This window comes from Lutra lutra, chromosome 3, assembly GCF_902655055.1.
Source record: "Lutra lutra chromosome 3, mLutLut1.2, whole genome shotgun sequence".
Taxonomy (NCBI): Eukaryota; Metazoa; Chordata; class Mammalia; order Carnivora; family Mustelidae; genus Lutra; species Lutra lutra.
Window position 1 is genome coordinate 443,988 of NC_062280.1, and position 144,179 is coordinate 588,166.

General features: G+C 36.9%; 1 long non-coding RNA gene across 2 annotated transcripts; it reads left to right on the plus strand.

The window, feature by feature from the left end:
* Nucleotides 1–2,401: 2,401 nt before the first annotated feature.
* On the plus strand, nucleotides 2,402–121,246 carry LOC125095725 (uncharacterized). 2 transcript variants are annotated; one of them, XR_007125931.1, is made up of 3 exons: nucleotides 2,402–2,503; nucleotides 91,221–91,345; nucleotides 120,931–121,246. It is a non-coding gene; the product is annotated as an uncharacterized LOC125095725 (long non-coding RNA). The 2 variants fall into 2 exon arrangements; XR_007125930.1 differs by lacking the exon at nucleotides 2,402–2,503 and adding an exon at nucleotides 78,924–79,018.
* Nucleotides 121,247–144,179: the final 22,933 nt, after the last annotated feature.

The following is a 144,179-nucleotide window of genomic DNA, read 5'->3' on the forward strand; positions in this document are numbered from 1 at the left end:
AGAAAACTCTAATTTCTTAAAAGGAGTGCCTAATTTAATTACAGGTTTCTTGCTCAAATTCTGTATTTATCTAGGAAATTAGACTTGTAATTTAGGTTTTCAAATGTGTTTGCACAGATGTCTAAAAATCCCTCTTCTGAAACTTTACTTTCTGCATATCTTACTTCCATTTTCTGTTCTTGAGTGTGCAGAAGCGCCTGCACCCGCTTGGCGGGGTTCCTACCCACGGGCGGGCCGCAGCAGTGGGGGCTGCAGACCACGCGGGGGTCGTGGCACCGGGCTGCGGGCGGGAACGTCGGAGCAAGCGCAGAGCGCGCCTGTAACTTCCGCCTGCAGGCGGCGGTAGCCTCCGTGGAGCTGCAAGGCGGAAGTGGAGCGGGAGCTCACCGGAAGCTGCTCCTTGCCCACAGCCTCCTCGGCCCAGGCCCGCTGTTCCTTTTCAATGTCTTCAGGATCTCTGCGAAGTAGTGCCCAGGGCTGCGGTCTGCGACAGCCTGCCCCACCTGAGCCACCGAGCGAGCCCTCGTCTTGCCGGAGGGGGCAGGGCCCCATGGGGCACCCCGGAGTCGGGCTGAAGGGAGACCGCTCTGGGGAGGCTGGTGGGCGCTCCCTGCAGGCCGCCCCGGCCACATGGAGAAGGTTCCGGGGCCACGCGGCCCGCGGCAGGGGTGGATCTGGCGGCGGCAGCTCTGCTCGAGGCCGCCGTTCCCGGAGGCCGTGACCCAGAGCAGCCGGCTTCGCAGCGGCGACAGGACCAGAGCTGCCCGCAGAAGCCTCCCCAGGCCCCGCCAGGCACATGAGGCCGCAACGCCGCTCTCGCGGGGACGGCTTCACCCGGCGGGCGGGTCCGGGGCCTCCCGAGGGAGCTCCTGCTGCTTCCTCCGCGGGACTACAAAGCCTCGCACTCGGAGGCGTCGGCGCGGCTGGGCGGCCCGGGAGCCCCGTGCGTGGCTGTGCGTGCTGTGGCGGCGCGGGCGGCGTGTGGCGGTTGTTGCCGTCGCTCCTCAGGGCGTCCCGCTCCTGTCGCCTGAGACGGAGCTTGTGCTGACGCCGGCGCGGCCTGAAGGAGCGGCAGAGGCCGGCTGTGCGGGCGGTGACGCCGTCGCTCCTGTGTGCGGGCTCAGGGGCAGCACGGGGAGGCCGGGAGGGCCTAGAAGCCGCGGTCCCGGCTGCGGCTGCTCCGACCCGCTGTCCGGCACGCCGGGCCGCGCCGTGTGTCCCAGGCGGTCGCTCGCCGCTGGCGATAGGCTCCGGAACTCGCTCCTGGGCTGCGCGGATGGAGACGGGCCCTGCTTTCAGGTGACCCGCGGTCGCGGCTCTGTGGTAAGTGCGGGCAGCAGCTCTCGGGAGCAGTGGGTCCCTCGCTGCCATCCCGGAGTCCCGGCCGCTGCCGCGAAGCATGGGCGACGAGCGGTCACCAGAGCAGGACTGTGAGTCATACGACTGCGGAGCCTGAAGTTCGACGTCAGGTCAGCCTCCCGCGCAGACGCCTTGGACCGTGTTCCGGGTTGCGGACGGCGCGTCTCGTCTCCCCACGCAGCCAGGCAGTGAGCCGGCGGCGCACCGGCCCCACCTGAGGACGCTGCCCCGCAGCCTGGTCTGCTGCTGACGGCCCCGGCCCCCCAACCGCCGCGGACGTTGGGGTGCGGCGTCCGAACCTGGTTGGGGCGAGGGGCCGGAACGCGGTGGTCCGTGCACTGCCACCGCCGCGCAGACCCTTGTGTGTGAGGAAGCGCTGAACAGGCCCCTGCGGACAATGTGCTGTTTCCTGACATGAAGGTAAGATGCGGCCTCTGCGGTTGTGTGGTCGCAACAAGGTAAGAGAAATCGGGTCCTCAGAAGTGACAGACCATCGTCCGGAAGCTGTAGAGCATCTCGGAAAGCAGACATGGCGGCTTGATTCAGCAGCACTTTTCCGGAAATCCGAACAGCTTCGTGGGACTCTGTGGGGAAAAGTTCGTTACTCTTGGCGGGAAACGGCTCTGTGCCCGGCAGTTCTCGAGGCCGCTGTCGTCTCGCGCCCGGTCACGCCCTTTCCCTTCTGACTTTCACGGGAGCCACGACTCGTCCGTGAACCTCGGAGTTTGTCACGGCACCGTGATGCGGCCGCCGCTACCGTCTCGGAGCTGCGGAACCCGAAGAGCAGGGCTCACGCATCGACCACTGGAAGGGCCGTCGCGTGTGCCGTGTGCTCAGAGTTTTCATACGAACTGTGCGCTGTGGTCGTTCGTGTGACTGACGGCGGTGGCAGCGTCCGTCTGCGTATTTGTGACGCTTCGAAGCTCATCGCCTGGAGCCTGCACGTAGACGACCGATGTGCCCGAACGTCCTCGTGTTAAACAGGCCCGGCGCGCTCGTGCTCTTACTCACCGGAGGTCACAGAGCAGGAAGAAAACGCGTTTTATCTCCTTTATTTGGATGAGTTGAAACCTGGTAGAATTGCTCACCTGTGAACACAGAAAATTGGAAATTTAACCAATGAAGAAGCAGTAATTATGCCCAAGTATCACCCAAATCTTCTCCCGTTTTCAGGGTTATAAAGATTTTACCTAAAGAGGAAGGAAGATAGTATCCCACAGACGCCTTGCTCCTGTCTTCCATTTTGTCGCATACGATTTTCTTACGAGCATTTCTCAAGAGGTCATTCTTCTGTAGCTTGTGACCAAGCAATACCTGGTGTGCAGTGCTGGGACGGACGGCCTCAGGCCTTTATCGTGTTTCATAGCGCATCACTTGGAGATTAAAGTGGAAAAAATCCAGATGGCTGATAGAATTTGGGTGATTTTTTCACTGTTGAATAGACATTGTTGATTTGTAATATAGAAAGCCAATTTTTCAGAAAATTTTGGAACAATCTCTATCAAAGGGAATTGTGCCATAGCTAGTTCACTGTCCCAGAAAAAACAAGATGTAATCAGAATAAAGCTAGAAAAACTGCCCAGCTTAGCCCAGTCTAAATTACAAGCTGCAGATGTATGAGCTAAATACATGTTTATTGTTTTGAAGCTGTATCTTCTCAGTGGGGTTTGCATAAGAAAATTAAGCCGTATAGAAAAAATATTTGAGTGACTGTTTTCTCAATTCTCCCAAATGGCACATAGTTAATTTGTTAATAAATGTCTTAGGGCATTAAGGCTTAACTATATTCAGGATCCCTACTTAGAAGGGATGTTTCAAGCCATTGCATTGTGGATGGTTGTTGGATAACGTAACAATAGATAACAAATGCAACCATAAATTAAAATGCTTTACGAAGTCCTCATTCTTAGAATAATGTGTCACCAAAATGGCAGATCAATGGACCAAAATTATATACCAAAAAAGCCTGAAATCTATATAAGATACAAAATATAAGTGGGCATTTTAAGAAAAGAAAAAGAATATGTTCTTTCTTACTGATTCTTTCATTTGTTTGGGATGAATGTAGATTCCTACCCACCCAGCTGCACAGAGGTATAATTGATGATAAAAAGAAAACACCTGTGATATTTGAAGTGTGCAATGTGAAGATTTGATATACATTGCAAAATGATTACTACAGTCAAACACATCTATCCCCTCACATGGTCACTCTGTGTGTAGTAACCTTTAAGATCTCTGTTAGCATATTTCAAGTATGTAATACAATATTCATTGGTTTTACCATCCTGTACATTAGATCCTCAGAACCTGTCCCTCTTATAACAGAAAGTTTTTACACTTTGATTAACATCTCCCCATTTTCTCCCTTCCACTCCCATCCCCCTGGAAACCATCATTTTCTCTGGTTCTAGGAGTTCAGTTTTTTTAGATTCTACATATGAGATTATATATTTTTCGTGTAGTTTTTAATATACATGAATTCAACTTGTGAAGCAAATATATTAAATATGGAAAAACATGAAAAATTGGGGGAAATATTTGTGTAATTCTTATTTATTTAAGCAAATTATCAAATGAAGATTAAACCCTAGGTTAAAACCTTCAAGCTGGCAACTTGTTGAATTTTGTGCACCTCTAATGGCAGTCATTATCTTCTTTGAGGCTCCTTTGTCTTTTCTGAGATACTTCAGAAGCTCTGGCTTCAACAGGAATATGTAAATATAATTGTAAAGTGACAATAATTCTTTTTCAAATATAGAGTGCCTCTCATTCTTTTCGTATTTGCAGCATCTAGACCAATACCTGGCAGAGAGCAGCTCTTGATGCACATCTGTAGACTGAATGAACTAAACAATGAGATTTGCCTCTTTTGGATGGTTTAAGCTTTTTTTCCTTTTCCATGGCAGGACCCAATTATGGATCTTAAATTACCCAAATCTGGTTTATTGGGTGCAGAGTGTGAACTAAAGTTTTAACAGAATGTCTGATGAAAAGCTATGTTGTCACTTGATAAAATCTTCAAATCCCTTAAGAGACTTGGGTTAGATTTAGTAAGACATTATCAGCATTTGAAAGAGTGGAATCTAAATACTGTTTTTAGCTTTGCATGTGGAAGAGAGAATTAGTCCAGAAAATATGAGAACATAAAGGCAAACAAAATACCTGTCAGTGGATATATGCTAATTGTTTTAACAAAGTTACTTATCAAATTAAAAAAAATTATTTTAACAGACTCACACCCATTTCAGACAATTCTGGATGTAATTGTTTACTATTCTTGATAAAATATAAAAGTGCATTAATAAATTATAGGAGTTCAGCCCAGCGCAGATGGGTTGTTGCTTTGCTGTTGCTTGGGAGTAAGTAGAGCATCCTCTGAGCAGGGAGCCGTCCCTGGTAGAGCAAGAATTTAATAAGTGGGATGGGAAGTCAGCAAAAGAACCCTTTCTTAATTCCTTTTTATCTTTATAAAGTTAAAATACCATAAATTCTTACCGGAGTAGAATAATACTAGAATAATATTAAAGAATGCCAGAAAGTTCATGCTTTGTGAAAGCTAACCCTGGAAAGAGTATAGGAGGTTAGGAAGATCAGCAATGCCAGGCAAGCAATGAGCAGAGGATGTTGTCTAGTTGTGCAAAGAGCTTCAGAGTGTGTCTGCATTACATAATTTGAAGTACTGAGGCTATCTAGAACTCCAGACATGCCGCTCTTCATTTTCTAAAGCAAAGCATAATTAATTGGTTATTTTTTGGTATTATTTAGCACTACTGCTTTCAAGATCATCAAAAACTATCTGCTCACTAACCAAGTTGTTCTCTTATTTTATTTTATATGTCCGAAGAAAAAATAAAGTGTCTTGATAAATGTGATCTATGAAGGTCAATACTTAGGATAAATATTTGTTCTAATATAGCATTCTTATGTTTGAGAACTATTTCTCATAGGTTTGAATATAAATTCCCACTTGTTTATGCTTGAAATTCTGTTTGACACATGTTTTCTTCTTGGCCTTTGAAAATATTGACAAATTCTCAACATATATCATTTTGGACTCTCATGGGTGAACCACCCTCTTTCTCAGCAGTTAACAAAGTCTGCTCTTACGTGATCAGCCAACTGGCTCTCTTGCTGCCTCTGAACTCCAACTTTTAACAAGTTCCAAGATACTTTGGGGGAAAATTGCAAGTGGGAGAAATATGAGCATTTGTTGAGATTCTCTACTCTCTGATTAGAATATTATGTTTCTTGTCTCTTGTGGAGTAGAATTCTCACTTAAGAAAATGTTCCCCATCCAGTAATTCTTCAAGGGCCTCAAGAGAATCCCTGTTCAATTAAAACTGAGAATTCTTTACAGAGTCTTCCTGAAGTCCAGGATCTCACAGAGTGTTTGGGTAAAGAATAACATGCCAAAGTGCATATTTTTATTATTCAGAACAACAAATCCACAAAAACTGAAAGAAATTGTAGTCAAAGCTTTGTTTATATACCAGTTCAACTTTTAGAAAGCAGTGATTTATTTACCTTAGCAGAGTAGGCAAACTAATCTTAAAAATGTAATTTGCCTTCATTCTTCTCTCTGAACAACCATTCCTGTGAGACTGTTAATACTCAAATGGGCCCAGATGTCACCTGCGTGGGAAATATGCCTACATGTACATCTGTAGTACTTGTATGTTGCCATGTTCTCGTCCAGTCCTTATATTATAAAGCCATACAGTGGAATCTCATAATAACCAATGCCTTATAGTTACACAGTGCTTTTGACCTTTAAAACACTTTTTTAACCTTTTTAACCTTCAATTTGCTTTACTATTAGGATAATGCCTTATGATATTTAAACATGTTAATTTGCTATCACTAGAATGCATCAAACTGCTAACCAAATTCTTTAACTATTTTTTTTAAAAACTGTAACTATGTTGATTTCACCATATTCCACATGAAGAAAATATCAATTCTACCTTGTGCCGAAATGCTTGTGCTATGTCTGAAATACTGTTGTTAGTTCAGGATATTACTTGGTAAGAGCAGCAGATGGAAGCCATCCAGATTAAGTACATTCTGCAAAGCAATCATATGAACAACAGCTCAACCCAGGAATGGTTACCTGGATAAAGGGAACACTTAGAACTTCTGTGCAGTACTATAGGAATAAAGACCAGTAGATGGAAGTTAAAAGGAGATGGAATTAAATTTACCTGAAGGAATACATTTATTACACATGCCTGTAGCCTGGGTGCCTAGAGTTGTGTCTGGCAGATATTGAATTCACAGGAAATGTTTGTTGTCAGAGGTGACCAAAGATGAATATATTAAACTTTCTATAAAAGGAGTGAGCTCCTTGTCACTGCATGTATTACGCAGAGGCTATGTAAACTTTGAAATGCTGTAGAAAGAATTCCTGCATTGGGAGTAATGTTGGATATGCTCCACTTCTTAGTTTCTTTCCATATTTATGTATCTAGAGTTCTATAAATTCTTACCCACATTAAAGAGCCTTATATTGGTGTATCTAGGTTAAATATCACTTTTATGAGACAGAATTTTCCTTTTTAATGTGAAAGATTTTACCCTGACCTGACTTTGTAGATTTGAAAGCTTAATTTAGATTTTTGATGGACTGAGTATCTTAGGAATTCACAGCCTATCTTATTCAAAAGGATCACAACATCAAAATCACCAGTTCCAGACCATAGGATTCTAAGTTGTTTCCTTGTTAAGCCTCAGTACAATTCATGTTTTTAAGTGGAAAATGCCTAAATTCTGATGGGAAATTTGACTTTGATATGTAGTGTCAGGACCTAATCTGATACCACATGGAGCAACAATAGTGATCAATCTTGCTTCTTACCTTGGTCCCATTTATACTTCATGCTCTCCTTCCTGGCTTTAACAATCTTTAGTTATTCACTAAACACAAGCACTCAGTAAGTATTTGCTACTTTGGTTTTTCCAATACATGAATAAATGTTGATGAGACAAAAAGGGACATGAGGAGGGTAGAGGTGGAGTGTGGAGTGAGAGTTTTCCAACGCTGCTCCTCTCCTGTGCCTTACTCTCTGCATCTTGCCCTCATCCTTCTGTTTACCTTCAGAAAATCTTTTATAATACTACTGAGACCACACATTCCTGGACATATAAACACCATATTAACAAATGTTTCTTTAATATATTCTCCAAGAAAACATTTGGATGTTTCCAAGTCATCTTATTGGAATATGCTAGCTTTTGTTCATTCTGTATTTGCAAGTGTGCGGAGCTCGGTTTCTCCATGGAAGATGCTGGTGGTTTTCCCCTTTTCTTTCTTAAAAATAGACTTTATGTTTTTAGAGCAGTTCTGGGTTCATAGCAAAATTGAGTGGAAGGTGTAATATTTGCCTTATACTTCTCGCCCCTATACATGTGTAGCTTCCTCCATCAACATCCCCCCACAGGGTACATTTGTTACGATTGATGAACCTACTCATCTTTACTAGCTTTACTATGCAGAGTCTGTAGTTTACATTAGGGTTCACTCTCAGTGTTGCACATTCCATGTCTTTGGACAAACTTACAATGGCCTAGATCTACTATTATAGCATCACATAGAATAGTTTCCTTGCCCTGAAAATCCTCTTTGCTCCACCCATTTAATTCTTCCTCTTAAACCCCTGGGAACCTCTGATATTTTTACTGTCTCCATACTTTTGGTTTTTCCACCTTGCCTATAGTTGGAATCCTGTGGGATGTAGCCCTTTCAGATTGACTGCTTTCACTTAGTAATACACATTTAAATTTCCTCTATGTCTTTTCATGGCTGGATATGCATCTCTTTTTTGTGCTGAATGATATTCCATTGCTGGCTCTATCAGTTTATTAATCCATTCACCTACTGAAGGACATCTTGGTTGCCTTCATGTTTGGCAATTATGAATAAAACTGCTATAAACATATGTGTGCAGATTTTTGTGTGGACATGTATTTTCGACTCTTGGAAAATAGGAGAATGTTTGCATAGTTGGAGTATGTTTAACTTTATAAAAAAAAAGTCACAAAATGCCTTCCTATATGGCTCTATTATTTTGCATTTCCAACAGCAATGAATGAGATTTCCTCTTGTTCCATATCCTTTCCAGTATTTCATGTTGCCAGTGTGCTGGATTTTGACTCTTTTATTAGGTGTGCAGCAGTATTTTAGCATTTTCATTTGCAATTCCCTAATGACAGATGATGCAGAACATCTTTTCATATGCCTATTTGCCATCAGTATGTCTTTTTTGATAAGTCATCTGTTACAGTCTTTGGACTATTTTTTAATCATGTTGGTTATTTACTTATTATTGAATTATAAGTGTTCTTTGTATATTTCAGATAACAGTCCTGCATGAGATGTATCTTTTGCAAATATTTTCTCCTAGTCTGTGTCTCATCTTCTCTTGACAATGCCGTCAACACTAGTGACTTAATTTTAATGAAGTCCACTTAACAGTTTGTTCATAGATTATGCCATTGGTGTTGTATCTAAAAATTAACTTAATAATTCCCTGCCAAACCCAAGGATCATTTAGATTTTTCCTATGTTATCTTCTAAGAATTTTTTAGTTTTGCATTTTGCAGTTAGGTCTGTGCCCCATTTTAGTTTCTGAAGGGGGTAAATTCTGTGTCTAGTTTTTTTGAGTGTGTGTGTATGTGTGTATGGACAGCCACTTGTTCCAGCACCATTTGTTGAATAGACCATCTTTTCTTCATTGTATTTCCTATACTCCTTTGTCAAAGATAAGTCGACTGCATTTATGTGGGTCTGTTTTGGGCTTTCTTCCATTGTTCTGTTTTTCTAGGCTTTCAATAGTAACACACTTTCTTCATTTCTGTAGCTTTATAGTAAATCTTGATGCATGGTGCCATTCCTTCAATATTGTATTGACATTCACAAGATGACTTGCTGGGATTTTGATTAAGGTCAAAATGAGAATTGATACCTTGATAATTTTGAGTTTCCCTATCTATGAACATGAAATGTCTTTCCATTTACTTAGATCTTTGATTTCTGTCATCAGAATTTTGCATTTTTTATACAGATTTGTACATATTCTGTTAGATTTATACCTAAGTATTTCATTTTGGGGAGTGCTGATTTAAACAGTATTGCTTTTAATTTCAAATTCTACTTGTTTATTGCTGGTATGTAGGAAAACTGTTGAGTCTCGGTATCTTGCGACCTTGCTTTGTTACCAGTTCCAGAACTTTTTTTTTTTTTTTTGGTCCTTTCAGATTTTCTACAATCATGTCATCTGCAAAAACAGTTTGTTTCTTCCTTCCACAACAGTGTTTCTTCTTCTTTTTTTTTCTTTTTCTTACTGTATTAGTTAGGACTTTTAGTATGATGTTGAAAAGGAGTGGTGAGAGGAGACTTTGCTTTGTTCCTGATCTTGGTGGGAAATCTTACAGTTTTTCACCACTAAATATGATGTTAGCAGTAGTTTTTTTTTTTAAATAGTTATTCTTTATGAAGTTGAGGAAGGTTCCCCTGTCTTCCTAGTGCTGGGTTTTTATCAAGAAAGGCTGTTGGATTTCATCATATGCTTTTTCTGCATCTATTACTTTGATCTTATTTTTCTTCTTAACCTATTGATGTGATATATGGCATTAATTGATTTTTGACTACTGCAAAAGCTTTGAATAATTATTTTTACACGTTATTAGGGTTACTTGCTAATATTAAGGATTTTGCACCTATTTTCTCATAAGTATTGGTCTATAGCTTTATTGTAATATCATTGTCTGGTTATGGTGTTATGGAATCTGGACTGGATGGTCCAATGAAAGAATCAAGCAGCATTCGGAGATGTTGGAGGATGGGAGGTTTATTTAACACGGTGGGGGGGGGGTGGGCAGGGGTGGCACTCAAAGGAAAGTTTTCTTCAAAGGTCTGAGCCGGAATCACAAACAAAGGTGGTGGTTTATACACTTTTACTTCCATATATATGGCAGTTTTGCTCCCGCTGTGGGCAGGGCAGTAGGGAAAACATGGAGTAGCCTTGGGGCCAGAACTGGGATTCCCCTGCTGGACTGTTCAGCCACCTTAAAACAGAAATTTCCCTTACCAGTGGTGTTAGAGTAGTGCTGGCCTTGTAGATTCAGTTCTATCTTTTAAAAAAGATTGCAGAGAATTGACATAATCTCTTCCTTAAATGTTTAGTAGAATTCACCAGTGAATCCATCTGGTGGGCACTGGTGCTTTCTATTTTAGAAGGTTATTAATTATTGGTTCAATTTACTTAATAGAGATAAGCCTATTCAGATTGTCTTTTTCTCCTTGTATGAGTTTTGGCAGATTGTCTCTTAAGAATTGGTCCATTTTATCTAGGTTATCAAGTTTATGGGCATAGAGTTGGTCATAATATTATATTATCCTTTTAATATCAATGGAATTAGTAGTTATATCCCTACTTTCATTTCTAATGTGAGCCCTTTGTGTCCGGCTTTTTTTCTTCATAAGCTTGACTAGAGGTTTATAAATTTTATTAGCATTTTCAAAGAATCAGCTTTTAATTTTGTTGATATTCTTTATTGACTTCCATTTTTCAATCTCATTGAGTTCCTTTTTATGAAAGATTTATTTTTTTAGAGAGAGAGAGACAGGACATGCACATGCATGAGGGGAGGAGGGGCAGAGGGAGAGAATCTCAAGCAGACTCCCTGAGCCCAGAGCCCAACTCAGGGCTGAATCTCAAGACCCCGAGATCATGACCTGAGCAGAAATCAAGAGTTGGACACTTAACCAACTGAGCTACACAGGTACCCCAATATCATTGGTTTCTTCTCTAATTTTTGTTTACTCTGAATTTGCTCTTTTTTTTTTTTCTAGTTACCTAAGGTGAAGGTTAGATGATTTATTTTAGAGCTTTCTTATTTTTAAAATATATGTATTTTATGTTATAAATTCCCATTTGACCATGGCTTTTGCTGCATCCCATCAATTTTGATAAGTTGTCTTTTCATCTTCATTTAGTTAAAAAATGTTTTAAAATTTTTCTTGAGATTTCTTCTTTGATTCATGTGTTAATTAGAAGAGTGTTGATTAATCTCCAAGTATTTTCTGGTGATCTTTCTGTCATTGATTTCTAGTTTAATTCTATTACAGTCTGGGTGCAGACTTGATATGATATATATACTTTTAAATTTGTTATGGTGTCTTTTACAGCCAACAGTGTGACCTATCTGGGTAAGTATTCCATGTGAGCTTGAGAAGAAGGTGTTTTCTGCAGCTTGTGGATAAAGTAGACTTACCAATTGTATCCAGTTGCTTGATGGTACTGTTGACTTCAACTATCTCTTTACTAATATTTTGCCTGCTGGGCATGTCCATTTCTGATAGAATAGTGATGAGGTGTCCAACTATCATTGTGGCTTCATCTATTTTTTCTTACAGTTCTACCAGTTTTTGTTCTGTTAGGTGCATATATGTTAAGAATTGTTATGTCTTCTTGGAGAACTGACTCCTTTATCATGTAATGTCTTTCCTTATTCCTAACAACTTTCCATGTGTCCAAGTCTGTCTTTCTGAAATTAATATAACTACTTCCTTTTTTTTAAATTAGTGTTAGCATGGTATATCGTTCTCCATTTATTTTACTCTGAATCTGTCTTTGTATTTAAAGTGAATTTCTTGTAGACAACATAAAAGTGGGTTCTGTTTTTTTTCTTACTCTGACAATTTCTGTCTACTAATTGGTATATTTAGACCATTGACATTGAAAGTGATTATTGATGTAGTTGAATTAATATTCACCACATTTGTTTCTCTTTTAATTGATGCCCTCATTCTGTGTTTTCTTTTTTCTTTCTTTCAAGATTTTCTTTCATTTGTGGTTTCAATTGTGCATTTTTTTCCTAATTTTTTATCTTTATTAAGGGCAAAAGCTAGAGTGGCTAGATCAGGCATATTTTTTTCTGATGAAATTTTTAAAATTTTTTAATTATTTTTCTTATAAACATATAATGTATTATCAGCCCCAGGGGTACAGGTCTGTGAATCGCCAGGTTTACCGCACTTCACAGCACTCACCATTGCACTTACCCTCCACAATATCCATAACCCCATGACCCTCACCCGACGCTCCTCCTCCCAGCAACCCTCAGTTTGTTTTGTGAGATTAAGAGTCTCTTACGGTTTGTCTCCCTCCCAATCCCATCTTATTTCATTTATTCTCTTCCTAACCCCTAACCCCCACATTGGATATCCATTTCCTCATATCAGGGAGATCATATGATAGTTCTCTTTCTTCGATTAACTTATTTCGCTAAGCATAATACCCTCTACTTCCATCCCGTCATCGCAAATGGCAAGATTTCATTTCTCTGGATGGCTGCATAGTATTCCATTGTATATATATACCACTTCTTCGTTATCCATTCGTCTGTTGATGGACATCTAGGTTCTTTCCATAGTTTGGCTATTATGGACATTGCTGCTATAAACATTCAGGTGCACGTGCCCCTTCGGATCACTACGTTTGTATCTTTAGGGTAAATACCCAGTAGTGCAATTGCTGGGTCATAGGGTAGCTCTATTTTCAACTTTTTGAGGAACCTCCATGCTGTTTTCCAGAGTGGTTGCACTAGCTTGCATTTCCACCAACAGTGTAGGAGGGTTCCCTTTCTCTGCCTCCTCGCCAGCATCTGTCATCTCCTGACTTGTTAACTTCAGTCATTTGACTGGTGTGAGGTGGTGTCTCATTGTGGTTTTGATTTGTATTTCCCTGATGCCGAGTGATGTGGAGCACTTTTTCATGTGTCTGTTGGCCATCTGGATGTCTTCTTTGCAGGAATGTCTGTTCATGTCCTCTGCACATTTCTTGATTGGATTATTTGTTCTTTGGGTGTTGAGTTTGCTAAGCTTTTTATAGATTTTGAATACTAGCCCTTTATCTGATAGGTTGTTTGCAAATATCTTCTCCCATTCTGTCAGTTGTCTTTTGGTTTTGTTAACTGTTTCCTTTGCTGTGCAGAAGCTTTTGATCTTGATGAAATCCCAATAGTTCATTTTGCCCTTGCTTTCCTTGCCTTTGGCCATGTTCCTAGGAAGAAGTTGATGCTCCTGAGATCAAAGAGTTGCTGCCTGTGTTCTCTTCAAGGATTCTGATGGATTCCTGTCTCACATTGATGTCCTTCATCCATTTTGAGTCTATTTTCATGTGTGGTGTAAGGAAATGGTCCAGTTTCATTTTTCTCCATGTGGTTGTCCAATATTCCCAACACCATTTGTTGAAGAGACTGCCTTTTTTCCATTGTACAGTCTTTCCTGCTTTGTCGAAGATTAGTTGACCATAGAGTTGAGGATCTATTTCTGAGCTCTCTATACTGTTCCATTGACCTATGTGTCTGTTTTTGTATCGGTACCATCCTGTCTTGATGCTGACAGCTTTGCAATAGAGCTTGAAATCTGGAATGTGATGCCACCAACTTTGGCTTTCTTTTTTCAATATTCCTTTGGCTATTGGAGGACTTTTCTGGTTCCATATAAATTTTAGGATTCTTTGTTCCATTTCTTTGAAAAAAATTGATGGGATTTTGATAGGGATTGCATTAAACATGTAGATTGCTTTAGGTAGCATAGACGTTTTCACAGTATTTGTTCTTCCAATCCATGAGCGCGGAACATTTTTTCCATTTCTTTGTGTCTTCCTCAATTTCTTTCATGAGTACTTTATAGTTTTCCGAGTACAGATTCTTTGCCTCTTTGGTTAGGTTTATTCCTAGGTATCTTATGGTTTTGGGTGCGATTGTAAATGGGATTGACTCCTTAATTTCTCTTTCTTCTGTCTTGTTTTTGTTGTAAAAAAAGGCAACTGATTTCTGTGCATTGATTTTATATCCTGACACTTTACTGAATTCCTGTACAAGTTCTAGCAGTTTTGAAGTGGAGTCTTTTGGGTTTTCCACATATAGTATCGTATCACCTGCAAAGAGTGACAGTTTGACTTCTTCTTTGCCAATTTGAATGCCTTTAGTTTCTTTTTGTTGTTTGATTGTTGAGGCTAGGACTTCTAGTACTATGTTGAATAGCATTGGTGATAATGGACACCCTTGCTGTGTTCCTGACCTTAACGGAAATGCTTTCAGGTTTTTCTCCATTGAGAATGATATTTGCGGTGGGTTTTTCATAGATGGCTTTGGTGATATTGAGGTATGTGCCCTCTATCCCTACACTTTGAAGAGTTTTGATCAGGAAGGGATGCTGTACTTTGTCAAATGCTTTTTCAGCATCTATTGAGAGTATCATATGGTTCTTGTTCTTTCTTTTATTAATGTGTTGTATCACATTGATTGATTTGCGGGTGTTGAACCAACCTTGCAGCCCTGGAATAAATCCCACTTGGTCATGGTGAATAATCCTTTTAATGTACTGTTGGATCCTATTGGCTAGTATTTTGGTGAGAATTTTCGCATCTGTGTTCATCAAGGTTATGGGTCTGTAATTACCATTTTTGATGGGATCCTTGTCTGGTTTTGGGATCAAGGTGATGCTGGGCTCATAAAATGAATTTGGGAGTTTTCCTTCCATTTCTATTTTTTGGAACAGTTTCAGGAGAATAGGAATTAATTCTTTAAATGTTTGGTAGAATTCCCCTGGGAAGCCATCTGGCCCTGGGCTTTTGTTTGTTTGGAGATTTTTGATGACTGTTTCAATCTCCTTACCGTTAATGGGTCTGTTCAGGTTTTCTATTTCTTCCTGGTTCAGTTGTGGTAGTTTATATGTCTCTAGGAATGCATCCATTTCTCCCAGATTGTCAAAATTTGTTGGCGTAGAGTTGCTCATAGTATGTTCTTATAATTGTTTGTATTTCCTTGGTCTTGGTTTTGATCTCTCCTCTTTCATTCATGATTTTATTTATTTGGGTCCTTTCTTTTTTCTTTTTGATAAGTCTGGCCAGGGCTTATCAATCTTATTAATTCTTTCAAAGAACCATCTCTTATTTTCATTGATTTGTTCTATTGTTTTTTTTTGTTGTTGTTTGTTTGTTTCCATTTCATTGATTTCTGCTCTGATCTTTATGATTTCTCTTCTCCTGCTGTGTTTAGGCTTTCTTTGTTGTTCTATCTCCAGCTCCTGTAGGTGTAGGGTTAGGTTGTGTATTTGAGACCTTTCTGGTTTCTTGAGAAATGCTTGTATCACTATATATTTTCCTCTCAGGACTGCCTTTGCTGTGTCCCACAGATTTTGAACCATTCTGTTTTCATTATCATTTCTTTCCATGAATTTTTTCAATTCTTTTTTAATTTCCTGGTTGACCCATTCATTCCTTAGAAGGATGCTGTTTAGTTTCCATGTATTTGGGTTCTTTCCAATTTCCTCTTGTGGTTGAGTTCTAGCTTCAGAGCATTGTGGTCTGAAAATATGCAGGGAATGATCCCAATCTTTTGATACCGGTTGAGACCTGATTTTTGACCCAGGATATGATCTATTCTGGAGAATGTTCCATGTGCACTAGAGAAGAATGTGTATTCTGTTGCTTTGGGATGGAATATTCTGAATATATCTGTGATGTCCATCTGGTCCAGTGTGTCATTTAAGGACTTTATTTCCTTGTTGATCTTTTCCTTGGATGATCTATTTCAGTCAGGGGAGTGTTAACGTCCCCTATTATTATTGTATTATTGTCAATGTCTTCCTTTGATTTTGTTATTAATTGGTTTATAAAGTTGGCTGCTCCCATATTAGGGGCATAGATATTTAAAATTTTTAGATCTTCTTATTGGACAGACCCTTTGAATATGATATATTGTCCTTCCTCATCTCTTATTATTGTCTTTGGCTTAAAATCTAATTTATCTGATAGAAGGATTGCCACCCCAGCTTTCTTCTGATGTCCATTAGCATGGTAAATTGTTTTCCACCCCCTCACTTTAAATCTGGAGGTGTCTAAAATGAGTTTCTTGTAGGCAGCATATTGATGGGTTTTGTTTTTTTATCCATTCTGATACCTTGTGTCTTTTGATTGGAGCATTTAGCTCATTTACATTCAGGGTAAGTATTGAGAGATATGAATTTAGTGCTACTGTATTGCCTGTAAGGTGATTGCTACTGTATATTGTCTCTGTTCCTTTCTGATCTACTACTTTTAGGGTTGCTTTTTGCTTAGAGGACTCCTTTCAATATTTATTGTAGAGCTGGTTTGGTGTTTGCAAATTCTCTCAGTTTTTGTTTGTCCTGGAAACTTTTTATCTCTCCTTCTATTTTCAATGATAGCCTAGCTGGATATAGTATTCTTGGCTGCATGTTTTTCTCATTTAGTGCTCTGAATATATCATGCCAGCTCTTTCTGGCCTGCCAGGTCTCTGTGGATAAGTCTGCTGCCAATCTAATATTTTTACCATTTTATGTTACAGACTTTTTTTCTTGGGCTGCTTTCAGGATTTTCTCTTTGTCACTAAGACTTGTAAGTTTTTCTATTAGATGATGGGGTGTGGACCTATTCTTATTGATTTTGAAGGGGATTCTCTGCACCTCCTGGATTTTAATGCTTGTTCCCTTTGCCATATTAGGGAAATTCTCTACAATAATTCTCTCCAATATACTTTCTGCTCCCCTCTCTCTTTCTTCTTCTTCTGGAATCCCAGTTTCTAATGTTTTGTCTTATGGTGTCACTTATCTCTCAAATTCTCCCCCCGTGGTCCAGTATTTGCTTGTCTCTCTTTTGTTCAGCTTCTTTATTCTCTGTCATTTTGTCTTCCATATCACTAATTCTTTCTTCTGCCTCATTTATCCTAGCAGTAAGAGCCTCCATTTTTTATTGCACCTCATTAATAGCTTTTTTTATTTTACTTGGTTAGATTTTAGTTCTTTTATTTCTCCAGAAAGGGCTTTTATCTCTCTGGAGAGGGTTTCTCTAACATCTTCCATGCCTTTTTTGAGCCCGGCTAGAACCTTGAGAATCGTCTTTCTGAACTCTAGATCTGACATATTACCAATGTCCATATTGATTAGGTCCCTAGCCTTCATTACTGCCTCTTGTTCTTTTTTTTTTTTTTTTTTGTGGTGAATTTTTCCTCCTTGTCATTTTGTCCAGATAAAAATATATGAAGGAGCAAATAAAATACTAAAAGGGTGGCAAAGACCCCAGGAAAATGTGCTTTAACCAAATCAGAAGAGATCCCAAATCTTTGTCTGGAGAAAGGGGATAAAAAGAAGTTCAGAGAAAAAAAATTAAAAAGAAAACAAATAAAGAAAAAATATAAAAAAGAAAAAATATATTTATATTAGATTGGTAACTAGAACAGGGTCACCCACTTAATTTTGGGAGTATTTTGGTCTCTTAGAAGAAACTAACTCCCAAAATTTTGAAGAATGAAAAACATATATAAGGGTAAACACAACGAAGTGATGGAATATGCCTAAAAAGGTGAAAAAATTTTTTTTTTAATTTTTAAAAAAGGAGTTGATAAAGTAAGTTGGTTGGGAGAATAAAGAAAAAGAAAGTGGAGAGAATTTGCTTGGGCTGGAGAATAGAACAAGATTTAGATTTAGGGTATATTTTGATCTATTAGAAGAAGTTGTAGCCCAAATTTTTTAGAAGAAAAAACCCTTTGTGTAAACAAAAAATAAAGTTAGATACAATGAAGGATAAAATATGACTATAATAATGAAGGTTCAAAAAAGATTATTATTTTATTTTTAAGAAAGGTATTGTTAATATAAACTAGTTAAAAATGTTATAAGAGGAAAGGGTAAAAGTTAAATTAAGCAGAAGAAAAAAATAAAATTAAAAAAATTAATTAACTGCAAGACTAAAGAATAATGGGGAGAAAACCATGAATTCCATGCTTTGCTTTCTCATCCTCTGGAGTTCCACTGTTCTCCTTGGCAAGTGAACTTGGTCTTGGCTGGATTTCTTGTTGATCTTCTGGGGGCAGGGCCTGTTGTAGTGATTCTCAAGTGTCTTTGCTGGAGGCAGAATTGCACTGCTGTTACCAGGGGCCAGGCTAAGTATTCCACTCGGGTTCGCTTTCGGAGCTTTTGTTCCCTGAACGCTTTCCGTAGAGTTCCGGAGGACGGGCATGAAAATGGTGGCCTCCCAATCTCCAGCCCAGAGGAGCTGAGAGCTCAGGGCCCCACTCCTCAGTGTGTCCTCGGAGAAAAACACTCAATCACTCCCATCTCCCTGGCCTCCAGCCACACTCTGAGCTCACCCAGCCTGTGAATGAGATGTGCCTAGGTATATATTTGGCATTTATTCTACTTGTGTTCTCTGAACCTCCTGGACCTGTGGTTTAGTGTCTGACGCTGATTTGGAGGAGTTCTTAGTCATCATTTCATCAAATATTTTCTCTATTCCTTTTTTCTTCTGGCATTACAATGATATATGTTATACCTTTTACTTGTTATCCCACAGTTCTTGAAATATTCTATCTTTTTAAGTCTTTTTTTCCCCCTTTGCTTTTCAGTTTTAGAGGTTTCAGCTCAGATATCCTCAAGCTGAGAGATTCTTTCCTGAGTCATATCCAGTTGACTAATAAGCACATCAAAGACATTCTTCATTTATGTTAGTGTTTTTGATCTCTAAAATTTCTTTTTGATTCTTTCTTAGAATTTCCATCTCTCTGCTTACGTTGCCCATTTGTACATACATGCTGTTTACTTTATCCATTTAGTAAATGGATATTAATCATCATTGTGTTAAATTCCCAGTCTGATAATTCCAACATTCCTGCCATGTCTGGTTTTGTTGCTTATTCTCCCTCTTATATTGTATTTTGCCTTTTGGTATCCCTTGTAATTTTTTCCCTGGTCGTTGGACATGATGTACCAGGTAAAAGGAACCTGTTTTAGGCTGTTCATAATGTAGTAGTAAGGTGTGGGAAGGAGGTCAATCCTATAGTCTTATGATTAGGTCTCAGTCTTTTAGTGAGCTCGTGTCTCTGGATTGTGAACTTCCTCAAGGCTTCTCAGTAATCTTTCTCCCTTGAGTAGCAAGCATGGACTGGAATTGGGTATTCCCGTCCTCCAGGTCATTGAGGCTCTGACAAAATCCCAGCAGGTTAGGGTCTGGTTAACTTTTCCTCAGGACAAGACTTGTTAAAAAGAGAATGCCCTCTTGTGTTTCAAAATGGTTCTTTTTCCTCTTCTCTGACTGGAATTTCTTTGATACTTAACGTGAGAACCTGATCAAACTTCTGGAAGTAAAACACAAAAATGTTCCCCTCCTTGTCTTGACTGTGTTCTTGTGGAGTTTTTGACTCTGAGTTGCCTGCATTGAGCCTCAAGAAATTTATCTATTACTGTTTAGGTTTTCCTACCCTGGTACTGGTTCTGTCACCCTATGGCAGTTTCTACTTGTACATTTCTGCTCTGTTAAGTTGAGATTCTCTGTATTTGCCTGTTGGTCTCTCCAGTTTTGGGGGCTGCAGTTTGCCCTTTGGCCTTACTTCTTTTACAGATCTAAGAAGGGTTGGTGATATTTCAATTTGTCTCAGCTTTTTGCTTGTTAGGATTGAGTGGTGACTTCCAAGTTTCTTATATATTGAACCAGAAACCAAAAGTCTGCCTGTGGTTTTTCAAAGTACTGAGAATATATCAATTTGGTGATGTTTTCTTCTAATGTCAGGACTGATTAATATTAGTTATTTTCTTTCTTTCCCCCCTAAGTTTTTCTTTAATTCCAGTTAGCTAACTTACAGTGTAATATTAGTGTCAGAGGTAGAATTCAGTGATTCATCACTTAAATACAACACCCACTACTCATAGCAATAAGTGCCCACCTTAATACCCATCACCCATTTAACCCATCCTCTTGTCTACCTCCCCTCCAGCAACCCTCAGTTAGTTCTCCATAACCAAGAATTTGTTTTATGGTTTGTCTCTTTTTTTCCCTCTTTATTTATCTGTTTTCTTTATTAAATTCCTCATATGAGTGAAATCATAGCAGCATTACCAATAATAACCAAATTATGGAAAGGGCCCAAATATTCATTGACTGATAAATAGATAAAGAAGATATGACACGTGTGTATACATTTATTATATTATTATGTTATGTTATGTTATAGTATATGCAATGGAATATTACTCAGCCATCAAAAAGAATGAAATCTTGCCATTTGCAATGACATGGATGGAGGTAGAGAGTATTATGCTACCTGAAACATTAATTATTTTGTTTCAAAATATGTCCCTATCTCTGGCAAAAATCAACTTATTTTTATAAGAGTACATTTAAAATATTATTTTGTGTGTTGCAGGATAATTTTCTCACACAAACCTATTCTAAGCATTATTTTAAGTCACACAATTGATATTCTAACTCCATTTCAGAAAACATGTGGTTCTTTTATACACAATGGATTACACAGTCTCTCTGTAGCGGGAGGTATTTTCTTATTCCACTCCTCCATTGTGTGTTGGTATTTTAGCTAGGATTAGCCATCCCAACTACATGATCAAATCAATCAGTGAACTATACGTTGCCAGGCCATAAGAAGTCACTTTTGATCTCCTTAAGAAACGTGTATTACATCAAGATCCTGGACTTGGAGTTGGCTCAGCAACTACATGAAACTTTGAATTCTTTCTAAGATATGTTAGATGCTGGCATTGTGTTAGGTAGGGCCATTAAAAATTATTATATAAGAAAAAGATGTGTGGGTATTGGCCATTTAAACAGAAGTCAGTTGCTATACCCTGTCTTTGACTTCTCACACATATCCCTTCTTCCTCTGAAATTCTCTTTATTGCTCTGAATCTAGTTCCTATTATATTATTGGGTGTGATCCAGTTTCTCCTTCCATCGGGATAAATGTGTGATCTAGTTTCACCACTATGTTTTAAATTTGAGCACATCATCTAAACAGAGCTAAACAATTTTTTTAAGGGGGTGGATACAGCATAGACATTGTAGAACTAGTGTCATTCTTCTTCAGGATATTAAGTTTTAGAATGGCATAATCCAGAGTACTGTCTCCTTGCTTGCACAATTACAAGAAATTAGAGGCCAGTGCGGGTAGAATGCAGAGAAAGAATGAATCCTGACAAAATTGTCACTTGCCAGCAATTCAGCAGCTGTGCCTAAAGTAAGAACACAGGGCAGCCAAATTAGCTTTTTGAGAAACTCACTCAAATTAATTTCATCCATGAGTATACTACCCCCCCCATTAAGTTGAGAGAGCTTTAAATTAATATTCAGATTTGAAGGGTGTATGGTGCTATATTTATAATACATGCAATGAAAGTAGATGTGATTGACTCCAAGACTATTTTGAGAGTGGTAGTTTTTCTAGCATTGATTTTTACTAGAATTCTCCTTATCATTATCAAGCTGTTATGATGGTCAAGGTTCACAAAAATTTGTTCCTGAGAGTACAACACACTGACTTCTCTTGGACTATTGGCACCTATCTTTGTCTTTTCTTCAGAGTAGGGATATACATTTCAAGTGTAGGTCAAGTTCTCATACTTCAGAAATCAATGACTAGGTTGATGCTGGCTTAATAAAATCACTTGAAAACAGTATTATCACAGGGTATGCACTTAGTGTTTAAAATTGTCCTTTTGCTGTTTTGCCTTTTATGATTTTCTTTTGTATCTTTTTCTGTTGTTGAAGTGAGAAAATATATGAACATGTACCTCATGAATGAATATGTATTTCATGTATGATGTCCTTCATATAAAATGTATGAACATGTAATTCATATAAAAATACTCCTTTTTCACTGATTTCCACTAAAGAGCTGTTTAGCAATGGATAAGATCAACATGCTCTATGTTATGGATTGAAATATAAATAAGAAAATAAAGCAGTTTCTCTCCTTAAACTTCACTAAAAAATTCTCATTTCTGTTTTTGCAACTTAGAGAGATAGTCTTAAAATACACAAAATCAATAAGTAATATGCTTTAGAATATCTTTTATTATACAACTCAACTGTCTTAATCGAAGAAGCCATTATCCATTTAGTTTCATGAATGGTTTGGGAGTGAGACCATAAATCAATGGGAACTGTCATTACCAACAAACTGAGAAACACTTAGTGGGTGTTTTGGTACACTTTGGTTGTACTGTATAGATTAATCTTTAAAAAATAGTTACTTATTTGAGTGAGGATAGACTATATATAGTTTATTTTGATAAGGATGATGGGCACTATTCAAATTTGTATCAGAAAACTGAATTGTAAAAAAATCTGCTGATTGTACAGAGAAATTGAGTAAGCAAGTGTGAAATGTCAAAGAATATGGGAACCACCAGGATGATGCATATGGTGAATTGGTACTCTAGGCTTCTGTAAGAAAGGGGTCACTACTCTGAATCTTGGGCACCCAAATATAAAGCCAGCAGTGACTTGTACTCCTGTTCTTGATAGTTTCCTAAATCTGTGGACCAAAGGAGGAAATAAGAAAACTTTAAGGGTGATGTTTGGCAATTCAGATAATGGCACACTGTGAATATGTTTGGCCATTTGGTGATTTCTAGATCTTTTAAGGAAGAAACCTTTTTTTTTTCTTTTTCTCACTTTGTTAGATTTAGGAAGTCCTCTCTTTTATCTAATGACAGTTGATTATCTCTTCAGATAGAAAATCCTTAAATAATATGTCAGTATCTTTTCAAGGAAATGTAAAACTAAAACAAGTTATATTCTTTTATCATTTAAATAATTCTTTATTATTTTATTTTAAAATTATTTTTATCAACATATAATGTATTAATAATAATACATTAGTTAATAATTATAATGCATTGATTAATTAATACATTAACATATAATGTATTATTAGCCCCAGGGGTACAGGTCTGTGAAACATCAGGCTTACACACTTAAAAGCACTCATCATAGCACATACCCAGTCCAGTGTCCATAACCCAAACACCCTATCCCTACCCTCCTACCCCCCAGCAACCCTCAGTTTATTTCATGAGATTGAGTTTATTATGGTTCGTCTCCATCCCCACCCCATCCTATTCCATTTTTTTCCCTCCCTACTCCACATGACCCCCTATCCTGACTCTCAACTTCCTCATATCAGAAAGATCATATGATAATTGTCTTTCTCTGATCGACTTATTTCACTAAGCATAATATTGTCCAGTTCCATCCACGTCATTGCAAATGGCAATATTTCGTTTCTTTTGATGGCTGCATAGTATTACATTGTGTGGATATATATATATATATATATATATATATATATATATATATCTTCTTCTTTATCCATTCATCGCTTGATGGACATCTAGATTCTTTTCATAGTTTGCTTATTATGGACATTCAGGTGCACATGCCCCGAATCACACTTCAGATCACTACGTTTGTATCTTTAGGGTAAATACCCAGTAGTGCAATTGCTGGGTCATAGGGTAACTCTATTTTCAACTTTTGGAGGAACCTCCATGCTGTTTTCCAGACTGGCTGCACAAGCTTGCATTCCCACCAACAGTGCAAGAGGGTTCCCCTTTCTCCGCATCCTCACCAACATCTGTCATTTCCTGATTTGTTAATTTTAGCCATTTTGACTGGTGTGAAGTGGTATCTCACTGTGGTTTTGATTTGTATTTCCCTGATGCCGAGTGATGTGGAGCACTTTTTCATGTGTCTGTTGGCCATCTGGATGTCTTCTTTGCAGAAATGTCTGTTCATGCCCACTGCCCATTTCTTGATTGGATCATTTGTTCTTTGGGTGTTGAGTTTGATAAGTTCTTTATAGATTTTGGACACTAGCCCTTTATTTGATATGTCATTTGCAAATATCTTCTCCCATTCTGTCAGTTGTCTTTTGGTTTTGTTAACTGTTTCCTTTGCTGTGCAGAAGCTTTTGATCTTGATGAAGTCCCAATAGTTCATTTTTGCCCTTGCTTCCCTTGTCTTTGGCAATGTTTCTAGGAAGAATTTGCTGTGGCTGAGGTCAAAGAAGTTGCTGCCTGTGTTCTTCTCAATGATTTTGATGGATTGCTGTCTCTCACTTTGAGGTCTTTCATCCATTTTGAGTCTATTTTCGTGTGTGGTGTAAGGAAATGGTCCAGTTTCAGTTTTCTGCATGTGGCTCTCCCAATTTTCCTAACACCATTACTTGAAGAGACTGTTTTTTTTTTTTTTTCCACTGGACATTTTTTTCCTGCTTTGTCAAAGATTAGTTGAAAATAGAGTTGAGGGTCTATTTCTGTGCTCTCTATTATGTTCCATTGATCTATGTGTCTGTTTTTGTGCCAGTGCTGTACTGTCTTGATGATTACAGCTTTGTAAATAGACTTAAAGTCTGGAATTGTGATGCCACCAACTTTGCCTTTCTTTTTCAACATTCCTCTGGCTATTCAGGGTCTTTTCTGTTTCCATATAAGTTTTAGGATTATTTGTTCCATTTCTTTGAAAAAACTTGGTATTTTGATAGAAATTGGATTAAATGTGTACATTGCTTTAGGTAGCATAGACATTTTGACAATATTTGTTCTTCCAATCCATGAGCATGGAACATTTTTCCATTTCTTTGTGTCTTCCTCAATTTTTTTCTGAGTACTTTATAGTTTTCTGAGTACAGATTCTTTAACTCTTTGGTTAGGATGCCTTTTATTTCTCTTTGTTGTCTGATTGCTAAGGCTAGGACTTCTAGTACTATGTTGAATAGCAGTGGTGATATTGGACATCCCTACCATGTTCCTGACCTTAGGGGAAAAGCTGAAAGCTTTTGATTTTTGCTGTGTGTTTTTCATAGATGGCTTTGATGTGATTGAGGTATGTTCCTTATATCCCTATGCTTTGAAGAGTTTTTTTTTTTTAAGATTTATTTATTTATTTATTTATTTGACAGAGAGAGATCACAAGTAGACAGAGAGGCAGGCAGAGAGAGAGAGAGAGAGGGAAGCAGGCTCCCTGCCGAGCAGAGAGCCCGATGCGGGACCCGATCCCAGGACCCTGAGATCATGACCTGAGCCGAAGGCAGCGGCTTAACCCACTGAGCCACCCAGGCGCCCCTGAAGAGTTTTGATCACGAAAGGATGCTGTACTTTGTCAAATGCTTTTTTAGCATCTATTGAGAGTATCATATGGTTCTTGTTCTTTCTTTTATTAATGTGTTGTATCACATTGATTGATTTGTGGATGTTGAACCAACCTTGCAGCCCTGGAATAAATCCCACTTGGTCATGGTGAATAATCCTTTTATGTACTGATGGATCCTATTGGCTAGTATTTTGGTGAGAATTTTTGCATCCGTGCTCATCAAGGATATTGGTCTGTGATTCTCCTTTTTGATGGGGTCTTTGTCTGGTTTGGGGATCAAGGTAATGCTGGCCTCATAAAATGAGTATGGAAGTTTTCCTTCCATTTCTAATTTTTGGAACAGTTTCAGGAGAATAAGAATTAATTCTTCCTTAAATGTTTGATAGAATTCCCCTGGGAGGCCATCTGGCCCTGGGCTCTTGTTTGTTGGGAGAATTTTGATGACTGCTTCAATCTCCTTAGTGGTTATGGGTTTGTTCAGGTTTTCTATTTCTTCCTGGTTCAGTTGTGGTAGTTTATATGTCTCTAGGAATGCATCCATTTCTTCCAGATTATCAAATTTGCTGGTGTATAGTTGCTCACAACATTTCACAACATTTCGTCTTATGGTATCACTTATCTCTTGAATTCTCCCCTCATGATCCAGTAGTTGTTTGTCTCTCTTTTGCTCAGCTTCTTTATTTTCCATCATTTGGTCTTCTATATCACTAATTCTCTCTTCTGCCTCATTTATCCTAGCAGTAAGAGCCTCCATTTTTTATTGCACCTCATTAGTAGCTTTATTGATTTCAACTTGGTTAAATTTTAGCTCTTTTATTTCTCCAGAAAGGGATTTTATTTCTCCAGAAAGAGAGTCTCTAATATCTTCCATGCCTTTTTCGACCCCAGCTAGCACCTTGATAATTGTTGTTCTGAACTCTAGTTCTGACATATTACCAATGTCTGTATTGATCAGGTCCCTAGCTGTCGGTACAGCCTCTTGTTCTTTTTTTGTGGTGAGTTTTTCCACCTTTTCATTTTATTCAGATAAGAATATATGAAGGACAGAATAAATACTAAAAGGGTGGCAAAGACCCCAGAACAATGTGTGTTAACCAAATCAGAAGGGATCTGAAACCAGGGAGAGAAGAAAGGGGGGGAATATACATATACATGCACATACACATACATATACATACATACATACTGGTGAGTAGAACACAGCCACCCACTTGATTTTGGGTGTATTCTGGTCTCTTAGAAGAAACTACCTCCCAAAATTTTAAAGAAAGAAATCTTATATATATACAAAATCTTATATAAATACAAAAATAAGGGTAAACACAATGAAGGGATGGAATATGAGTATAAAGATGAAAATTTTAAAAAGATTCTAAAAAAGGAATTGATAAGATTAGTTGGTTGGAAAAGGAAAAAAGAAAGGAGGAAAGAATGTGATCAGTCTCAGCTAGATTTAGGGTATATTTTGATTAGGAGAAATTGTATCCCAAAATTTTAAAGAAAAAAAAACCTATATGTATACAAAAAATAAGGTTAAATACAATGAAGGGATAAAATATGACTATAACAATGAAAATTTAAAGTTTTTTTTAAAGGTATTGATGATATAAAATAGTTAAAGTTAAAAGAAGAAAAGTTGAAAAAAATAGAATAAGAAAAAAAATAAAATTAAAACAATTTAACTCTGCGATACTAAAGGATGGGAAAAAAAAAGTCATGAATTCTATTTGTTGCTTTCCCCTAGCTCTGAAGTGTTGCCATTCTCATTGATTGGTAAGCTTGGTCTTGGCTGGATTTCTTGCTGATGTTCTGGGGGAGGGGACTGTTGCTGTGATTCTCAAATGTCTTTGCCAGGGGCGGAGTTACACCACCCTTGCCAGGGGCCATAATCTGCTTGCGTTCACTTTTGGTAGCTTTTGTTCCCTGAAGGCTTCCTGAAGATCTTTGGAGGGCGGGAATGAAAATAGTTGCCTCGCAATCTCTGGCCTGGAGAAGCCAAGAGCTCAGGCCCCACTTCTCAGTGCACCTTCAGAGAAAAGCAGTCAATGCCTTCTGTCTCCCTGGTCTCCAGCTGCACTCCGCGCTCACCTGGCCTGTGACTGAGCATTTCTATCTCTGGTGCCCAGCCCCATTTGGAGTCTCCAAACCCAGCTGATTCCTGTCATGCACTCCCATGCCACTCCTCCTGGAGGAGGAAGGAGGGGGTCTCTCCAGATCTGCCACTTGTGGTGTCCCTGCTCAAAGAGCAGTGGCCTGACTATGCGTGGGATCACAGTTTAAGGTAACCCCCAGCTGAGAGTGCACTCATCGGCTCTGTCTCTGCAGCCAGCTTCCCTGCTCTGATACCTGGCAGCTCTGCCACACTCAGACACTCCCAGTCTTTCTGTGACCCCGTGGGTCCTGATACCACACTGTCCTAGCGGGCTCCACCCCTGGTAAGCCTCTGGAGTGATGTTCCTCAGTGGAGCAGACTTTTAAAAGTTCTGATTTTGTGCTCCACTACTTTATGGGAGCTGGCCCCTTGCCCCGCGATCTATCTTCCCATCCCTTCAGATTCACTTTTCTGTACATCCTGCCTTCCAGAAAGTGGTCGATTTTCTGTTCCTAGAGTTGCTGCTCTTCTTCTATCTTGTGCTGAATTTGTAGGTGTTCAGAACGGTTTGATAACTATCTAGCTGAACTCCTGGGACCCAATGCTATTTCAGTCTCCTTCTCCTCTGCCATCTTGCTTCCCCCCTTAAAGAATTATTTTTTTTTTAAGATTTATTTATTTATTTAAGGGAGAGAGAACATGAGGAGAGGGGAGGGGTACAGGGAGAGGGAGAAGCACACTCCCTGCTGAGCAGGGAACCCAAAGCAAGGCTGGATCCCAGAACCCTGGAATTGTGACCTGAGCCAAAGGCAGATGCTTAACTGACTGAGCTAGTCTGACGACCCTTGAAGAAATCTTTATTCACTAATTTGTCTATCAGATTTTTTTTAAGATTTTTTATTTATTTACTTGACAGGCAGAGATCACAAGAAGGCAGAAGCAGGCAATGGAGCAGGGTGGCAGGGGGGAGCAGGCTCCCCACTGAGCAGAGAGATCCCAGGACCCTGGGATCATGACCTGAGCCAAAGGCAGAGGCTTTAACCCACTGAGTCACCCAGGCACCCTGCCTATCATATTTCTATAGAAGACCTATTAATGCTAAGAACTCTTCTAAACACTGGGATACAAAGGTTAATGTGGACAGCCCCTGTTCTGTTATATAGATTGGAGAATGAGGGAATTGAACACATAAATTCATTAAAGTAAAAACTATTGTAATATAAGTTCTAATGGCCACTAAAAAGAAGATGCATTAAATTGCCTAGAGAGTGACATACTTAATATTTTTAAGGTGCATATGTGTTTGATGCCTAGAAAAATGTAAAGAGCAATCTAGGTATGTGTAAAAGACTGGAAACTAGAAAGCACAAAGGACTTTCTGGGAACCAAAAATAGTTCAGACTGGCCAAGGAACAGGCTGTGTGTGTGTGTGTGTGTGTGTAAGTGTGTAATACCAAGAGAGAAAACTGTAAATGTGGATAGAAGGAAGAAGGTAATTTAAATCCTTACTTGTATTCCTTAAGGAGTTTGAGGATTGTCTTATGTCAAGGAACAGATTTACCAGATTTTAAGTGAGGAAGAAACACAGTCAGATTTTCTCTTTTAGGTATGTCATATTGGTTTCAGTATGCCTTAATTGGAGCTGTGTGGAATTGAGGGTTGGAAGGCAAGTTAATAGCCATAGTACAAGTTGATGGAAATCTGTACTATGCTACTGGTGAGAGGAATGGGGGAGGGTATGTTTGGACTGATGTTCGGGGACAGAGGACAGTTGAGAATGTGAAATGAAAGTGATGGTTTAGATTCCTGGCTTAGGGTAATGGATGGACTAACTTGCTATTTACCTTAATAAGCAGTGAAGAATGAGGAAGCAGATTTGAGGGGAAAAGTAATGAATTCAATTTCTGACATACTGTGCTTGAGTTACTCCAGGGACAATCAGATAGACATATCTAGAAGACAGCTACGCATAAGTTCAAGACCAGAGGACAAGTTACTGACTAGTATAAAAATCATTAAGAACATGTGGCAGTTGAAATCATTGGTGTGTGTATGGAGAGAACAAACCTGCCAAACTGGCACGATGAGTAACATTAAAAATTAAAGGAAAATGTTACTGAAAATGTTAGTCTGACAGTAGGATAAAGTAAGAAAAAGTAGTGCCTTGGAAACCATGAGTAAAAGAGATATCCAAGAATTAGGAGTGGTCAGTATTATGAGATACTATATTCAGATCTAGGAACATAAAGGTTGAAAGAAATATAGTGGATTTATTGTTTAAAAAATTGTCAGTGTCTTTGACAAGAGACTGTTGCAGTAGTTATGGACGCCAAAACACATTTTGAAAATTCTGTCAGCTAAATGAAATAGAGCCCTGACAATTTATGAAAAGATGCAGTTGTCTATCCTGCTTTTTCTTTTTCTTTGCTTTGCGGAAGAACTAGAACAACCAGAGAGGTACAGCTAGTGCTTCGGTGCAGAATATTATATCCTTTATTACTTAAAAAATGTAATAAAACATAATGTAACTAGATTTCTATTTTCCCAGCGTAGGCCTGAGACGGTAACTGCTTCCAAGTGACTAGTAAATCTCGAATAGAAATGGAAGGCAAGCATAATGTACAATTGTTATTTCTATCTAAGCGCATTTGATTTCTTAGTGCTCTTTGTTTTATAGTTGGAGGACAGATTTTTTTTTTTCCCATTAAAGATGGTTGGTACTCTTACACTTTATGTAACTGAAAACATAAATATATTCAGATGAATTATTATAAGAAAAGGAGTTATTTTACTCTAGTACAAAATTGGAACGTATTAGAAAGATTTTGAAAGGAATAATGTCTACTAATTGACTCTAAAGTCAACATTTAGAGATATAAACAAATAACCACTGGTGAGTAAAAAGAGATGTTTGCAAGAATTTATGGCAAACTTGTGATTTAATTCTTAGTCCTTGTATATAAAAATTTCATTTTTATGTTTACATGTCTGCTATAAAATTTTTGTTACATTATTTTTTACATAAAAGCAAGTGGTCATTAAGACAAACATTTCTTTTTTTTTTTTAAGACTTTATTTATTTATTTGACAGACAGAGATCACAGTAGGCGGAGAGGCAGGCAGAGAGAGAGGGGAAGCAGGCTCCCCACTGAGCAGAGAGCCGGATGCGGGACTCGATCCCAGGATCCTGGGATCATGACCCGAGCTGAAGGCAGAGGCTTTAACCCACTGAGCCACCCAGGTGCCCCAAGACAAACATTTCTTAGTGCTACAAAATGCTATTTCTGTCAGATAATTAAACTCTGAATTCTTAATTTAAACTTACCATTTTTCTTGTCCTCTTTCCCCCAGTTATACAAATATTATTTTGTAAAATAATTCAACTAGGAATAAAGTGACATGGAGTTGATTTGAATGGTGGTTTTTTGTTTGCTTTTGTTAACTGTATTTGTTTCTTGGTGTTTTGCATCTTAAATTTCTTCTCAGCCATTCTGTTTTATAAAAGCACCTTCATGGCTTTTAAAAATATGTATTTTCTAAAATAATTCTTCAGTGTTTTAAATTAATTAATGGGTAGTATTTTCCTTCCCTAGAATCTGGTTGTGTGATCTTTATCTCGGCTTTCATTGTCAAATCTACAGATCCTGCCTTTGTCATCTTCCTCAAAACTTATTCTTTTTTAATCCCTAGTGTACTTTGTAATATTGGAATTTGGGAAACTGTTCTGCATATTATTTAGGATATAATTGTCATTTAGTTTACCAGTCAATGAGAACGGCAACACTTCAGAGCTAGGGGAAAGCAACAAATAGAATTCATGGCTTTTTTCCCATCCTTTAGTCTTGCAGAGTTAAATTGTTTTAATTTTATTTTTTTCTTATTCTATTTTTTCAACTTTTCCTCTTTTAACTTTTTTAACTATTATATATCATCAATACATTAAAAAAAACTTTAAATTTTCATTGTTATAGTCATATTTTATCCCTTCATTGTATTTAACCTTATTTTTTGTATACATTTTTTTTAAATTTTGGGATACAATTTCTCCTAATCAAAATATACCCTAAATCTAGCTCCAGCCTCATCACACTCTCTCCTCTTTTTTTCTTTTCCTTTTCCAACCAACTAATCTTATATTCAGTCAGGATATGAGTTGTGTTAGCAAATTTGGGTCTAATTTTTATTTATTTATTTATTTGACAGAGGTCACAAGTAGGCAGAGAGGCAGGCAGAGAGAGAGGGGGAAGCAGGCTCCCCGCTGAGCAGAAAACCTGATGCAGGGCTCGATCCCAGGACCCTGAGATCGTGACCTGAGCTGAAGGCAGAGCCTTAACCCTCTGAACCACCCAGGCACCCCAAATTTGGGTCCAATTTTAACATGACGACTAAGAGACTCTATTTTGTATCCTAATACAATTTCCATCTGGCAGTGAAGAAAGAGAAAATAGTAGATGTTTGTTAGGAAGCAAAACAAAATGGTTTTCTTCTTTGGTCAGTGGAAGAGTGTCTCTTGTATAGTAAGGGATGTAGACTATTTATTGAAATTCCAAAGCACAGAAAGCATAGAGAGAAGTAATTTTTAATATTGAAATATATTCTAAAAATACTTTTATAACTTCAATTGAACAGTTTTCTGCTGCTATAGAAACACATTTAATATTATTTAGTTTTTAGGATTTAATATTGGTCAGGCACGGTCATATTTAATATTATAGCAAAATACTTAGTTTGCTAATATTAAATAATTAGAGCAGATCATTTAGTTTTAAAAATGATTATTAACTCTTAACATAGTCACTTTATTTGAGGGAATTAAAAACAGTAAAATACAGAGTAAAACCTGACCCTAGTTGAGGGGTGGGGAACAAATTACAAATTATTTTTGTTTCTATTTTGTTCTATTTCATAATGCTCTTTCTTTTTATGTGTAAGGTATAATGACAGAATAGGTTCTTCTCAGTTGATTTTTTGATTAGTTGACAAATGTTTACTCAATATTTACTGTGTGCTAGGTACTTAACCAAATAGAGTGAACCAAAGAAACGTGGGAATTATCAGAATCATGAGAATCTTTTCATAATGTTGTTATTCGCTACTGTCTGCCCTAGGCAGTTTATACATTTTTAAATAGAAATACTTTAGATATACATTGGTAGAAAGTTAAATTACAGTACAGTAGAACACAACTGTTAATGGTATTTGGGCTAATGTTCCATAGCTAAAGTGATAGAACTTTAGAAGATTGTTACAAAAAGCTCCTCTTGTGTCTATTTCTGTAGTCATTTGAAAAGGATGAAAGAAAGGACTGAAAAAATTGATCAACCTGAATTTGAAGAACAACAGTAAAATTAATGCCTATCCTATCAATGCTGTCAAATGAACCTTTTCCAAATACACTCAAAACAAGTAGTTCTCTTCTGTTTGGGAAGTTTATATACATACCAATTTGGTGCAGAACCACCATCGTGATGACTAGATGGCTCAAGGAAGAAAAGCCAGAAAACTTTTAAACCATTCTTCTAGTTCTAAGTGAGTAGATACCTCTACCTTTTTTGAAATGTATTCTTTTTGAATTCCCTCACTTATAAATTCTCTATGAAAGATCTGCTGATATAGTAGGAATATTTGTAAACAAAGAAGTTCAAGAAATCCAGAGTATTGAGTACAATCTTCCCAGTTCATGTTTATTTGCTTGCTTCATTAGACAAGCTTTCAAAAGCACCCTCTTAGAGTACTAAATTTATTATGTTTTATTTGTTGTCATGGCCTATTATTGAGATGGTTAGGATCATCCTCAGTTAATTCATGAACTCCTTTTCTTTACTACAGAGTCCAGAGAAGAAAGAACCAAATGTGTATTTATCATTCTTAATTAGAAACAAATTTAGCTTTAAACTCCTAAGTAGAAAGCATGACCTTAGTGTGATCAATGGAATCATTTCAGAGATTTTTCTTAATTTGGTTACAATGAATAGAAAATAACCCAAATTATCTTATCTAAAACCTAGTGGAAATTATTAACAGGTTATTGGTTTATTTCATGGGATCCAAGGAAAATTGAAACAACTAGTTCTTAGGAAGAGCAAAAAAGACAGTGCTGTGATTCTTAGCAGCTGTAATATACTCAATAGTTTCTTAGAGAAGGGGGCTAGGGTGTGAACCTGGAAAGAATTCCAATTGTTCTCTGCATTTCTGGCCCAGAATCTATCCTACTTACACACTGAATAGCATGTCAGGGCATTTGTCCTTTCATACTCATACCATGAAACAGAACCACAAAAAATTATTACTAGACAGCATGGTACTGGCACAAAAACAGACACATAGATCAATGGAAGAGAATAGAGAGCCCAGAAATAGACCCTCAACTCTATGGTCAACTAATCTTCGACAAAGCAGGAATGTCCAATGGAAAAAAGACAGCCTCTTCAATAAATGGTGTTGGGAAAATTGGACAGCCACATGCAGAAAAATGAAATTGGATCATTTCCTTACACCACACACGAAAATAGACTCAAAATGGATGAAGGACCTCAATGTGAGAAAGGAATCCATCAAAATCCTTGAGGAGAACACAGGCAGCAACCTCTTCGACCTCAGCTGCAGCAACATCTTCCTAGGAACATGGCCAAAGGCAAGGGAAGCAAGGGCAAAAATGAACTATTGGGATTTTATCAAGATCAAAAGCTTTTGCACAGCAAAGGAAACAGTTAACAAAACCAAAAGACAACTGACAGAATGGGAGAAGATATTTGCAAATGACATATCAGATAAAGGGCTAGTGTCCAAAATCTATAAAGAACTTAGCAAACTCAACACCCAAAGAACAAATAATCCAATCAAGAAATGGGCAGAGGACATGAACAGACATTTCTGCAAAGACGACATCCAGATGGCCAACAGACACATGAAAAAGTGCTCCATATCACTCGGCATCAGGGAAATACAAATCAAAACCACCATGAGATATCACCTCACACCAGTCAGAATGGCTAAAATTAACAAGTCAGGAAATGACAGATGCTGGCGAGGATGCGGAGAAAGGGGAACCCTCCTACACTGTTGGTGGGAATGCAAGCTGGTGCAACCACTCTGGAAAACAGCATGGAGGTTCCTCAAAATGTTGAAAATAGAACTACCCTATGACCCAGCAATTGCACTGCTGGGTATTTACCCTAAAGAAACAAACGTAGTGATCCGAAGGGGCACGTGCACCTGAATGTTTATAGCAGCAATGTCTACAATAGCCAAACTATGGAAAGAACCTAGATGTCCATCAACAGACGAATGGATAAAGAAGAGGTGGTATATATACACAATGGAATACTATGCAGCCATCAAAAGAAATGAAATCTTGCCATTTGCGACGATGTGGATGGAACTAGAGGGTATTATTCTTACCAAAATAAGACAATTGGAGAAAGGCAACTATCACATGATCTCCCTGATATGAGGGAGAGGAGATGTAACATGGGGGGTTAAGGGGGTAGGAGAAGAGTAAATGAAACAAGATGGGATTGGGAGGGAGACAAACCATAAGTGACTCTTAATCTCACAAAACAAACTGAGGGTTGATGGGGGGAGGGGGGTTGGGAGAGGGGGTTGGGATTATGGACATTGGGGAGGGTATGTGCTATGGTGAGTGATGTGAAGTGTGTAAACCTGGTGATTCACAGACCTGTACCCCTGGGGATAAAAATATATGTCTATAAAAAATAAAATTAAAAAAAAATTATTACTAAGAAGGTAAGGAACAATAACTTCAAGGAAAGAAAGGCAAAGGGAAATTGCTCAAAGCCCAGAACATGGATTGCTTACATTGTATACCCAGGATTCTTCTAAATGGGGCACATCTTACTTATCAAAGTCTAGCCCTTGGTTCCATGATCCCTAAACTATCCCTAGACTTGATCCTTCTCAGAGATAACACCATCTTCTTAGGGAATGGAGTGGAAGTGATTGTTTAGAAAGGCTTGATATCTCTGTATAGTCCAACTTACTAATCATCAAAATTTCATGTTTTGGGAGAATGATAACATGAAGTTATTGGATTCTTTTTGTTTTGTTTTTATCATTATTGTTTGATAACCTTCTGAGTTATGTTCCATAATTCTGGTTTTCATTGAGCATCTTACAAGCTTCCTAGTCCGACATGGCTTTTTCCATTAAATTACCAGGATGGCACATCTAGTGGTCACTAGCATCCCTGCATTTTTCAAAAAAAACCTTTTTCTTTCTATCACTTCCCACTGCTTCTGGTATTATCTTTTTCACCTTAACCTTATACCCCATGCTCATTTTTTCCCCTTCATGTTTTTTTTTTCTTTTTAAGATTTTTTTTATTTATTTGTCAGAGAGAGAGTGAGAGAGAGCGAGCACAGGCAGACAGAATGGCAGGCAGAGGCAGAGGGAGAAGCAGGCTCCCCGCCAAGCAAGGAGCCCGATGTGGGACTCGATCCCAGGACGCTGGGATCATGACCTGAGCCGAAGGCAGCTGCTTAACCAACTGAGCCACCCAGGCGTCCCTTCCCTTCATGTTTTATTACAAACCATTTTCCATCAACCTTAATCCTTTGGTTTCTCTTCTTGTTCTGTTTTCCTGACTTTGACAACGGCTCTTCTTTTTCATAACAAAATGGACATGTTTATTTTGCCTTAGGCAATTGAGGATAATTATTCCTCCATTCACAGAATCCTTTTAGATGATTTTCTCACTTGCGTCACCATACACACAGAAGTTGAATAAAAAAATTAACTGATGGGTCTAGAGGGAAATTCTTCGAAAGATCAGTTTTGAAACAACAGATGAAGAATAACAAGAGAAACCTATTTTTAAGTTTGTAGATATTCTCTGATTAAGTAGAACTCAAGAATTTTTTACATTTTTCTAGTCAACTATATATATATGATTTAGATACAACACATTAATGTCTAAGCATGTACATTAAATTGAAGCTCTCATGATCTGTGATATTATTAACATCCAAATCATTTTGGAATTGGCCTTTAAAATCCTCAAAATATCTTTATTTATTATGTATTAATCTAGTAATTTAGTTGCATGGATAGTACTTGAGATTTAACTGGTCCTTAAATAGGATTTATAGTTTTTTAAATTATCTGCAAATCAAATTTATATAAATTATTACTTAATTTAGGACTACTGAATGAATAGGGAAAGGGTAGCATATTTTCTTTAAGTTGTTTTCAGAACTCTGATTAATGTTTATTTACATGACAAAAATACTATTAGAATTATAATTTGTTCCAAGTATAATATATTAAACATATTTATAAAAACATGATGTTACCTGGTCACAAAATCTGTTCCTTTTGAAAATAAAATGTAAACTACATTTAATTCCCAGGGGGGCAGTTTATTTTTTCTAAAAATAATAAATTTGGCTATTAAAAAATTAAGATTATGTCTTGCAGTATCAAGATGGATTGTTAAAAATAAAATTAATATAAATTGTAGATTTGGTGGACAATATTCTAGGCATGGTTATGAAGGTTCCTATTTGATCTGTTGGAATTCTGGCCATTGGATGGGTGGTGGTAGATACTTAGAATTTCTTCTGTTTCATCTAACTGGGAACCGGATGGGGTCTCACCAACTCACATGGAAGTTCCTGTTTGTTCACAAAGGATTTTACATAAGTGCCTCTCAAGGACTTTGGGAAGTCTCAATGGGTTGAATCAAATGTATAGAAGAATGAGTTCAATCATTCTGGGCATTGTGTACTCCTGGTACTCAATTTTTCCTGGACACTGCAATTATTTCCTAGAGTACAATAGTTTCCAAGGGCTACAGTACATGGTAATGTGTGCCACCAGAAACCACTAGATACCTCTTCATTCCCCTGGGCATTACTGCCCTGGTGCTAGTATAGTGAAATCTCCTAATGAGTGCTTCCCTGATCGCTGGATCTTCATGATGCTAAATCTTCCTCATGGTGTCGAGGAAAGTGGAAAGTGCATCTCTGTTTACATTATACTATCTGAAGGGTCCTAACACGGTTCTATTTTCACTCTTGTGTTCCCAAAGGCCCTGAGCACCATTTCTGTTTAGCAAAGCAAATGGAGGCAAAATGAGAAATTACTGATATCTTCGTTACTCTCTTATTGTCCTATGGTTTCTTTTCTGTCGACCACTTCTAGTTCTCAATTTAATTTGTGGAACATTGTGTTGACTACTATATAGATCATATTGTTTTATTCTTTGTGAAGAGTTAAAGAAAACTGTGACAATTTCTACCCCAAAGATCTTACAATTTAGTGGAAGATTTTTTTGAAATTCATTTATTCAGCAAAGATTCATTGGGAATACTGTCTTAAGGGACCTAGATGAATTGTTAAGGGAATTCATATGAAATGTTGATTCTTATAGGGATGATGGGCATTCATGATGAAGGCAGAATTAGGGCTTGTCTTTGAAAAAAATGAACATTTTCAATAAGTTGGTTTGGGGGAAGAAAAGAGGAAGGACAGGCTATTTAAGGCACATGATTCAGAAAAACAGATGTGGGAAGAAGTCCTAGGATGGTGGGTAGTACAGGAAAGTAGAGCCATCAGGGTTTAAGAAGATATGCTGAGGTACGACAAAAAGATAAGCTGAGACTAATTGTAGGAAATTGAAATTGCATGCTGAAGGGTTTACATTTTATTCTAGGTGTATTGTAGAGAGATTGAAAGTTGTATATCAAGGATTTATGAAGAACTTGGTTTTAGGAAGAATAAATTTGTGGTTTGATGAGCTGGAAAGACTAAAACTGATAATAAGACTCAATTATAAGTCTCTCATAACAATTGAGGCAGCCACTGGGAGCCAAATAGAGTATTTTCTATTATTCCTGAATTGGCTAAGGCCTAAATCTGAGAACAAAAGAGCGCTCATTTTAATAATACGACAGTCAACATTCAGTTGGAAATAGCCAACTCCTGGCTGGACTTGCTGAACTGGCCAAACCCTGACAGTATTTTATTGTCTTTCTTCCCAGTTACAATAGGAAATAAGAGGAGAGAGGTGATTAAACATTGGTCCCGTGAGTTGAACATTATTTCAATGGAAGCTCATTCCCTCTTTTCTAAGGATGTAGGTGCTTTTTATAGTATGAAGCCACTTAAGGAAAACACCAGAAAATAAGGATTAAAGGTATCTGAACAAAGAGTAGACCTGATTCTTCAGTTGGAAGCACAAAAAGCTGCAAACAAATAGGTCCATTCTGTTGTCACTCAAGGACCAGAGTGTGGAGCCAGGGATTCCTTAGGAGATAATTTTGGGATTCCAGTAATATGAAGTGTTTTCCTTTCCAGTTCCCTCCTTGTGCTATTTGAAAGAAAAGGGAATTGAATCATATGCTTTCTGAAGTTGGGTTAAGGAGGGTTCTGGAACAGGAATTAGAGTGACCACAGTGAGCAGGACTTAAAGGACTGTAGAGTAATGAGTGTATTTGGAAAAGTTTAGGGAAACTCACATTATGGAAGAGGACCCCATTTCTTCCCATAGCTTCTTATGAACGATCAAGAAATTACATGAGGAGCAGAAGTCAATGGACCACTTGATGGCAAATCCAGGTTAGCAAAAGCACTAAGGGTCTATCAAAAGCAGACACAGACATTTCCAGGAGTCTTCAGCTTAGGACTTTGGGGCAAATTAGACAAAATCACCATTCTGGGTGCTTTTGACACAGCCTTGAGAAACTGAATGGGGACTGAATTTCAGCATCCAGTCATCGTATCAGCAAGGAGGGCAGGGGTGGTATTGACCATTGTCTCATGTAAACCACATGCATCAACTATGTAAAGCCTACTCCGTCAGCATAGAACATCAGCATCAGAGAGAACAGACTAAATCTTAGTGATGTGAGGAATACCTCTTACTGGTTGTGAGCAGTAACATTAAGATGTCTGTGTCCTCTCTATCTCCCTCTCTGCCTTCAACAGCAGTGGAACTAGGGTCTGGAAAACAACGAAGAGAGATTTCTGCACCTCCTCATTCATAGTAAGCGAGACTCAGTTCTACTCCTTAATGTGGGAGGTGGGATTAGGAACACAAACAAGGAATCAAGTTTGAGAATGAACTTTTCTAGAAAAGAGGAAAACTGAGCCCTAAAAGGAGACCATGATAATAGCCAAATATAACAAGAAAATGAAGGACCTTAGCCAAAATATCTAAAGTGGAACATAACATAGCTGCAAAGCAATTACTGGGAAAATTAAAATCATTTGATGCTTATATTCCAATGATTGAAACTCTTCAGTAAACTGGTTACATGTTAAACTATGAAGGCAGTATTAAAAACAACAACAACAAAGAAATGGAGAGAAGCCAAAATAATTATTTAACTTTACCTATAAATTCCCCAGCTATTAAATATATTATCTCTTCTCTATTCTTCTATCTCTAGCTTACTTTTCTTTCTAAATCAGCAGTTTTACAGATATTGCAGACCACATCCACATTGCCAAGTTTCATAATTTTTGGATATTTCCCAATAAGCCTTTTAAGATGCAGCACACTCAGTCTCTATGGACTTCAGTTTCTGAAGTCTGGTCATTTTTAAATCTGGATGGCATTACCTTTTTATATATAATTATATTTAATATTTAATATATACAAAAGAACATACTCTTCCTCAAACACAGAATAAAATAATATTATCATTTCCACATTTTGATGATCCTCAGTTCCTCTAATGACATATATTTTTCTATGCAGTTTCTTCTTATTGGTTGTTTTTGCTCTCAAATGGGAGAAGAAAATGACACTCTTTAAGGAAACTGAAAAGTGGATCCAATATTTTTTAGTGAATTTTGTTTTGTGAAGAACAATTTTGGGGGTCATTAGTTTTCCTGGTGAATTACATTTTAGGTTTCAGAAATTCAAGATGGAAAACATGTATCGAATCCATTTATTCAAAGAAATATATTGATCTGAAGAACAACTGATTTTTTTAAAATTTTATTTACTTATTTGAGAGAGAGAATGAAAGAGAGAACATGAGATGGGAGAGGTCAGAGGGAGAAGCAGACTCCTCGCCAAGCAGGGAGCCTAATGTGGGACTTGATCCTGGGACTCCAGGATCATACCTGAACCAAAGGCAGTCCTTTAACCAACTGAGCTACTCAGAGTCCCCCCCCCCTCTTTTTTAAAGATTTTATTTATAGAACTGATCACTTTTATGTAACTTTTAGAATCACTGGTTTATTTTGAAATATACTATATGCATCACTGGATTTTTTTTCATCCAAAGAAATTCTAACAACATGTCAACACATAATAGAATTTATATATAAATTTTACCAGAATTAGAAATATATAAATGCAGATAAGTTTGCCTTTCCATGAAGAAATGAACTTAACTCTAATGTAAAGTTTAAGAATATTAAAAACAGTCAAAATACAGCTCTTTTATATTGTTTCAGCACTAAATGTACTGGGTTTGAGAGAAACCTTATTCTCACAGGTGATATATTTACTTACCAAATATGATGGTGGATAATTTCTGTGTATGACTCACATATGCATCTTATGTTATTTCTTAATTGTTTCAAGTTCACATCAAATTATGAGATTACACATTTTTCAGAGTTAATAGAACCCTATGCATTGGCTACAGATACAAAGTTAAGATCTAATCTAATTCTCCTTTTTAAGTGAGTTGAGAGTTATGTCATTATTTAACGTCAGAACCTGAACTTACACCAAGGAATAAAAAATTCTGTTTAGTATTGTATTTCCCCTACTCCCAATCTGTCTTCTAAGCAAACATCTTTTTCTTTTTCTAAGGAAAAAAGACTGATGTGACTGAATTAGAAGTGTGTATCTCTTCCACCACGTGTAAAAGATGTTGAAATTCTTGGAAAATGAGAAAATTGTATAAGGTGATAGAAGATTGTCACTCGATATTTCTTATCTCTTCAGTTCTCTTTCCTGATATCCCTTTGAAATCAGAATTTTTTATTTATTCTTTTAGTTCCCTCAACAGCCAATACAAACTCCTTTAAGAGAAGAGGGAAAGAGGAAGAATTAGAAAGAATATTATTCTAGGGTGTTTAAAAGCTGTTCAAGTACTGAAAAGGACTTAAGTCTCCAAAGAAACTAAGATGTAGTCTTTCCTTGTTACTGTGGGGAGAATAAATGAATATGTAGATAAAATTTAAAATAGCCTAGGAGTAATACAGCCTTTGAACATTTTTATAATATTTTTAGCAAAAATAAGGAAAAAAGCATTTTAAAGAAGAGCAGAGTTCATTTTCTGAGAGATGGGTATGTGTGACCTCAGTCCTCAAGAGTTGCAAGTTTTTAAAAGTTCATCAGTTTCATAGGGTTGCTGGGAGGCATGATGGGTTGAGTGTCGGACTCCTGGTTTTGGCGGAGGTCATGATGTCTGGGTCCTGGGATCAAGCCCCACATCAGGCTCCTCACTCAGCAGGGAGTCAGCCTAAGGATTCTCTCTCCCTCTGTCCTCCCTGCTCATGCATACGCTCTCTCTCGGGAAGGAAGGAGGGAAAGAGTAAGGAAGGAGAGAAGAAATATTTTTAAAAAGTTCATCAACTTCAGGATAAAATAAAAACTCCTTCACTTAGTAAATGGGAGACTTTCTGACTAGGCCCTGCCCCATCGCTTCAGCTTTGTTCCTGCCGTCCTTCCACATCTCCTCCGGGCTTTCATCACTCCAGGTTAGAAGCAGTTTCCAAAACTTTCTTTCCTCTGCATTTTTTTTTTTCAAATGCTGCTCTCTCCGTCTTTCCCCAGCTTATTGTCAAGACCTAGCTCAGGGGAGCACCACTGTGCTATTGCAGCATTCTGTGTAATTCTCCATCTGATAATTTTCAAATGATCTTTTTTAAACCTGTTTGTCTTCCCTAATGCTAGGTGAGCAAACATGCCTTTTATCCCTTTATCTGTAATATATCTGGTGCAAGTTTTGCTCATAAAATATTTCATCAGTAAATAAATAAATAAATAGATAAGTGATGTTAGAATTAAGAAATTCAAATGAACAGAAACAAAACATGTGAGCCAAATTAGGAGTTATTTCCCTTCTCCAGAGGATAGAAACTTACCTATTTCTGTGAGGATATATTACACTTTCTCTTTGAAATTTCTTCTAGAAAATATCAGTACTATGTAATGCTCTTGTATTTGAATACGATTCCTAAAAGAATGGCATTTTGTGTTTTACAAATTGAGATGTCTTTGTCACACCCAGTGATATCAGCCAGGCTTACCTCTGACATCAGTGAGTTTACTATAGTTCATTTCTTCATGGATGGGTCAACTTACGGTATTAAAGACTCTCAAGCAGTACAGACATTTTAGCTAAACACAGATGGAAAAGGATCACAGGGCCTCACATCACTTAACATAATCAGTGTTCCTACCAAGAAATTTCAATTGGCCTCAGTAAAATTGGAATTTGCTTACAATTAAACCATGAAGGAGACTGAAAATCCAGACAAATGTTTACAATGGACTAACTCCTCACTGTTAATTATCAGAACTACCAAACTTTTAAATTGTAATTTTTATAAAAATGATGTGACAAACATACCATGCCTATTACCTATCATGGGATTTTTCTTTCTAGTTAATCATTCTATTTACAAAAAAACGCTAGCATTTTTTTTCATATTAAACTTTAGCTGAAAATACATGATCTCTATTTTTGTTGGAAAAAGCTTCTCTTCCAGAGATGGAGTTCTTCCATTTGTATTTTTATCACTTGTACCTCAGAAAGTTCTAATTTAAAAAACTCACAAATGAAGAATTTTACACTCCCAACAAACTTTGGTTTTAATTTTCTTCACACAGTTTTCAGTGCTTTCTTACCTATGTATTTCAGTTTTCCCTCCATAAAGATTTTCAGGATCATGTGATTAGAAGAGATGCTCATATTTTGAAAGGGAGGAAAGAATTCTAAACAAGGCTACTTCAATAACTAGGAAATCACCACTTCACAAAGGTATAAGACATAAAGGTCATTTTTATATTTTGTCCCTAACTATATTTTGTTTTTCATTGATAAATTTTGCCTATTTAGGAAGAGATGTACTATTCAATATTAAGCTTGATTTCTATTTCTTGGTTTGACCCAGTGAGTTTTAAATCAAGGCCCCAAATCTCTTTGCTTTGATGTTGTTTTCCACATCTTGGAGAGTTTTATTTAGCAGTTTCTGAGAGCAGTGATTGTATGATTTATCAAATACACTAAGTTATAGTTCCATGAAGTTAAAACTCATTGCAAAGACTCATAAGAAGCAATTTATTATTTTTTAGTTCTGAGAGAAATCTGCTTCTTTTTTTTTTTTAACAAGTGTGATGCTTTTTTCAAAAAATCAAGTTTGAGGTTAGTTTAATTGTAAACATCAAATTCCACAGATAAGCATGTATAATGAGCACATTTTAAAAGCCTCTTTGTAGTATTAAATTCTGATTCCAGAATTTTGACTTTAGCAGGTTCCACTTGTAATATACAGTCACGGGAGGAAGGCACTAATGTCTAAATCTTAGGTCATAATTTTCAGAAAGGAGCGATTCTAATATAAAGCTGGGAAAAGACGAGACTGAGTTAGATTCTTTAGTTTTCCTTCCTCCTCCCCTCTTGCATTATGCTTAAACAGTAACAGCACTTTCCGTAATGTCGTTTTTCATGAGGAGGGTGCTATGGTCTGAGTGTCTGTGTCCTCGCAAATTCAGATGTTGGAATCCCAATGCCCAGTGTGATGGCCTTAGAAGGCGAGGACTTCGGAAACGATGAGGTTCTGCAGGCAGAGCCCTCAAGAATGGGTCAGTGCTCTTGTGAGGGAGTCCAGGGGGATTCCTGAGCCCCGTCTGCCGTGGACGGACATCATGAGAAGTCTGTGTGACAGTCCTCGTCCAACCAGGCTGGCACCTGATCTCAGACACCCAGTCCAGAACTGTGAGAAATAAATTTCTGTTGTCTCAAGCCACCGAGTCTGCGGTATTTTGTTACAGCAGCTTGGATGGACTGAGGAGGAGCCAAAGGGAGGAAATAATTGATAAGTCAAGATGAGGAAGAAGGATATCAAAGAGGAAAAGTATTTACCAAGAGTGTAACCTTGGTAACAATAGGGATAGGAAGAATATCTCTTAGCTTGTTTCTTCTTATTTATTTTCCTTTCCATTGTACAGTGTAGATTCCTGTAAATACTCTTTGTAGGTTCAGTTAATAGCATCAAAATAGCAATGTCAAAGTTCTGTTTTATAAGAAATTAAATATTTCATGGTACTTTACAAGGCACATTGACATTGGATATTGACACTTAATTGAAGTGAGTACAAATTAATTATGAACATATGTATTACTGCAGCTATATTTTTCATAGGTTCAAATTCTATTAAAAAGTTTTATCATAAGGTAGATACAGGCTAAAGTTGGAGCTGAAAAGTCATTAGAAGATGTGTCAGGTCTAGAGATGAGATAAGCAACTCTGTCTCCCTCTCATGGGTAATACTAAGTCTCTATCCTTTTTCCTGTTTGTCTGCAGCATTGTTTTTGTATAGTCTTGCTGCTCTAATTTCCCATTACTACTGACAGGGTTGTTCCTTGAATTTTTTTCCTTCTGATCAATCTAATTTTTCTTTTCCTCATTGCTTCTGGCTATTCATGGCTACTTCTGTTTAATGACATTACTTTTTTTTTTTTTCCATAATTCTTCATGGCTTCTAACTCTACCTCGATTTTTATGGCTTTAACTCCTCTTCAAATCTTTTCTTGGCTTTGGCTCCTGTTGCGCACTGCTTTGTTCTCTTTCCCGTGTTAAATTCCAAAAAGAGATTTGACTGGCCCAGTTCCTTTTCTGGCATCAGGCCATGCTGTAAATCTGCTCCAGTCTTTAGATCAGACGTCCTTTGGTTCATTCAAATGTAGATGTTGGAGTCACGCATCATGGGATGCAATCACATTCAGAAGAGACCATAACAGTATTAAGAGAAACATCGCAAAGGCTATAAACTCTGAAGCAGAGGAGATATCTTTAATCTGTAAGATTGTCAGCACAGCGCCACTGGCAGAAGAGAATTTCTAATTCTGGTCATTCATTCAAATAATATATATATGATTTTATGCCCATGTGCCAAACACTATTCTAGCCTCTGATGTTATAGTACTGATCAAAAATTAAAATAAATTGCCTAGTCTTACAGAGCTTGAATCTTTGTGGAGAGAGGCAATGATAAAAAGAAAAGATAGTAAGTGCAATGAAGAAGGCAGTAAATACTATGAAAAATAATAAAGTAGGTTAGAGACACCTGGGTGGCACAGTTGGCTAAGCATCTGACTCTTGATTTCAGCTCAGGTATTAGGTATGATATTAGGGTCTTCAGACTGATTCCTACATAGGGCTCTGTGCTCAGTGGGGAGTTTGCTGGAGGTTCTCTCTCTCTGTCTCTCTCCGCCACTCCGTCTCCTACATGCTCCCTTTTCTCCCTCTCTCTAGAATAAATAAGTCTCTAAAAAAATAATAAAGCAGGTTAAAGGGGTAGAGACCCATGGTGTGTCTAGGATTATGAGACTAATTGTTATTTTACATAACACTGTGAGGGTTGTTCTCATTAAAAGATGCCATTTAAATGGAGAAATGACTGAAATCCCTCCTTACCTTAATACCTCTGACCTCAAAGGAGTTTGCTCATAACTTACAGGTTTTAATACCTCTAAAATCAGAAAGGATAGGAGTGGGGTTTTCTGTTATTTCTGTTTATTTGCTTTAAACTACTGAGGAAAGAGGATGTTAACAAGAATATGTTCTGCTTCTGCAGTTGGTAGTGTATGGATTGGAACCAGAAAAGATAGGAAGGATTGTGGTACTGTCCAGGAGAAAAACAAGAGTATCCAAGTCCTCAGTGATGCTGAAAGGAAGGAAGCCAGCCAGTTTAAGCCTGAACCTAAGAGAAGGCCTTGGGTCTTAGATGTTAGCTATATAGTCACACAATAATATGTAAAATGGAACTCATCCTTTAGCCCTAGACCAGTCTTCTGTTTTGATGTCAGATGGTATTATATCGAATCTATCAAATTAGAAATCTCACACTCACCTTCAATCTTACTTTGTCTCACCTTCCTTATGTACACAATTAGCCACTAATTCCTATCCATCGTCTTACAGAACCATTTGCAAAATATGTCCCTTGCTTTTCTCTTTCTCTTGCTATGGCATTCTTCTAGGCTTTTACAGATTCTTTCTTGAATTATTGCTACATCCTCACAACTAGTCTTCCTGAGACCAATCCTTTTTTTATCCCAAACTGTGCACTGATCCCAGAACCATTTTCTTAAATAGAGCTGCTCTTTCTATGCACTGACTTCATGTCCTCCAAAGGCTCTTCCTTGTCTCATATGGTGATTCAAAACACAGGCCTAGATTTGAACATGGTTATCATTTCATGTTTTGTTTCTCTTATCTGCCACTACAACATCCCATGACTTGGAAAACTCTTACCCTTCCTTCAAGATCCGGTTCACATGTCACCATTGAGGAGGAAGGGAAATACTTCTACACACTTGAGTCCTTTCATTTGGAAGGATCTCCACAAGCATGACTTTTGTGCTCTCTTTATTTTTCGTCTTAGGAGAAGTGGAAAGACTCTCTCTCGTATTGGTGAGTTTGGGAGGAAAAACTGGGCATGCATGGTTCCACTCCCTCATCTCCTCTTTTTGGGAGCTGGCCTGTAGCAAGGGCATGTTTTTTCTTCTTTCTGCCATGTGGTAAAAGGGCTACTAATTTCAGCTTTCTAATTAGGAGGCTCGGTATTACTAAGCCCATTGTTACTACATATATGAGGCACCTGGCATAGATTAGGTGGTCAATAAATGATTGTTAAACAGATATTGAATGAATAATAAAAGTAAAATTTGTTCTCTGCCAAGTAGCAGAACTCTGACAAAGAAAAGTAGTATTTTGCTGCTCCCTTTTCAGTTCCTATAATAGCGACTTGAAGAAGGCTTCAGAATCTTCACAAAGTGGGAATTTCTCTTCAGAGGACCTTGGTTGTCTGTACACTAAAAAACATGTTGCAGTGCTTGGAAAATTCCCTACAGACTCCTGTGTGCACCCTCAAGATTATAATTCAGGTTTGAAATCCGGGCTGAGACTGATCATTTTAATAAGCACCACAGAAGATTCTTCAAATGCAAATTGGCCACTGTCTTTAGGTTTTTAAAGAACACTGTTTATATCCCATTACTGGGTTTATTCACATGCCTGTCTTCCCCAGCAGGTCATGAACTCATTAGGGGCATTTGTCTCAGAATTGCACATACAACCCAGAACCTGGAGCCTGGTAGCTGGTCAATCCATGTTTACCGAATCAGTGTTTTTTGATAAAGACACACATGGGATTTGTGCCTCCGTTTTTATTTAGAAACCCAGCATTTGGGGATATTCGAAAAGAACACAGCGAAGACATCATTATTCCATTGAATGAGCTCACCACTAGCTTATGAAGAGTCCAGAATTCATGACTTTTTCAAACCATGTAGTTTGTAGCATGTTTTTAAAAAAATAGTAAACATCTTTTTTCCTATACCTAATACATAATTTTACATTAAATTGTCATGAAATCTTCCTTTAAAAAACATGGTAAGATGATGTCATAAAACCCCTACTGTATATAATGAATTATCTTTATTTTATCCTGAGAACTGTCCATATCTTAAACATATTAAATATTCTCTGTTCTGCTAGCTTTCACTCGCATACCTTTTTCATTTGACCCACAACAGCATGTTTGCTAAGCAACAGAAAGAGGAAAACCTTTCAAAACATAAATCCACGAATTGCCCTCCAGAGAGGAAAAGGCAATATACTTGCTGCCTTGCTTAGGGAGTGAAAGGAAAGAGAAAAAAAGTCAGATCAGCTTCTTCGCAGCTGTGCTTGGGAATTCAAGGCCACACCTGGACCGGGTGAAACTCCTCTGATTATAAACCTTTGGCTGAAAGGAAAAGTTGCTGCCTGAAGAAGCAGGCTGTGTCTTTGGGGATTCCCTCTGGCTGTTCTACCGTTTAACAAATGTAATAGCTGAAGCTTTATGTTCTGAAAATAGCACGAAGCCTGTAGAAACTCCGTGTTTCTTCTTGAAAATTCCCACTGTGAATGTAGGTGTTTAAAATGTATTCAGACGTTGGCAATGTATCAACTAGAAACATCTCCCTAAATGTCTTTTATTTTAGAGGAAAATTATTTAATCATGTAGGTATGAGTATGGTATTTGATATGCTGATTACAAACATAAAATTTTGCAAATGCTTTATAGTTTCAGGTTGAGAAACACACATATTTTAAGTCTGAACATCAAACAGCACATTTACATACGAGGTATACCCTGACAAGAATAAAACACACATATTCATTCTTGGCTTCCAGAAAATAAGTCCTCATATCAGTGGTAAAATGATGTCTTTCTGGCTTTATCATTTTAATACAACTGTTAAATACTTTGTGGCATAATATTCGTACTCAAAATTGCTAAGATGAGGTTAGATGGTAAAGTACCTTCCTTCCATAAACATGCACTGTCTTCACTTGAAATTTAAACGTGATTTTGATCAAAATATTCTAGTGACACAAGGGTAAGAAAGCATATCTAATAGTAAATGCTATTTTAATGGCATTAAGTTATGGGAACTTCTGTATTGAAGGGCAGCATTTAAGAATTATTTTCATTAAAATCAGTGATTTGCGGGAGGTTACTAAGAGATGTACAGTTTAAAAAGCCATCCAGGAAGAAGCGCCAAAGTGTTTGAACTAATATTGCCAATTACATTGTCAATAAGTTTGCCCTGGAATTTAAGGTAAAAATTGGCTGGAAAACTATATTATTTTGAGTTTTTATTAATAGTAATAATGAATAAGAACACCCTAGAGATTTTGGGAATATGTCAGTATCATCATCACTAACTTTCATTAGAATGAGGAATACTTAAAAGCTTAATAGATGGGCTCCTAGACCACTAAAGCATTCCTGTTAGTTCTCGAGATTTATTTTGGTGGTCATAAGAAAATACAAAATACCAGTCATGTAAACTGATTTTATAGCATCTTTATAAGTAATGTGGCAGAGAGAAGATTTGGTAAATAATTACATACACGTGAACCATTTGTTGAGGAATAAAAAGCAAGTGATAGAAATTCTTGACTATTAATCCTGGTGGACAATACCCAAGAAATAATTTTGTGATTGTTCTTGTCTTAGAGTCAAAGTAAGGTTTCATTAAAATGGGCTGCTAGGGTGTCAGAACACATATTTACTGGTTTGGAGAGTCTCCCAAAGTTCTGTAGTATTAAATGGCATTTTTCACAGTTTATAAGACCATATTGACTCTTTTCATCCTATATTTCTTTCAGTTGAAAACATAAATTATTGACAATGAAAACAACTTTAGTGAGGAAGTCAGAGAACTTGGGTTTATATGCTGATTTTGGCACGAACTAGATATTAAATCTTTAGAAATAAAGTTTAATTTCAGTCTCAGCTTTAATGCTATAAAATAAAGTAGATGGGCTACATAATATAATGTCCAATTATTTCTTGAACATTTTTCAATCAACAGATTTATCAAATGTGTCTTATGGGCCTGGTGCCTTCTATGTAAGGCACACCCCTGGGTAGTATGAATATTGTCATAAAGCAGATTAGATTCACCCAGCTATGGAGTTTACACTCTGCTGGGGTTGACAATAAACAAATAATTAAATAAATATGTGATTTTCAATAGCAATAAGTGTAATAGCAACCAAGGAAGGAAATAACAAATCACTGGAACGAGGAGCTATTTGACTGACGATGCGAAGGATCCAATCATGTAAACACCTTGTACGAACTTGCCTCGCAGAGGTGAGGAAAACTGCCATAAGTCATACAAATGAACTTGTACCAAGGAACAAGGATACATCCAGTATTGCTTGAACATGGTAATCTAAAGGGAGGTGGCCATGAAAAGGTGTATGAAGTAGTTTGGGTTATTAGAGTTTGGTGAGGAGTTTGGATTTTGCTTCAAGTGCTATGGAAAGCCATATTAAATTTAAGTAAGATTGATGTCCGATGTGACTTAATTTAGCTAGCAGAAAGGCTGGTATGCTGACTGTGTGGAGAGGACCATATTGTGCCGTGTGTTGTGCTCAATTACATGTACATGCTTACGTATATGAACACATGAATGTGGACAGTAACATCCATACACAGATCTATATATGATGAGAAATCAAGTTGAATCATTTAATCAAATTTGTTTGATGAATTAAATTGAAATGACCCCATAAATTTTCCCCATAAATTTTCCCTCTAATATTTGAAAAATTATTATGAATCTAGTTGAGTAATAAGGATATTCAATAAAAACCTAGTTGTTGTATGTGAAGAAAGATGGTATGAGATATTAAGTGGTACTTGGAGGTCGGCTGCTGTCTGCTCTGGCTCGTAGATCAGTAGCAATGATGAACACATAGAAAACCTGTAAGATACTTTTTTTTTCTTTCAAATTGACTGTGAGATTAAAGTTTTTAGATGAAGAGGACGAAGTCCAAACAACTAGAATAAGCATCTTTTAAAAACAAAACTTATAAAATTGAGCTGTCAGATCTCTAAAGAAGTCTTCTATTCAGCAGAAAAGGGGGTTTGAAGGAACATTGCTAGTAAATGTTACTGGAAAATAAGATAATTTCACTGTTAAGTTATACATACTTTGATTTTAGATTATATGTCATTCTAAGTCACATCATATTCTTTTGAGGGCAGGAATGACACATGAATGACTAAGTAAATAAAGTCTAGTTTGTAGTCTGTGTACTTACATGCTTAAAATGGAAATTATTTTTTGTAACGTTACTAATTTAGATGCACTTCATAGGAGTGCTTGAGCTACTGACCCTTTTTAAGCCTTTGAACCTAGTTAGTGGCACAGGTTTTTAAATGACACAAACTCAAAGTGAAAGCCGTACTTCTTAGCCTCTGTGGTGTTTCTCATTCCTCCGATTCCTTTCTCCTCTCTTTTTATATTCTTAAGCGAGTAAAGCATTCAGAGCTGTGCCTGGTACTAGTAACTATATACTAAGACAATGCTCATAGTATTAGCTACCACAATAGTTGTTAATGACACTATTTACTATATCTACTGACCCAGAAATTTCAGTGACCTTTACTCATTCCTCTTAGTTCATAGCCATTTCATATACTTTTGCCTTATATTGTCTGTCATCATATGCTCTAATTAAATCTCATTGATAGGAGATTGGCCTTTCTTCTCTGTTCCATTCTCATTGAGTTGGTTTGGGCCCATATTATCTCATCTTTGTACAAGTATCACTCAAGGAAGAGGACCCATGTTCTGGACTCTACTTTTTTTTTTTTAAGATTTATTTATTTTTTTGAAGAAGAGAAAGTGCACATGAGCAGGAGGGACAGAGGGAGAGGGAGAAAGAATCTCAAGCAGACTCCACGTTGAGCTTGGAGAAAGACTCAGGGCTCAGTTTCATGACTCTGAGATCAGAACCTGAGCTGAAACCAAAGGCAGTTCCTTAACTGACTGTACCACTCAGGCGCCCCATGGACTATATTCTTTAGGGGACACCTTCTGGTCCACCCCCAGCCAATCCCCCAGGGGTGAGTCATTTATGGAGCCAAGGGGAATGCACTTTCTTAACCCTAACATCCTTCTAAACTATACTCCAGGATCCCAGGACTTTTAAAGAAACTTTTTGCTGGTTCTGTCTTCCCAAGGTTGTGGGAGGGACTCACAGAATTGACTTTTGGCCAACTATTCTTTGTTTTTTTGTTTTGTTTTGTTTTGTTTTGTTTTTGTATCATGGAGGTAGGTGGTAGTGGCAGTGGATAGTTTTTGGTCTGGGGTCCTTGTAGTGAACAGAAATGCTAGAGGAGGGAACAGGAGAGAGACACAGACTGGGCCTCCATTCACACCCTTGCCCTATCCCAAAAACATTAGTGGAAGATCTGTTTGGACAAATGCAACCATTACCTTACAAACCTTCCTCTCTCTAGTTTGCATGCTTCTTTCTCTAGTTTAATGCTTTCTGGTGTCTTCTCACTGGTTACAGGGAAAGTCCAGCTTGGCAAGACATACAAGGCCTTCATATTCTGTCTCGGGTTCATCTTTGGGGATCATTCTGCATCTCAGTCTTGACATTCCACTTTCCATGCCTTCAGCATGTTGTAATTCTCCATACTCATTTGCTCCTTCACATTTGTGTGTAGAAACTGCAGGACTTTCCACTTCCTGGAAGACCTTTCCCAATTTACTGCCTTTAAGAATATGTTCATTTATTCCTCTAGACTCAGGTTGAATACAGCCCTTTCTATAAAGATTTTCTGGTTCCCTATAGAGTGTTTCTAGCTCCTCTGCATAGTTGCCCACTTTCAAACTTTCTTTGATTATAATGTTTTTTCTCTGACATTGTGCTTATTTCTTCGAGGATCTGCCTCCTTTGCTGGAACCTGAATTAGTCAAGGACAGAGGTCTCACTTATCTAAGTCTTTAAATTATCTTCCTCCTCAACCTGCCTCCTTGTTCCTGTAGTAGGAACTCACTGCATGTTTTCAGGGAAAAATAAAAACAAGGGAAGGAAGAATGATGTACCCCCTTTTGTCTTGTCCTCCCTGCGGAGGCTGCTTCTGTTGTTCATCTTATCTCTTTCTTTAATTTCAATCTATCAGTCTGGTCCTTTGTTAGTGGAGAATGGAATATGGATTTGCACATGACTTAACGCCTTCCAAATTTAGAAATAATTATAAATTTCTCAATATTCACTATCTTATTTGTCAGAATTGATAGTTATAAGGAATTATTTATATGTGAATAATATGTAAATTTGCTTTTTTGATAAAAGAGAAAATATATTATTTTGCCAGGCTCTTTATTTTGCTTTGGCAAATTGCATACTATACTCAAGATCTGAACACCAAAATTTGTTTTTATTCTTAGTTCAAGTTGAAGCTGTAAGGCACAGAGATTCTATAGGTTTGGGACCTTAAATGGAGATGTTTTACTGTAAGGTGGACACAGCAAAATCCAGAGACAACCACATATTATTTTCAAGTGCACTCTGTGATTATCTGGACATAATTGTACTACTGAAGTAAAATGAGTTCTTAACATGTGAAATTTGAGAGAGTTTTAATATAGGGGATAGTTCTTAATATGGAAATAGATAAGTCCTTGATTCATAAAATTTTTGAGAAAAAAGATGCAAAAAAAGCAATTATTAAATAATGGAAACATTAATCTACCTTCTTTTGTGATTTTTAAATTTCTGGAAAATTTAACAGTACCAAATGGAGGGAACTGAATTAGGCACCAAGCACTGTACTAATCACTCTGCATGTTATTTTATTATTTCATTTAGTCATTGTTAATTAGGAAGGTATCATCCCCATGCTACAGTTTATGAGATGGTTACTTGAATATACTAGAGTTAGAGAACTCTAGAGAGTTCTCTATACTAGAGAATATACATAGAGTTCATACTTTTAGAACCAAGATTCAAAGGTATTTTATATGGCTAAGAAAACGTACTTTAAAAAAAACTGCAGTTAGTTAACATACAGTGTGACTTTGCTCTCGGTGTACCACCCAGTGATTCGGCCGTTCCACACGTCCCTCAGTGCTCACAGTGTGCCCAACCCCCTTCACCTATTTCACCCGCCCACCTCCCTTCTGGTAACTTCCGGTTCGTTCTCAATATTTAAGAGTCTTTTTTGGTGTGTTATCTCTTTTTCTCTTTGTTTGTTTTGAAGAAAGCTTTTAACCATTATACTGTAAAGCTTAGACTGGATGTGGTAAGGCTACACAGAAGTGTAAAGGGATGCTGAGAAATGGTTAAAGAAATCTGAATGTCTGTGAGCTGTATCAGGTTTAAAAAAAAAACAAGTCATCTGCCATTTTCTCTCTGAAGAATTTTAGTGTGTTTAAATAGCAGAGAAGTTAAAAAAAAATAGCAGAAAAGTTGATATTTCCTGGGGATTAAGGACTGCCTAGAATTAAAGGCCAAAGGCTTTCAACAACTTCTCCTAATCAAAGATAAATTCTCGGGAAATGCCTTGTATCCTCATCAGTGTTTAATTGAATTTACCACCTCCCTCAGCTTTTGTTAATTATTACTGTTGAGGCCTCAGTAATAAATAACCTTTCTCTGTGATTTAATATCCATACACTCCTCCCACTCCCAAATGTGTTCCTGGAGAAAGAAAAAATCTTAAAATACTTTATAAAATGTATATATTAATGTATTCTTAATTGTAAAATATGATAATATTAGTTTGTTCCAATGATATTTAAAGCAAAATACAACTTAAAATCTCTCTACTGCCATCCTATAAATGACATCCTTGCCTAGCAGAATGACACTATTAATTTCCAAGTCATTATGAATCCAAATCACTTCCTGTAGATATCTTATTTATAACTGTAAGACAACTGAAAGAGCCCAACCAAGACAATTTACTTTTACTTTTGGGGGAAATGAAAATCATGACAACTACTGAATGATTTGCTCATTTGAACACGGACCGAAAATCCCATGCATGAGGAACGGGAATGCTTTGTTTTCAAACTACAAGCAGAGTTTTTTGTTTGTTTGTTTGTTTTCCCTGCCCCCCTCCTGCACCCCCCATGGCTCTTCAGCTAAATCCTCTTTTACCATTTTAGAATGCGGGGCCATCTTTAAGTTGTTTCCTTGGCCGCATGTGAGAACAGTTGACACAAGGAAAGAGGTATACATATTTGGTTTGTGGCTTCAGAGTATTATTATTAGTGGCTGCCTTTTATATGGATTCTTTAAAAAATGTAGTCTGAAATCCCTGTCAGTGAGCTCTGGGAGTGGGTAAATAATGAGGCCATGCTCAGGAAATGTCAGAGGAAGGTGCATCCTGGGAGTGTGTCACTCCCTCACTTTCAGGAAGTGACAATCTGGTCCTCCGTCAGAGTGGTCTGTACGGGCCTTCTCCGTGTGGCCAGCTTCCTCCGATTCATGCCTCGGTCAGTAGTCATGGCTCGGATAGGAGGGGCTCTCCTAGGTTTCAAACTCCCCTTCTAGGAAAATGTTTCCATCATCCACCATTTCCTGCAATTGTTGGACCTCAAGCTGAAAAAGCTGTGCCTCGCTGGGAACAGGCGGGATCCTGAACTCTGCTTTTCCTGCCTATCACCTGAATTAAAGCCAGAGGGAAGGGAAAGGGCTTTAGTGCATTAGGACATCTCCACTGAAAATGGAATTTTACAAAAAAGTTCTAGAAACTTATAGCTAATTCCTGTATGAGTGCCTTAATTTACGCAGACATAGAACCAAGTAGGAAAGAAAGGTGTTCTTTCCAGAGTTGGGTTTATACTTTTCTTGAAATATTCTCTCCCCTCCCCACTTCTCTTTTTACACATTGTGGCATTCTAAGCTACTATACTTGAAAATGATTAAATAGAACTGGAGACGAATCCCATTCCTATATTTCCTCTTGGTTTTCTATTGCCAAGTAAAATCCTTGCGTAGTGGCCATCCAGTCCCTGGCCGACTGTGTAGTCTGGGTTGGACTGTTCCAGAGACTTTCTGTACATTTCTTGGGCTCTCTGTCAAATTTCTTGTTTCTACGGTATTTATTGATAAAATGGGGGTTAAAAAATAATGAACAGTAGCCTATAAATTCTTCCTGGTAATCTTTTACCATAGGAAATTGCACAGGCTACTTAATAGATATTTTGCAAACTTCTATCCATCATATCCTATATGGAAATCACAGTCATATTACCCAAAAGAAAAAGACTTCTCTTATTCTCCATCAGTATGAAAATAGTCTTTAAATCAAGAGTGACATTTGATCTAGTGCCCGTGTAAGTGTATAATATCTATGCCTTTCTTCTACCCAACATAAAAGTGGAAAATAACATAAAATTAAAGACTCTTTTTATTATCACAGCAAGTGGGGATTTCGTCTTGTTAACATAAAATTTCTTTTTCATTAGCAATTTTCACACATAAGTAGAACTTTAAAGGTTGTATGGTTATGTCATGGCATAACAGAGTCTGATAAATAAACAAAACTGACCCACATGTCGCACTGGAAATTTTATGTTAAAATTCTGGCGGTATAAATTGCCTAGAACTTTGATGCTTCTGTTTTGAAAAGAGAGAAAAACACTTCTTTTGACATATTTATCTGTTTGCTGTAAATTAGATTTATCAGTTAAGCAAAAATATTAGCGAGGGAACCATGAACATAATTATATTCTAGGCGTTTCTTAGTCTTAGTTAAATATGGAAACAAAACTAAGGAATGCTTATTATAAGTATTTAATTTTTTTAATCCCCTCACCTCATTTTCTTGATGTTTCAGAGAGAGGATTTAAAAAAAAGTCATTTGCCGTCTTTCTTGTTTGCTTTTTAACTTGTAAAATAAAACTGTTCTTCCACACAGAATTATTTTGTTTGAACTATTCTGGAGAGAACTTAAGCAGCTGTGATGTGATTCTGATATTCAGTGGACCCTTTCTGGAAGTTTCTTTAGCCACCAAGGAGATCCCCCAGAGTAATGTCTGAAACTGTTGACCCTGCTTTCCTGAGCCCTGCGCGCAACCGGCCAGCAGGGCGCAGCGGCTTTCTTGGCTTTTGCTTTATTTTTCAGGATATTTCCTGGCCTCGTTGTGATCACTTTTTCATTGTCGGCCAGCTCGTGAACTCTCAGGAACAGACATCCTCACAAACAAAATGACATTATGAAAAACAGGCCCTGGGTATTGGCGCATCAGCAAAACAGATGGGGATTTGGAAAAGACAAAAAAAAAACAGGGGGGGGAGCTTTTTTGGAAAGATTGGCTTGTATCTCCTACATGTACACAAAATGTTGCTCCATTCTTTACCACCCGAAGCAATACAAGTTTTAACTCAAACAAGTGGCATTCTAATGTAATTACACTAAAGGAGAACATATTGCATGAATTGATAGAAGGGATTTAATTATAAGATTTTTAGAAGTTGCTTGACAGATCTCTGGGTTATTGATAATGAATTTATATTTAAGAACCTCAGAAGCTCAGTAAATTTGAACAATCGAACCAAAATTTCTGTAAGATTTGTTTTATGTAATATTAAGTATTTATTTTGAATACAATCCTTTGTCTGTCTAATTCACCCAGTTCAAAATAATGATTGGCTAAAGACTTGTGAAGTAAAGATTTTTTCCTAAAGTTGAGATCTAACATTTATTTAGAATTCACAATGGATTAGGCACTCTATTAAAATCTACATTATTTCAGACACAATAACCCTATGATGAAGATAATTTTATTGTCTCATTTTTTTTTTTAACAGTGAAGAAATTGAAGAGTAGGCAGTGTGTTCTAGTCCACATTTAGCATACGGGAGCTGGGACCGGGCCCCTTGCAGTCCGGTTCAGAGCCTGGGCTCTCAGCAGCTGTACCCTCCTCAGTAACTCTCTTTCCATCAGCCTTTCTCGATTCCTGTGCTTTTCCACTTTGGTTACACACTAAATAATCTGCACAATAAAGCAAAGCAAAAACGAAAATAACTTGTGCCTAGACCTCACCTCAGACAATTCAATCAGAATTTCTGTAATGGGGGATTTGGTCTGGGTGTTAGTAGTTTTGAACAGTTTTGTGCATTATTCTGAATTGCAGCAAGGTTTAGAATCAGTGTTTGGAACCAACAATGCTCTAGGTGGTGAGATTACAAGAGGAAAATGATCAAGTTCTTTCCCTCACATGGGAGCACATTAGTTCCCTGTGACTGGTGTCACAAATTATCAGAAACTTGGTGACGTAAAACACCAGAGAGTCACTTTCTCCCAATTCTAGAGGCCCCAAGTCCAAAATCAAGCTTATTCCAGGCCTGGCCCGCTCTAGATGTCTTAGGGGAGAACCCGTTTCTGGTCTCTTCTAGTTCCCGGTGGCTGCCAGCATTTCTTGGTTTGTGTCTACACACGTGATGGCATTAGAGCCTATCTGGGTAATCCAGATAATCTCCCCATGTCAAAATGTTAATCAGTCTGTAAAGATTCTTTTTCCAAATAAGGTAACATTTAAAAATTCCAGGGATTAAGACCTGACATCTTTGGGTGGCCGTTATTCATCCTTCAATAAGGAGTCAAACAACTAAAGATAGAATTTAAAAATGCTATGAAAAAGGGATACCTTTACAATAGATCCAGGGAAATTATGCAGGTAAAGGAAACCCAGCACGTAAAGTGTTTTAAAGCTGTTCATGTGATATTATCTAAATTACAGCCTACTCTGTAGTGTAAAAGCTATTCTTTAAGTGACCATCACTTTCCAGAGTTAACATTATATTTACTCTTTTTAAAATGTTTTAAAAATTATTTTAGAGAAAGAGAGCATGCTGGGAGGGGGTAATGGGGGACAAGGAGAGAATTTCGAGCACACTCCCCACTGAGTGTGGAACCCGATGCTGGGCTTGCTCTCACAACCTTGAGATCACGACCTGAACTGGAACCAAGAGTTGGGAGCTTAACCAACTGAGCCACCCAGGCACCCCTAGATTTAACTTTTGTTGTCATATTTTGAATCTTTCCAAAAATCTTGATTTTCAGAAAATAGCTTTACACTTAGAATTTGAAATTTCTTTTTTTATTCATTAAATTTTATTTTTTATAAACATATATTTTTATCCCCAGGGGTACAGGTCTGTGAATCGCCAGGTTTACACACTTCACAGCACTCACCATAGCACATACCCTCCCCAATATCCATAACCCCACCCCCCCTCCCAATCCCCCTCCCCCCATCGACCCTCAGTTTGTTTTGTGAGATTAACTGCGAGTGTGCTGTTAGTGGAAACAAGGTATGGATGGGATAACAGGAGAGAAGAAAAGAAATTTGATTTATTTATAGTTACTTAAGAGTTTAATAGACTGGAGAAGAGAGTAAGGCTGGGTGTGTATGTATAAATATATGACATCGATCATGAAGTATCCTTTTTCTCTTTTTCCTAGAGTGAATATTTTCAAATTTTTGATTTTTTAAACTTTTAAATAATTAATAATCCCTAGAAAGATTATAGGTATGTTATAGAATATCTAATACAGGAACTTTCTCCAGACTAAGTAATATATGTCTTTATTGCCCCAACTGTTGTGGACATTTGGAATTGCCTAGCAATTGACAATAGATTTCTCAGCTACAAATGTGACTGACGGTGTAAAACCTTTCCCCTTCTTATGAAATTCTTCTTCAGTTCAAGTGTAAAGACTGTAGGTTTTGGAAAGAAATAATATAGCTCTGCAACTTGTCAGTCAGGTGACCTTGAACAATTTATTTACCCTTACCCCTAATACAGGGTTAATATTGCTTAGACACAGAACTATGAGGATTCAGTGATAAGACAGACTTAAAGTTTGTAACACAGAGACTACATGGATTACACTCTTTAAAGAGTTATTTGTCAACTGCAGAAAAGGCCTTAGCTAGGTAATTACAGGAAAGAATTTATGAGTTCTAAAGATAGTCCTTTCTTATTGGAATTCTTAGTATCTCACAGGAGCTTAGAGGCCTCCTAGCAGATAATCAACACAGGTGAGATAATGGTTATAACCAGGCCCCAAGCAGAAAAGATCAGAGGAACAAAGTCATTGGTTCTAGAAAAGTTCACTTCATTACAAGTTTAGATTAAATTTGACTCTGTTCTGCATAGAAAGGTCCAAGTATGCACTCTTCCTTACTAAATTTCAGCGACGTAGATCTTTTGTTCAAACGTTCATGGTTACTTTGAACACAAATTTATGTTCTAAAGCATGAGTTAGGATCTAAATCTAGTCACAGATCGTGGACATAAAGAATATAACATGCTTTTGATTTTATTATTCATGTCATCCAAAAGCACTCACTGTAGCAAATTTAATTTTACTTTTCAAGTAAATAGATTTGATCAGCAAAATCAAATGATCTTGGAAACATTAACTTCAAAAACATACAAATGAACTTTAGCCTGTGCTCCAAGCATTTTATTTTCTGAGAATTACTAAACAAAATCTTTACGCAAAGTTAAGTAGATTCAATTCACAAAATACTGCATCTAGACTCCCTTTCAATTTACACAAGGTTATCCTTGTGTATCTTTGGTTATCCTTCTGTATATCCTTATGGGAAAATGATAATATTTTGACATATTTTATTTCAAGACTTAGTAGTTTCGAAACTTTATTCTGTACTAACATTTTGAATGTCTTAAGCATAGAGAAAAAAACTGAATGTCCTACTGGGGGAGATATTTAGATATCTAAAGTGTAATCTTATTGTTGAATAAATGGATTTAGGTATTGCTTCAAAATCAAAATGTATAGATTTATAGAAGTAAAAGCACCAGGTTTTCTCTAGAGAGAAAGAGGTAGAGGAGGTAGAACCTTAGACCTCAGTTCTTATGTATGACGCATTTTAGTAGTCTTTAAATATAGGGTAAAGTTGAAGGATACAGTATATAAAAGGAATAGGAATAAGGTAGATAAAGGAGTAAAGGTCTATAAATCACCTCTTCAGTATTATAAAATCTGGTTTAGTGACTTTAACAGATGAGATTTTTATATGACCCAAATCTAAACATAAAGTTATACATAATTTTAAAATAGACATTAGTTTACTCTTTCTGTTTTCGATCCAAAATGAGTGTAGTGTGTTTTTTTGCTATTAAAAAACTTGATCCAACTTTTTCATGGCTAAATGATAATTTTCTCAGGGTTATTCTCTTAGAACATGTTAAAATAGTGTTTTAAATGCTCCGATGGTACTTGCTGAATGATATTTGAGACAGAGGCAGATACTCCTTGCTTTTGATCTCAAGCATCAAGATTAATTCATCCATGCTTTAAAACTTACCCTGAGAGATGTTCAGGTTTTATGGCATTAAGTTATTTTCACAAAGGATTGTCTCACATTTGTGCAATCACATATGATTGCAAGTTATATTTCATGATTTTCTTTTCTTCAGTCCTACATATAATCTAATAGGAAATCTGGGCACTAATTTTTTGTTCCTTCATTTTATCATTACATTGAAAAAGGATAATTTTTTAAAAATTCCAGTATAGTTTGTAGTGTTAACAGTGTTCTATAAGTTTCAGTGGTACAATATAGTGATTCGAGAATTCTAGGCATTACTCAGAGCTCTTCAAGGTAAGTGCACTCTTAATCCCCGTCCCCTGTTTAAACGTCCTCCAACTCACCGCCCCTCTGGCAACCATCACTTTGTTTTTCATAGTTAGAAATTTGTTTATTTGTTTGTCTCTTTTTTTTCTTTGTCCGTTTGTTCTGTTTCTTAAATTCCACAAATGGGTGAAACCATATGGTATTTGTGTTTCTCTGACTGACTTATTTCACTTAGCATTATATTCTCTAGATCCGTTCAAAGGATAATTTTAAAAGTTAGAAACAAGGCTTTCTTACAAATATCAAGTGAGCGCATACTAAACATTTATTTAAGTCATTAATGAGGGAATCAGTTAGAAGGTATAATGCTAGTTCAAGGAGCACTTAGAGAACAGAGATTGATATAGAAAGATATTGATTGATAAAGAAATAGATATTGTTAAGAAAGACAAGTTGAAGTAGATTCGTCAAGGTAGAGATTAAACAAGTTAATTTCTACAGGGTGATAAATTACAACCTTTGGGATTGTCTTTCTTCTAGAAAGATATTATTTACGACTCCAGTTTTCCAAAACTGGCAAGTGAGCATGTAACTTCACAAACTCTTGGCTTTAATCAGTAGTAAAAAGCAAAGCAAACAAAGGTACATAATCTAGGAAATTAAATTATTTTGGGGTGATCCTGTTAAACAGTGTTCTAGTATGACACGGAAATTATATGCAAATATTCTATTTCTTTAGTAGCTGTTTTGGATAATTTTTCTTAAGAGTTTGCTCTTGTGGTTATAAATAATCCCCAAAGAATATTTGTCACAAAAAAAGGTTAGTCTTCTTGTGTTTCGCTGTGATTGATTAATATAGGTCAGTAAAAGCCATTAATTAAACACATAAGCTTCCGTACAGGCAGTGAGTGTAGAGACAGTTAGTTTTGAGCAACTGCTATTGCCAGAGAATTAACTTCTTTCTAGAGACTGAATAAGGAAAACATTAGAAAGTAGTAACAAACCAAAATAAATTGCATTGGATACAATACGACCACAAATTCTTTTTTGTTTTTTTCATCCAGTCTTATTTCCCTCTTCTAAGTTTGGGCTGGTCTTGAGACTTTGAGCCAAGAGAGTTCGGCAGACGTGGGCGCCTGTGTGTCTTTTTACCATCGCATCGCATCGGAATCCCTTCTGACACATCTATTTCAATAAATATTGGCTGCATAAAAACCAAAACCCTGAAATTTGTCTTATACTGTCCAGTTGACAAATGAATTATCAAGGCATAATTTTTACAGGAAGAAGATTATAAGTTTTACATCTACCCTGAGGAGTTTCTAAATAAACCTGAGCGAGGGGTTTATCTCTACCCTCCTGTCTTTCTGAGGCAGGTCTGTCCCAGTTCAGAATTCTTGTGCGGACAGCCACAGCCCATGTTGAGTTCTTTACTAGTGCTGTTACATTATCTTTTAGTACCCTCCTTATTTCTGCTCAAACCCTTTGAAGTTTCTGCCAAGACATGACGGGTAATAAGACAATCAGATGCCCTGATCTTTGCCTTGCTCTTACCCGTGTGGGAGGAGGCACAGAGTACGATCATGGGGTTTGGAGTCAAACTCAGAAATGTGATGTGAGTCATCATAGCACCCTGCAGCTAATAATCATGTGACTTCAGACCAATTATTTTATTTCTTAAGCCTCCATTTTCTCGTATGTTTGTTGGGGAATATAATTCTACCTAGTAAGGCAATTGTGAGAGTGAAAAGAAGTTATGTATACATAGTTCCTATTATGTACTAAAGGATTAAGTAATAGTAGCTATTGTAAGGAGCAGCTTACGATATCATATTGTTGTATTACCGAAATGTTGAATTACCTTTCACTAGATGTCATCAAAAGAAGTTGAGGATTTTAATGTTGGGAGATGTTGGCATCTGGGGTTAGGTGCCTTCTTCCTAGATAGCTAGCTATCCCAATCTTCTCCTCCGAGGACAGATGCTATTGGGAAGAAGACACTTTGAGACATAAATAATGAGTTTCTCCATTGTGGTTGACCAACCCTAGCCAAATAATCAGAAGAAGTTACAATTTACAAAGAACAGCTGCAATTTTTGGCTCTGCAATAAATTATAACATTTGGAATGTGTATGGTAGATACTTTACAGTAATTTATAACTACAGCATATATGATATAAAAACTTGACTAGAACTTCTTGATGTAATTTTCTTTTAAGTCCTCAGCCCTCAAAGAATCTGTTAACTACCGTGATCATTTACTGTCTAGAAAAGTGGTGGACACACACTGTGTTTAGAGCGTGATTATTGAACAATAATCTTCCCTATTGTAGCAAATTGTCTGCTTTCTAGGTTCTTAAAAAATGTAACCTGAACAGGCTGTGCTGAATATGTGAAGGTAAAATGCTGCATTGGGGTGGTCCAAAGTGTGTGGAATTAGTGAGTAGAAGAACAGAACGAGTGATTTTTTTTTCTTTTGGCTCCTGGGAAAATTTTTTTTTTTAAAGATTTTATTTATTTATTTGACAGAGAGAAATCACAAGTAGGCAGAGAGGCAGGCAGAGAGAGAGGAGGAAGCAGGCTCCCTGCTGAGCAGAAAGCCCGATGTGGGGCTTGAACCCAGGACCTGGGATCATGACCTGAGCCAAAGGCAGCGGCTTAACCCACTGAGCCACCCAGGCGCCCCTCCTGGGAAAATTTAACTATAAAAGTATTTTTTTCTAATTCCTGAAGTTTGTATTATTTGAAAATGAAAATCCTAGAATGTATTTCAGGTAATTTGGTTCATCTTGATTCAACTCAAGACTATGCTATCATATTACTCCTTTAGTTACAGATTAGCTTTTAATTGATAGAGATCTATATCCATAATTGGGTTTCCTTTCATCAAAGTCAGCTTCTTGCGATTTTCAGCTGACGAGTTCATCTATTACTATATTCTACAGCTAAGAACTTAATTTCGAGTTTTATTTGTTTATTTGTTCCTTTAAAAAATAAATTTCAGGGGCGCCTGGGTGGCTCAGTGGGTTAAGCCGCTGCCTTCGGCTCAGGTCATGATCTCAGGGTCCTGGGATCGAGTCCCACATCGGGCTCTCTGCTCAGCAAGAAGCCTGCTTCCCTCTCTCTCTCTCTCTCTCTGCCTTCCTCTCCATCTACTTGTGATCTCTCTCTGTCAAATAAATAAATAAAATCTTTAAAAAAAAATAAATTTCAGAACATAGATCAACAGCACATTTGAGGCACTTTGTTATTGGAATATATTTACTTCTCTTTAGAAAGAGTTTCTTAGGCTCTTTCGTTTTCCTCGTTTTTATTTGTGGCATTACACTGATGTTTTAGTGAAATAAGAGATTCTAATTAGTGTTAGAGTCAATATGGCCAATGCTGATACTCAGTTCAAACTCCTATTCTCTTCTCAGTTTTTTGGGGGACTGTGTTATTCTGGAAATCACTTTAACTCATTCCCTCTGTTTGGTTTAGGAACAGCCTGACATTGTTTTAAAGAGCATAGCTTTAAAGTACTCATATTTTCCATGAAACTCCATTTGCTCCATTTAAGAGTCAGCTGTTCTACCTTTGTTTCAGCTGTCCTCTGCCACACTCACTGTGGTGGCAGGAATCACCTTTCAAAGGTCACACAGAGCCCGTGAAAAAGCCATTCAATCAGTGCCAGTGGTACTCAGGTTCCTCTGTGGCCATCCCATCATTACTCAGTGCCATATTCTTAAAATCCATTCACTAAAAGCATGACAAAGCGGGGGGAGCAATTTCCTTTTTGGCTTTAGCTGAATACATTATAATTCCTGGTTTCTATATACCTGAAAGGTATTTTAAGAGGTCAGCTGGACCAAGTCAGCTTTTTATGACTCAACCAACCACAACCTTCCTACATTTGCAGCACTTGTGGCTTTTTCTTGGTCATTGTTTACAGCTTAAAAATTCTCTTTAAGTGTCCAAATTTTGCTTCAGTGGTTTTTAGTAAAGATATTACTAGTGTCGTTTTCTGATACCTAAAGGCTGGTCGCAACAAAATGAAACTATGTAAGGTTGTTTCCACAATTAAGCCAAAATGAAAGAAGAGGAAGGCCACTCAGTAGAAGGTTGTGGTGTGTCTTAGGGGAGTTTTAGTGTCTTCCTAATTTCCACTGGCAATCCTCCCCCCACACACACACTCACACACACACATATGCATACAGAGGTGACTCTTTCAGTAAGGACAAGTGACTTTTTCTTATCTTTTGTAAAAAAATTATGCACATGCAGCATCAAAACTAGTCTCCTAATCTCATCCCCTTCCTAATAAGACTCTTCCATATAAAACTTAGAGCAAACATCACCGTTTCCTTGTATGTGTTTTGAAGATGCTGAACTACCTGATACCTGATTTCTTACATCTTTAAATTTCTATACTAAATGTCTTTATCTCGTGGTATAACCATATGAATAATAAGATTGAAGGGTGTTAAAAAGTAAACTATACAATTTGGTGCAAAGGGCATGCATTTGAGTAGGAAGTTTAGAATGATATCATTTCAATGGTTTCCCTTCATGGAAGCTGGCCATGGTCTACTCCCAGATGCTGAACACAAACTTGTCAATGACTATAATGTAATAAACATAGAAAACACACTCCCTTAAGAATATCACTCTCTACTGGAGGAAAAAGGACAAATACGAACGCCAAATGGACTTATGAGGCGGCAGGCAGTGGGGCTGTAACTATGTAATAAAACATAGTTCCTGTTACATAAGGGAGAATATATATCTGTTGAACTACCTAACGTTTTATCTTATTTGTTAAATTTTCTTGTTTGTTAAATTTATTGACATAAAGTTTTATATTCGTTTCAGGTGTACAGCATAATGACTCTGTATGTGTGTATATATCAAGAAAAGATCACTACAATGTCTACTTAACGTCCATCACCTCACATAAGTACAAATTTTTTCTTGTAAAGAGAACTTTTGTGAACTACTATATTAGAAACTTACAAATATTTAATATAGTGTTATTAATCACACTCACCATGTCCTACATTACATCCCCAGGATTTATTTATTTTATACCTGGAATTACCTACCATTTTTGAAGATTCTTTCTGTGCTCCTTTAACAGCAACATGACATCAATGCCCAGCTTACACCAGAATGCTGAATTTCTCGGCTTTCTTTTGTATGCTGTATCCATCCAATTATCTATTGAACTTGCCCACTTCTCGCCATCACTACTCCACTACCGTAGTTCAGAACACTATTAGTTCTCTCCTAAGTTATAGCAATGGCTTAGCTTAGGTGGACTCTCTTCCTTTTGTACTGTCCTATAATTTGCCTTCCAAACTTCATTTATACTGAAGGGTTTTTTCAGTTTCTAACATTTCCCATAGTTTCTTTTTAATATTTTTGTTGTTGTTCTGGTGAGATACAACTTATTTCTGGTAATTTTTTTACCCACAATCTGGGTTAATATCATTCTTCCTACATACTTGTACAGAATATTGGATTATCTCCATTGTTACAGTTACCATATTTTAATTGTCTGATAATTTATTTATATCAACGACTAGACCTGGGCGCCTGGGTGGCTCAGTGGGTTAAGCCGCTGCCTTCGGCTCAGGTCATGATCTCAGAGTCCTGGGATCGAGTCCCGCATCGGGCTCTCTGCTCAGCAGGGAGCCTGCTTCCCTCTCTCTCTCTCTCTCTGCCTGCCTCTCTGCCTGCTTGTGATCTCTCTGTCAAATAAATAAATAAAATCTTTAAAAAAAAAACAAAAAACAAAAAAACTTTAAGGGTTTAAAACAATACCAATTTTTTTTTTTTTGCTTTTTTTTTCTTATGATTCTGTGTGTCAGGAATTTGGGCCAGGCATAATCTCTGTTCCATGGTGTCTGGAACCTCAGGTAGGATGACTCACATGGCTGGCAGATGGTAGGGATGGCTTGAATAGGCCCATATGTCTATGGCCTCCATTCTGAGTGTTAGCTGAGTTTTTTGGTTCTCCTCTATATGGTCTCTCAATCTCTTGAACTTGAACCTCTCCACAGTATAATGGTTTTAGGGTCCCAAGAAGGTTTTGAGTTGCAAGTACTTATCAAGACTCTGCTTTCGGGGCGCCTGGGTGGCTCAGTGGGTTAAGCCACTGCCTTCGGCTCAGGTCATGATCCCAGGTCCTGGGTTCAAGCCCCGCATCGGGCTCTCTGCTCGGCAGGGAGCCTGCTTCTTCCTCTCTCTCTGCCTGCCTCTCTGCCTACTTGTGATTTCTCTCTGTCAAATAAATAAATAAAATCTTTAAAAAAAAAAAAGACTCTGCTTTCATAGTATGTACTGTACTGGTCTGCTAGGGTTGATAAAACAAAGTGCCACAGACTGGGTAGCTTAAAGAAGAGAAATAATATTTTTCACTTTTCTCTGGAGACTGGATATTAAAAATCAAAGTACCAAGACAGCATGGTGCTGACACAAAACAGACATATAGACCAGTGGAACAGAGTAAAGAACCCAGATGTGGACCCACAACTCTATGGTCAAATAATCTTCAACAAAGCAAGAAAAAAATATACAGTGGAAAAAAAGTCTCTTTAATAAATGGTGCTGGGAAAATTGGACAGCTATGTGTACATGAATGAAACTCGACCATTCTCTTACACCATACACAAAGATAAACTTGAAATGGTTAAAAAACCTCAATGTGAGACAGGAACCCATCAAAATCCTGGAGGAGAACATAGGCAGTAACCTCTTCAACATCGGCCACAGCAACTTCTTTCAAGATATGTCCCCAAACTCAAAGGAAACAAAAGTGAAAATGAACTTTTGGGACTTCATCAAGATCAAAAGCTTCTGCACAGCAAAGGAAACAGTCAACAAAACAAAGAGGCAACCCACGGAATGGGAGAAGATATTTGCAAATGACACCACAGACAAAGGGTTGATATCCAAGATCCATAAAGAATTCCTCAAAGTCAACACACACAAAAGATTATCACGTCAAAAAATAGGCAGAAGACATGAACAGACACTTCTCCAATGAAGACATACAAATGGCTAACAGACACATGAAAAAATGTTCATCATCACTAGCAATCAGGGAGATTCAAATCAAAAGCATATTGAGATACCACCTTACACCAGACAGAATGGCCAAAATTAACAAGACAGTAAACAACAAGTGTTGGAGAGGATGTGGAGAAAGAGGAACCCTCTTACACTGTTGGTGGGAATGCAAGTTGGTGCAGCCACTTTGGAAAACAGTGTGGAGATTCCTTAAGAAATTAAATATAGAGCTAAGCTATGACCCTGCAATTGCACTACTGGGTATTTACCCCAAAGACAGATGTAATGAAAAGAAGGGCCACCTGTACCCCAATGTTCATAGCAGCAATGGCCACAGTTGCCAAACTGTGAAAAGAGCCAAGATGTCCTTCAACAACAGACGAATGGATAAAGAAGATATGATTCATATATACACTATGGACTATTATGCCCCCATCAGAAAGGATGAATACGCAAATTTTAAATCAGCATGGACAGGACTGGAAGAGATTATGCTGAGTGAAATAAGTCAAGCAGAGAGAGTCAATTATCATATGGTTTCACTTACTTGTGGAGCATAAGGAATAACACTGAGGACATGGGGAGATGGAGAGGAGAAGGGAGTTGGGGGAAATCGGAGGGGGAGTTGAACCATGAGAGACTGTGGACTCTGAGAAACAAACTGAGGGTTTTGGAGGGTGGGGGTGGGGGTTGGGTGAACCTGGTGGTGGGTATTGTGGAGGGCTCGTATTGCATGGAGCACTGGGTGTGGTGCATAAACGATGAATTTTGGAACTCTGAAAACAAATAAAATAAAATGGAAAAAAAATCAAAGAACCTGCAGAGTTGGTTTCTCATGAGAGCGCTCTCCTTGGATTCTTACTGTCCCCTTACGTGGCATTTTCTCTATGCACATGCACACCTGCTGTCTCTTCCTCTTTTATAAAGACAGCAGTCAGGTTGGATTGAGGTCCTGCCTTTACTAACTTATTTAATTTCAATGACCTCTTCAGAGGCCCTCTCTCCATATACAATTACACTGGGGTTTGGAGCTTCAACCTGTGAATTTTGGAAAGACAAAGTTTAATCTGTAGCATCTGCTAATCTGTAGCATCTCATTGGGCAAAGCAAAATATATGGCCAAGCCCAGAGTCAACTTGGGAAAGTACTACACCAGGCAGGAACACTGCAGGTGGGAGTTGATAAAAGTGTTTATAAAAGATGCATTTATAACTCAGAGAGATAGATACTGTCTGATAATTTTTTAAGTTTCCTTTTTACATAGTTGCTCTGGTGGTCTTTTTCTATAACAAAAGTCAGCATGGTATAAGTTACTTAACATTTTAACTACTTTTCAAGGTAATATTAATCTTCTACTCAGAAGTCAAACTTGGTTTATCAAGCAGTTTATATAGGGAGGGGAGAAATGAGGTGGTTCATAGATATTTAAGGCCAAGGTAAAGTTCTGTTGCTGCCATTACAATATTATAGAGATGGAATAAGTGAGGCTTTATATTTTAGTAACAGAAATCATCCTAAATTATTTAATTTAATTTTATTTTGGGGGATTTCAGCATGCCTTATCAATGTGCTAGCCAACAACTACCAGGAATGCCTCTGCATTTGAGCAACTTGGGTTATGACTCATTACGGTGCGAGAGGATGCACACCATGAAGGACTATGGGATACCTTGGAAATAGTGTGCTAAAATGGACGTTTTATAGGATTTGGGCATTGGTTGGGTGATTTGGGGAGGAGTGCAAGGAATTAGGAGTTTGCTATATATTGACTGTTACTGGAAATGGGGGACAATTCGATGTCTGAGCTCTAAATAAATCTTATCTTTAGGGAGGTTAGTGTAGAGGAAGAGTAAAGCAGTGATTGTTAAAGCACGCATCCTGGCTGGGACAGGGAATGTCTAGAATTTTGTGCTTGGAGAGTGTTCATGTTTTGTCTGTGTTCCAGCATGGTTGTGGAGTGGCCTTGTTTTGGCCTGGCTCCGTCATGATTACAGGGTCTGGGTCTGATACTGATGTTCTGTGAGATCACGTTCACCAGGAGAGTCGCGAGGCCTGGCTGTCAGCTCCTGGATGTCTGGGGCTGCATTTTCTTTTAAGTTCGTGCCCCTTCCTTTTACCTTAGTTGGACCTATGCTACTTGATACAAACTCCTGTTTCAGTATGTTCAGAGTAAATATGTTTCACACGACAAATACTAAGCTCTTCAGAGTTTTGCCGTATTAATTCTAAATTTTATTCTTTTAATTTCCTGGCTTGGACACAGAATGAGCTTCGTGGGATATAAAAGGAAATCCCTGTACCCTCCTCTCTCTCCTCATTCTGTAAGGACCCACACATGTGTCCCCAGGTTTTCAGAGTCCAAACTCTGCCTCTGAAGCACCACCCTCAGCCTGTCCTTTGGAACCGAGTGCTTTGAGCCTTTCCTCCTAATTACCCATCAGGATATACTTGCCCTGTCTCATTTCCTCAGTTCCCACAGCTGCATTAAAAATTTGGCTAACATATCCTTGATAATGTTTTATTACTTTTTTACACTTCATGGCAAATCCTTTTTTATTGTGACTTCCTGGAAATAATTCTTGACTTCAAAATGCTAATGGTTTCTGGACTAGACGTGCAAAAGTTATCTGAGGCCAGGAGAGCACTTTTCCCCCCTCACATTTCCCAAACAAAGTTGGTGGCTTTCTACCCTGTTGGTCCTGTTATAAACTATTTCTCTTATAAAGTGCAAGTGGGAGATTTTGCTTATTAATGTTCTGCCAGGCTTGGGGATGAATAACCCTAGCTGTGTCATTCTGGGACGAGTGGAAAGGACACTCTGTACTTTGGAATGGTAGTTTCTGATAGAGGATAGAAGAAAGAATGTTCCGTTATTTCATTGCTAGTTTTCTAACCATAGGCTGGTCCTCTCTAAAGCCTACCTTTGATGTATTTGAGATACGAGATTACTCTGGGGACTGTTCTATGTCATGGGATGTCCATACAGTTACTTATTTCAACAGATGGTTATTATTATTCTCTGTAACAAAAATCTGATCTCTCTAATCAAAAAGTAAGTGTACTGTGGAGGATTCAAAGAATCAAATCACAGTATTTGTGGGTGATTAATGATTTTTATCAGTATGTCTTAGCGTCAAAGAGGATTTCACACTTGTCCTGAGTACCATGTTGCCTTCGTAACTGTTAGACTTATTTTCAGGGATGAAAAATTTAAATAGTCTTATTACTGAGTAATGTATTTAGCACATGTGCTAGAATGATTTCCAGTGGTGTTGGAAGTTCTCTTTTTACAACACTGACTGCAGAAAAGGCTGTCAGCCACTGCTGCAGTAAAACACATGAGGCGGATCCCGTCACTTGGAATGTTGGCCCTATGTAGGGTGATGGGTAGGTAGGGAACTGTCAGAGGATATATGAAAACATTCATGTAATCCTGCCATTCCTGCAATAGAAAGATACCTATATCATGGCTTTTTATAAAGAAACTTCCAGTAAAAAAAAAAAAAAAAAAAAGCAGAAACTATAGCAGAGACAATTCCTGAAAGTTATTTTTTCAAATACTTGTTTTATCATTAACTAATACAGTAAATATGGACAATGCAGTAAGTTTGGGCAATTTACTTAAGAATGAGGAAATATAAACTTTATAATGCATTGAAAATGAAGCTCAGAACTAAACTTCTAGAAAAGTGTATGGTGTTATTTGAAGATATGGCCCAAACACGTAGGTGTCCTTGCATTTTTACTGACTTCAGCACTATCAGCGTTACCAAGAAAAATCTGTTAATAAGCTTGTCTTTATAAATAAATTAATTCAAGGAAAGATAATTCTTATGAGTTGAATTTTGCCCTTCCATAACTGGTATGTTGATGTTCTAACCCCTAATACCTCAGAATGTGACCTTATTTAGAAATAGGGTCTTTGCCAACATGATTAGTTAAGATGAAGTCTTACTGGAGTAGGGTGGGCCCCTAATCCAGTATGACCTGTCCCCTTAATAAAAGAGGAACTTGGACACAGACACACACACACAAGGAGAATACCACATCAAATAATAACTCGCCTTTTCCATCCCCCTAGTCCATGGAAACTTCTACTTTCTGTGTTATGAATTCTAGGTACCTCGTAAATTAGGAATCATAAAATATTTGTTCTTCTGTGTCTGGCTTATTTCATTAAGCATAATGTTTACACGATCCATTCATGTTTAGTGTATAATATAGTATAACATGTTATACCTACATAATATTCCATTATACATATGTGCCGCATTTTATTTATCCGTTTTTATTTACCCATTTATCCAATGATAGACACTTGGACTTTTCTCATCTTTTGGCTGTTGTGAATAATGCATGAACATTGGCATACAAATATCTTTTCTAATCCCTGCTCTCAGTTCTTCTGGATATATACCTAAAAATGGAATTGGTGGTTCATCTGGAAGTTCTATGTATAACCCTTCGGAAAACCACCAAATTGTTTTCCATGGCAGCTACACCATTTTACATTCCCACCAGAAATGTTTGAGGATGTTCTCCACATCCTTGCTAATATGTGTTATATTCTATTCTTTTTTAGTCATCTTAGTAAGGGTTAAGTGATATTTCATTGTGATTTTGATTTGCATTCCCCTAATGAGTAAAGAAGTTGAGTATCTTTTCATGTGATTATTGGCCATTTGTTTATTTTCTTTGCAAAAATGTCTATTTCAGCCCCTTGCCCATTTTTAAATTGGGATGTTTATTTTGTTGTTGTTGTTGTTACTGAATTTGGGGAGTTCTTTATATATTCTGGATCTTAATCACTTATTAGGCAGAGGATTTCCAAATACTTTTCTTGTAGGTTGTTTTTTTGCTTCTTTGATTATATTCCTGATGCACACAGGTTCTTAATTTTTATGAAATACAGTTTATTTGTGTTTTCTTTTATTACGTGCTTTTGGGTGTCATGTCCATGCAATCATTACCAAACCCAGTGTCATGAAGATTTTTCACAAAGTTCTCTTTTAAGATAATTTTAGCTCCTAAATTTAGGTCTTTGGTGCATCTTGAGCTAATTTTTACACCTAGCGTAAGGTAAAGGTCCAGCTTCATTCTTTTGCATGTGCATATGCAGTTTTCCCAGGATGATTTATAGAAAAGACGGTCTTTTCCCCATTTAAATGGCCACTTCACCTTTGTAAAATTCAATTGATTTGATGTGAGAGTTTATTCCTGGTCTCTCTACTCTATTACATCTGTTTGTATGTCTCCCCTATGCCGGTGCCATACTGTTTCAATTACCTTAGCTTTGGAGAAAGTTGGAAGCCAGGAAATACAATTCTCCAACTTTGTTTGTCTTATTCACGATTGTTTTGCCTTTTTTAGGGCCCCTTGTAATTCCATAAGAACTTGAGTATTGGTCTTTCCAGTTCCATGAAAAGGCTGTTGGAATTTTGATGGAGATTGTAGCAAATTTGAGAAGTACCCTTTTGCCACCTTTCAGCCGATTTGCCTTCTCTTACCACCATGAATAACCACAATTCTGGCTTCTAATGTGAGATCTTAGTTCTGCATGTATTAGCCATAATTTTGTCACAAAAAAAATGAAGGCTTGATTTAAAAAAAAAAAGAAAATATTTGAAGTTACTAGAAACGAACTTTCCTTGTGGAATATTTTGGCAGTGGTTTAGCCACAGATTTTCCAGATATTTATTTACCTATTAAAACTCAAGAGTTTATGAGTTCAAATACAGTTTTTATGTATCTTAAAATGATATCAAACTTACAGAAAAGTTACATGGATGGTATAAAATATTTTTTTCCTGATCTGAGAGTAATTCGCCAACACGGTGATCTACTACCCAGGAATATTTGGTATGTAATTCCTATGAAAAAGATACATTTTCCTGCATAACCACAATCCCACCTTCAAAATCAGGAAACAAATAAGAGTACACTGATATATTATTACCATCAAATGCTCAGACTCAATTAAACTTTCACCAGATGACCTAATAATTCCCTTACAGTGCAACCATCTGTTAAAGGGTTTCATGTTTCCATAGTGGGTGTCTCTCCAGTCACCCTAAATCTAGCACCGTTCTTTAGTGTTTCCTTGACTTCATGACCATGCAGCTTTTGAAAATTCAAGCCATTTGTTTTGTAGAATGTTCTGAACTTCGGTTTAGCTGATAGTTTTTCCTTATATACTCAGGGCGTGTATGTTTGCAAGGAGTATCACACATGTGAGGGTTTATTCTTCTTCTGCTCAGGCGGGACACGGTTCTGATTTGGTTCGTTAACTGATTTCCTCATTAAACTGGTATTTGTCAGGTTTCCCCTGTATTTTTTTTTCTTTTTTTCCCTTTGTACTTTATAGCTACTTTATATGGGAGGGGCTTTGAGAACATATACGTACTCCATTCCTGATAAAGTCTTCACAAACTTGTTTTAGTATCCACTGACACTTCCTAGCCGAGTTAATTATGACGCTTGTCCATGACGATTTTTAAATCTGCCATTCCCTCTGCATTTATTGATTGGCATTGTTTTGTTAAAAAAAAAAAAGTTTTATCTTTTCACCTTAATTAAATTAATTAAAGTAGGGAGTCATGGATTTATATTTTATTTAATGAAGTGTATGACCTTTGAGTGCTATTGTTTATTTTGGTATTCAAGCGTTCTTGGATCTGACCAGTCAGAGCCCCTCACACGGTTTCTGCATCCCTTTGGCATGACCCTGTCTTCTTTTGAGCACTGTCTTACTTTCACCTGAAGTAAAGGCTCATTTGTGCTATCTCAGTCTCAAACCTGGAATTCACCATTTGAAAAACATTCGCTTGTTTGGGTTTTTTTCTTTTTTTAGAAAAAAAAAATTTAAAAATCGAGATTAGATGTCAAGTGAGCTTGTGACTGTTGGGATATTGCTGCTTCTCAGCCCTCTAAAAGGACGCCTCAAGGAACTAGTTTATATATTTTTATAAGTTCCATACGTGTGTTTGTAAATATGTGTACAAATGTGTATATTCAAATACATGTTATGGACAAGAGACTATAATACACACACACATACACGTTTAGTTGTGTCTCCCTATCTCTCTATCATCTACCCAACATCAGTACTAATTCTATGCCAACACTAATACTAATTCAACATCCCAGGATTCATGCTAGTTTTTTGTTTTGTTTTGCTTTTCCTTTTCATTTTTGGAACTCTTTTCTGGCAGTGGGAACCCTGGCTTCTGTTATCTCCAATATACTAACTTGGACCAGTGACCCCGCAGTTGTGACCATCATCTTATTCCTGTTTCCACTACCATCCACGAACACCCTTTTTCCTGAGATCACACTCTAACACCAATTCTAGGCACACCTTCGCACAAGCACCGCTTCACACTACCCGGCTCTGACGCTTCCTGGAGGCTGAAAATGCCCTATACTTATAACCCTAAATGCCATGGACCTTTCAGCAATGATATAGGATAATTGGATAATATTTGTCAGTCTTTTCATAATGCTGATAAGAAACTTTTCAGAGAATAACTGTAATTCCATCTCAATAGGTCCTTCACTGCATTATAGTGTCTAAACCGCTTTCTTATTCCTAAGTGAAAGCTACATTTGAGAAAGTGTGGCTCTTAGAGGTAAATGACAAAGTTTTTGTTTGTTTGACAGGTTATTTTTATCTTTGGTTTTAGAAGAATTAACTGCACTGTGATCTTGTTGAGACTACCTAGGAAGTCCATTATAATTTATAAAGCAAAGTTCTCCAGGGCAAACCAGAACCAAACCAACATTTGCACCAATCTCACTGTTGGTTACCTCAAACAAACAAAAAGGAATATTATGAATAAACTTATTTAGTCCAGTAAACTGATTTGCTCATAAAATCTACTTTAATAAACTACAGTTTATAAAGTTACATTTTAAATAAATTTCAACATTTTCTAGGTAGATAAAAATGAAACACTTTTATGTTGATGTAAAATATTTATGCGATTTTAAACATATACTCTGATGGATGAGTGTCTCAAATGCATGTCACTCCCCTTCTGAAATTATCTAAGGCACAAGATTAATAGTAATTTAGTCTCAAAACACAGATCCTATTTTGATAAAGATTTCATTTAGAAAAAACCCCATATTCATTTACGTCATTTGGGGAAAAATAGGTTATTGAATTGGAAAATCCAGTTTTTGTTAAAAATGGAGGCATTATAAAATAATAAATATGTATATTTCATGTTGAGTTGTATATTTCTATCAAATTGGACTTCTGAAAAGCTACATTTTTAAATGAGTTTCTTAGAATGCATCATTTGCATAAAATTTATTTAAAATATTGGTTAATTTTTAAAACAAATGAACAATTACTCTTGTGAAAGAACTCATGGAAGTACTCTTTTTGTAAATGTGGTGCTGGTGAAATTTTTCTTTCATTTTAGCAGACGCTGTCTCCTCTTTTTTGAGTTGATAAGGATTGCGCAATCCCCTTGTGTTTCCTTGTGCAAGGACTCTTCTTGCTAAATCACATCAAAGATATCAACCTCAATGGTAAATGTATTTGCAACTGTTTCTTCCCACATGGTTTTGGATTTTGTGAAAGACCTATATATATTTAATATAGTCTTTTATTTTAAGGTTTCAGATATTAAATATTTGAAATCATGTATTTATTGATCAGTAATTTACATATAAGACTGATTTTCAAGTGTAAAACATGCGTAGCTTTGACAGACTGTGTGGGCACTCCGAGGAGGCAGCATTTTTCAGATGTATAATTAGAGGCATTGTTGTCCTTCTGGTTATGTAGTATGTTCAGCATCTGTGACAAATACGCCCGTAGAGGTAGCTTAAACAATTTAGAATGTATTTCTCACTCATGTGAGAGTGTAGGTGTACGGAGTCCAGATCTGGTCCCATGATTGCATAACGGCTCCGATGCATTCTGTCTCATTGCTCTCCCTGTCCCTTGCGTTTTGTGAGAGGCGTGCAGTAAACTGGTTCCCTGGGGAAGAAGAAGTCCCTGATTTGTGGTACTTGCTGGTTATTGTGGTATTCGCTGGTTATATTTGCTGACTTTAAGCTATCAGTGGCTTAGCCACTTGGAAAATTCCTGAAAATTTAACAGTCAGCTCCAGCACCTGGGCCCAGCAGCACGGGGCGTCGCCTTCACCGCTGTGGTCATGACGCCTTACCAGCAGGACTGTATTCCAGTCAGAGGAAAAGGGCCTTTCTCTTAGGAGTGTGACTTGATGGTGCCCACACCACTTCCTTTTCCGTCCTGCTAGCCAGAAGTTAATCACATGGCCATACCTCCAAGACAGGCTAAGGAATGTCTTCACTCTGTTTAGCTGATTATGTGTTGGTTCTTATAGAACAAAGGAAGAAAGGCATTGGTGACTAATAGTAGATTGTGCCACAAACGTGCATGAATAAAAGCCAGTGACATGAGTCACGACTATGAGAATGACAATAACGACTATAATGAAGAAAGATTACACGAGTAAGTGAATATATGGCAGCTGTTAATTTGAAGATTTTCCACTTCAATTAACAATTGAATGAGTAACAACCAAAAGTGTCTCTTTAACAACAGGCAAAGAACAGTGCGGTGCTACAGTAAATCAGTGACAAGAATCATCGAGATGTTTTCAGAAGTTAAATACTATTTTTTTTTAAAGATTTTATTTATTTATTTGACAGAGAGAGATCACAAGTAGACAGAGAGGCAGAGAGAGAGAGAGAGAGGGAAGCAGGCTCCCTGCTGAGCAGAGAGCCCGATGCGGGACTCGATCCCAGGACCCTGAGATCATGACCTGAGCCGAAGGCAGCGGCTTAACCCACTGAGCCACCCAGGTGCCCAGAAGTTAAATACTATTTTGCGTAATTATCATTACACATTTTCACAAGGTGCCCTCATGGAGTTTTTAAAAAGTTATCCAAAATTGTATATTAGCAGACTGGATTAAGAAAAAGTTCAACTCTGAGAAGTCTTTCCCACTCTCCAGCTGTTTATTGCTGAAAATATAACAACAACAGCATTTGAAAATTTTATATTCCTAAGAGTTCAGATTAAAGAATGAGGAATCTGAGAGGTGGTCTGTAAATCACAGTAGAACCACTGGGCTGGGTTTGTTTATAAAGAAAAATAAATAATAGTGTCCATCACGACCAGTGTATCTCATACAATATTCTAGAGTTCATATTAAAAGCATATTTAAATTACGCTCTTCGAAACTACAAATCAAAATACCACACTATGTTAATCAGTGATACTCTGTGCAGCAAATTACACCACTTTCTTTCTGTATAACACTACCAAAGTTGTCTTTGCGCTTTTTTCAGGTGGTAAAATGTAATGAGGGGTAGTTGCGTGTTCTTCCCTTTGAAAATCATCACATGATCCTCAATCATATCAGGTATTAATTTATACCTTCCAATTTTCCCCCAGGTTTATTGAGGTATAATTGACAAAAATTGTGTATATTTAAGATGTACAATGTGATGGCTTGATATATACATATACACTGTGAAATGATTACCACAATCAAGTTAATTAACATATCCACCACCTCCCACGGTTCTTATTATTTTATTTTGGCATGGTGAGAGAATTTAATGTGCAAATGTCAATATAATACAATAAAATTAACTGTGGCCACCACGCTGTAAGTTATTTTCCAGAACGTATTGAATACGTTTCCAGAATGTATTCATCTTGTAAATCTATTTTAATTCTTTATTAGTTTTTAAAATCCCATAAAAGGATTCTTTTTAATATCATATTTTTCTTTCTTATTGTTGAATAGAGCAAAAATCAGAAGTAATTTTTTTCAGAAATAATTTTTAACATAAAGGATTAATTCTAGAATAATTTTATATAGATAAACCTGTTTTCTATGTGTGAATTTTCTTTATACTTAGTTGTTCTTTAATCCTTAATCTATTATTTTTCCACCTGAGTCATCAAAGTCTTGGGTACAATTTTCCCTTCTAAAAATCATTATCATTTATCTTGCTGGAGGGACCTATTCTTTGCTTCCAAGTTCCTAAATATGTTCATATTCATTCATTCAACATATGTTCATTAAATATCTCTTTTGTGGGTATACAAAGTCTCATAGTGAAGCAATGTTTACATTCTGAAAGCCACCGAGGATACAGTGTCCTGTCCTCAAAGAATTGGAGTCCAGTAGATGAACACACACATGCTTAGAAGAGAACATAAGCAAATACAGAAACTAAAGAATGCAGGTGCTTAGAGAAGGAGCAGTCACTTGAAGAGTGTTCATGGTATGTGTTATGGGCACCATGGAGAGAAAATTGCAGTAGAAGTTGCTTAATACGCAACTTCTATTTCCATCTTTCACTAATGTGCTTCCTGTAACAAAGAAGCTGGAAATGTAAAAACTCCATTTCTCATAAGCCTTTGTAAGTAGGGTCCTATACAATTTACCTTTCACCAATGATATCCTTGCAGGCAAGATTTGGAAGACGACTAAAATGAAGGCCTGATTATGCTGTTTCTGTTGCCAAGTTCAGTCATGAAACAATTTTCCTTCTTCCTTGGTAGGGTTGTCAGAGATCCTAGGATCCTGCCACTAGCCCCAGGGATGGGTTTGTTTGAGAAACAGAGCATATGGGATCAACTATGTTATTCTAGCTGTCTCAGTGTGGTGCTGAGCCTGCCAAAGTGGTGGTGACATCTTGGTTGAAGCTATCCCCTGATTTGGCAGCTCCGTATGGCAGTGTCTGGAACCAGCAGCCTTCACATCAAGAAGACATTTGATGGTCTGCTTCAATTGTGCTGGTTTGAGTATTAACCTAGAGCCTGTTCCTTCAGCAGTAAGCCAGTTAGTACACTGTAACAAACCCCTTTTTTCCTTTTTTTTAAATTGATGTATAAAGTATTATTTGTTTCAGGGGTACGGGTCTGTGAATCATCAGTCTTACACAATTCACAGCACTTACCCTACGTATATAGGATATAGCACATACCCTCCCCAGCGTTTCTATACAGACATATCTCTATAACTGACCACTGATCAAAATGTTAATACTATAAAATCTTCTCTTTTTTAGTGGGAAAATATGATTGAGTAGAACACTCCAGACAGAAGAGTAACTCAAGCGGAAGCAAAAAGTGCAATATTTGTGTAGGATCCCTTTTAGAACCAAGCAGTTAGAGCTAAAATGTTAGGGCACTATGGAGTTTTGGATAGAACTGCAGTTTGGAGAGTACATATCAGAAGGCTGAGGAGACTCTCTTCTATAGGCCAGACAATGGGGAGTCAGGTAATTTGAGAATATCAGTCTGGAAATGGGATATGGAATAGATGTGAGAAAATGGAGACTGAAAAGGGCCTGATTCATTAGACGAGTAAGACCAATTGGGGCACGCAGGTGGCTCAGTTGGTTAGGGGTCTACCTTTGGCTCAGGTCATGATTCCAGGGTACCGAAGTTTAGTCCTGCATCCGGCTCCCTGCTCAGTTTTCCCTTTCCCTCTGACCCTCCCTCCTGCTTATGCTCTCATTCACTCTTTAAAAAAAAAAGAAAAAAAAGAGTAAGGCAAAAGGATAAGAAGGACAGAATAATGAGAAAAATATAATGGGACAGTTCTGGGTAAGTTCTTGTGTTCATTTTAATTGTGATGTTCCAGATAAATGTGCTCTGAGCCTCCAACTTTGTTATCTGAATAATAATAATAATAACTATAATATTTATTATTATTATTATTATTATTATTATTATTATGCAGCCTTAAGAAATGCTAGATGCACAAGGTGGGAGAAGGACTATGGTGAGGTAAAATGCCATCAAGTGAAATGAACCAGTGAATGTCAGAAATGTTTTTCATAAGCAGGAGCTCTAATTGGACAACATTGTTGGTTTCAAGTTGAATTTATATAGAAAATTAACTAGTTGCAGATGCATTCTTCTTATATCATGAAAATTTTTTATAGTCAGTTACCCCCAAGTTAAGGACTTGTCTATTTACTTATGATTATTCTTCTATTTAATTTTTATTTTTTTATAAACATATAATGTATTTTTATCCCCACGGGTACAGGTCTGTGAACTGCCAGGTTTACACACTTCACAGCACTCACCATAGCACATACCCTCCCCAATGTCCACAACCCCACCCCCCTCTCCCTCCCCCCCTGCCCCCAGCAACCCTCAGTTTGTTTTGTGAGATTAAGAGTCACTTTTGGTTTGTCTCCCTCCCAATCCCATCTTCTTTCATTTATTCTTTTCCTACCCCCAAACCCCCCCATGTTGCATCTCCTCTCCCTCATATCAGGGAGATCATATGATAGTTGTCTTTCTCCGATTGACTTATTTCGGTAAGAATAATACCCTCTACTTCCATCCATGTTGTCACAAATGGCAAGCTTTCATTTCTTTTGATGGCTGCATAGTATTCCATTGTGTATATATACCACATCTTCTTTATCCATTCGTCTGTAGATGGACATCTAGGTTCTTTCCATAGTTTGGCTACTGTGGGCATTGTTGCTATAAACATTCAGATGCACATGCCCCTTCGGATCACTACGTTTGTATCTTTAGGGTAAATACCCAGCAGTGCAATTGCTAGGTCATAAGGTAGTTCTATTTTCAACATTTTGAGGAACCTCCATGCTGTTTTCCAGAGTGGTTGCACCAGCTTGCATTCCCACCAACAGTGTAGGAGGGTTCCCCTTTCTCCGCATCCTCTCCAGCATCTGTCATTTCCTGACTTGTTCATTTTAGCCATTCTGACTGGTGTGAGGTGATATCTCATTGTGGTTTTGATTTGTATTTCCCTGATGCTGAGTGATGTGGAGCACTTTTTCATGTGTCTGTTGGCCATCTGGATGTCTTCTTTGCAGGAATGTCTGTTCATGTCCTCTGCCCATTTCTTGATTGGATTACTTGTTCTTTGGGTATTGAGTTTGATAAGTTCTTTATAGATTTTGGACACTAGCCCTTTATCTGATATGTCGTTTGCAAATATCTTCTCCCATTCTGTCAGTTGTCTTTTGGTTTTGTTAACTGTTTCCTTTGCTGTGCAAAAGCTTTTGACCAATAGTTCATTTTTGCCCTTGCTTCCCTAGCCTTTGGAAGAAGTTGCTGAGGCTGAGGTCGAAGAGGTTGCTGCCTGTGTTCTCCTCAAGGATTCTGATGGATTTCTGTCTCACACTGAGGTCCTTCATCCATTTTGAGTCTATTTTCATGTGTGGTGTAAGGAAATGGTCCAATTTCATTTTTCTGCATGTGGCTGTCCAATTTTCCCAACACCATTTGTTGAAGAGGCTGTCTTTTTTCCATTGGACATTCTTTCCTGCTTTGTCGAAGATTAGTTGACCATAGAGTTGAGGGTCTATTTCTGGGCTCTCTATTCTGTTCCATTGATCTATGTGTCTGTTTTTGTGCCAGTATCATACTGCCTTGATGATGACAGCTTTGTAATAGAGCTTGAAGTCTGGAATTGTGATGCCACCAACTTTGGCTTTCTTTTTTCAATATTCCTTTGGCTATTGGAGGACTTTTCTGGTTCCATATAAATTTTAGGACTATTTGTTCCATTTCTTTGAAAAAAATGGATGGGATTTTGATAGGGATTGCATTAAATGTGTAGATTGCTTTTGGTAGCATAGACATTTTCACAATATTTGTTCTTCTAATTCAGGAGCATGGAAAATTTTTCCATTTTTCTTTGTGTCTTCCTCAATTTCTTTCATGATTACTTTATAGTTTTCTGAGTACAGATTCTTTGCCTCTTTGGTTATGTTTATTCTTAGGTATCTTATGTTTTGGGGTACAATTGTAAATGGGATTGACTCCTTAATTTCTCTTTCTTCTGTCTTCTTGTTGTTGTAAAAAAATGCAACTGATTTCTGTGCATTGATTTTATAACCTGACACTTTACTGAATTCCTGTACAAGTTCTAGCAGATTTGGAGAGGAGTCTTTTGGGTTTTCCACATAAAGTATCATATCATCTGCAAAGAGTGATAGTTTGACTTCTTCTTTGCCAATTTGGATGCTTTTAATTTCCTTTTGTTGTCTGATTGCTGAGGCTAGGACTTCTAGTACTATGTTGAATAGCAGTGGTGATAATGGACATCCCTCTCGTGTTCCTGACCTTAGCAAAAAAGCTTTCAGTTTTTCTCCATTGAGAATGATATTTGCAGTGGGTTTTTCATAGATGGCTTTGATATTATTGAGGTATGTGCCCTCTATCCCTACACTTTGAAGAGTTTTGATCAAGAAGGAATGCTGTACTTTGTCAAATGCTTTTTCAGCATCTATTGAGAGTATCATATGGTTCTTGTTCTTTCTTTTATTAATGTGTTGTATCACATTGATTGATTTGCGGATGTTGAACCAACCTTGCAGCCCTGGAATAAATCCCACTTGGTCATGGTGAATAATCCTTTTAATGTACTGTTGGATCCTATTGTCTAGTATTTTGGTGAGAATTTTCGCATCTGTGTTCATCACAGATATTGGTCTGTAGTTCTCTTTTTTGATGGGATCCTTGTTGGTTTTGCAATCAAGGTGATGCTGGCCTTGTAAAATGAGTTTGGAAGTTTCCCTTCCATTTCTGTTTTAGAACAGTTTCAGGAGAATAGGAATTAATTCTTTAAATGTTTGGTAGAATTCCCCTGGGAAGCCACCTGGCCCTGAGATTTTGTTTGTTTAGAGATTTTTGATGACTGTTTCAATCTCCTTACTGATTATGGGTCTGTTCAGGTTTTCTATTTCATCCTGGTTCAGTTGTGGTAGTTTATATGTCTCTAGGAATGCATCCATTTCTCCCAGATTGTCAAATTTGTTGGCGTAGAGTTGCTCATAGTATGTTCTTATAATTGTTTGTATTTCTTTGGTGTTGGTTCTGATCTCTCCTCTTTCATTCATGATTTTATTTATTTGGGTCTTTTCTTTTTTCTTTTTGATAAGTCTGGCCAGGGGTTTATCAATCTTATTAATTCTTTCAAAGAACCATCTCCTAGTTTCGTTGATTTTTTCGTTCTATTTTTTTGTTTGTTTGTTTCTATTTCATTGATTTCTGCTCTGATCTTTATGATTTCTCTTCTCCTGCTGGGTTTAGGCTTTCTTTGTTGTTCTTTCTCCAGCTCCTTTAGGTGCAGGGTTAGGTTGTGTATTTGAGACCTTTCTTGTTTCTTGAGAAAGGCCTGTACCGCTATATATTTTCCTCTCAGGACTGCCTTTGCTGTGTCCCACAGATTTTGAACTGTTGTATTTTCTTTATCAATTGTTTTCATGAATTTTTTCAATTCTTTTTTAATTTCCTGGTTGACCCATTCATTCTTTAGAAGGATGCTGTTTAGTCTCCATGTATTTGGGTTCTTTCCAAATTTCCTCTTGTGATTGAGTTCTAGCTTTAGAGCATTGTGGTCTGAAAAGGCAGGGAATGATCCCAATCTTTTGATACCAGTTGAGACCTGATTTATGACCCAGGATGTGATCTATTCTGAAAAATGTTCCATGTTCTAATTGATCTGATATAAGGATTGCCACCTCAGCTTTCTTTTGATGTCCATTAGCATGGTAAATTGTTTTCCACCCCCTCACTTTAAATCTGGAGGCGTCTTCTGGTCTAAAATGAGTTTCTTGTAGGCAACATATTGATGGGTTTTGTTTTTTTATCCATTCTGATACCCTGTGTCTTTTGATTGGGGCATTTAGCCCATTAACATTCAGGGTAAGTATTGAGAGATATGAATTTAGTGCTACTGTATCGCCTATAAGGTGACTGTTACTGTATATTGTCTCTATTCCTTTCTGATCTACTACTTTTAGGCTCTCCCTTTGCTTAGAGGACCCCTTTCAATATTTCCTGTAGAGCTGGTTTGGTGTTTGCAAATTCTTTCAGTTTTTGTTTGTCCTGGAAGCTTTTAATCTCTCCTTCTATTTTCAGTGATAGCCTAGCTGGATATAGTATTCTTGGCTGCATGTTTTTCTCGTTTAGTGCTCTGAATATATCATGCCAGCCCTTTCTGGCCTGTGAGGTCTCTGTGGATAAGTCTGCTGCCAATCTAATATTTTTACCATTGTATGTTACAGATTTCTTGTCCCGGGCTGCTTTCAGGATCTTCTCTTTGTCACTAAGACTTGTAAATTTTACTATTAGGTGACAGGGTGTGGACCTATTATTGATTTTGAGGTGGGTTCTCGGCATCTCCTGGATTTTGATGCTTGTTCCCTTTGCCATATTGGGGAAATTCTCTCCAATAATTCTCTCCAATATATCTTCTGCTCCCCTCTCTCTTTCTTCTTCTTCTGGAATCCCAATTATTCTAATGTTGTTTCATCTTATGGTGTCACTTATCTCTCGAATTCTCCCCTCGTGGTCCAGTAGCTGTTTGTTCCTCTTTTGCTCAGCTTCTTTATTCTCTGTCATTTGGTCTTCTATATCGCTAATTCTATCTTCTGCCTCATTTATCCTAGCAGTGAGAGCCTCCATTTTTGATTGCACCTCATTAATAGCTTTTTTTATTTCAACTTGGTAGATTTTAGTTCTTTTATTTCTCCAGAAAGGGCTTTTATTTCTCCAGAGAGGGTTTCTCTAATATCTTCCATGCCTTTTTTGAGCCTGGCTAGAACCTTGAGAATCGTCTTTCTGAACTCTAGATCTGACATATTAGCAATGTCCGTATTGATTAGGTCCCTAGCCTTCAGTATTGCCTCTTATTCTTTTTTTTGTGGTGAGTTTTTCCTCCTTGTCATTTTGTCCAGATAAGAGTATATGAAGAGTATATGAAGAAGCAAATAAAATACTAAAAGGGTGGCAAAGACCCCAGGAAAATGTGCTTTAACCAAATCAGAAGAGACCCCAAATCGTGGGGGTGGGGGGAGAAAGGGAATAAAAAGAAATTCAGAAAAAAAAGCATTAAAAAAACAAATAAAGAATAAATATATAAAAGAAAAAAATATATACATATTTATTAGACTGGTTACTAGAACTGGGTCACCCACTTAATTTTGGGAGTATTTTGGTTTCTTAGAAGAAACTACCTCCCAAAATTTTAAAGAATGAAAAAGGTATATAAGGGTAAACACAGTGAAGGGTTGGAATATGCCTATAAAGATGAAAAAAAATTTTTTTATAAATTCTAAAAAAGGAGTTGATAAAGTTAGTGGTTGGGAGAATAAAGAAAAAGAAAGTGTAGAGAATTTGCTTGGGCTGGAGACTAGAACAAGTCTGGAGCTAGATTTATGGTGTATTTGATCTATTAGTAAAAGTTGTACCCTAAATTTTTTAGAAGAAAAACCCTATGTGAATATAAAAAATAAAGTTAAATACAATGTAGGATAAAATATGACTATAATAATGAAGGTTCAAAAAAGATTATTATTTTTTTTTATGAAAGGCATTGTTAAGATAAATTAGTTAAAAAACGTTTAAAATGAAAAGGGTAAAAGTTTAAAAAATTTAGCAGAAGGAAAAAATAAATAAATAAATTAACTGTGATACTAATGAATCATGGGGAGAAAGCCATGAGTTCCATGCTTTGCTTTCTCCTCCTCTGGAATTCCGCTGCTCTCCTTGGTAGGTGAACTTGGTCTTGGCTGGATTTCTTGTTGACCTTCTGGGGGAGGGGCCTGTTCTAGTGATTCTCAAGTGTCTTTGCCTGACTCGGAATTGCCCCACCCTTACCAGGGGCTGGGCTAAGTAATCTGCTCAGGTTCGCTTTCGGGAGCTTTTGTCCCCTGAATGCTTTCCATAGAGTTCCGGAGGATGGGCATGAAAATGGCGGCCTCCCAGTCTCTGGCCCGGAGGAGCCGAGAGCTCGGGGCCCCACTCCTCAGTGCACCCTCAGAGAAAAGCGCTCAATCACTCCTGTCTCCCTGGCCTCCAGCCACGCTCCAAGCTGACTGAGCCTGCAACCAGTTCAAGGTAACCCTGAGCTGAGAGCTCACTCCTTGGCTCTGTCTCTGTAGCCGGCTTCCCCGTTCTAATACCTGTGAGCTCTATGACACTCAGACACCCCCGATCCTTCTGTTACCCTGCAGGACCTGGGGTCACGCTGACCCTTTGTGGGCTTCACGCTGGTTTAGCCTCTGGAGTGATGTCCCTCAGCAGAACAGACTTTTAAAAGTCCTGATTTTGTGTTCCGTTGCTCCGCCGCTTGCCGGGAGCCGGCCCCTCCCACCACGGTCTATCATCCCGTCGCTTTGGATTCACTTCTCCACAGGTCCTACCTTTCAGAAAGTGGTATATTTTCTGTTTCTAGAATTGCTGTTCTTCTTCTCTTTGATCTCCTTTTGGATTTGTAGGTGTTCGGAATGGTCTGATAAGCTATCTAGCTGATCTCCTGCTACCTGATGTCATCTCAGCTGCTACTTCTCCACCATCTGGATTCCTCTCCTACTTAAGACTATTCTTAAAGACCACTGGACTTAGAAAATATCAGTCCAGGTCCTGCTTTACTTTTTTTGTGTGTAATTTTAGACTAACCCCCTGAACTCTCTGTCTGTATTTCTCCGTCTGCAAGATGGGGATTCTAATACCTGCCTTAATGGTTTGAAGTGCTTATTTTAAGAATTATTTCATTTTGAAGAAACATCTTATTCAGTATTCTCTTCCAGACTGAATTGAATTGAGCTCTTATCACATTTTATAATACATGGAAAATAACTTATATTGCAATAAGATAGTCTTACCATAATTTTTTAAAAATCCTTAATTGTAGTAGAGTAAGACAATGGGAGTGAAATATTTATTCTAGAAAATACTATTGCAGGGGACAGTACTCTAACAATAATAATAATAATATATCAGGTATTAATTCATTTGATCCTCAAGAAACCTATGAAGAAGATGTTAAGTGATAAAATAGGAATATTTGTTGAATGTTTAAAACAAATGCCACCAATAGTCTTTCTGTTCAAATTCAGCCTATATTTAGTGCCTGAATGCTAATTATCCTATGTGTGTTTACTACTTTTCTTTTTAACTTTAATTCTTACTAAAAATTCTATTAAAGTTATACCACTGGCTTAATTTCTGTGTGACTAAAAAAAAACCCCACATTTTGGTGTGGTAGCTGAAAACTATTATTTGTGTAACTCAAAAATTTCCAGTTTAAACTTTCTCTTTTTAAACTTTCTCTGGTTGTGTTGTATCAGTTTCATTCTTGTTCTTATTTTCCTGATAGAACTTCCACCTTCTTGCTCTCTGTGTAACATTTCTTTTAAGTATGTGTTTGATAAAGTGTATAAGATGATTTTTTTCTAATTCGATCAGACAAAATTTTGTCTTAATGGATGATATAATCAAGCTATATTTGTTAGAATTACTAATTTTTATTTTCCAACTTGTCTGTGTTTTCTGCTAATCAGGCATTTTTTTTTTGTCTTTTATTCTTTCCCTTTTGTACATCCTTTTTGCTCCCATTTATTTCTGTATTTGATTTTCACATATTTTAACCATTATGTTCCAAGAACTGGTTTTATTTGAATGTAACTTACATTTTGTAAGTTTGTTTGTAGTGCCTTTGGAGGATTCATCTGTTTTTAAATTTTTGTGACCACATTCTATTCAAATATTGCCTCTATCTCATTATTCTTCTCCTCTCTTTTATGGACTCCAGATACTCATTACTGACCCTTTCATTGTGACTCCTATATCTTTACACATTCCTCTTATTTTCCATTCTTTTATCTCATTGTACTTCAGATTGGATATTTTTTCTTAATCACCTTCTAATTCACTGCTTCTCCCTTTAGAACTGTGTCATCTTTTAGAAAACCTAAGTATTTGGATTATTTTCACTTTTCAATTATAAAATTATTTGATTAGTTTACATAGTTTTAGTTCTTGGCTAAAATCCACCATATTGTCATTTAATATCTGTGCATATTAATCTCTGTTGTTTGAAAATTATTTTCTCCAAATTCTAACATCTGGATCTCTGGTGGGTCTATTTCTATTAGCTGAATTTTCTCTTCATTTCATTTTCAGTTAATTCATGTTCTTTTTTTCCATGCTTCCTCCTTTCTATTGAGTGTCATACTCTATATATGAAAAATGTCAGAAGTAACATTATGTTTCTGGATTACATTATCTTTCTCTAGAGATGATTTTTCTTTTCCTTCTGGTAGGTAAATTGTAGCTGATGCAGCTAATCCAATTAGACTTTTAGCTGATTCAGAGTTGGTCTTGAATCTCTGTAAGGACCAGTTCATTTCTCACATTTACTCCTAGAGTATATCCCTTTGGGAATACAAACTAAATACTCTTTGTCTGTAATAAGATCCCTCTGTCTTTGGTTGACCCTGGGATCTGATTTTTGTCTTTAGTATTATGAAATTGTCAAAAAAAAAAAAAGTTCTCTGCTTCATAGCCTCGGAGCTGTACTTTCTGTTTTCCTCTTCCTTCTCAGACTCTGTAACAAACCAACAAATGACTCCATGGGATATTTCGTCTTCCTCATCCTGATGTTAGATCTTCTGTTGCCCATGAATCCTCTCAGCAACTACGTGCTTCTTGGGTGGAGGGAGAAGCAGGATATTACAGGCATGGTTTCCTTGCTACCCTGAAAGATAAAACCCTTTTAGTTTTATACTTATCTAAGCTTTTTAATTCTACTACATAGGAATTTTGGAGTAAGTGGTGGTTTGCTATGAAATGCAATCTCTTGAGCAATTTGGGATGCTAGGTCACAATTCTTTCTACTCTTGTTCTTTTTTTTTTTTTTAAAGATTTTATTTATTTATTTGACAGAGATCACAAGCAGCAGTCAGAGAGAGAGGGGAAGGCAGGCTCCCTGCTGAGCAGAGAGCCTGATGCGAGGCTCGACCCCAGGACCCTGAGATCACAACCCAAGCCAAAGGCAGAGGCCCAACCCATTGTCTGCTCTGGATTCTTATGACCATATGTGGAAGAGATCTATGCATAAGCATTTCTATTGTTCCAATTAACTATCAGAGCTTAGCCTATAGTTCAGGTCATTAGGCACATCCTCAGAGACTCATCAGTGTTTAAATTCCAGGTGTGTCCTTTCTGATTTCTCTCTCCTTGCTCACTTGTCCAAATCTTACCATTTCGGAACAAGGAACACCCCTTATCTCCTCACTCTTCCTATTATATACATTATGGCTGACATCTATGTTCTATGTTTATACATTCATTATACATTATACATTCTTGTTATTTAAAGTCAGGTTTTTGAAATTATTAACAATATGTAAACAACACCATTCTCTCTCAAACATCTGTTCTATTTTTTTTTAAGATTTTATTTATTTATTTATTCGTCAGAAAGGGGGAGAGAGTGCACAAGTAGGCAGAGTAGCAAGCAGAGGCAGAGAGAAGCAGAGTCCCTGCTGAGCAAGAAGCCCAAAGTGGGACTCGATCCCAGGACCCTGGGATCATGACCTGAGCTAAAGGCAGCAGCTTAACCAACTGAACCACCCAGGTGCCCCAAACATCTGTTCCAGAACTTACAAAATTACAGTATGCTATATTTTACAAAAGTCAACTTTGGGGGAACAGTGGTCCACTGCTTGTGAGACATTGTACTTCCCCAATCCATATATTATTTTTCCCTTGAAAGAACAATATTGAACTTGTTACTAAATTGTTTTTGTTTTGTCTTTTGGTAGTCTTGGTGATGAGATGGGACCTGAAGTCAGCTGCTGAAGATTCTGAAGATGGTTCCTAGGAGCAGGTGAAGATACCCACAGAGCCTCTTTGTTTATGGCCTCTTCAGCACTCTCCAGGATCTCTGGTAAGCTGTTCACAGATGAAACTCTGCTTATTTTGCATTTTGAGCTCTTCAAGTTTGCTTTTTCTAATATGTCTGGATTGAAAATTGTAGTGTGAAACTCCAGAATTTTCACAGGATGAAAATGGGGTGTGAGAAAACCAGATTTTCATGGTGAGATTTAGTGGGCCACAACATTTGGGTTTGTAGCCAGCCTCATCTATAAGGTAAATGCCTTTGGGAGTTCCTGCCAGTTCTGAGGAACTACACACAGACAGCTAGAAACAGTCAGTCTGGTTGAATCTAGCAGGATTATTTTAAGGGAAAGTAATGGCTATTCTTCAGTCAAAAGAAAGCAAGATGGCAGCTGTTGGGGACTCACAAAGCCTTGAGTTAAGTCTACAGAATAAATGAGACTAGGGGACTTAGGGAAATAAATTAAGAAATTCAGACTTTTTTGACCAATGTCTCATCAAATTCTAAGTAGGCACAAGTCTGACTATGAAAAGCCATTAGGGTATCTGTCACTATAAAGAAATCTCTTGAAAGGCATAACAGATCTACTGCTAGTGGGAATCTTAGAAGCTAAAGCTGAAAAACTGGTGGGCACTGGTTTAGCACTGACATACTGACAGAGGGCTGGCCACCTAACTCTGTGACTGCCGTGGTAGGATACATTGATTATGGGTATTGGTTAGATTGACACTAAGTCCCCACCCCAAACTCAAAAAACTTTCAGTGCAACAAGGTACGCTGTAAAGTACCACAAATGTCCAGCTCAGAAGCACATCTCCCTTAGGTGTTCCTTTGGCTCTGAGACACAAGGCTTACCTGAAGAAAGAGGGTCCTCAAATTTCAAAGAATTGAATGGAACATTCAATTCAATGTTCCACCTTCCAGCACACCTGCTTATTTTACGTCTGAGAACTATAATCCTGGAAGCTATAGATATCTACAAAAGTGTAAAATCTTGCTAAGACAACCTAGAATTATAATGGTAATTATAGGGACTATTCCAATTAGACACGATCATTCATTTAGGAAGAGCTCTTTAAGGTAAGGGTTCCCAGATCAAACAAACAGAATGGGACCCTTATTTTAATTGGCAGGCAGAGACTGCAAAAAGGTTCAAGATTCCAAAATAGCTTCATTGCAAGTCTCATTGTGAGGGTTAATGAGAAGGACACAACAGGTACCTAAAGGAGAAAATTGTGAGACTGACGTGTCTCCTATTACACCCCTCTATCCTTCTTTGCCTCAGTCCTTACAGTCTACTAATCTGAATTGTCTTTCCACTTGCCAGAGGCTATAGACTATAAACGAAAGTCTGCCAAGTCAGTGGCTTTACAGTTGTGCCCCTATCTGTCCTCGAAGGAGGGCCCCCTGTGAGTCCCTTGCAGGCCTGATGCCACTCCGAGGGAAACTGCCAGTTATTTCTTTAAATACCCAAGGATAAATTGAAATTAATAGAAAAACTTGCCAAATTTTGGTAGGTATACTTTGTATGTTAAATTCCACTTGCTCCAGAGTCTGAAGATGGGATCCTGGGAAACCTGGATCCAGCAAAGAGTGAGAATTCTTACCAGAATCAGCTCTCTCAGATCTCTGTCTGTAGTGTCCAATTCAGAGATGAAGGTAAAACTTCACATTGTCTCTTCCTTTCCAAATCTATACCCACTGGTTGCCAGTCCTTTCTCTCCCAGAGACAGCTATTGCCTTCTCGATTGCCTCATTTTGTCCTGAGGACTTGGCTTGGTGGCCATCAGGTTGGGAGCCCCAGAAGATCATCAGGCAGGAAAGTCTGTTGCATCCCATTTGCTGCTGGATGTGGCTGGGCAGAAGTGTGGCTGGCACTGCAGTAGCAGTGGGGTTCCACCAACTATGCCTGAGAGGAATCATCTCAGTCTCTCTCTCTCTTTTATTTTCTTTCCTCCACACCCCCCCCACCAGTCTTTCTTTTAACTATCTTTAGGAACAATTTTGGATGTTGGAAAGGTAATATCTTTTGCATCCTTTTGATGCCTCTCCCAAGGCAACCTGAGGTTGTGGGGTACTGCCAGAAATATTTGGTGTTTGTCCTTGCTAAAACCTGACAAGATATTGAAATATTTTTCTAAAGTAGCTTTACGGCCAAAAGTTGACCAAATTGGAAGTTGGTATTCAGAGCCCGATAGGAACTCTTAAAATACCTTCTCCCTTAGGTTAAATAAATTCAGGGGTGGGAGGGGGCAGTGAACATTCCAAAGACAAAGGTCTAAATCAAAGAAAATGTAGTTGGATGGATGGATTTGCCCCTTGGGGTCATTCAGGTCACGATCCAGGTCTTTGAGGACTTAAAAACAACTGTCCTTGTCTTATAAATTGAGTCTTTACAAGAACAGAAATGCAGCTCTAGAAGCAACTCAAAACCCATTATCTTTTTTACCAATTCTAAAACCTCCTGTATTTATCTTGAAAGACTTGTAGTTATTGTAAAAATTCTGGCCTTGCAAAAAGAGAAAGTTCTTCTTGGAGGAACTTGTACACTTTTCCTGTGCCTTTGAGATGTAAATGTTCTACCTGGTCTTCTCTAGGAACTTTTATCTGGGCCATCTCTTTGAAATGCAGACTTCAGGGACGTAATTCTTACTGGAAGGGGAAAAAAGGGTCAAAGAATATTTGGAAACTAGGTGTGAATTTTAAGTCTTATCCACAAGTATTACCTCAAGACATCTGAAGAGGTAACTGTAACTTAATCCATCTGCTAGAAACACAACTTAAGTCCAGTAGTTATTCTTTTATAACCTAGTGAGTTTTGCATCATCATGCCTGTCTCATGGCTAAAATTTTAACAGAAGGTAAAGACCTCTGCTTACCTCTATCTCTGTGTTGATGAATATTTATGTGTGCATGTTGTAAATGTGTGATTTTTTTCTACCAACAGATGGTATTGCCCAAATCAATTTGTAAAGAGCTCTATTTAATTGGCTTAAAGAAATTGAAGCATTTATATAAATCAGTTATGTATTCAGAAATATAGAAATTGACCTAAATGCTTTTCAAGTTCACATGATCTAGGATAATATTCAATAACTAGCTTAAGGTTGTTGGTTTTACTAAAATAGGCATTTATTCAGTTATCAGCAATGCATATAATACTCTTATTCTATGTTTACTAAAAGTCAAATAAGCTCATGTTATCTGTCATAGAATTTGTCAGCAACAGAGATAACTCACAATAACTCAAAACTTTTATGAATAATCTAGACATAATTGTTAAGAATAAGAAAATTAAATAAACATTGATAAAAACCTTACAAATGAATTTTTCCAACAATAAAAAAGTCAATTTAAATGTAAATGCTTTAAATCTTTGTTTTTCCTACTCCCACATGAAGGCAGTACACATAAAATCCCTTATTGAAGTTTAGATGATTGGAGGGGCCAGATTTGAAGAAATCTTCAGTTAAGTCAAGTGCTAAGTGTGTGGTATCCCAAAATAAATTGTAGAGCTATAGTCACAATGATATGTCAGGGATTCATTCAGTCCTTGCATCGTTTCTTAAGTGCCTGAAGTGTTTTGTGAATCTATATGATTTCCTTAACAGCCTTGTGAAGTTAAGATAATTACAGGAGAAAATAAGTCTTTGGGAAGAACAAGTAACTTGCTTAACTCATCAGTTAGTGGTAGTTCTGAGATCTGAGTTCAGGTTTGTCTGACTCCAAAGTTCAATGTTACGCATGCCTTTTTGGTTAATTAGACTCTATTTTATTCCTATCAAAATAACAGTGGTAGTATGGGGCATTACCTGGGAATGACGATTCAATTTATAAAATTATGATGTTCAAATGAAATTTTATCTTGCATTTGAGAAAATGATTTGTGGGATGTCACAATGCTTTATTTCTGTGTGTGTGCGTGTGTGTGTGTGTCTGTGTTTATTTCATGTTCTGGATTGGAAATTTTTGAAGGCAGGATTTTCTTTTTTTCCTTAGTATTTGTTACTATATTTATCATGGTAAAACCTAAGCAAATTCTTGGTTCCTATTCAGTTCTTATTCAGACAAAAGAGAAAAGTTTACAAAAAACTGTTTCTCATAGTTTTACCTGGAACCAACTCTGGAAGTTACCATGGCCCGTAAGTTGAAATAAGGGTGGTATATTTTTTTTCTTTTTGTATCTGTAGACCAGGGCAGTGAGATTTACCTCTGAACAGTGATCAAGGAGATTTCCACTTATCGTTTTTTCAGAAGGCAAATTTATTTTGTGGTAAACTGGTACAGTATAGGAACTCAGAATCAAAATATAACTTCAGGAACTACATATGAATAAATGCCAGAGTGGTGGGGGAAAGAATGCTGGAATCAGACCTAGGAACAGCAACAGTAATAGTAATAACAACAATGATTAATGGAGCAATGACTGTTTATGAACACTATACCAATATTGCCTCACACAATCCTTACAGCTCATTATACCTTTTATCCAGAGGACGGAATGGTTTTGAAGAGGGTAGGTCCATTGTCCAGCATTGCACAGGTAGTGATGGACAGAAGTAGGGTTATGTCATAGGTCTGCCTTACTTCAAAGTGATCTATTTACTACTGGGTTTATATTGCCTCTCAAATGCCCTCTGGTCTAATGCTATTTTTGTATTTTTTTAAAAACAGTTTTCTTGTTTTTAAAATGTAAATAATGTCCTCACAAAGGGCTGTATGCAAACTGACAGGTTCAGAATAGTCATAAACTATATCACTCCTTTCTAGTCATACCCTAGACTTCCCATTGTCAGTTATTGCTAAAACTATTGTCAGTTTTAACAGTCAAATATACTTAATAATAATGTACATTTTAGGTAATCCCAGCATAAAATCTCTACATCTTAATTTATCAGTAGACAGAAAAGGAATGAATATTCAGTACTTGATATTACCTAATTTCATCCAGGTCTCTCTTTGCTCCTACATCCTCTGGGTAATAATCTGAACTTCCCCTTGAACTTTGATTTTGTTTTGTCATTATTTTTAGGTTTCTGACTTAATGGGAAAAAAATAGCACCATTTTCTTTTCTCCATAACCCTCATTTTGTTCATACTTCCTCTCCTTCAACCCATCTCCCTAGGTAACAAAGCAAACAAAGGAAAACCTTTTATTTTCAAAAAAATTTAAAATGTAGATAAATGTTGAAGAAAAAATATTGTCTTTTCAGATGCTTATGTAACTAGGAAAAAAAGCAAAAACCTTTCTCACTTCCATTCTTACATTTATACACCAGCTGTTGCCTCTCCAGGAACTCCGAGTACGCTACTGACACTGACCCAGCCAGCAACTGACCTTCGAACTTGAGCATCTCTCTATTACGTATCTCTTTGTTTTCCTTGTTTTTTCTTTATGTGAAACCATATACGCTGTCAGGATAAAATCATTTCACATGTTCAAAGTAAACAAAACTGCTCATCTTGGTCAAATATCCCTCAGAAGTTTCTTCCAGGGAAACTCCAAACCAGATAAAAATTTTATGCGATTTTTCAAATCATGATCTCAGTATGTTTGCAAATGATTTATTTTTCATAGTAGCTAAAGTTTTGCTTGAAAAATATCTAGTGTCAGGGCTCCTGGGTGGCTCAGTGGGTTAAAGCCTCTGCCTTCGGCTCAGGTCATGATCCCAGGGTCCTGGGATGAGGTCCGGGTCCATCTCTCTGCTCAGTGGGGAGCCTGCTTCCTCCCCCTGCCCCCTCTGTCTGCCTCTCTGCCTACCTGTGATCTCTGTCTAAATAAATAAACAAATCTTTAAAAAAAAAAAGAAAGAAAAATATCTAGTGTAACTCAAGAAATCCTTATTTAAAAAAAGAGATAGAAAGAAAAGATACCAATGAAATTTGTTAAATAAAGGTCCAGTTCTGGACTGAATCAATAGTCCAAAGTTCTCATTAGGTTTAGTTTGTAAAGCATGGTTGCTGGGGTTGGGTATGTGGCCAGGGCATCTGGAGTCATCAGAAAAAGCTTCTGTAACCTCTGCTCAAGTTACAGCAATATTTTCTTCATGAGAGCTGTGTCTTTGACCCTTGTACACCCTTAGAAAACTTTAGCTATTTCAAACCAAACTTGGCAAAAAGAAGTCAGGAAAACACCAAGGTAATTGTTGCTTTTTTATAGTAGGATAGTGGCCCACATAAAAATTTTCTTCAGTATAAAAATAATAAAAACTGAAGCTACATATCTGTCAGACTCATGTCAGGAACTTGAAAAATCAGCTGTGATTAATCTACGATTTCATCACACAACGTATTTTCAGCCCCAGAAAGCATAAGTGTATCTTACTTGTAACTCCAGCTAGTAAAGGAAAGCTTCCCCCAAGAACCCCCAAAATTAAATTATGAAACGAATATCCTGTCTGTAGTCGGATCCCATCTTACTCACTTCTGAGACTGGCAGGTAACCCTCTGATTGTACTTGTATATCCCACTTGCAACATGAGCTTCTGGGTTGCCCTGACGACCACAGGCCACACTCCTATGCCTGAGTGGACTAACAATGGAGATGACCACTATTTAAAGTGAGCACCTACAATGTTGTCAGGCTCTGTGCTAGGTGGTTTATAACCATTTCTAGTTTGTCTTCAACATTTAATATTGTTTTTCTAGTATGTAGGCAAGAAAGTTAAAATTTGAGAAGGTTCAGTAGTTTGCCAAAAATACATAGCTATGGAATGGAAATCCTTGGATTGAAATACAAATCTCCTCTCCTAATCTAGGGTATTTCTACTATAGTTTGTTACGTACAGAAGTGATTGACAGAATTAAGGAATCCCTAGGGGGCGGGACAGGTGGAAATGGCCTTATTTCATGCTCCAGATACAAACTTTGTTTTTGGTGAATTAGTAGAGGACAGTCATTTCTTTTTCTTTCTTTCTTTTATTTCCTTCCTTCCTTCTTTCAGACAAAGAGATGGGGGGAGAGGCTAAGGGAGAGGGAGGGAAGGAGAGAGGGAATCTTAGGCAGGCTTCATGCTCAACATAGAGCCCAGGGCAGGGCTTGATCTCACTACCTGAGCCAAAGTCAAGAGTCAGACACTTAACCAGCTGAGCCACCCAGGTGCCCCAGGACAGTCATTTCTTTATAATTATAAACTCAAAATATTACTACCTAGTTTCTGGTTTGTGTGTCTGAAAGGTCAACATGTTTGAGGAAAAAATAGTTTATTCAATTTAAATATATTCCAATATATTAAATTTACAGTACTTGTAAGGATATCCAGCTTACCTTTTTTCATCCAGTGGGAAGGAAACTCTGCAAGGAAGCCAGGGCCAGTGCACGAGGTACAGTACCCTTTGACTGTTCTTTCTGTGTAAACACAGAAGTCCTACGGTGGACTTTTTTAAAAGTGTCCTTTGAGTATCAGAGTGAGTCACCATAAAAAGACAAACTGGATCACTTTTCAAAGCTGCCAGCTGGAATCTTAACTGGAAATTCTGCAGAAATACCTGTTAATGCTTCCAGTTGTTCATGACCTAAAAAAAAAAAAAATTGCTGGATCATTCATTCTTAAAAAAATATTATTGTAACTGTATTGTTTTAGTGATGTGAAGGTACATTTCCTATTTCTTGTGATTTATGGTTCTACATCTTTATGAATGGTAGCCATTTTCCACAGGCAAACTGTATAATGAAAGGAAAGGAGTAAAAGATAGTTATCCCATATCCCATAGAGTTGCTTTTATCTGTGTTAAGAATTCCTTTTTTCTTTGTAATTATTTTACTCACCTGCTCCTATATGTTGTGTAATGGATGGACATTTTCCCACTTAAGCTTGGCATTATACAAGGCAAATATCTAGATTACAGTGACTGATTTTAAAAAAGACAATGTGAAGTCACATATGTAAAGTTATATGGATATAAATTATAAAAAATTTAAGTCTAGAGATCTGGTTCTTAAAGTTGTAAATAAGAGATATTGGGATATTTATCTTTGACTGCTTTTATAATATACTTTGAAAAAATATATTTTAATTGGATTTATTCTGACTGTAATAGAAATGTGAACTGGAGTTGTATTTTCCTGAATTACCAACAAGTAGAGCACAGAATCTACACAGTTCTATAAATTACCTTTAAACACTGGTTTAAACATAAATAGATAATTTTAACTTTCACTCTGTTAAAGCATGTATATAGACTAGATGTTTTTAACCTTTATTTTAATATATTTTAATTTATTTAATATATTTTAAAATATTATATTTTAATATAGCATATAGTATGTCTATATAAATATCATATTTAAAATGTCAGTCTTTTCAATCTTATAGAAGAACAATTTTACCCAATTTAAAATAAAATTTTGACCCATTATACTAAAAAAATTAAGTTTTCCAATTTAAATACTTTTTCCTCTTCATTCACCACAACAAATACATATCTAGTCATCAACTTTCACACTGACTCACAACATGATTTTCTTAACAAGTTCACTGGGAGGTCATTGATGTTTTGCTTCCCAAGTATGTCAGTCTCATTGGGTATTGTATATTAAACAGAAGTTTAATGTGAGGTGATGAAGACTTTGCATAAAACTACAGGCAGTTTTACATGGCAGAAAACATACATTATATTAAAGAAAGTGGCTTGAAGTTTTCCATGTTTTATTCTGTACATTAAATATGAAATATCATTTCAAATATGATGTTCAAATATCATTAAAACATTCCCTTAAAAGTAGAAAATCTAGAGGATGCATATGAATGAAATACACAAAATGAAAATCATCTGTGAATGACTTTTGACTGAGACTATCCCAGTCACAGAGTGTCTGTGTGGTTTAGAGAACATAACACTTCACTAACATCCTCCTGTGCAGTCCTTGAAATTTGCCTTGAAGAGGTAAATTTACCTTGAAAAATATAAAGCGTCTAGTTTGTGCATTTCCTGGGTCACAGGCTCCTGATAGTGCTGGTCCCATACATAGGTACTAGCTTATGCACAATGGAAAGATTTCTAGACCACCTGTAGACCATAATGATGAATGTGTGTGTGCCTGAACAGGGGAAGAGACATCATCTTGGGGCACTTACAGCTTTTGCCATCTATGAATCACATTTGGGGGCAGTATGAACACTATGTAACATGGTAGTTTTAGCTACAAAGGCAAAAAAAAAAAAAAAAAAAAAGTCTCTTAAAAAATAGGAGCGACCTGAAGGCACTTTCTGCTTCATAGGGTTGGTCATTTTCAGGTTCCTACTTCTTCATCTTTTATTTCCATGCCAATATTCCAGAAACAGAAAAAAATTGCCTGTTTTCAGAATGTATAATAGATTTTCTAGGTTATTTGATGAAAGTGCACTTTTAGTTCTATCACTCTACTGAGACCAAATGAGCTTTGTTCTTACCTTTGAAAGACAAAAAAGTAAAAGTAAGCATATTGACATCAAAGAACAAAGTAATTTGTATTTAAATACATTGAAATGAGAAAAAAACATTTTTGTATTCTTTTAAAATTCTATTTTATTGTGGTAAAATCTACTCTCATTTTTAACTGTACAATACATATTGTGGATTACAGTTACAATGGACCTCTAGATCTCATTCATCTTGCTTTGGTGAAAATATGCTGTTGATTAGTAACTTCCCATTTCCTTTTCCCCCAGCCCCTTGCAACCACTACTCCATTTATTGATACTATGAATTTGACTACTTTTGAGCTCATTTTAAAAATTTCACCCAAAATTGAAATAAAAAAATTTTAAGGCAATATAAATGCATTTTAAAATGATATGAAATTATATTAATAAGACTAGTTCTTCATGCTATTTTCTAGCATTATTGTTTCTAGCATTATTATAAAGAAGCTATATGACTCAATTTAAACATCCATATCATTCTGTAAGTTATGGAGAGCAAAACTTTGGCTGATAACTACTTCCCTAAATTAGTTAAGGTGGTTTTTGCCAATGCTAATTAAGGGCATGGAATGTGTCCGTGAATAAGCTGTTAGTCCAGCTTTCAGAAAACTTACTCCTCCTATATTTAGGTAAAATATGCATATATTAATAATTATTAAAGCACAAAACGTATATCTATTCTCTCATCTTTCTTATGAGATATATCTATAAAGTGAGGTGGGTTAAATTGAGAAAATGCAAAATAACAAAAGAAATGTGTACATGTGAGCTATATATGTGTGTGTTAATATGTGAGCTACTTTATATTTGGGATCATTTATTGGTTAAAAAAATCAGGTGAAAGTAGAATTTCAACATATTGTAAAACAATAAATGTAAGTCACTTTTTAACGTTAAGTGCAGTCCTGTTTACATTAACCTAGTACTTTATAGGTTCTTGGCTGAGGCCCATGGCTGATCTTGAAGGGACTATAAATCCCTTGAAATGCTAATAAAAGTTGTTGTATGTTTGTGTACACATGCATTTTTCAGGGAAAAAAGTCTTTTTAGTTTTTATCAGCTTATAAAATGTATCCTTGACCCAGGAAAGGTTAAGGATTAGTTACTACATTATCTGTCCTGATTATTCAATGTAAATTTGAAAAATAAATAAATCTAAAACATTGATGTGATTGTTTATTTCCAGAGAGCATGAAATAAGACTAATTAGCTTTTTTTGATGGAACGCAATTACTGAAATGTTCAATGTAGAAAACAAATACTAGCCCAGAGTAATGTGATGAGAGAAAGTTTTCCATAAACCTAATAACCCAAAAGAAGACAAATATGACTGTAAGTCAAAGATGACAAAATTCATTTAAAGTGGCGCTCGTCAGGAAGATCCTTATTAAGAATGAACATACTTTCACAATATTTTATACACTCTCTATTTCAGTTGGAATTAGTGTTTTCTTCCCAGTTTAGCTAATATTGTGCTAATCTGTTAAACAACTGGTATGATCAGGAACATATTTAAGTTTGAAGTTGTCAGTGATGATTAATTAGGTAGAGATTGTCCTTTATTTGTTAAATTACTGAGAGGTACAAATAAATTATGCTTTTTTTTTAAAGTGTTGAGAGATATTTATGATGCCAGGTATGTTACAGGATCCCCAGGTAATGTGAATTACAGAGAAATATAAATGTGAATATTCAGATGATGAATAATTTTTAGTATAACTATGTTCCAAGTATTGCATAGGACCTACTTATACTAAATAATGATTTGCTGATGTTTATCTGAAACTGAAATTTAACCATGTATGCTATATTTTTATTTGCTAAATCTAATAACCCTACATATATTTTAACTGCTGAAAATTATTTCAGAGGCAACAGAATATAATTATATTGCATTATAACTTAAAATGAACACTATAAGGAAGAAGTTCCCTTGAGAATGAATATTCTATTATGAAAAACATGGAAGTAAATGCTTTCTCTGTGTCCATAACAGCTGATAAATAAATATACACAGTAAAGAAGTCACAACAAATTTAAATTTTAAATAGATGTATTACTATGTTTGGTAAAGGATGGATTCATATATTACATATCATGGGACTCTATATCTTTTATATTGTAAGAAGATGCCTGCTAAGAATGAAATGAATTCCAGCATTGGAATTTGCATGTCCAGAAATGTTTGTAGTAGGTAGAATGTAAGAACCAATGGACAGTGTTGAGGTATTGCAAGGTTACTAAATATGGACATATCATGATTATGTTAAAATTAGTAGCCATAGAAGTCTCAATGTAGATGGGCACTGGAAAATTGAGGTAGAGAGAAATAAGGGAGCAAAACATAATCTTGGCAAGAAAGCATAGGGAAAATGAAACTTAAGAGACTCAAAGATAGGCAAGAAGTTAAATTAGCAAGTTGGATTGAAAGTGTTCTATTTGGCAAGATATAGCAACTGTTCCTGATTAAAAGGATTCAAAGTATAGGGATAGAGGGAACATTCCTCAGCTTCCTAAAATCTATTTATGAAAAACCCACAGCAAATATCATCCTTAATGGGGAAAAGCTGACAGCCTTCCTTTGAGATCAGGAATATGACAAGGACGTCCACTCTGGCCACTGTTCAACATAGTACTAGAAGTCCCAGCAACAGCAATCAGACAACAAAAAGAAGTAAAATGTATTCAAATTGGCAAAGACAAAGTCAAACTCTCTCTCTTTGCAGATGACCTGATACTTTGTACAGAAAACCCAAAAAACTCTACCCCTAAACTAGTAGAACTCATTCAGCAATTCAGTCATGTGACAGGATACAAAATCAATGTACAAATCAGCTGATTTCTTATACAGTAACAATGAAAAAATAGAAAGGGAAATCAGAGAATCTATTTCATTTACTACAGCACCAAGAACCATAAGATACCTGGGAATAAACCTAACCAAAGAGGTCAAGGATCTGTACTTGAGGAACTACAGAACACTCATGAAAGAAATTGAAGAAGACACAAAAAGATGGAAGACCATTCCATGCTCATGGATCAGAAGAATAAACATTGTTAAAATGTCTCTGCTGTCTAGAGCAATGTATACTTTCAATGCCATCCCGATCAAAATTCCACTGGTATTTTTCAAAACAAAGAATCCTAAAATTTGTGTGGAACCAGAAGAGACCCCAAATTGTGAAGGAAATGTTGAAAAAGAAAAACAAAACTGGGGGCATCACGTTGCCTGATTTCAAGCTTTTACTACAAAGCTGTGATCACCAAGACAGCATGGTACTGGCACAAAAACAGACACACAGACCAGTGGAACAGAGTAGAGAGCCCAGATATGGACCCTCAACTCTATGGTTAAATAATCTTTGGCAAAGCAGGAAAAAACACCTACTGGAAAAAAGACAGTCTCTTCAATAAATGGTGCTGAGAAAATTGGACAGCTATGTATAGAAGAATGAAACTCGACCATTCTCTTACAGCATACACAAAGATAAACTCGAAATGGATAAAAGATCTCAACATGAGGCAGGAATCTATCAAAATCCTAGAGGAGCACATAGGCAGTAATCTCTTCGATATCAGCCACGGCAACTTCTTTCAAGATATGTCTCCAAAGGCAAAGGAAACAAAAGTGAAAATGAACTTCTGGGACTTCATTAAGATCAAAAGCTTCTGCACAGCAAAGGAAACAGTCAACAAAACAAAGAGGCAACCCACAGTATGGGAGAAGTATTAGCAAATGACACTACAAAGGGCTGATATCCAAGAACTATAAAGAATTCTTCAAACTCAACACACACAAAACAGATAATCATGTAAAAAAATGGGCAGAAGACATTTCTCTAAAGAAAACATACAAATGACTAACACACACATGAAAAATGTTCATCATTAGCCATCAGGGAGATTCAAATCAAAACCACACAGAGATACCATCTTACACCAGTTAGGCCAAAATGAACAAGACAGTAAACAACATGTGTTGGAGAAGTTGTGGGGAAAGGGGAACCCTCTTACACTGTTGATGGGAATGCACAATGGTGCAGCCACTTTGGAAAACAGTGTGGAGATTCCTTAAGAAATTAAATATAGAGCTACCCTATGACCCTGCAATTGCACTACTGGGTATTTACCCCAAAGATACAGATGTAGTGAAAAGAAGGGCCAACTGTACCCCAATGTTTATAGCAGCAATGGCCACAGTCGCCAAACTGTGGAAAGGACCAAGATGCCCTTCAACGGACGAATGGATAAGGAAGATGTGGTCCATATACACTATGGAGTATGATGCCTCCATCAGAAAGGATGAATACCCAACTTTTGTAGCAACATGGACGGGATGGAAGAGATTATGCTGAGTGAAATAAATCAAGCGGAGAGAGTCAATTATCATATGGTTTCACTTATTTGTGGAGCATAAGGAATAGCATGGAAGACATTGGAAAATGGAGAGGAGAAGGGAGTTGGGGGAAACTGGAGGGGGAGATGAACCATGAGAGACTCTGGACTCTGAGAAACAAACTGAGGGTTTGGGAGGGGGAGAGTGTAGGGGGTGGGGTGAGCCTGGTGGTGGGTATTGTGGAAGGCGCATATTGCATAGAGCACTGGTGTGGTGCATAAACAATGAGTTTTGGAACACTGAAAAAAATTAAGTTTAATTTTAAAAAAAGAAAGAAAATATTCTATTTGGAAGGTAAAGGGAATATAATTAATAGGATTTCTCCTGGGTAAAGAGCCAGTTGGGAAAGGCAGGCTAAAGGGTGGGGGAGGGGAGGAGGCAATATTCATGCAAATACCAGATGAGCTGTGTAAGATAGCAACACAATGTGTGTTTGCAAATCATAAGTTTGAGGATATAGTTGTTAGGAGGTGGATTTGCGTGAGTAATGCGATGAGCTGAATGTATCATACACACAGTTTTAGTTGTTAGAAATAGCTTAGGAAGAGTATGTGATCATTATGGTCAATTAGTGGTTGCTATGTGTGTATACCAAATAAGATTGTTTATTGGTTAATAGAATATGAGACTTTTCTACATTGCATAGTCTTACTCTCTTGAATCTTGTTTGGGTAAAAGAAGGTCTGAATAAGTTTCATTCTTTTATACACTTACTGTTTGTAGAAGAGGCACCTGTCTTGTGATCCAAAGTCACATAGCACATGAAATGAAAAAGTTCAATACATATTAGTTGAATGAATGAATGAAAAGGAATCCAGAGGTATTCACAAACACTGCCCTAAAGCAACTCCGTTTCCCAAATAGTTACAGAGTTTCCTTCTATATATAAGAATAGAGTTTAATGAGGGAAATTAGTTTTTTTAAAAAGAAAAGAAAAAACCTCTGCCTCTTTAATACCAGTTTCAAAATCAGTGTTGATAATCACTAATAGAGATTAGTAAACCTAATACCAAATACATTTTCAAAGTACCCAGAGTATTATCCTCAATGAAATAGGCATATGGGAACCCATGCTGAGGTAATTATAAAGAAAATATTAGTAATTTAGATAATATACTCTTGAAGAGTTCATGATGGTTTGACAACTTTAAAAACAAATGCCCTTCCACTTAGGTTCTCAGAGCTATCCAGCTGGTTGTAGGTCAGCTAGTTATAACACATGCTCATTTAAATTAGTTTTTAAAATATATTATCATTTTTAAAAGCTATCTTTATTAGGAGTGCCACAATTCTAATTTAATTCATTTATACCTAAAACTGATTTACAAAAAAAGAAAAAAAGTAAACTAAGATACAAGGAGATATCATTTAATGACCTCTAGATGGGGAAAATTCATGAAGTTGGACAAAATCAAATGTTGGAGAGTGCATGGATCAAAATTGCTGTTGAGAGTCAAAATTTGTCCAACTAATTTCAAAACAGTTGAGCACTTTGTGGAATTATCTTTTAAACTCATTCCTGGAAGCATCTTTTCATAAGTACACCATAAGACATGTACAAGACTATTTTAGCAGCATGGTTTACAAATGAAAAATACTAGAAGCAAACCAAATGAGCACTGACAAAATTAATTTTAAAACTGTGATGTTTTTGTAAGATGTGGGCACTCCACAAAGGGAATGTTAATGGGTACTGTAATGCTATGGATACCGTGGTGCACCTCCAGATTCTCTGCTTCAGCCCTGAGGCACTCGTTTTTTTTTCCAGCTGTGAGAAGTATTGTTTGATAATAGTAATAGCTGAATTGCTCCTGGGACATCACTCTTGGTCAAAGACACAAAAACTATCTTCACAGAGGTAGCCTACATCTAATAAGCTATGAAAGCCTGGCCACATTTTTTCAGTTTGGGACTTCTGCAAAGAGCCACTGTAGCTTCAGGGCTTTCTTGGGTTTAGCCAAGTTCTCTGTTGTAAGTGGATTGCAATTAATTCAGTGTCTCCCTTACCCAATTCCCCTTTCCTCGTTTCTTAGAGTGGTTCCTGAGAATACTTCCCAATAAACCACTTCCAAACATATTTTTCTCAAGAGTTTATTTTCTAAGAAGCTGAACTATGGCAGACGGCATCAAGAACAGTGTTGAAACAGAAAATAAATGGGAATTTTGTAGCTGGATCACCCATTGGTCAGCTGTCACTGAGGACCTCATTGCAGATAGCAGGTGGAACATGTTTAACGTAAGGCATAATGTGGTGAAGTTGCTGAGTTTTGTTGGTTGTGAACAGAAAACAGAGTAACAGTGTAATAACCTGTAAATTCAGTATCTCAGTATTGGAAAGACTCAAGGGAAACAGAAATTAGAAGAACTGAGGAATCAGAGGGCTACTGATAAGGAAGAGGTTGGGGGGAAGCAATGCATGAAAGAAAAAATGCATTTATGACTGAAAACTATAATTGACAAAGATACAGATGAAAGATACATTGTATTCTTAGATCAGAAGAATTATAATTGCAAAAATTTCCATACTGCCCAAAGTAGTTTACAGATTTAATGCAATCTTTTTCAAAATTACGATAATATTTTTCATAGAAATAGAGCAATCCTGAAATTTATATAAAACTACAAAAGACCTCAATAGCCAAAACAATCTTAAAGAAGGAAACCAAAATGGGAGGCATGACATGTCTTGATGTCACACTATATTACAAAGCTATAGTAATCAAAGTGCTATGATACTGGCATAAAAACAGACACAGAGCCCAATGGAACAGAAAAGAGGGCCCAGAAATAAACATGCACAAACAGCCAACTAGTCTACGACAAGGGTACCAAGAATACACAACAGGGAAACGAACGTCTCTTCAATAAATGGTAATGGGAAAACAAATGGAGAAGAAATAACAGAAATTACTATAAGTAATCTATTCACGCAAAACTCCTAAATGTATTCCAGAACTCATGGATGAATACTGAGAATATAGTCTATATTTAAAATATGCCTGAAAAAAGAAGAAAATTCATTTGCATTATCTTAGAGTATTTGTCCACAAAATGCTTATTAAATATAAAGAAAAATGTAATGTTATAGTGGAGAAACCTAGCAGTTACCGCCTTAAGTGATCAAAGCTGATGTGATGTTACATTGTAATATATTCTTGTGAAGAACATAGCAACGCTTCTGGGGGTATTCTGGTTAAAATGAATCTAGTTATGAGTAAACATCCAACAAACCCAAAGTTCTACAAAATAATTGACCCATACACTTAAAAAACAACAAGGTTACAAAACATAAGGAATACAGAGAAATTGTACCAGATTGAAGGAGCATAAGGAGACATGACAATTAAATGCAACATGTTATCCTGCACTGGGTCTCTGACTATAGATACTATTTGCTTATTTGTTGGTTGGTTGGTTGGTTGGTTTTTGCTATAGAGTTAGGGTTAGGGTTGCGGATTGATGATGGTACTGTATCAGTTTTAGTTTCCTGATTTTGATGTACTCTGATTATGTAAGAAAGTATCTTTGTCTTTTAGCAAATATATATTGAAATCTTTGGCAGTAATAAAGTACCTGCAACTTATACCCTAGTAGTTTAGGAAAATGTATATGCTATACATAAATTACATAGAAAGAGAGAGAAAGAAACATAAATATTTAAAATGATTTTAAATGTCAGTGACTTGGGTATTTTGTGACAGTAATGGGAATTCTTCAGACTATAGCAATGTTTCTATAAATTTAAAAGTGTTTTAAAATAAAAAGTTGAAAAGCTAACCTCTAAAGTAAGACATAAGAGAGATGTATAATAATTTGAAAACTGAGATTCAAACAACAAACTAAAAAGTTAGATATGATTTGCCTAGACAAGTGCATAAGCTGACTCCTTATTAATTTATCCAGTGAACTTCAAAACAGGATCATACACTTTGTTTCTTTATTAGTAAGTGGGACTGTGGGTTTTGTGATTTGGATTTTATTTACAGTATTATTTTCAGATTCTGGTTCCTAATTCATATGCAGCTTTGTAAATTTGCCATGATTCATAGCTTCTTGTTCATGTTTCCTGATTTATGAGACTGCATTATGAAATCTCGTAAGTCAGAACATATGTAATGGAGTCACATTTATTTTACGGGTTCCATATTGAGTATTTAGAACTGCTGAATTGCTGTAAGTAGAAATTAAATATAAAGAATGCTCAGAGGTTAAAAATGCTTCAGATAGAAATTGCCTAAAGAATTTTTGTGGGTAAAACTAGTAGCCTCTTTAAGCAATACATTAAAAAAAAAATATATGGAGCATCATAGTGACGACCTACAGACTGAAGTGATTCTGATTATGTCAAGTCAGCTAAATAGTAATATGTTTAAAAAAAAAAGAAAACCTAAAATTACTCAAGTTACTCCCCCTTCCATTTTAGTCAGATCCACTGGACAAGTTATTCAAGTAATATGGCTGCACTCAAACATGCTGAACATCCCATATATATCTGTTCAAGTTTATGATTTTTTGGAAACCTAGTACTCTATCAGTATTGTGGGAACTTTTTCTACAAGGTGCTGCTTATTGTTGGAAAGACTCTTAAGTCACCTTCTGATCCAAATCTTTGATGACCTCCAGGAGAAATAGTGCGTGTTTTGTCTACAAGATTTGCCTTTGTCTTTTCCAAAACCGTGTGAGTGCAGTCTACCGCGTTTATCTGATGCATTTGATCAACATGGAGAGTCAAAACTTTTCCACAAACTCATTCATCTTGACTAACATTATATGAAAATATATATATGTTTTCCCTAAATTTTCCACATTACAATATGAAGCCAAACGGAGTAGAAAATCTAGGCCAGAGCCCCCGAACACAGACCACATGTGAGGCATATTGGGGTGGAGTGGAGCTGACACCATACTGGGTGTCAATGACTAAGATTATCTGAGAAACAACATCAAGGATGTTTGGAAGGAAAATGACCTTCTTAAAGATGAAAAAAGATTTCATATAAGGTTAAGGAGAAGTAACAGTAAATGCTATTAGTTTGGGAACAGAAGAGACTACAGTTTTTAGTTCATTTTAAAATATGATAGATTAACGAGACTGTAAGTCAAACAGGAGTCAAGGGAAGAGTTAAGAGGAAGTAGAGACAATGGATTCAAAAACACATTCCTCTAAAAATCATTTGCACACATTGATTAATATTCTTTATAGGATTTTATCAGTTAGATAATGCTTATAATTCATCCATTAGGCTTAATTACTGAATCACATTATTCTGAACCAAATTATTGTCCCTCCATGACCCAATGCTATAAAAAAATTAAACATAAATACTCTGTGCACATCACCCTAACAAACATAATTTAAAACATGTATTAAAGGTCTTTCTTTTTCAACTTTTCAGGTAAATCTTTATTAAGGAGAAAAATCATTGAGAATGTAGTTTATTTGAAAAATGTGCCTGAGAAAACAATAACTTAGCAACTATGTTCAAAAAGATGTGTGTCTCATCATAACATTTGACCAGCCTTGATCTGTTGAGGAGTTGACTATAAATCATGACAATGGTAGGAAGTGCCCTGGGATCAGAGACTCCTCCAGTGTTACTGTAATTTCTACAAAGTATTTCCTCCTTGTTATTACTTGTTTATGATACATAATTTAAGACCATTTCTCCTCCAGGCACAGCAAATAGAATTCTTTGCTTTTCCAATTAATTAGAAGAAAATTTCTCAGTAATAATCTTTCATTGTGTAATAAATGTTATTTCATGTGAGAAAGTCTGATTTATTTATAAATACTTTAGCTTCTGTTTATGGTTAGTTTAACCTTTATTTGGGTTTCAGGTTGTAATGATCTGCTTATTTCTGCTTTCACTCTTGACCGGATTCTAACTTGAGGTTACCCTTACTTACTCTTTTTTTAGAACCTACCAGTGAATAAAAACATGTCATTGTTTAATCCTCTTATAAATGGCTAAGTTCAGTAGGGGTTACACAGTGGTAACAGGCCCATTTGGGGAAATTAAACTGATTGTGAAAACATGATACAAATTTGTTTTAGGCTGGTGCTTTTTAAATGATTGAAAGTGAGAATTTTATCACTAAATCATGTAGATCCATTTTGAACATTGTTATGGGAGGTTGAAATTATCTGGTTCTGTGAGCTGGAGACTATGTAAGCTTCAGCCATTGGCCACTCCAGTCCTCCCTTGTCTCATTTACAGAGTGTGAAATTGGACTACATGACCTCCATGTGCCCTAAAACTCTGTGATCCCGAGATTTGCCTCTTTTCTGCTTCATGAGTATGACTGCCATACAAGTAAGACAAAACTCTTTCAGAAGTAGAGCTCCATGTCTGGGACATAAATAAAGGGTACTTTGAAAGGGAATCGACATAACTTAAGCCTTTGCATCTTTAAATTTGTCCTTCCTTCTGACTGGAATTCCTTTCCCTAGTTCTTCACATGGCAGGTTCATCATCACTCTTACTGCAGATTGAATGAATGTCATTTCCTATATGTTGTCCTTTCTGACCACCCATCCCAGGGAAATAGTGGAAAATCCCTTAGAAATCTGTTTTTAAACTTGAGAAATATGTTTTCAAAACTTCTCTAGGAGGGGTGCCTGGGTGGCTCAGTGGGTTAAGCCTCTGCTTTTGGCTCAGGTCATGATCTCAGGGTCCTGGGATCAGGCCCCACATCAGGCTCTCTGCTCAGCGGGGAGTCTGCTTCCTCCTCTCTCTCTGCCTGCCTCTCTGCCTACTTGTGATTTCTGTGTGTCAAATAAATAAATAAAATCTTTTTAAAAAAGTATAAAAAATAAAAAAATAAAACTTCTCTAGAAGATTTATTTATTCAGAGTTATTTAATTGCCCTGCTAATCATAAACACATTATTTTTTCATATGTTAGTATGAAAAGGAAATGAACATCCAAATATAATGAATTTTTTTTCAAATATAATGAATTTAATTGATTAAAAAAGAGTGTTCTTTGGGGATTAAGCAATAGTAGCAGATGTTGTGTTTGCTGCTTGAAGTGTGCTGATTCAGCAAACTTAAATGTTAGAAGTATTTGATTGATTATTAAACACTGCCTTTAAAATATGTAAAAATAATTGATTCAGTTCTCTTTTTTTTTTGGGGGGGGGGCGTCCAGCATTGCAGCATCTATGAAAAAGGATTAATGTATCAGCTAAAGTCCTATTTAAGTAGTGTATTTATTCTTATAAAACTGGGGCAGTCACCTGGTAGAGTCAGGATCCTCTAGACTGTGAATTCTTTTGTTTTTGATGATCTTGACAGTTTTGAGGAATGCTGATCAAGAATTTTGTGGAATGTCCCTCAATTTGGGTTTGTCTGATGTTTTTCTTATAGTTAGATTATGGTTATGAGTCTTTAGGAGAATGACCATAAAAGTGAAATGCCATTTTCATGCAATTGAGTTTTGTATTCTGTTTATCATGATAACGCATCACTCTATATAATTATCTGATATTATATTATACAGATTATATATTATTATATATTATCTATTTGTGTAATATCTGCCTCCCCCAAAAATAGATCAGATCCATGAAAGCAAATATTTGGCTGTCTTGTCCATCACTATCCCTAGAGTCTTGAAGAGTGTAGAGCATCTGATAGGAGTTTGACAAACTCTTGAGTGATGAATTATTTTCTGTATAGATAGCTGAATCCCATCTCAACTCTGAATGTTGTGGTCAATATATCAAATAATATACTAAGGCAAAGTCTTTGAATTTTGGTATAATGTCAAGAAGAAAGTACCCTTTAAGCTTTAAACTAATATAAATCAGTAGATAGTAACTGAGATTGATCAGCTCAACTACTGATACCTTAGTCTAAGAAGTCATCTTAGATTTGAGTATTCCCTAAATCAAATCAGGATGATCATAACTTCTTAAATCCAGTCATGGAGAACAGTATATATAATATATCCTTTGGGGGATATATCAAAATAGTACCCAACACGAACCATGAAAACAGAAGAGACTTACTAGGATTTGGCTACTACGATGCTAGAAGAATATGTCATTTGCAAATATCTTCTTCCATTCCACTGGTGGCCTTTTAGTTTTGTGGCTTCCTTCCTTGTGCAGAAGCGTTTTATTCTGATGGAGTCCCAATAGTTTATTGTTTGCTTTTGTTTTCCTCGCCTCAGGAGACATATCTAGAAAGAAGTTGCTACAGCTGTTGTCAAAGAGGTTACTGCTTATATTCTCTCTAGAATTCTTAGGTTTCAGGTCTCACATTTATGTCTTTCATCCATTTTGAATTTATGTTTGCATATTGGGGAAGACAGTGGTTCAGATTTTTTCTTTTGCAAGTTGCTCTCCAGCTTTCTCAACACCAGTCATTGAAGAGACTGTCCTTTCCCCATTGGATATTTTTTCCTGCTTTGTTGAAGATTAATTGACACTTAGTTTTATTACAGTTGTAGGTTTATTTCTGGGATTGTATTCTGTTCCACTGATCTATGTGTCTGTTTTTGTGTCAGTACCATTCTGTTTGGTTACTATAGATCTGCGATATCATTGGAAATCCAGACTCATGATGCCTCCAGTTTTGCTTTCCTTTTTCAAGATGGCTTTGGTTATCCTTGGTCTTTTGTGGTTCCATACAAGTTTTAAAATAGTTTGTTCTAGTTCTGTGAAAAATACTGTTAGTATTTCAACAGGGATTGCATTAAATATGTAGATTGCTTTGTGTAGTATAGACATTTTAACAGAAATTGTTCTTCCATTCCGCAATTCTCCAATTCCATTTCTATGTGTCGTTTTCAGTTTCTTTCATCAGTTTTATGTAGTTTTCAGAATATAATTCTTTCACCTCTTTGGTTAGGTTTATTCCCAGGTATCTTATTATTTTTGGTGCAATTATAAATGGGATTATTTTCTTAATTTTTCTTTCTGCTGCATCATTACTGGTTGTGTAGAAATGCAACAGATTTCTGTACATTCATTTTGTGTCCTGCAACTTTACTGAAATCAGTTCTAGCAGGTTGTGGGCGGTGTCTTTAGTGCATTCTATATATAGTAGCGTGTCATCTGAAAATAGTGAAAATTCTACTTCTTCTTTATTGATTTGGATGCCTTTTATTTATTTTTGTTATCTGATTGCTGCGGCTAGGACTTCTAGTACTGTGTTGAATAAAAGTGGTGAGAGTGGACTTCCTTGTCTTGTTTTTCCCCATTAAAGATGATGTTAGCTACGGGTGTTTCATATATGACCTTTTTTTTTTATATTGAGATATGTTCCCTCTAAAACTACTTTGTCGAGGGTTTTTATAGTGAATTGATATTACACTTCATTAAATGTTTTCTCTGTGTCTTTTGAAACAATCATGTGGTTCTTATCCTTTCTCTTAATGATGTGATATATCACATTGCAAATATTGAACCACCCTTGTAACCCAGGAATAAATCCCACTGAGCATGGTGAATGGTTTTTTTAATGTATTGTTCGGTTCAGTTTGCTACTATTTTGTTGCATCCATGTCTATCAGGTATATTGTCCTGTGGTTATCTTTTTAAGTGGTGTATTTACTGGTTTTGGCACCAGTATAATGCTGGCCTTATAGAATGAATTTGGAAATTTCCTTTTTTCCTTTTTTTTAGAATACTTTAAGAAGAATAGGTATTAACTCTTCTTTAAATCCTGGTTAGAATTTGCCTGTGAAGCCATCTGGTCCTGGACTTTTGTTTGTTGGGAGGTTTTTTTTTTTGGGGGGGGGGGGTTGGTTAGTGATTCAGTTTCTTTGCTGGTTACTGGTCTGTTTAAATTTTCTATTTTTTCTTGTTTCAGTTTAGTAGTTTGTGTGTTTCTAGAAATTTATCCATTTCTTTTAGGTTGTCCAGTTTGTTGGTATGTAATTTTTCATAATCTCTTATAATTATTTGTATATCTGTGATGTTGGTTGTTATTTTTTCCTCTCTTATTTGTGATTTTGTTTATTTCTATCATTTTCTTTTTTTTTCTTGAAAAGTTTGGCTAGAAGTTTATCGATTTTATTGATTTTTTTTCAAAGAACAACAAGGTCCTGGTTTTATTGATCTGTTCTATTGTTTTCAGTTTCTATATAATTTATTTCTGATCTAATCTTTATTATTTCCTTCCTTCTCCTGGTGTTGGGTTTTGTTTGCTGTTCTTTTTCTAGCTCCCTTAGGTGTAAAGTTAGGTTGTTGAGATTTTTCTGGCTTCTTGAAGTCGACCTGTGTATTGCTATAAAACTCCCTCTTAGGACAGCTTTTGCTATAACCTAGCGATTTTGGACTATTGTGTTTTCATGTTCATTTATTTCCATGCACTGTTTTATTTCTTCCTTTTTGCTGGTTGACTCATTCATTTTTCAGTAACATGTTATTTAACTTCCATGTATTTGTGGTCTTCCCAGATTTTTTCTTGTGGTTGATTTCTAGTTTCATAGAGTTGTGATCAGAAAAGGTGCATGATATGACTTCAACCTTCTTGAATTTGTTGAGGCTTATTTTATAGGCTAATATGTGATCTACACTGGATAATGTTCATGTGCCCTTGAAAAGAATGTGTATTCTGCTGTTTTAGGATGGGATGTTCTGAATATATCTGACCAATCTATCTGGTCCAGTGTGTCCTTCAGAACCATTGTTTCCTTGTTGATTTTTTGTTTAGATGGTCTATCCATTGATGTAAGTGGAATGTTAAAGTCCCCTACTGTTATTGTATTATTTTTCAGTTAATTCCTATATGTTTGTTACTGTTCTATGAATTTGGGTGCTCCCATTCTGGGTGCATAAATATTTACAAGCTTTGTATCTTCATGTTGAATTGTCCCCTTTATAAGTATATTGTGTCCTTCTTTGTTTCTTGTTACAGTCTTTGTTTTTTTTAATCTATTTTGTCTGAAATAAGAATTGCTAGTCTGGCTTTCTCTTGACATCCATTTGTATGATAGATTATTTCTCTATCCCTCATTTTCAATCTGCAGCTTTAGGTCTAAAATGAGTGTCTTGAAGGCAGCATATAGATAGGTCCTGCTTTTTTTTTTTAGGATTTTATTTATTTATTTGACAGAGAGAGAAAACACAAGCAGGCAGAGCAGTAGGCAGAGAGAGTGAGGGAAGCAGGCTCCCCACTGAGCAGAGACCCTGATGAGGGGCTCGATCCCAGGACCCTAAGATCATGACCTGAGTCAAAGGCAGAGGCTTAACCCAGTGAGCCCCCCAGGTGCCCCGGGTCCTGCTTTTTTATCCATTCTGTCACTTTATATCTTTTGATTGGGGCATTTAGTCCATTTACATTCAAAGTAATTATTAGTATGTGTTTACCATCATTTTATTATTTTATTTTTCTGAAGATTTTCTTTAATCCATTCTAGTCTTTCATGTTTTGCTGTTTTTCTCTAATGGTAATTAAATTTTCTTTAATTTGGATCTCTTTGTCTTTGTTCTTTGCATATTTATTAGTCTTTGATATATGGTTGCCATTAGGTTTGTATATAACCTCTTCTGTATATAACAGTCTATATTAAGTTGGTGATCATTTAAGTTTGAACCCATTCTTTATTTCTCTCCTCCCCATGTTTTACGTATTTGTTATATTTTATATCTTTTTATTTTGTAAGTTCCGTCATTGATTTTTTTTCAGAAATCTTCATTTTTACTGGCTTTTTGTTTCCTACCTTTATATTGTTACTTTTGGTCTCTCCTTTCCACTCAAAGATTCCTCCTTAATATTTCTTGCAGGACTGGTTTAGTGGTCATGAACTCCTTTAGTTTTTGTTTGTCTGAGAAACTCTTTATCTCTCCTTCTATTCTGAATGATAGCCTTGCTGGTTTGCAAAGTTTCTGGTGAAACATCGGCTAACCATATGGCTTTTCCCTTGTAAGTTACTGTCTTCTTTTTTCTTACTGCTTTTAAAATCTTTTCTTTATCACTATATTTAGCTAATCTAATTATAATATGTCTTAGTGTGGATCTACTTTTGTTCATTTTGATGGGAGTTCTTTATGAGTTCTGGATCTGGGTATCTATTTCCTTCCCCAGGTTAGGGAAGTTTTGAGCTATTATGTCTTCAAATTTTTTTTCTGCCCCCTTTTTTCCTTCTTCCTTTGGGACTTCTGTAACACAGACATTATTACATTTGATAGAGTCATGGAATTGCCTAACTATATTCTTGTTTTACATAATTCTTTTTTCTCTCTTTTGTTCAACTTGATTACTTTCCATTACTCTGTCTTTTAGCTCACTAATTCATTCCTCTGCTTCTTCCATCCTGTTGTTGATTCTGTGAAACATGTTTCTCATTTCATTTATTGAACACTTTATCTCTGCTATATTATTCCTTTTCTCTCTGTTGAGGGTCTTGCTCTGTCTTCTACTCGTTCTCAAGTCCAGTGAGTATCCTTATGGTCATTACTTTAAATTCTGCATCAGGCATAGTACCTATATCTGTTTCACTTAGGTAACTGGCTTCAGTCTTGTTCTGTTCTTTCATTTGATAAAGTTTCTGTGTCTTCTCATTTGTCTAAGTCTCTGTGCCTGTTTCTGTGTGTTAGGAATGTCAGCTATGTCTCTTGTTCTTGAAGTAATGTCCTTATGAAGAAGAGGTCTTGAAGTGCCCTGCTGTGTAGTGTTTCTCTGTTCCTCAGGGCCCAGAAATTCTGGAAGTATTTCCAGTGTGTGTTGTGTGTGCTCTGCTGTTTTGTCTTGGTCACTTTATCCTTCAGGCTAGTCATCTATAGAGGCTTTCTTTGCCTGTTGTGGGCAGTGTCTGGTCCCTGGCCTGAATGTAGGATGTTTTAACTAGGTATGCTCTGGTCTATTTGTGAAGTGAGACCTGGTACCACCACGGCAGGAAACAAGTCTCCGCAAAACTGTTGTGTATGGAGACAAAGTGTCATGAGGGATAGGGTGTGTCTTCTGGAGGAAGGGTCCCACCATGCCAGGACTAGGCAGGCATGACTTGGGAAGGGGAACAGTTCCACTGTGTGTGTGTGGGGGGGGGAGTCTTAGAGTAAGCAAGTTCGGTAGTGAATATTGTCCTGCACTGGTTCCCATGGGTGGTCCTGTGCTTGTGCTGAGGGGTGGGGGTAGGAAATGGCACCAGCTAGTTCTTTCATTCCCATAGGGTATCTCTGGGAATATCTGGGACATACTCTAGGATGAGTGAATAACCTCTCCACTGTTGTTCCCCAGGCTCTCTTCAGATCTCTGTTTTCACAATGTATGTGCGTGTATTGTCTGTCTGCCTTCTCCCCAAGAGCAGCCCTGATGTCCTCTAAAGCCCTCCCAGAGCCAAAGCCACTGACCTTTAAAACTCTATGCTTTAAGCCCTCCCAAGTTGCAAGAAATCATGAAATTTGGCCCCTCTCACTTTCCGAGCCAATTGTTAATGGGATTTGTTTTCCCTGTGCACTTCCCTGTGTGTTTGTCTGTCTCTCACTCTTTTCCACAGCTCCCTCTCTGCTCAAGGAGCTTGATCTATTTCTTTCCCAAACTACATCTCTGCACTTTCTTTTTCAATGTGGCTCTTCTCTACCTTTAGTTGCGGAGTTTGTTCTGACAGTCTTCACGTCAATGCCTGGGTATTTAGGATGATTTGATAGTAATCTAGTTGTATTCATGGGCAAGGTGAGTCTCAGGTCCTCCTACTCTGCAGCCGTATCCCAACTTCTATCTTCTGCTAACTTACATCTTAAACTTAGAAGTCAGTCATAGAAGTTAGAAACATTATTAGAAATGTAAATGGAGAAATAAATCCATTATATTAAGGCAACTTAATTTCTCAAAAAAAATAATTTTGAGTATTATGGATTTTAATGGTAGTCAAGAACAACTTTCAGTGAATCAGAAAAGCAGTTATAATCAGGAATGTTTGGTGTTTTAAAATATAAAGCAATAAGTGAAAAAACAGCAAAGGTCTTAGGTATGCTCACATGAAGCAAAATGAAATAATGCTTTTTAAGGGTAATGGCAAATAAAGCTAGTAGTTGTTATGGTCCATCACACAGTATTTGTATATCCTATCAGTCCTGGTTTCAGGGGGAAAAAAAAAAAACAGTGAAATCCATATATCCTAATTTAAATTGATACGTTAAACTCCACCTCTACTTTCTGAGGCAAGTACTATCTTACAACCAAATGGGAAAGCTACTCAAATCCATAAACTACCTAGATACCTAGAATCTAAAATGTTTATACTGGCTATGGAAGGCTTTGTAGTATCAGAAACAAAACTAATTGTCTACACAGTAACTTTCAGTTACGCCCCGCATTCTTACTACGTGTATCTGCTCGCCTCAGAGCCAAAGGCTAAAGGATTTATTGGTATCAAATTGCACTGAGCATTTCTTCATTAACTTCTCACCTTCTCCTGCTGAATTTCATCTCCTCCCACTTCAAACTTAATTCAGAGTGAACATGACATTTCTTAATTCTTTCTCCTTCTAATATGGTGGTACAAATGACGGCACCCCTTAGAACTCCAGAGCCTATAGCTTCATGAATTGCAATGAATGGAGGTAGACTTTCAGATATTCTTGAGCTAATTTGAACAACCTGTAATGTTCTCCAGTTTGTATGATACCTTGGCTATATGGCAAAATTTTCCACCTCTGGATTGAAGAATTGCCAGTAAACCTAGATCATACTTTGACATCTCTTCTCAGTTTTGCCTAACAAATAACCACTGATTTTGCTGGTCATGAGAACCAATAGCAATTTGATTTCTGGTCCAACACTGAGAAGTGTACCTTCAGAGCACAGAGATGATGTCCTTCTCCATCTTGTCTAGTAAACATAGCTATTTCTTACCAGAAAAAAGATCTCTCAGATACAAATCCTCTGGCCTACTAAATATTTAGTGGTTTCAGTATATGTTTGTCTATGGACTCTTCATTTGCCTCCTCTTATCCCTACTTTTCCATACTCAACAGGCTAACAGGCTTTCACAATAAATTTAGGAATTAATTACACCTTGGCCAAGTAAGGATTCAAAAACATGTCCTACCTCAAATCCCACACCATCATAAATAGCATTTATACAAATTAGTAGAAGGAACTTTATCAGAAACGACCTGGTATCAACCTCTAGTCTTAAGCAAAGTCCAATGATTCATTTCATAAAAGAAAACTCCTAGATATCATGAGCACCTTTTAAAGCATGGAAACATTATTTGGATGATGTGGTCCTATGATAATGAACCAGGGAAATAAAATTTAGGGTAAGTCAGACTGAAAAGTTTAGAAAAAAGTTTAGAAACCACTATAGGATTTGAGTAGGAAGTAGCATTATCTGGTATGTTTGAATTGGGTTAACAGTAAAGAGGAAAATTTATTTTATGAAGACTATTATAAAACTATTAAAATGATCCAGGTCAGAGATGTGGTGAAAAGTATTTGGATTCTAGATCTATTTTGAAGGTAAAACAGACAGGATGTGCTGATGGATTTAATGTAAGTATAAGGAAAAGGGAGAAGTCAAGAATTACCCTCAATACTTTTGCCATAAGCCACTGGAAGATGGAGGTGCCATATTTTAAGTGGAAAAGATGGTAGAAAGAGAAATTTGTAAAGACAGCTCAGGATTTTAATTTTGGACTAGTTGAGTTTGTTATGCTTACTAAATAGCCAAGTGAAAATGTGAAGTAGGCCTTTGAATACAGAAGTCAAGTTCAGAGGCATGATCTGGACCATATAGACACATACAAGAATCACCAGAGCATAGATGGTACTTAAATCCAAATGAATGAAAAAGATTACCCAGGAAGTTAGTGTAAATAGAAAAGGTTAGAGGATAAGTGCCTTACTTACTTACTAAAGCCCTTCATTGCTTATAGGTTAGAGACAGGAAGAAAAATCAGTGAAAGAGATTGAGAAGGAGCAGTCAGTAGAGGAGGAGGAAAACCAAGGAAATACCGTGCTGGAGAATCCAAGTAAAGGACAGCTAAACAGGAAGGGATGATCAGTTGTACCAAATGCTGTGCTAGGGGAGGTAGAGTGAGGAGAGAGAATCGAACGTTAAGTCGTGAGTTATCATTATATACTTTAGAACATTATTGTAGCTTTTAAACTACACATATTTGTGGACAAATCTTTTCCCATTGGCTGGATTACGATCTCAGCAAATCCTGTTGTTTTTACATATTCTGAGTAAATGAACCTCTTCAGGTGTTGTTATAAACAATATGTAGACTGTGTTGACTTGAGCTATTACAATTGAGATTTTCAAAGAACAACCTGTGAGTTTTGCAGAAAGCTACATTAACATTGTTTTTACCTGCTAGTTTATAGATTGCTGTGAGACAAAGAAGAAACATATTTTTTTGATTTACAGATAAAAGAAAAACAGACATATATTGGCTTGAAGGGTAGACAATTCCCTTTTTCCAATTTGATGGAATAAATTTTTCTTTGTTTTGTAAGATGTATTTATTTGAGAGAGAGAGAGAGAGAGAAAGCATGGAGGGGAGGGCAGAGAGAGAAGGAGAGGGAATCTCAAGCAGACTCACCACTGAGCCCAGAGCCTGATCCCAGGACCCTGAGATCCTGACCTGAGCCAAAATCCAGAGTCAGAACTTTAACTGACTGAACTACCCAGGTGCCCCAGAAATTTCTCTTTTCTAGCTTAATACCCTGTGAACTTCAGGTTCCTGATAGTCCGGATTTATGCTCAGTATTCCATAGGTAAGTGTCATAATAGAATCAAATTTTGAAGGTGTTTTGTTCACACAAATTATGCTCAGAGGCTGAGATTGTCTTTGCCAACAATTTATTTAACACAAGTTCACTGTGGAATTATAATTTAAATTATAATTTATAATCACAAGCCAAAAGCATACAAAGTAATATCTCCTAATGAGCCAACAAAGAAATAACATATCCTAAACCAATGATAGATCAATTACACTTTTTTGGGGGGGGGCAAAAAAGAGGTAAAACAAAGTCCAGATTTAGTTGAGGTGTACCTTTGTACAACCTGGTTCTCAGAAGAGTAGCTGAGCCAACGAAGAGCTGACATTGGTGCTAGAGAACGATGCTACTGGAACAAAGGTGCTGGTGCTGGAAGGCAGGATGATTTCCTTCATGGGGTTGCAGCATGGTTTTCACTGCTACCAGCAAAGAACAGCCTTTCCAGGGCAGCAGCTGATGTCCCAAGGCCTTTGGAGAGCTAGTTAGATCAGTAACCTGGTCCAGACAGAACACCTTCGGTTAAGTCCTCACAGATCCTTGGTGTATAAAGTACCCATTACTTCACTTCTCCATATGTTCGTATGGAGAAGCACTCAGTAGCATAATAACTTTGATGACATTATTCTGACGTGACCTCTGCAATGTAAGTGAACTCACTCTTAGATCAAAGCAACCTCACTTAAGCTGTGAGCAAGTAGATTTGAAATCATAACAAAGCAAGAGACAACCAAAAGGCCTATTTCATCTCAGATCTTTAGTTTGTCAAGACTATGTTGATTCAATCACATTAACAATAGAATAAATAAATAATTACGTCTTTGGAAGATTTGGCTCTAACTAAAGCAATGAGTCACTTAAATAGTTTACACAGGAATAATCATGTAACTTCACTGCTAAGATACGCTTTGTTTTTAATGTAAGTCTTAGCTGTTGCTGCTACTTTGTATGAGTAGCGCATGGGCACATAAGGCTGGCATAAAAGTCGTGATAAATGCAAGACCTAAGTGTGTTTCTATGGACAGCGTTTTATAATATTCCAGCTGACCTTCGACCTTAAGTTCCTCAACTGAGACTGATGCCGAAAGGTAAGGCCTTTTTCAGGGCTCCTCCCAAGGCTGCTGATGATTATGTTTCAAAAGATTTCCTCTGCAGATTTTCCACTGCCTTCAGAGGAGTCTGATGCACTTGGGATGAGACACCATTTCCTTTATTTACGGGAAGTGTTGCTAAGTTGGGACCTCGAAACTTACCGTGACATTTTGCTTCAGAAAGATAGGAGAAAGAAAAATAACCAAGACTTTTGGCAGAAGGTTTCTGCTTGATTATGAAACAGGGTTACCTGAAAAGTGGTGTATCCTAGGGGGAGTAGTGGAAACAGAAAAGCTATCAAGTAATTGTGATTAACAAGTTTTTAAACAGAGAAAAACTCTGATTTTATTTTAAATGCTATTAATAATATGTTAAATAAATTATCATATAATATATTAAATATGAAATTATGGCTTTATGAACAAGGCACTGGCTCATTCAGTCAACCAGCCACGCGATTTCAGCTGAGAAATGCCAAAAGAGGTCACTGAAAAGCAAATTGACAAAGCAGCAAAATTAAATTTCTCCCCACTTGAATTCTTCTCTAATTATTCTAAAAATACACAGAATCATTTCATTACTTAAGGAAGAACTTTAGCAACAAAAAATAAATTGGGGAAATAGCACTCTTTTTCTCATAAAAGGATTAATGAAATTGGAGATAACATTTTAAATAAAAATTTAACTCATATTCTAATTTATTTTTATAGTAACAAGAAATATCACTGTTTTATTTTCACTGTAGTTACCAAAATGCAAACAGAAATGCTAAAAGGAGATAATTGTGTATTAAAATAGATGCTTCCACCCATTATTTATTTAAACTCTAGATCAAAAGTTCATCCTAGGCTTTGAAAAAATGTAATTAGATCTACATAGGAATAAAACCAGATTTTCTTGAACACAACTGAGAATCATTATAGCAGAATATGAGTACTTAAAAAAACCAAAATGTATGACTACAGAATAAAATTATTTTTTGGAGAGACTACCGAATGTGCTCAAAAGCTTGTTTTTTCACCTTTCCTACATTATGTCATCAGACAGAAAGTGTAAAACAAAATTTAAATCACAAAAGCATTAAAATAGAGAAATGATTCTAACATGATTCAAGAGCCAGTGGAAACTTCTCAGCTATTGGTGTGATGAATGACACATTTAACTGGAGATGAGTTACCTGGTAAATATTTAAAAGATTACTAAAATATCAAAATTTCCACTTTGCAAAGATACCATGTACAAAGGGGAACTCAAAAAATTATTACATAACCCAGAGCCCATTTAAAATTATTTTAGCTTTCTTTCCTAGGGAAAAAATGTGTGAAAAGTTTCACTCAAGTTTTCTAGAAATACAAAAATAACAACAACAAAAAACCTAAAAGAATTGGATGCAGTGGGGAGAAGGAAAAGCAAATTAAAGGAAAACAAAGAATTGTTGCAGTGGAGGAGAAAGTTATACATAACAGGAGAGAGAAACAAAAGAAGAAAGAAAATGTGAAAAACTCTCATGTGTTCCAGTTCTATCTTAAGCCTAAAGATTCAGGAGAGGACCAGAATTTAGGAGGAAAAGACAAGAAGAAATCTAAGTAGTTTTAAGATGAGTTAGTGTTATTTATTGGGTTTTGTACTTCTGAGAGTTATCTCTAGTTGCTTCGTTGATTAATACTATTATAATAAAGATGGTGACCATGAGAGCTAATATTTCAAAGAATTTACTGTTTCAGAAATTGTGCTGAGCACTTTAAATGCAGTATCTTTTGGAATAGTTACAATAACTTCGTAAGAGTTACAGATGTGTCAACTAATACTCAAAAGAGATTAGACAGCTTGCTCTTGGCCACCTGGTTAGTAACGGTTTGTAAAGACAGACTTTGCACAACTAATTTCCAACTCCAAAGCCTGGGTCATCACTGGTTTTGCTCTGCTCTCTACCCAAAGGTTCTTCAATGAAGAGGGTGTATTCTAAAAAGAATAATAATTTTAATTCACAAGGGTTTTTTTGTTTTGTTTTTTGTTGTTGTTGTTGTTTTCTTTTTTCTTTTGGGATGCCACAGCCTTCATGCTTCTTGCTTTGGTTTACAAAAGGATTGCAAATCAGAGCCAACTGTTTCTATACCTCTTACAAAGTATCTCTGAGGTTTACACCATGATGGATGTTTGTGGCAAAAGGGAAGAAGGGACAAAGACGCACTCAGCTTTGCAAGATGAAGAGATTAGGAGAGGGAGAAAGGAGGAAGAAAAGGACAAAAAGAGAAAAAAAAAAAAAACAAGACAGAGAAGCAAAGTCCAAAAAAAGAGAGACACTGAAAATTATTGGAATGTTAATTATTTAGAGATATTTTCTTACAAGAAGAGGCTTGCATAACTGAAGTTTGATACCAAAGGAGTGCAGTTATGTGAGATGAAGAATGTCTGTGAAATAATAGCTAATACCTAACACTCCCATGAATTAGACACTCTTCTAACTTTTACACATATTAACCACTTTAAAGTAAATCAATTCTATCATTAAGGTCATATTATTATTCCTGCTTAACAGATGAGGAAACAAAGTCTCAGAAAGGTAATGGACAACCACCAAAGTCCTACAGCTAAAAGTGGCAAGGCCAGGATAAAAAAATGGAGTTGTTGTTAGAGTACATGGTCTAAAAGTTCTTCATAAAATATAAAAATACAAATATTGGTAAAGGTATATAAATCTTTTTACTCCCTCCATTCAAGCATAGTAGCTTTGAGTAGAGCTAGAACAATTCTTTTCAAATATTCATGTCTATGCAAATATTTACAGATTTTGTTATAATCCAGATTCTGTTAGATAGAATAGATCTGGAGTGGGGCCCAAGATTCTGCATTTCTAATCACTTCTGTTAAAAAATGATTAAATAAGACAACTTAATTGATACAAACCTTATTTAATACTGCAAAATGCATGGAAAGACAGAAAGATTGTATAGGATAAAAAATAAAAACAAGGAAGAGAAAAATAGAAAATAGCTGATTGGTGGGGGCCACGTAGGCAAACTTGTTTGGGGTGAGAAGGAAAAAGGAATTAAGTATAGACTCCAGAGCTGGCTTAGCACTGGGGGATTGGCTGACTGCGTATACTGGATTTCAGGTCACGTGGCGCATTTACATTACACAAAAGATTTTTAAGTTTCAGTTTGGGGACATGGGCCCAGGACAGGAATCGCACCATCTGAAGCCTAAAAGGTTGTTTTAAGGGTTCCTATATGATGCTGATGCTATGTCCACAGACCAGCTCCAAGTATCAAGGGTTTAGAACTTTGCTGTAGTCTCCTGAGAGGACAATGGTAGAGTGGGGGTGGGGAGGGTGTTGAGAAGTGACAGGGAGATTGGTAAGGGAGGGCTGAAGTACAAGGTTGAGTTTAAACACATGGTTGATAAGTCATAGACCTTTAGGGATGAGGTAGTCTTGGAGGGCATTACATTGAGTTAATTTACTTTAAAAATAAAGTCACACTTGAAGGGACTTGTGTCTTAATTACATAGCATGTGGGTGACGACAACCTGTGCTTCTTGTTCCTGGGCCTTTGCTCTGTTTATGCTGTCAAGGCAATCTAAAAGATATACCCACCCTCGTTGTCCAGCTCAGTCGTTACAGAAGATTAATCATGGCTATTTAAGAAAAAAAAAAAGATATTCCAGAACCTTGCTTTTTAACCTTAGTTAAGATATCTTCCTGTTTTGGAGAAATATGGAGTTATAAATGAAAGTGGCTTTGTATTAGGTAGGGGTCTGCAAGGAAACAGAACCCATAGGATACACACATACCTGCACACACGTGCTCACACACACACACACACACTGTACACATACACACATGCATACAGAGGTTCATTATGAAGAAGTGGCTCAGGTGTGTAACTAGCAAACTGAGACCCAGGACTGTGGGAGTGTAGTTAAAATTGAAAAGTCAATAGGCTTGAGGCTCCAAGAAGAAGTGATCTTTCACGGGCACCTGGGTGGCTCAGCGGGTTAAAGCCTCTGCCTTCAGCTCAGGTCATGATCCCAGGGTCCTGGGATCGAGCCCCACATCAGGCTCTCTGCTCAGCAGGGAGCCTGCTTCCCTTCCTCTCTCTGCCTGCCTCTCTGCCTACCTGTGATCTCTGTCTGTCAAATAAATAAATAAAATCTTTAAAAAAAAAAAAAAGTGATCTTTCAGTATGAGTTAAAGACCAGGGAAACCTATGTCCCAGTTCCAAGCAGTCAGGTAGGAGGAATTTTCTCTTATCAAGAGGAGGGTCAGACATTTCATTCTACTCAGGCCTTCAGCTGATTGGACAGGACTACCACATTAGGGAGGGCGATGTGGTAGTGGGCCAGTCTACTGACTCAAATGTTTGTTTCATTTGAAAACACACAGACACACCCAGAAATATGTTTGACCAAATATCTGAGTACAACTTGGCCCTTGGCTAAGTTGACAAATAAAATTAATCCGTACAGGCCTTGAAAACTTGACTCATTAGAAACAATTTATATAGAGCTATGTCCGTTTTGTTCTCATACTTAAGTCTTGAATGAATCAGTGCTATAAAAGTCCCGACAAACCATACCTGGTCTAGTTTCATAATTTCTAATAGGTCAGCATTGGGAACCCTGTTTGTTTTCTTCAGGTGCCCAACAGGTGGTGCGATGCATTAATTTTCTCTGTGAATACTAGGATAATTACTGTTATTTAGTTGCTTCCTTTTGTGAAGAAAAATAAATAAAGCAATCTTAGTTTAGCAGTAAGTTGAAAAACTAGAAACTATTATTCATAACCCAGTAGCTACTCAAATCTCAGTTCTCCTACTTCCAGATTCTTTGACTTTGGGAAAGTTACCTAACCCCTGAAATTGTAGTTTCTACATCTAAAAATATGGAAAACAAATGACCTTCCCCTTGTCATGATGATTAATTGAAATAATACATAAGAAAGCCTCTACTGCAATGCCTGACACTTAGCAGAATTTCAGTAAATGTTAGCTACTATTGCTATCATTATTTCTAAAAACCTTTTTTTCTAGAATAAATCACTATTCCCATTATATTTAGCATGTATGATGTATTGCATGGAGCACTGGGTGTTATACACAAACAATGAATCACAAAACACTACATCAAAAGCTTATGAGGTACTGTATGGTGACTGACATAACACAATAAAAAAGAAAGATATTTGATACATGCAACATGCATTCCACAGTAGAATAAAGTTTATAGACTCAGTCCCTAAAGAACACGCACTAGGAGAAAACATGCTAAATTGTTGGATTCAGCACTAAGAAAGGTGTTTTTGAATAAATAGATATTTTATTACACCTTTTTAATGAAATCTCATTAAAGTAAGTACTTGGTAACAAAATTATATTTCTTATGTGTAGGTTCTTTGGTGGTTTACTCTTGTCATTAATGATTTAATTCTGTTTATTCCACTTCTGAAGGGAAAATCACAATGATGAAGTTAAAATGAATAAGAATGTGTGATTTAGGGTAATTTTGTGTTTGGCATTATTTAACAAGGGCTACTCTTGCTAAGGAATTCTGAGGATGAAGACTGTCAGTTTACTGAAAAGAGTGATTGTCATGTTAAGCCCCTTGTGAAGCATCTTGCAGACTATAATTAAAATGTCCCTCTAATGACACAGTGAGTTTCTGCTCTTCCATCAAACTTAACAAGTGGATGTTGTTAAAGATATTTACTGATAAGAACTGATTCACCTTGGAATCTAGAGATTTTATAATGTAGCACTGAAGTGTTGTCAAAAGGTCCTAGGACTCCAGAAACATTCGATGGTGACTTTTTCCTTCGGTAACTTCTTATTATAAAGGAAGTTCTAATAAAGCACAAAATTGGTTATTTCTGTATCTACTCACTTGACATTTAACCAAAGACTTGGCTAGTAATCCTTCAGGGAAAGAGTGGAGTGAAAACTCTATCCAAAAGCAGTCATATATTAAGGGACAGAAGGTGGACTAGGGCCGGAGGGCTCATATTCTATTCTGTCTAGGCAACTGTTTTACTCTGTGACCTTGAGTAAAAAACTTTATTATGTGAATCAATTTTCCCCATTTCAAAGAGATGGCTAATAACAGCACAAAACTAAATGAGACTGTGAGCCTTTCTGCCTACACCAAATCCCTTGATTTAAAAAGAAAAAATATATGTATTTCCTGAAGAATAAATCTCTGATGACATTGAAAGTTCTCTGGACCACAAATGTTGAAGCCGTTTGAAGACAGATACAGATGGATGAAGGAAATTGTAGCCTTAAATTAATAAACTTGATGTCTACTTAGGAGGATTTCTGTGACCTTAGGAGCAGTTCAGACATGTATCAAGAACAATAATGGTAGAAGAAAGAGGATGGTCCTAGGACAAGGACATTGAACCACACGCATTTATATGGAGAGCCCAAGTTGGATCCCCCTTCCCCATACCCAGTCCCCAGCCCTTAAGTTGAGTTGATTACTCACAGGCTAAGGCTGGGAGTTGGAGATTTGGGTTGGAGTGTTCCAGATAATTAGTGTCCAGAGGGAAAACAGATTTCCCAAACCAGAAGATATACTATTGTCTCAGTTTTCTAACAGAATATCTAACTTGTCATCAACATTTCGCTAGGAGCATGTTCTTGTAAACAAAGCCAGTATTCACAAGGACGGGAACACAGTCTTAAAATAAGACTGAACAAGTCATTTGCACCAAATGTTTGAAGAATGTAGTGGAAGAGAGACACCCAGGGACTAATTCCCAAGACAATTCATTTAATAGCAGGAACATAAAAAGATATTAAACTAAATAACACATCTATAAAATACGAGTAGAGAATCATGTAGAAGTCTTAGAAAGAAAAAAAAAATCATTAATATGAGGGTTCAAGTAGGGACTAAAAATAATTGCTACAGCTGTTGAGAGAATTGTTCATTGAAAACCTGAACTGTAGGCATCTCCTAGGAAAAGTTGAAAAATAAAATACAAAGTTGTCAGTGTGGCATAAAAGTCAAGTGGAAGAAATCTTTAGAAGTTTCAACATGCATCTATTAGGACTTTCAGAGGGAAGAACAGAAAAAAAAAATAGTAGAGAGGAAACAAACATAAAAAAACAAAACAGACAAACAAAAAATTTCCCAGAACTAAGGACAAATTAAAAGGCATTAGTCCTGGGAAAAGGGTATTGAGCAGGGTTCTGAGCCAATGGGTGAATTAAGAGGCCACACTGAGCAAAAAGAGAAATTCTGATAGTTCTCAGAAAGGAAAATCCCCTGCAAAAATGAACAATCAGGCTGGCAAATGCTGTCTTATCACTCGGACGGGTTGTTAGAAGACCAGGAAGCAGCCGCATCAAGTACTGAGGGATATACTGTGTTGGACCTACTTTCACATACTGAGGAAAACACTAGCCTTCAGGTGAAAGTGCAAATAGATGTATTTCCAAAGTTTACCCATTCTTAGGTATATTTGATATAATTATATCAGTGTACACCCCAAAAAAATGAAAAATGAATTAAAGACTGAGTATTCTTGGAATACGGGTAAACAACAGCAACAACACAATAAACTATAAAATCTGTCCTTAAGTCTCAGTTACTATTGATGCAGAATATCAAAGGAAAGCAGATAAATTAACTAAAATCCTAGAAGTTTCCACATGGGAGTGATATACATGATTGAGCGTGTGTGGGTGTGAGTGGAAGGGGGATTTAAAGACCCAAGAAGACACTTGTCTTATTTAATGAGAAGTTGGAGACTAATTAATGGTAGATCTTGATAGAAAACATAAGATTAAGTGGGTGTGATTAAGAGTAGGTGAACGTAACCACCAGTAGAACTTGAATTGGGATTGTCCTGGACTATTCAAGTAGAAAAGCAAAAATACTTCCAATTGACTGGAGGGAAGAAACCACACAAAGAACCTTCTATACACTATATATCAAATAGGATGATAGAATTAATGTGAATAAATTGGTGTTCACAATAAATGTGAATGTGTTTAATTCCCAATGACGATAGTACATCTTACATGGGATAAAATTGTAAACTTCACTGTAATTTTTTATAGGCAGGGCTGGCCCAGAACAATCTCATTTTATACCTGTTGTCATATTTCCTTCATACAAGATCTGGGCCTCAGGGAGATTCTAAATGGCTTGTAGAATGAGAAAAGCTTCAATATTTGCTTATTAGCAAGATTATTCTGGCAATATACGAAGAGACATTGAAGAATAGAAGCTGTTGAAACGCTGCAGAGACTCAGAAGTTTCACACATAGATCAACGAAAACGTATGCTTTGCGTAGCAGTAATACTGAAGAATGCTTGCAGATCGTACCTTTTCTAAACTTTTTATTTTTTATTAACATATAATGTATTATTAGCCCTAGGGATACAGGCCTGTGAATCACCAGGTTTACACACTTCACAGCACTCACCATAGCACATACCTTCCCCAGAGTCCATAATCCCAACCACCCCATCCCTCCCCCCAGCAACCCTGTTTGTTTTGTGAGATTAAGAGTCACTTATGGTTTGTCTCTCTCCTGATCCCATCTTGTTTCATTTACTCTTCTCCTACCCCGCAAACCCCCCACGTTGCATTTCGACTTCCTCACATCAGGGAGATCTTTCTCCCTGACTTTTACATCTTGTCTTTCTCTGACTGACTTACTTCGCTCAGCATCATACTCACTAGTTCCATTACAGATGGTACCTTTAAAAAAATGTCGTGTAAATGATTCTATTAAATGCTATTGGGGGGGCACCTGGGTGGCTCAGTGGGTTAAAGCCTCTGCCTTCGGCTAAGGTCATGATCTCAGGGTCCTGGGATCGAGTCCCGCATCGGGCTCTCTGCTCGGCAGGGAGCCTGCTTCCTCCTCTCTCTCTCTGCCTGCCTCTCTGCCTGCTTGTGATCTCTCTGTCAAATAAATAAAATCTTATAAATAAATAAATAAATAAATGCTATGGGGGATGAGGAAACTCTGTGTGCATGATATAAAAGAGGGACTAGAATGACCTGAGGGGTAAAGAAAGTTTTCTGGTGGACCTAATTTTAGAGTGTCCCATGCGATTAATAGGCTCAGAGAAATGGGGGTCAAGGAGAGAGCAGAGTGCTCCATGAGGGGACAGGAGGAAAGGAATATGGTTCTAGGACTGAAAAATTACTAGTGTGACTGATATCTAGGGAAAAAAAAAAAAGTGTCCTGAAATTAGAGTGGATAGGTGGGCAGAGTATGGATTAATGATGTATTTTTTTAAAGATTTTATTTATTTTTTTGACAAAGAGACAGACAGCAAGAGAGAGAACACAAGCAGAGAGAGTGGGAGAGGGAGAAGCATGCTTCCTGTGGAGTAGGGAGCCTGATGCAGGGCTCAGTTCCAGGACTCTGGGATCATGACCTGAGTGGAAGGTAGATGCTCAATGACTGAGCCACCCAGGCGCCCCAGGACTGATGATGTATGAAAGTTAGTAAAGCTTTTAAGTCCACCATATTAGCAATATCCCAAATTTCCCAGGATGTTCATTGGGATATCTTACCCAAGGTACAATTTTTAAAAATTTTATTCCTAGAGAATGAGAAGTGATTGTAGGATTTGAAACAGGAAAGGGATGACAATAATAGAATAATGTCTTTCAAAGCATATTCTAGTTTCTGTGTGGAGAGTGGGTCGTTCAGAGGATATCCCTGCAGGACAACTGGGAGTGTGGGTGGGAGAAGCCCGTGGTTTGGACCAGAATGGCGGTAGGTGAGGTACACAGACAGACAGACTTAATGAACAGTAAACAGCAGGAACTGGTGATTTGGGATGCAAATACTCCAGTTTTCTTCTGCCCTGGCAAATCACCACAGAGTTAGCAACTTGAAACAACACTCATTTGTTTGCTCGCATTTCTGGAGGTCAGGAGTCCAACTCAGTGTAGCTGGGAATGATGGAGGTTTGACGAGGTCTCTTCTGGAGTCTCTGGGGAAACGCCTACTTCCAATTTCATCCATGTTGTTGGCAGAACAACGTTTTTAGGGTTATAAAATTGAGGCTCCATTGTTTGCTGGCAGCCAAGGATTGTTGTCAACTAGACGGCATTTTCATTCCTTGTTGCATGACTTCCTTTATCTGTGAAGCCAATAGTACAGAATCCGCCTCCTGTTGAATCCTACACGAGTTTACTCCTTCAAATCCCCCCCTTTTTTTAGATTTTATTTATTTATTTGACAGAGAGAGAGAGATCACAAGCAGGCAGAGAGGCAGGCAGAGAGAGAGGAGGAAGCAGGCTCCCCACCGAGCAGAGAGCCCAATGCAGGGCCTGGTCCCAGGACCCCAAGACCACGACCCGAGCTGGAGGCAGAGGCCCAACCCACCGAGCCACCCAGGTGCCCCTCAAATCCCTTTTAGCAGGAAAAGCCTATCCTGTTCAAGTACTCACCTGATTAGGTCTGGCCCAGGGAGGATGATCTCTCTTTCTGAAAATCTACCATGTCAAATATCAGAACATAATTATAGGAATGATATCCCATCATATACACTGGTCCCTTCAACGGTCTGAGGGAGAAGATAATAAAAGGGCCTGGGTCATCTGGGTCCCTACAGTATTCTATCTACCACAGTGAAATTTAGGGAGGTGTCAAGGATAATGACATTTTTGAATTTGAGAAATCTTGTCTAAAACGCATTTAAGTGGTAATAGTCTGAATATGAATCAAATGTTTAGAATTCTTAGAATACTAATGCGCACTGTAAATTTTCAACTGTGTACCACACAAAGAAATTTGACTCCACAAAGCATTTACGGACTGGCGTCAAATGGGAACAATTCCCGTAAGGTATAATTCAGAAGAGAAGCTGTGAAGGCATCAGTCACTGGGAGTCTGAAGATTACTTTATCACCTCTAAAGGGAATGGAGCAGACATTCTTTGCTCTACCACAAGAAGTTTGCAAAAATACTGCATTGTTTGGTTTAAAAAAAATCTTAGAAAGGAAGCCTGCACTCAGGGAGCTTCCTGCCTTTTGCATTGTCTTGGTTCATTAAGATGAACAAAATTCCAGAGTTTTATTCTCTTCTCTGGACAAGTTTAAATGCTGTGAAAATTTTCTGAAATTATGGAGGGAAAAGATTTCTATTTGTTTCTTTTTCCCCTTTTAGGTGGCTAATATTTTGTTGTTATGGCCTTTAGTATAATAGCTTGCAGCTCATGGAAGTACGCTGAAGTGAAAACAGAAAAAAACACGAAAGAATAAATTTTATTAATTATGAGAAAGGAGTGGAGTGTAATACGGAAGAAAACAAACCAATTAGGAAGAAACAAGAGCTCAGGAACCTGTTTTACTCTCTCTCGGCTGTGAATTCCAGCGGGAAAGCAGAAGGACACATAGAGAGGAGGGAGAGGGTTCCAGCGGCGCCTGCAGCTGTGCTGCCTTTTGTGGGGAAAGTCGTGGAGAGACGACGTGCCTGATTTGTCTCCTTCACTAGCCACGAATGACAGAGCAGCCTCCGCCAGGACAGTGGAGTGTCCCTTTGATGGGAATGTGAAACAGCGCGGAAAGAAGAATCTGTTCTCAGTTCTCAGAATGAACAGATACTTGCCTCGGTTAGAATTCAATAAAGTCAGATCGCCTCAGTATTGTAAATCAATGGATGTGTCCCACGCAACTTTCCTGCACCTTAGGAGAAAAAGATTAAGTCAGCACTGTGCATGTAAGGTCATGGTTTATTTTCTGTTGTCATGAACACTAAGCAAGCAACTAATGAAAAATACATCTAAATTGTAACTATAGGAGTGCCTGGGGGGCTCAGTGGGTTAAGCGTCTGCCTTGGGCTCAGGTCATGATCCCCAGGTCCCAGGATTGAGCCCCGCATTGGTCTCTTTGCTCAGCAGGGAGCCTGCCTCTCCCTCTCCCTCTGCCTGCTTCTCCCCTTGCTTGTGCTCTCTCTCTGTCAAATAAATAAATTAAATCTTTAAAAAAAAAAATAAATTGTAACTGTTATCTCTTAAAAGCCAAAAAATTGAGAAATGGTGAAAATTCGAAAATTTTATTTAGATGACAACACTTTTGTTAGAAAATTAGAAAAAGGTAAATGAGTTCAGAGTTCTCACAAGTTCTGAGATTCTGCACCTGTAGATACCTGCCCTCATGTTTTACTGACCTATCACTCGTAAGTGGAATTGGCAATGACATTGTTGAATAACTAGTCGTGTCCCCAAGGACCATGGGCAGCTTCTACTATGCACAGAAAGGTGATGTCACAGACTCACTTTCATTTTATTGAAGGAAATATTGAATCAAGTAATTAAAAAATTCTGCAATATGTGTTAATATGTGTTAATATGTGTTAATATGTGCCCACCTTTCTACTTACAGTCTGAATTCCTGATTCTGTGTCTTAAGGACTTGTGACAAGTAAGTGAAGCTGAGACTGTTTCCCTCCTCTAGTAATTTAATAATTTAAGTCTCAGTATTCCTATGAATATTGACCTGGGCAAGAACAGAAGAAAAAAATGGGAACTATATCAAAGATTTGGAGAACAACAAAATATATTGAATTACTGATGGGAATGATTGTGTGGCCAGAAAAGATGTTTTAAGCAGGAAGATCAATGCCTTGGTGCCAGTGTTTTCAGTGGTTTGAAAACAAAGTGTTGAGTCAATAGTTTTGTCAAGTGATAAAGGTATTTGGACAGGTGGTGTTTAGAGTGGGTATAATAGAAGCTTATAACTTCAGGTAGCTTGTATTTAAATTCCAGAAGTTGGATCTACAAATTGTCTAAACTTATGCATAATTTTTAATTTTTTGCACCTAATCAGTGCAACTTTTGCATTGAATATGGAGAGATACTAGAGGAAATAAACACATGAGGCAGGAGGAGAACCAAGAATATAGTGAGGTACGATTATTATAAACTGGTATTTTGTCTTCAACACCATGCTTCTCATTTTACACACTCTTCTTGGATGATTCAGTACAAGTCTAATTATCATATATATTTTGTTAACATTCAGATTTATAGCTCCAATCCAGATCTCTAAGATTCAGACTTTTATTTTCAATTTTAAATTTTCATTTATTAACACATTTTTTGCCAAGAAAAAAAATTAATAGTAACAACAACATTTTTTCTTTGTTTAGAACAAAGTATCTCAGTCCATCTTATTAACTGTATCCAAAATTCCGTAGGATGTTCTTCGAGATATCTTACTTAAGGGTAACAGAACTGAACTCTTCAATCCCATATAACAGCTTTTAAAGTATCCTTTATAAATCCTTCTTTTGTGCTAGATAATTTGGGTCCTCCTTCATTCTCCTTTGTCCATTGTACATAAACAGCTGCTGTGATTTGTTTGGGTTGCAGATGTGATTTTTGCTGATATAACCAAAGAAAATCTCAAGATCTTGTGAAATTTAGATGTTCAGAGGAAGGTCTTGTTTCATCTAGGCTTGAAATTATGAGGCTGTGAGACTGGAGTGGTTATAGCTGCTTTGTCACTAGTGAGGAAAAAAAAATGCCTGAAAACAGGGCTAAGTTGGGGGAGGTATGGCTGGGATATGGAACCAGGACGATGCAGAATGGTGATGTCATTAGTGCCCCTTATCAATTTGTTCTTACATTGGACTTCTCATTCCACTTTGGCTTGTGACCTTTTGGGTTGGGTTCTCTTTCATCTGGAACGAAGGGATTCCTGATTCACACACATGATTCTCCATCTCTATCATTTCTAATTGAGTTTGGGATTATATTATCTCTTTCATAGATTGCTCTGCAGCCTCCCTGCTGATCTCTCCTGCTGTAAAATTTCCCGTAAGTTCTGTCCTCCACGCAGTTCTTAGAATGACCTACCTAATGCACAAATCTGAGCATGTCATGACCCTGTTTAAAACATTATCTGGTTACAGAATAAAGATCAGTATCTTTAACCTTGTGCGTGAAGTTCTGCAAGATAGAGCCCCCACCTAGCTCTATGACCTACTTTATCTCCATTTTCTCCCTCTTAGTATTTGTCTACTAACGGCACTGAACAGTTTACAGTTCCCTCACAAACACACTGCGGCATTTTTCAATGCCTTCACTTTACTCAAGTTCTTCCTTCGCCTAGAATACCCCTTTTAACTTTGCTTATTCATTCCTTTCTTAAGAATCAAATTGCCCTTAGGAAAACTCTCCTGACTCACCTCCCACACTCCGCAAAACCAGTTAGGTGCTCTTCACCAGTGCTTTCAGAGACCAGTCACTCCTTTACCCTTGTGCTTACCGGGTGGATCGAAAGCTTATGTTCACCTCTAATGAGCCCGCTTCCCCCCCAGCCATCCAAACCACCTGTACTTGTGACCGTACGTTATTTTTCTTTGCATTTCTAGAACCCCAATATATTCTTAATAAAAAATACCCAATAAATGTGTGTTGAACAAGGTATAACAGAAAAGTACCACCTTGCTATTTGGCTCTTACATTAAAGGACTTTGTGGTTGAACAAAGACCATGGAAATACATTTTCAAAGAAAACGATATTAAAGAGAATACATATTTCAGTAAATAAAATGTAGGATCAAAATAACTCTCTCAGGTCCAGAAGTGAAAAACATCACTACTGACTTTCTTTCAACCACTTCAGAAACCGTGATATTAAATTCTTCAGAAGAGAATTGGGTACCCTGGCCCAATTTGACGGAGGTTGAATTTGTACATCAACTTAAAAACTAAGTTTACACTAATCTTCCACTACAGATGAATATATCTTAATATTCATCAATTAAAGTCAAAATGACACTTCTGTTTTCAATTGAGCGCATGTATTGCATTAAATTTTCCTAACACCATTATAGCTTACTGACAGCCTAATGACTGTAGTATATTTCAATTTTACAAGAACAGGAAGTACAAGAGCCTATTCTAAATTATATTTGAGATTTATCCCTTTCCATATGGCCATAGGAACTATGTCTTTTTCCCTTTGGGGTTTTCCTTTCCCATTCGGGATTTTCTTCTCTCTTCTATTTCCTCATTTCATTCACGGCAAAAGCCAGTGGTTTCCTGGCCTCCCAGTTCTCCAAATCCCAGCCCATAATACATTCAATGCTTATTCTTCATCTCAGTGTTGTTTCGCTACATTGTAGATCAGTGTCCAATGTCAAAATTTGCAGGATTTCTGGGTAAGGTGAAAGAAGAAGAAGCTCTGCGGTGGTTGTTCCCATGAACCTATCTTTTGTCCAGTGTTAAAACAACCCAACTCCAGTACTGGATTGACTGGGAGCATCCTCAGCTGAAGTTGTGTAGAGTGGGGAATTAAGACCCTATTTATTTTATGCAAACTTCTCCCATTATTTCAGTTTTCAGTAAGGTCATTTTTCTAACCCTGGATATACTATGCACCAAGTTGGCCTAAAGGAAAAGCCTTATCAGCTCTCCACTCATAATTTTAAATCTTTTTGATAAAATTGTCATGTGTGTATTGTTTCACAGAAGCAGAATTGCCTTACTAAGTCTTCAAATGTAAGTTAAATGAGATGGGAGGGACCATGTGATTATGTGGCTTTCCAATAGAAATTTAACTACAGAAAACAAAATTATATAGGCATATATGTAAAGGAAAAAAAGTTGAAAATGTTGCAAATACCATATGTCTACTATTCAAAAAGAAACTGTCATTGAGTAATGCCTACTGAAGAGATTCATGATTCATTTTTTATAGTGAACCATGTATTATTACAAAGTTATCTCCCACAATGTATACCCTTTTCCTAAACTAATAAAATATAATACAGTGCCTCAAATAATATTCATTTATCAGAACCACTTGATAAATATCTCTATTATTTTGTGAAAAACTATAAGGAAAAATTCCCTGTATAATCTGTTTAACAATTTCTTTAGTGAAGCAACATTTTCTACTAAATTCTCTTAAGATGCTGTTTTCAAGTTATCATTTTCTTACAGTTTTATTTCTCACACAAATTTATGAATTAAGAGCACAAATAGTTTTAAATAGAATTTTTAAAAATGATATGATAAACACCTTAAAACTGTTCTTTCAGTAATTTTCTACTTAATAGTAAAGGGGCCATAGTTCTTAAAATTCAGCTGGGGGAAAAAAACAAACAACCATACATTCTCATCCAAACTGATTTAATCTTTTTTTCTTAATTAGTCTTTTTAAAATTAACATATAATGTATTATTTGTTTCAGAGGTACAATCTGTCAGTCTTACACAATTCACAGCACTCACCATAGCACATAGCCTCCCCAATGTCCATCACCCAGCCACCCTATCCCTCCCCCAACAGCAGCCCTCAGTTTGTTTCCTAAGGTTAAGAGTCTCTTATAGTTTGTCTCCCTCCCCTGTCCCATCTTGTTTCATTTTTCCCTCCCTTCCCCCCATGAACCTTACCCCACTTCTCAAATTCCTCAGATCAGAGGGATCATATGATAATTGTCTTTCTCTGATTGACTTATTTCACTTGGCATAATACCCTCTAGTTCCATCTATGTCGTGGCAAATGGCAAGATTTCATTTCTTTTGATGGCTGCATAGTATTCCACTGTATATATGAACCACATCTTCGTTATCCATTCATCTGTTGATGGACATCTAGTTTCTCTCCATAGTCTGGCTATTGTGGACATTGCTGCTGTAAACATTCAGGTGCACGTGCTCCTTTGGCAGACTGATTTAATCTTATTAACGACTGGTGACCTGGGCATAAGAGATGAGGATTTGAGGAACAAGGACGGATTATGAACAAACAAAAGATATTATTTCTCTAACCTCTTCTTAGCTAATAAACATTCAGGAGGATTAAAAAAAATACAAATTCCGTCTTCATGAAACTAGTGACCACATTGCTCGTTTCCAGGATTTAAGCATTCCAGTAAACCATAGTTGTTTTTTTTTTAATTACTCAAATATATGTATTTTTGTTGGTACAGTACTATTATTTTGTGGATTTAAAACCTTGTTTCTGAATCACTTATACCTGAAACTCAAAATCAATTATTTTATTATGTGCACTAAATGTGAACTAATGGACAGTCTCAATTCTGGGCAGGTTTGTGCTTTCTAGAATCACAGTAAGCAACTAGTAACTAGAAACAGTAAGCAACTAGAATCATAGTAAGCAAAGTTTAAATTGCAGTAATTCTTATTCTCATTCAAATATTTTCTGAACATATGGAATATGATCATATAGTATTACAGTTTATACATTTAACATCAGAAACTTCATCTGTATATGAAGAATTTTAAGATGAACAAAAATAAATACTTTTACTGAAATACTATCTGGGGGTTTTGTCAATAAATATATTGTGGTCTGCAGTCATTATGATTTGATCAGAAAAATGAAAACCTCTCCAAGTGTTTCAAACAGGAAGGGAAATTAGAAGCTAATAAAACTATTAGAAGGAAATTAGAAATAGGAAATTAGAAGTTAATAAAACTATTGGAGGACTATAAATGCAAAGCTCAGGAAAACCACGAAAGTTCCACGAAATCATGAAATAGAGGAAGATCTGGAAACAACCAAAATGGTTCATACCAACCGTCCACACTGCTGAATTGAGTTATTTGTAGAATTATGTTAAGCTACAAATGGATTCTCAGATACTACTGGCAATGTTTCATGTGAATTCTCCTTAAGTTTATGCATAAATTAAATATCATTTTAATAAACATAACGGTCTTATTCGAGTAAGGAAGGACCAGAGAAATTGATAAATTTTATATGAGAAAAATAATCAGTTAAAAGCAGAAAAATTGGAAGTGTAGGAGGCAAATATCCAAAAACATATTACAACATATTTAAAAACTCTTTTAATTAAAACAGTAAATAAATGTCATCCCTGAATTCTAATTGTACATGTATCCTGAAAATCAATAGTTCTCAAACTTAATTGCCCATTAGAATCATTTGGATGCTTTTTAAAAATGCAAATGCCCGTGCCCAAGAAGAGACTTGTATTTATTTTATCTAAGATGAACACAGGCGTTAGGATTTTGTCAAATATCCAGAGATGACTCCTATGTGCAAACATGAAAATTCTTGCTTTAGAAAACTCTTGAGCACATTTGCGAGGAAATAGGCACAGGATACTTACGGCATCTTGTTGAAAAATCTGGCATATTGGAAGCAACTTAAATGTCTTTCAAAATGTGATTGTAAAATTATTATATAATCATATAATGGAATATGATAAAGCAGTAAAAATGTGTGACTAGAATTATATGCATATCAAGATGAATGAATCTTCAAAACACAATGTTACAAAAATAATTTATAGTAGTAAGTACAGAATATTATAATATGTGAAGTATATTTTTAAAATTTACAATTCAGACTCTGTGGGATATGATCAAGTAGAATTCATGACATTAATCTATAAAATTTAGAATCAAGAATGAATAAAAATATAGTAAATATTCTATTCAAATAGAGAAAAAACAAATCTATAGAAAAGAAGCTGAAAGTAGAAATTGTATACTTATATGCTTATACTGATACATATATCATGAATAGCTTTTTATTGGAGGAAATAGACAAAATTCCATGTATCATAATCAGGAAGCAAAGGAAGAAATCACACATACACAATTAAAAATGAGAATAAGAAATTTACCAAAAAGATAAAATTGATTGAAATATTAATAAATATATTTGAAATTTTAGAAAGATTAACTCATTATAGAAAAATGCAAATAACTAAATTTGACCCTAGAAGAGAGAAATCCTAAACAGAACAATAGTATGGAAAAAAATACATTAAAATACCATGTCCCTACAAGGCATCAGCTTTAAGTATGAGAAGCTTATCCTCCTCAAACCTTCTAAAACAGATAATCTGATGCTATTTAAACTACCTCAGGATTAAGACAAATGTATTTATCTATACTGATATTAAAGATCACCAAAATAAACTCAGTCAAACATAAAGGCTGTTTATATGTTATAGGTTCCTACCTGAGTTTATAGAAAAGCACATTTTTATATTTTTATAAGCACAAAAGATTTCTGAAATTTTACAAAAAATAATCTATGCCTTTGGAGAAGGAGCTTCAGAAAGAGATTTGCTTTTTCACTTTTTGCCCTTTTATTTTCATGCAATGTGTATTTTTTATTATGACATGTAATTTTTTCAATAAAAGCAGTATTAAAAAATAATTGTTAGAATTTTGAGGACAAAGGGGGTCAAACTTAAGTGACCATCAACTTAATGTAGACTGCTATGGGAATAAGATGTTATCTGTATAAACCTAATGGTAACAAATCAAACACCTACAATGGGTATGCAAAAAACAGAAAAGAATCTAAGTATATCATTAAAACATTATTATATTTTGAGAGATATATTCTCTCATATGTCTATGAGAGAAAAGAGCAAGAAAGGAACAGAGAATAACTACAAAACACCCATGAAACAAGCAACAAAATCACAATAAGTATATACCTATTAATAATTACTTTGAATAGAAATGGTTTAGACACGTCAATGAAATAACATTGGGTGACAGAATGGATTAAGAAACACAAGATCCAGGGGCGCCTGCGTGGCTCAGTTTGTTAAACGTCTGCCTTCAGCTCAGGTCATGATCCCAGGGTCCCAGGATGGAGCCCCGCGTAGGCAGGGCGCCCTGATGAGCAGGGAGCTGCTTCTCCCGCTCCCTTTGACCCTCCCCCCGCTCGTGCTCTTCCTTTTTCTCTCGAACGAAAAAAACAAAAAACAAATAAACAAGATCCGCCTATATGATGCCTACAAGAGACTCATTTCATACCTAAGGACAAATGTAGATTGAAAGCGAAGGGATGGAAACCATTTATCACGCAAATGGAAGTGAAAAGGAAGCCTGGGTAGAAATACTTGTATTAGGTAAAATTGACTTTAAAACGAAGACTGTACCGAGAGACAAAGAAGGACGCTACCTGATCATAAGGGAGCGACACAATAAGCCGATACAACGGTTGTAAATATGTCCTCAAGAAACACCCCAATACGTGAAGCAGCCGAAACAAACATACGGGAAGTAATTGATAGTGATACAATACAGTGGGAGACTTTAACACAGCTATCAATAGGTAGATCATCCAAACAGAAAATCAACAAGGAAACAGTGGCTTTAAATGACACATTGGACCGGATGAATCTAACAGATATTTTCCGATCATTCCATCCTAAAAGCACAGAACACATACATTCTTTTCAAGTGCACATGCAACATTCTTCTGAATATATCACACATTAGGCCAAAAGACAAGCCTCAACAAATTTAAAAAAAATCGAAGTCATACTATGCATATTTTCTTACTGTAACACTATGAAACTAGAAATCAACTGTGAGAAAAAATCCAGAACGACCACAAATATATGGAGGTTAAATAATTGCTACCGAACAATGAATGGGCCAAGAGGTCCAAGAGGAAATTAAGAAAAACATGGAGACAAGTGAAAATGAAAACACAGTGGTCCCAAATCTTTGGGATGCAGCAAAATTTATTCTAAGAGAGAAGTTTATAGCAATCAAGGCCCACCTCAAGAAGGAAAAAAAAAATCTCAACCTAACATTTTACCTAAAGAAGTTAAAAGAGAACAAACAAAACCCCAAACCAGCAGAAGGTAGGAAATAATAAAGATTAGAGCAGAAATAAGTGAAATAGAAACAACAAAAAAAGAAAAGATCAACAAATGCCAGGAGCTGGTTCCTTGAAAAGATCAATGAAATTGATTAACCTGTAGCCAGTCTCATCAAAAGAGAGATAGATAGAGGACTCAAATGAGCAAAATCAGAAAGGAAAGAGGAGAAATAGCAACAGACACCACAGAAATACAGACGATTATATGAGAATATTATGAAAAATTATTTGCCAAAATATTGGACAACCTAGAAGAAATGGATAAATTCCTAGAAACATATAGCCTTACAAAACCGAATCAGGAAGAAACAGAGAATTTGAACAGACCAATTACCAGCAATAAAATTGACTCAGTAACCAAGAACTCTCAACATAATTGGGAGATGGAGAGGAGAAGTGAGTTGCGGGAAATCGGAGGGGGAGATGAACCATGAGAGACTGTGGATTCTGAGAAGCAAACTGAGGGTTTTGGAGGGGTGGGGGATGGGAGGTTGGGTGCGCCTGGTGGTGGGTATTAAGGAGGGCACCTTATGGTGCACTGGGTGTGGTGCATAAACAATGAATCTTGGAACTGAAAAAAATAATAAAAGTACAAATAAATACATAAGTAAATCTACTGAGGTGGTGACACATTTACACATGACAAGGTATGAACTCTGTAAGCACCAAATGAATGGAACGTGCTAAGCATATTGTG